The sequence below is a fragment of the Parambassis ranga genome, chromosome 10, assembly GCF_900634625.1.
Source record: "Parambassis ranga chromosome 10, fParRan2.1, whole genome shotgun sequence".
NCBI lineage: Eukaryota > Metazoa > Chordata > Actinopteri > Ambassidae > Parambassis > Parambassis ranga.
In genome coordinates, this window is record NC_041031.1 from 8,612,508 (window position 1) to 8,739,063 (window position 126,556).

The 126,556-nt window shown below is 39.5% G+C and overlaps 3 protein-coding genes across 4 annotated transcripts; 2 read left to right on the forward strand and 1 right to left on the reverse strand.

Annotated features, from left to right (window-relative positions):
• Positions 1–8,578: 8,578 nt before the first annotated feature.
• ctnna1 (catenin (cadherin-associated protein), alpha 1) lies at positions 8,579–72,352 on the reverse strand. 2 transcript variants are annotated; one of them, XM_028415682.1, is made up of 19 exons: positions 72,226–72,352; positions 72,006–72,136; positions 70,154–70,263; positions 69,770–69,965; positions 65,443–65,609; positions 64,849–64,968; positions 63,264–63,533; positions 58,395–58,598; positions 38,453–38,533; positions 38,045–38,197; positions 33,067–33,159; positions 32,213–32,369; positions 31,328–31,528; positions 30,114–30,265; positions 26,426–26,536; positions 25,022–25,203; positions 21,198–21,303; positions 11,001–11,135; positions 8,579–9,959 (listed from the first exon to the last, which is right to left on the reverse strand). In XM_028415682.1, the coding sequence occupies exons 3-19, from the start codon at positions 70,256–70,258 to the stop codon at positions 9,669–9,671; spliced, it is 2,724 nt and encodes a 907-aa protein (XP_028271483.1). In that variant the 5' UTR covers positions 70,259–70,263; positions 72,006–72,136; positions 72,226–72,352; the 3' UTR covers positions 8,579–9,668. The 2 variants fall into 2 exon arrangements, with proteins under 2 accessions (XP_028271483.1, XP_028271485.1); XM_028415684.1 differs by having other exon boundaries at positions 9,669–9,959; positions 70,154–70,267; positions 72,002–72,136.
• lrrtm2 (leucine rich repeat transmembrane neuronal 2) lies at positions 42,611–44,920 on the forward strand. Its single transcript, XM_028415712.1, has 2 exons — positions 42,611–42,649; positions 43,284–44,920. Exons 1-2 carry the CDS (start codon positions 42,646–42,648, stop codon positions 44,918–44,920), a joined length of 1,641 nt encoding a protein of 546 aa, XP_028271513.1. The 5' UTR covers positions 42,611–42,645.
• A 27,626-nt stretch (positions 72,353–99,978) lies between the features above and the next one.
• mchr2b (melanin concentrating hormone receptor 2b) lies at positions 99,979–106,787 on the forward strand. Its single transcript, XM_028415740.1, has 2 exons — positions 99,979–100,643; positions 102,330–106,787. The coding sequence occupies exons 1-2, from the start codon at positions 100,240–100,242 to the stop codon at positions 102,967–102,969; spliced, it is 1,044 nt and encodes a 347-aa protein (XP_028271541.1). The 5' UTR covers positions 99,979–100,239; the 3' UTR covers positions 102,970–106,787.
• Positions 106,788–126,556: the final 19,769 nt, after the last annotated feature.

Consider the following 126,556-nt stretch of genomic DNA (forward strand, 5'->3'; position numbering starts at 1 on the left):
CCCCCCCCCACCACCACCACCACCAAAGCTTTCGTTGTGAAAGGAGATTTTAACATAATTACCTATGTCTGTGCCACTGCTGATTCTATTACTTTTTACTGCCCTTTCTTGTGATTCCTTGGGAGCTGATTATAAAAGGGACTTTTTAAATGAAAAGATAGTGCTCTTTTTAATGCTGGCACCATTTCACTGGATTACATAGCATCCAACTCCATCGTGTTTTCAGGCAACCATGGGAATAGACACCCTGGGCCTGCACTCAGATTAGAAAGAGGTGATTGTGAGAGATAGATTTTGGTCTCAGAAGCCGTGCCACCAAAAGGTGAAGGCTCAGCGTGACAACCACAAATGTAGGGGATCCGCAAAGGGGAACGGTGCAGGAATTTACAATGGGTTTCTCTGAATTTACCACTTGTGTGTGTCGTGATGACTTTTGCTAGAGTTTGACATTTATAATCACTACATATTTTAGCTTTCAAAAGCACAGCACTTAATTCAAATAGAGTCACAGTTTAGCCATTCAGTGTTTGGTGTATGACCAGGTCAGATGTGGACAGGATGATGCAGTGGATACAGACGCATCTGTGGGCAGAACAGGAATGATGTGCAGTGCTGGCTGAATCAAAGCTAATAAAGTAACTGTATCCCCAATGGTAAACATAACTGTGTGACAATAAAGGCTTAGGAAACATGAACTGTCTGTGTGTTTTGGGGCTATGTTCAAGGTTGGACCTATAACCATGGCAACCTTGACAATGGAGCTTTGTTGCTTGAACTAGGGTTGCACTGTTGCACAATATCTGATACTGGCTACAAATCTAGATTGGGTATCAGATAATGGGGCTGGTGCATGAGACTAATCTGTTCACACCAATACTATGTTTGCTACAGGATGGTGATGAACTCCAACACAGAGCAACATAGAGTCGACTGAAAGGGAGACACTACTTGCAATATCCGGAGATTTGACCACAGAAACCCTAGGCCACGAAGCTCCAGTCAGTTTTCCCATAATTCCATGAATGTGAAGAAATGTTCCTTACACACACCTGTTGTGTTTATAACAATGGGATGGATGTTCTTAAGAAACAGGTCAGATATTTCACCTTATTTGACACATACAGCATTTAGTTGTCTTTTCCTGGCTTGCTTTTAACATTAGGACGAAATGCAAAATACTACTGAATCCATCCGCCACCCATGGCTGCCATCATTCTCAGCTCAGCTGCCTATCACAGCAGGAGACACTGACAACTGTGCACTGCATTGCATCACCATAATACAGCATCTCATCTTTAGTCTAATAGGGATAGGAGCCCCTGTGTTTTAGAAAATCCTATCTCTGTACAAGCAGACTGTTATCCTAACCAGACCTGATGGGCTGCTTTGCAGGGCTGCCTGTAATGCTGACCTCCTTCTTGTCTTTGGCTATCACGGCTCATCACTGGCAGACTCATGCCTATAAAAAGACTGGCCGTAAGACTCAGCATTCACAATAAAAACCTCTGACCAGCCAACAGGGGGGAATTTAAAACTTTATGAGAGCAGGGCTGAGGAGATTGAAAGCTCCATGCCACATCACTAATTACACATGATCCAAGAAAAGCAAAATCAAATCCCCCCAAAGGACAATGCTTACATTAAACATGATAAGTGGGTTACTGTGCTACAATAAACCTGGCATGACGGGCCAATATACAATGCAGTGACTTACAACAGCTACCATTTCTATTCAGGTAATTAAGGTTCCACCTAAATTCCCACCTCTTAGCCCGAGGCTGTAACCCCCCACCCCCCAAACCAGACAGCTGCTGGGTAAAAAGAATATTATTAATGTGTAGATGTCATTATTAATGATGCAATACAAAAGGTTAAACTCATAAGGTCAGTGGAATGGATGGAAGACCTTGAAACCGGATTAAATAGATCCCATTTAGTTGGAGGCTTTGACTTTGCTCAGTCACCTTTGCCGTTTAGATATTTCATTTTCTGTGCTTTGTAAAGTGTGAAGCGACTCCTCTGAATGAACAAACCTATGATCCAATACCTTTCATGTCTTGATATTGTACATCTGAAACCTTTCACTGTTTCCCTACAAAGCAGCCAGGCACCAAATAACACAGCCACTCAGTGTGTTTGAATTAAAAAGTCCAGAATAAATGACGGTCTCCCTGGGCGTCCCGCTGTGTAAAACTATTGACATTTAGTAAGGACGGCATTATTGGGCATGATTGCACTCTGGCATCTGTATGGTGTGGTTCACTGGTCCTTTCAACAGTCATATTTAACATTTACACTCCAGATAACAGAGCCAAATCTGAGACACCCACTGACAGATTGACAGTCCAGCAGCCTGTGTGTTTATTGCCAGTTCTCTCCCACTTGGTTCAGAGCTAATACTTCAGAAGCCCCTCTGTTCCCGTGTTTATGTACAACGTCGCTCGACAGCTATAAGTTCAAGCCACCCATTTCCCAACAACCTGCTCTCCCTCTGCTCCCTCACAAACCCCCACCCTCTCCCCACCCCCACCAACAGCCACTACGTCTCAGACAAAACTTAGCCTATTGATTAAACTGTCATACTTGACCGCTGTGATTGATAAAACTTCATTCAAACATGTCATGCAATGACAGCAGTTTGAGTGATACAGCAAAACACAAATGGTGGAGAAGCCAGCGGCGGGGGCTTTTGGACATGTGGAGCCATTCTGTGTTGTCACCTTTTGCATCATATCTGCATTTAAATGCCTCATGTAACCGCACTGTATTGTTTTCCTCCACAAGCCCTGTGTGGATTTTAGGTTTCTATTTCACATCAGAGGAGGATCCATCCTCATAAGAACTGTCAACGCTCAAGCGGTCTCATGGGGATAGATGTATTTACAGAGATGTATGTGTGTGTGTGTGTGCCTGAGGACGGCCAGGCTGGCTCATAAGCCTAGCCTCATAGACATATGCATTTATTTAGGAGTGCCTTAAACTACTTTAAGGCTAATCATGTTTTGCGTGACTACCATTTTGCGAATTTAACCATACTGAAGGAAATGTCCCGTTTTAATATTTAAAAATAACACACTGTATCACCGGGTCTTGTTGAAATGTGCTCAAACTCCCAACACATGCTCCTTTTGATGCATAATTTAGCACTCGCTATAGACGGCATCGGTAAAGACAGACATCTTTTCAGTTTTCCTTTCAAGCATTCACTGCAACTTTACATGGAAACATCAACTAGCTGCAGATATAAACACATTCATCTGTTAAAAAAAACAAGCTGCTATACAATACTCTGACAGCATGTTGTCATATAGGACAACCTTGAATTTTAAAAGTTTTTAACTTTGTAACTTTTGTTATTGTTCTCTGTCCTTCTGGAGCCACTATTCTTTTGGGGAACCAGTGACACCATTTAACTGTTTCACTGTGAATTAGGATGGACCCTATCATCAGCGAGACTTTGGTGTCGATGGAGCCTAAAAATGAAATATTAGCCATCAGCCAATAAGACGGAGATATCAGCAGATATGTTGCTACCAACTAAAATTCCCTGTGTCTCCAGGGGACACATCAAAAATGTCGTCATTATGTCAGTAAGCATGGAAAAGGGACAAGTATGTCATGCAGTGTGTCTGTGTCTATGTGTGTGTGTGTGTCTGTGTGCGTGTGTAATTGAATTATAGGCTTCTGTCACAATAGGAAAGGGTTGATACTCTTTGCAATCAGGTGAAAAAAATATGTGCACACACTGGTATTGGCAATCAGCCAAAAGGAGCAGAACAACATCAGCATATCGGCAAAAATTCATCCTGCATCCCTGCTGCTCAGACTGCAAACTAAATATATTTCCAACAGCAAAACTGGCATTTTGTTTTAAATATTAATACAGGTGGAGAGGTCCAGAGGTACCTTTTAGTCAACTGGCTGATTTGGATATTCATAGAGAGAGCACTGTGAAGAAACTGAGGACACAGAGGAGGAACCAACAGTGGAGGATCAGGTCAACGGAGACCTCCCACAAACTGAACTGCTGAAAACAAACAGCGACTGATGGTGCCTTAAATCAAAATGCCCAACTTAACACTGAAACAATTATCTTCAGAGCGGGCTGTTTTTGTTGGATGATGACTGACGATACACCTCGCTTGGACAGAAGGTGTGACCTTCTTCAAGATGCCAGTGATAGATTAGAAAAGACAACTAAGTCCAGCAGTAGCGAGAGGGCAGATGACCATAGACTGAGTAATGTTATTTTCCTTATGTAATGTTATGTTCGGCCAACAATCTACCAGCTAATGTGGTGGTGCACAGCAAAAATGCTTTTATCACTAATTCAGTTTGTCTTCTGTCTGTGTCTTCAACAGTGATTTCTATCTTTTTATTTTTATTTTTTTTGATGTATTTTTTTTCAGTTAACTACCATCAAGCCTGCCTGGAGAACAACATAAAAGGTGGCCTGTCACTGTAAAGTGACATTTAACAAATTAAATTAGCTTGGCTTGATTTCAGTTTGTTAATTTTAATTCAAAAATGCCAGAAGATGGATAAAATGCTTTTGTTTTTTTTTTGTCTAAAACTCCAAAGAGAGACAGACTAATGAAAACCTGCTTAGAAGAATTCTAAATTCTGAAAGACAATTTATGATATTTGTGGTTATCACAGATTTTAAATCAACAGATTGTAACAGACAGGAGGCTACTGGACCCAAAGAGAAACCAGCAGAGACAGACCACTGTGCAGCTGCTTACATTAAAGGTAGGGTAGGAGATTTTGAAAACTCAGTGAGAGTCAGCCAGATTTTGAAAGTAAACACACGCCCCGTCCTCTCGGAGTTCACCCCGAAGCCACGCCTCCCAACCAGTCTGTGACTTCGGCCATCATGCACGTACCTCTCTGGTGCGTGCAGAGCAGGAAGAGAGTGACAACCAGCCAATACTCCGTGCAGGTGCACCTCATAGGATTGGCTGATGTTTTTAGTGTTTTATAGCTTCCACAGATGATTCATATTCTTCGTTTTAAAGAGAAACTGCCGAACTAATTGGTTGCTATCGGATTGTAAAGAGAAGTTACACTAATTTAACAGAAAGGGCATCAGAATAAAATCTCCTACCCTACCTTTAAAATAATAATTGTATTCCAGATTTACTGCTAACATGGCTGCTCATAGAAGCCCAGTGATGCCAGGGTCCTCACTCTTCTTCTCTTTACAGTCCACATTGTGTGGTGGCACCATTTACTATGAAGAAAAAGTCATTTCAATCAGTCAGATACTTTGCATCTTTGTCAGCTCCTTTTTCTTGGATAAAACAACAGCTTTAAAGCTGTTACTCTTTCACAGGCCTGACTCCAGCCTCACAGAAACATGGCGCTCACACAGATAACACTGTGTCTGAACTTATCAAGAATCAAAACTGCACATTAGCTCTCACACAGAGCTGACATGAGCTCCCAGTCTGAGCCACAGAGGAACAGGAATTACAGACAGGCTTCAAGGCTCCTGAGCTAAGAAGAAGAACCAGACTTCAAGGCCATCCAGGGTACTGGTGCCAAATGAAAAATACATCAAGAGAGGCAGGCTGTAGCATATGTGCAAAATAATCAACACACAAGAGAAGCAGCACAACACCAGCGGTAACTATGAAAGCATAAAGTTTCACTTACCACGGAGACAGCAGAAGGTTGGAGGGAGGCAGGTGTCTGAGGATAACAACCCTCCAAGTCATCAGTGCACTTGCTGGTAGTGTTTCCCTCAAAGGTCAGATGGACCCCCAGTGCGGGAACTAACTGGGCCTCCGGTGCGTGAAGCATGACTTGTTGATGTTCCAGGGAAGAAGTTTAAAGGGACTTCTCATCCAGCAGGCGGAGGCGCACAGAGCGTGGGTTCCTTTCATCCCAGCCCACTGAAGGCTGCCCGAGCTCCACACGTCCACGAGCTGTTCGTTATCCGTGAGCAGCTCGTTAGCACCTGTGCGCGATGCGTCACGATGGAAAGAGGTGTAACTGCAATTTGCTTCCTCCTCGACCCGCAGCGAGCAGGCCGGACCGGAACCAAAACCGGCTTCCGATGTGAGCTTGACTTATCACCTCTTCTACTCAAAATAAAAAAAAAAGAAAGTACTATATTTGCAACAAACGTACACATTATACGTGTAAATTCATGGTACACTAAATTATTCTCTTCTTGTAGATGAGAGTGCATTTTCAAATATATGGTCCAGTGTGGGTCCCAGAGGAGGGGGGACCTCTATTATAACCTTGTTTTCAGGGTTCAGTCTGGTCTCCAGACTGTGATGGCCCCAATTTAAATACAGCACAGGAAGGCACAGGTTAAAGCACATAACATGGAAGATACATCACAGAAATATTCAGGCAGTACAAAGTGATTTAAACATAAAGTAATAACATTACAACAAATGTTCTCCTCACTGAACAGCAACATTAGTTTGACATGGACACATTCAAGTATTAACTCTTTAATTTATACAGTCCAGGGGTGTACTGGTCATATTTCACAGTGGTTAATCAGGAGAGACACATCATAACATCATTCTGAACATTACAGCATTTATTTAGTGTTAATATCTGAAAGGCTTCAAACAGCCACAAAATACATTTTATTAGACATTTATAGCACATACCCTGCTGCATTAGGCATTGGACATGACATATAGAGTGCACCAATTAATTCATAAATTCCAATAACATGTACTGGGGGTGGTTTCTATTTTTCTTTCTGGTGCCGGTGGCTCCTCTTCCAAGTGTTTAATAGATATGCAGACACTGCAGGCACATCACCCCCTCCCATACCAAACAAACTGTTTCCCCACTGCTCATGCTCCTAGCTAATACGTTAAATAACCATATATAACCATCAAGCTACTTGTCTGCATTATGTTCATGAGCATCAGTTGGCCTAGATGCACTTGCATTGCTGCTTCTTCTGGAGCACACGTTTTGATAGCAAAAAGACTTTTAAGTGCTTTTTTTCCCATATCTGTTAGCTTGCTTTTGGCTGTCTCTCTATCATTAATGTGGCATTTTCCCAGCACACATTTTGACCTGTTAAATGCAGAGGTGCAGGCAGAATTTACCATTAGGGATGGCTGCATTCCATGTAGCTGAGCCAGCTCCAGAGCTGCTGTTGTGTTGTGCACAATCATTCACTGACTTGCTGGGACACTTAATGGAATGGAGCCATAGTTAGAGCCATTATCTCTGCTGTTATGTCCATATATGTGCCCTGAAACCAGCCTATTATTCCTGTCCACTTGTTATTCTTTTTCTTTACCTTTTAGAAAGCTCTCTGTCTGCAGCTGTATGGAGCAGTGACCCAGTTTTGCTGTATCTTTCCAAATCACTGATCACTAATGTTTTGTTGCACTTATTGTTTTTTCAAGTTTTCATCTACTCCATGTGCAGTTTCATCAAAACACTTGATCACATGGGACGCTATGACCCATAATCATGCCTAGGGATTTGGTAACATCCTCCCAAAAGACCTTTTAATGTTGTGTAATCCCAATCCATGTGGAAAATGTGCCAATGAGGATCAAGTCAACAGGACCTATTTTGTAGCATGTTTACATTTGATGTAAAAATACATACTTAAGCAACACATGAACAGTTTATTACAGTCATTAGTGGTTCTGAGAATCTCCTCACATTGATTTTATTGTGCATTAGGTGGATGTAGATGAGGTCTTTACCTAACCAGTGGAAAATAACCATTACAAACCTGACCTGCATAAGTATGAAAAGCTGGATTTGTCTTCTCAGTGGCCTCTCAGCAATGACTCAGACCAACTCAACTGATGTGCGATTACTGCAGCACTTTGGGGGAAACAGCCAATTCATGGCAAATACTTTGTTGCTTCACATAGTGCACTCTCTCTGGTCTCTCGATGCAGTGTTGTTTAAGATGAACCACCATGAGGATAAAATCTGTGATGCTAAAAGCTGCTTTTTTTTCCAAACAGCAGAAAAACTCAATTATGCAAGTACATACTGTATACAGCCCTCAAGTCAGTAACCAAGATCATTTGGAGGTATGTATATAGAGTATAATAAGAACAAATGAACACACTAAAACCAACATTAGACTCCAGGGCTTTCACTTTCCACATACAATAATATGAGTGTATGTTGATGTAAGTAAACAGAAAAACAGCGCCTTGGATTCACTTTAATTGTTTATTAAGATATAAAGCAGGCACATTAATATAAGAAACATGTGCACTAATAAGTCAGCTCTCAATAACAAACAAAAAATCCACAGCAAAGTGTTCTGATATCACTCCAGATTCAAATCTAAACAATACAGCAAAGGATGAACAGTGAGGGGAAAAAACAAACTACTGAAAACACTCAAAAATGCTGTTCTACCTTAAAAATATCCACCTGTCAAATACCCTCACATGGCCATCCTGCAACAGTCCACAGATGTCAAATGAGCAAAACAAAAAGTTTCATCCCCAAGACCAAAAGCAGCAGGATTTCACAGCCTCAGACCACTGCACCATTCTGGCATGGCTGGAAAATAGGCTGCACAGAGCTAATCCATCCCAGGAAAAAAAAAAACATGTTTTCATTTTAAAGCTCCAAATTCTATGTTTTATTAAAGATTGTACAGGACATAAAATCTCGATAGTGTTCAAGCTTAAGGAATACAAAACAATAACCAGAGTTTAAAAGGCAGTGAAATCGCCTCCTTTCCTTGCCAAACTCTAAGCAGTAAAGAGAAAACATATTGATCCCTCAATTTGGACACATTCAGGATGTGGAGGTGTTTGGTCTCATTGACAGTTAATGAAGCTCGTCGGATTTGGACAGTACCGACACATGGTCTGCTCATTCTTTAGCCCACTGGGTTCTACCAGATGCACAGAAGCTGGGGCCAATTTACAGAGTTTGACTGAAATTGGAGAATGGAAGTGTGTGTGTGTGTGTGTGAAGTATAGGATCAAACAAATGAACATGTTTTGTAGCAAAACAGAAGGGTGAGAAGAATAATCTGTCACCTTTGGTTTTATGAACATAAAAAAACACATATTATTTCAGGCCACATCTTACAGTCAGAATGTTGTCTTGTCAGTTTTCACTTGATCCATTTATAGTGTCATAACACAATATGTATTAAGTTATAGAAAAGCAGGCACACATGGAAAATATCTTGATTTAACATGTATCAATCTTACCAGTTAGCCCAGTACATCAAAATGAACTACAGTTATTGTTCAAGTTAAAAAAAAAAGCAGTTTTCTTGCATAGTTAATATTTGCTGTGCAGAAGGTGTTTGGCCATAATCAGATACCAGAGAGCCCGTAGTTTTACTGTAAAACTGGTTAGAATACAAAATCAAAAGCCTCATGGAATTAGTTTCTATATCTATTAAATCCACTCTGTTTCTTCCCATATACATGAAAGAGAAATGGGAAATAAAAAAATGCCTTTGTCCAGTTTCCCTCGAACTGCATTTTCCATAGAAGAGACAAGTCGATGCTACAGACTGAGCTTATGGAATATATTTGTAAGAACAGTGGGTCAGACAGACAAGCCTTCAATGGAAAGATAGAAGAAATGTGTTAAAAGCATCTTCTCTGAAAGAACCAGCTCAATCTATATATAAACTCATTGGTCATAATCCTGAATGAAATATAGAGGGGAGATGGGGTTTAGATGCTATCCATGGCTTTAAATTCACTCAGAGCCTGCACCGGGTTGACATGCTTCTTGTGAGAGGACCTCTTCACTCTGTTGGTCTGGCCGTCATCCTGCTTCTCCCTCTTCACCAGAGGCTTCTTCTCGGGAGCTTTCATCCTCCAGGAGATGGCTGGCATGTTGAGGGACTCCATGCCTTTGTTCTTTTGGTATTTGGTCGAAGCGACATAGGAAGCCTTGACGGTGGACACCACGGCATTCATCAGGTTCTTTGCAGCCTGGATGAGGGACATGGCGCTGTCCAGCTAAAGATGCATGAGAAAAGAGCAGAGAGACAGTCAGTTATGTAAAACAGTGAAAACACAGCCAGTCTTTTTTTAATTAGCTCATTCTTGAATTCATGCTAGGTGAAAAGTAAACCCTACCCATCGCTCTAATGGCATCCAGTTATACACTGCAAGTGTTCTGGGGAAAAACCAGGACTTGAGCTTTTGTACTGTAGAATTAACAGCCCTTTCCTTGTCTGGCACACAAACATATGTGACAAATTTGAGAATATGTAAAAAGGTCACACTAATTTAATCTCCACACTTTAATAGCCCCGGACACACAGGTGACTGCAAGTGTTGGAAGCAGACTTATGTTTCGGCCCTGAGGAGGGAGGGATCCATTATTTCCTGCACAAAGAGGTATTTTTATTAATTCCGCTGGCGAGTAAGTGGTTAATGCTTACATGATCTGTAAACACTAGCCCAGTGTTATCTTGGGTGGTAAAAAGATTAGGAAACATTTGGCTGTTTGTAATACAGGGAAAGCCATTATTTGTGTTATATGTTTATTCGATTTAAAATATAAGCTGCAAATTACAGTGCAGAAAATTAATCATTAACAATTCCCAACCAACAGCCAATGCCACTCTGTTATAGTATTTTTAATTTATTTGGGCAACAATACATAATAAAACTTCACTAAGTAGCCAACGCATTCTATTGATTTAATCATCTTTTGGCTAGAAATTAAAGACATTCTGTGCAGATCTTACTGTAAATGATTGCAGCTCTGTTTACATCGATTGCTGCTCACCAAAGTACAATGTGTGCCGACATGAATTTCCTGTCTCACTGTTAATCTTCTCCACTGGCGCTTTGCTACCTTTGAAAGTGCATTGCTGCAACCAGGTCTTATTGGCTTCTGCACGTGTCAAAAATAGTTCATTTCAGATAAAATGTAATACCCCACTTCAACTGCTCTTCTGCTCCTTGTGTGGGCTCTGTGGGGCCTCCATGTAATAAAGACTGCCATTATTAGACAACATGTGCTAGTGCTTAAGAGGAGGCTGAACTTACTCCAGAGACGACCAGCTCCCCTCCAAGGTTCTGGACTTCAGCCTTGACTTTGCTGCAGATGTTGAGCTGGTGGCAATACAAGGCGATACGCTGCAGATAGGCAAGCAGATCCTGCTTACAGGTGGAGTCAGGGCACTGCAAGAGAAAAAGAGTCACACATCAGTAAAGGGTTATCAAAGGATCTGTGTGCAGGTGCTGCACTCTATCCATTTTTGTCAGTTCAGTCACTTGCTGGCACAGCCTAAATATGTATGTACTTCTACAGCAGCAATGATCTCACACTCTCAAGATAATGCAGCAGTAGTGTGACAGATAAGGTAGACATCCATATTAGGGACGCACTCGGAACAAAAATGACAAACACACGCCCACAACCGGGTAGACTGATAACTCATCTTCACAAGGTTAAGCATGATCAAGTCACACAGAATGCTGATTCTACTAAGAGGCAAACAGTGCTGTCAATCAACTGCTAATGGTAATGATCTTGTGTGGAGTCTTGTTGGAAACCAGACGACTTGACTGAAGGTGTAAACAGAAGCACTCCACAAATGCTTTTGAAATCTTACCCCCAGCTGTCAGTAATCTGCATTCACAGACCAAAAAGTAAACAAAGCCCTTAGGTGTGAATGTGCAACTAAACTGCTTCAAATACAATTAATTCTGAGAAAGAGCATGCAGCGGAGGGGAGAGAGCTAAATGTGTGTAGCAAAACAATTTTAAGACCATAGGTTCAGAACAAAGTTTAAAAAGCTATTTTTTCAACAAGGCACAACAATATTGTCAGGAGTTCGCTAGGTACACAAAACACACAACACAATGAAACCATAAAAACATCCATCAACTTCAAGAAACCCAATAAATTATCATAAAATCCACTTGAAAGTGGCAGTATGTGAAGAGCTCCACAAATGCATCTCATTTAGCATTGGCAATCTTTTTGAATTATTTCATCTCATCATAATTAGACTTGGGCTCTACCTTGGAACTCCATTTCCAGCCCCTTTCCTGGTTTGCTAAACAAGCCCCCTGCCAGCATAGTAATTAGGCCACAGTACTCTTCTTAGCTACTCATCAAGTGAAAGATGTAAACACTCGGATGGGGCTCGGGCAATTTAACACAGATCATCAGAGTGACCTGAGCCACAACGTTAAATCAGAAATGATCAGAGGCTGGTATCTTTTCACATTACATACCGATCTCAGTGGCAGTGAATGAATAAGCCTGAAGAAAATACCGGCTAAAACACCAGTATTTGCAGGTGCTAAATGAAGGGGCATTTTGTCTGTCTTTAAGTGAGAGAGTGGGCTCCACAGTATTTTCCCAATTGGCTGTAATGTCCTTTAACTACTACTTAAAAGAACTAACCTTAAAGAAAGGTGACAAAATCCCTGTTTTTTATACAAAGGGAGGAAGAGGACGCATAACTGGGATCATGATTTTTGGACACTTCAAACAGACTAGGACTTATGATGTGCCTAATCCTGCTGAGCACATCAGTATCCCTTGTGGGAGTACAGAGTGCTCAACTGAATATAGTGCACTCACTCCAAGACATACAGCCATGCATGCAGGCATGCATTTACACACCATACCAGCCAACACAATGGCGCTCATTCAACACTGTGCACGGGAGAGATTTGTATGTATTTGAATTTATTCAAGGATAGCCCCTTGAGATGTAGCATCTGATTTTTAAGGGGGTCCTAAATGGAACACTATAGAAGAAGGGCAAAAAGTATAACTAACAAATCCCACCACACTCATACACAAATACAACTAGCTTTCTTCTTGGTGTTTACCATTTTCATTTAGGGTTACAAACGGAGAGAAGCCTTGAAATCATCACCCCACTTGTAGTAACAATGGTTAACTCCAAAGAAACTCATGCAGCCATCATTGCTTTTCATCAAAGTGGCCTCACACAAAAGGCAATTGCTGCTAAGAATATTGCACCTGAAAAAACAGTTTATCGGATCCTCAAAAACTTCAAGGAGAGAGGTTCAACCACTGTGAGGAAAGCTTCAAGACGTCCAGGATTGTCAAGCAACTGCCAGGACTGCTTTCTTCTAAGGAGTCAGCTACAGAATCGTGTAGCCACAGTACAGAGCTTGCTCAGGAGTGGCAACAGGCAGGTGTGAGTGCATCTGCACGCACAGAGGGGCGAAGACTTTTTGACAATGGTCTGATGTCAAGGTGGGCAGCAAAGAAGCCACTTCTCTCCAAGAAAAAAACATTTTATTGAAATTTTTTAAATTCTGCAGAATGTACAAGGATTGGACAGCAGAGGACTTGTCCAAAGTTTTTTTTCCACTGATGAGGCTCCCTTCAGACTTTTTGGGACTGCTGGAAGATTTTTGGTCTCACTCACATTTCTGCCTTAAAACACTGCCATGAATTAAGAATGGTACCAAAAGGTCCTGCAAGAGCAACTTTAGCCAACAATCCAGGAGCAATTTGGTGAAGATCTGTGCGTTTTCTAGCATGATGGAGCACCATCATCACAGGGCAAAAGCGATAAAGTGGCTTGGAGATCACCACGTTGAAATTTTAGGTCCATGGCCAGGAAACTTCCCAGATTTTAACCCGATTAAGCACCTATGACCAATTCTCAAGAAACAGGTGGAGGAGCCAAAGCCTACAAGCTGTTATAACCTTCGAGCACTGATAAGGCAAGAATGACTTGCCATCAGTATATAGAATTGGTCCAGGAGCTGATATTCAAAATGCCACAGCAAATTGCAGAAGTTATCAAGAAAAAGGTCAACACTGTAGATATTGACTCTTCATGCAATTTTGATGTATTTGCCAATAGCAATCTTTGAAAGTTATAAAATTACTATAATTCTTCTTCAATTTACCATGGAAATGTGTAAAAATAATCATACACAGCTGATGCAGGAAAGTTGCCAAAACTTGTGGCAGGTACATGGCTAATTCAGTAAAGGATGTCCATGTCTTTTCTATCATTATCATCTACTCTTGATTAACAAACGGACAGGTTAGGACGAGAGGACTGGGATGTAAAAGATGGCATTCTATTACAGAAAGGTATGCAAGGGGAGATAAGGAAAAAGAGCTGGAGGGGATGATCATCATACAGGAGAGGACTAATTCATGGCTGTTAGACCAGAGAAAATGGGACAGGCAGGGAAGGTTAAAAAAGAAGAGGAAAGAACCAGAGAGAAAAATAAGTAGGAGAAAAGGCAAGGATGAAGAGTGAGCCAGATGGGAACGGTGTGGAGGAGTAAATAAGAGGGAGAAATCCAGCTGGGGAAAAGGAACGTAGACAAGAGGATTCAACTGTAGTTGGGAGGGGTGTTTAAGTCAGAGAGAGAGAGAGACAGAAAGATACAGAGAGAGAGAGGTGAGTGTGCGTGTGTGCACAGATGCACACATGCACACATGCAATAGCAAAGACCAGGGATGAGGCTGAATGCAGCAGCCATGCTAATGAAGGCTTGGGGAAGTATTCAGACGGCTAAGAGCAGGGCACTGTGAAAGCATCACTTGTGCTTATACTCGGCTCAGCTGCTGGCTTCACTCGGCACTCAGGAAACTCAGCAAGGCTGGTCTGACTGTGACATGTGAATACATAAGTTGCACAGAGAAGAGACAAATACACCTTGCATTGTTTTAGTAGCACAAACCAGTAACACAGGCGCTGTTCACAATTTGATGCCTGATCTGCTCTATTAATGTTCCTAGAAACAGTGTGAAGGTAACTGACATCTTGGCAAGAAATATTTCCAGGTTTACATTTAAACATAACGGTGTGAATAACTTGAAGAGCACACAACAAATAGGGCATGCAATTTGGGTGTATTCATCCAACCTATGATACAGTATACGCAGGGCGTGCTAGCCCTGCTATTCAAACTATTTATTTCCATTTCACAAAACAAAGCTGCTCTTGCGTGAAAAGGACTTAAAACTATTAGAACACATCATTGCATTTTTTGTCTTGTCTAAGTGCTGCTGTAATAGGCCCTTGATGCCAGTTCATATAGGCCCATGCTTTTTCTGCATGCTGTGTGGCCAGTTAAGGACTGGCACAGTTAACCTTGCTTGGTCAGCTACTATTGAGAGATGGCAATGCAGAAAGAGAGACTTCATCACACAACTCCAGATAACTTTTCAAGGCAAACTAATAGAAAAGGTGAGTCACTATCTTTCAAAAAGGAGCCAGCAGTACAGGCAGAAATGTCAACGGTTCTTGTGCTGTTGTTCGTGCATCTTCACTTTTTCCTCAAGAGAAAAATGAATGGGTAAAATAGAGCAGATCATTATTCTAATTTGTTAATTGAATCATTAAATAACAATGGCTAACGTGAGTTTTAGTGTATTTAATATTTATGAAGTACTTGTCCGACTGTTGCATTCCTAAGCATTTAAGCTCTTACTTCCAAAGAGGTTCAGAGCACAGTGCAAACTAAAGCAAAAACCTTTTTATTCCCCTCACAATAACAAAGGGAAATGAGGCGATGCAAACAACAAAGCAGACTTCTGTACAAAACTAAACACTCTGTGCTTTGTGTTGAGTAATAATCTATGATATAAATGATCACCGGGATGGTCGGGTCCCATCATTGCAAATGCCATACAGTTCCGGTGAATTCCATTATATAGAGCCACTGCGCTGCTGATGCCCCACATTGACCTTTCCGGACACATCACCCAGAGGAAATGCCAATTTCCAATATTTACTGACAGCGCAGCATTCTAATGTGTCGCTGACAGCAACCTGTTGGGGAATGCCACGAGGCCATGAACAAAAGGAAGCGTTTTCTAATGTTTGCTTTTTCAGTCAGTCCTAGTCATGAGGAAATGTCTACTGGCTGTCCTAAGATCTAAGAGAGGTTACATATGAGGTTAATGTTTTTGCACAAAGGCTTATTTCTCACAAGAGCTCACCAATCCCTTTTGTCTAGCCACAAGCTAAATATTAGTTTGAAAAAAATGTCATAATGCTGTTTTTTCTTAACATTTCACCACTAGGAGAAACTCTTAGCTCTTGGTAAGTCAGGTTGACATAAGTTGTTTCGGTAAGGAGTGGTGTGTTTACAGGCTTGCTAGACTTTTGTACGCTAAAGCTGGGCTTCAGTAGATTTGTTCCTGGTATTTTGTCAAGATCATTTCTTTAAATGTGTTGGGATGTGTTTGTAAACAAGTACAAAAATTGTTCAAATCTGTTTTGAATTTAAACTTTACCTTGGCAATTGGTTGTCATTGTGAATGTTATGCAATGTGAAAACAAACTAATCTCTGCAATTTTGACTATTTTCCTCATCTTCAGTATATCTTGCTGTCATGCATTAGGTCTGTGTGTAATTATAGTGGCTGTTCTACTATAACGTACAGTGAAAACAGAAAAAATCCTGATAAGTTTACCTCAACTCTATAAATCACTCCATATCACGACATACTGACAGCACAATTTGTTCTCTTGCCACAGTTAAAAGACAAGTTCAAGCACACATTCATTCAGGTGAGCTTGACTGTGCTGTGTTGGAGATGGATTTTCATAGCTCAAAGGAAGGAAGGAAGGAAAATCCACAACCTTAGCCCATCAGGCATGCTTCCACATGTGGCTTTTCTGCTGTCATATATATTACTTTCCCACTAAAGGTTTAGTCACCCCCTGGGCAAATTAATATTTTCTTGACTTCTAAAATGAAAAGCAGTAGTTACAACACCTGCAGCAAAAGCACATTAAAAAGTGATGATGATTTGTCACTGCTCACTTTAAAATAAACGCATAATATAATGTGCAAACAAGAGTAAGGCATCGTATAAGGGAAGCAACAAATCCAACAGTCAAGGGCTGTGAATAATTAACCATTGACTCTACTAACTGCCATAGAGGTTGTAGAAATACTAAGGTATGAGTGGTGTGGGGTGTTCTTAGTGTTACTGGGGGGAAAAAATAGCATGACTGAGATCCATAGATACAGGAAACAAAGAGAAAGGCCGCTGTGCTTCTTTAGGCAAGAACTAAGAGGCAACATATAAATGATCACTTAGAACTCACAATTTAGACAAAATAAATATTAATTTGGTATTTAAAAAAAAAAGAATAGTACTATAAAAAATATTTGCAATATTAAGTACTTCGAGTAGAGTACTTTGAGTAGAATGTGAATATAAGAATGTGAGATAAAACAGGACACAAAATCAAGAAGGGAAGAGTTTCACCATATTCAGCACTAAAGTTCTGCTGGTGGATAAAACAGACTTTTTATACGAGCTCTGAAGAAGTTGCTGGTGTTGTCTGTGTACAACCTAATTAATAGTTTCAAGTTTTGATTTTGCTGGTCTTTTTTTTTTCTTTTTTTACTTTCAAACCAAGTGTTGTTAGCCAGTTATCCTCAATGCATCTGCTAAAAAGATGGCCCATATTTAGATGGGCCCAATTCAATCACACTGCCACTTGGGAATGTTAATGTGACATTGAAGCAGACAGAGAGTCTGGGTATGACAGGAAAAAAAATCAAGCTGGGACAAAAACACACATACAAAAAAAAACACTTTAAAAGGTAACCACAGGGACCAATTAAATCTCCCTCATCAATTTTTAATGTTCATGCTGCACCTGTCAGTCAAGCATTTTACTGCTTTACTTGTAAGCAAAACTGATAACAGATAACAGTACAAACAGTCAGTACAAACAGTCGTGTTTAAACATTCACACTTACAGGTTTTTGGCATGTTTCCTTTTTCCCAAAGCCTTAAAATGCATAATATATACATAACTTTATAATCGTCACCCAATCCTCCACTAAAATATCAAACTATTGCCAAGATTTTTTTTTAAGAATTAACAAAAAACTTTCACTGGATGAATGTCTTATAAAACAATCAGTTAAAAAAGAGGACTTCACTTAGTTGGGCTAAACTGTGGTTAGCTGAGGGCTGACCCTTGACCTGCTGAGCTGAGAATTTGTGGGCTCTCTCTGATTTTACTTCTCCACTGCAGTAAGTAATTTACAGCCCTGTCTGCTATAAAGCGTCTAGGGCCAGAGTCAGGATTAGACTGTGACCAGCAACAGAGCCCATGGATCACCATAAATCTCTACTGATTGAATGCAAATTGGAAAAGTACACTATGTATGTCAGTATACATCATGAGAATAAAGCTTGCACAACAAACACACACAGAGCTAGCGCAAGCCCCTTCTCTAAATATGCAAGCCTTATTTTATGTGCATCTGTTTGCATGTGTACATGCAAGTGTTTATGTGGTGAGGAGGCAAGCAGCAGAAATTTATGAGCTACATAGTGGCTAACATATTTGCATTATAAATCTCAATTACATAGCATTATTTGTTTACCAACCCACTCAGATGGAATTCTCATAAGGTGCCCTGCAGAGGAGGGTCATAAATTCTTAATAAACTGCAGTGCAGACCTTTGTACGGCAATGACCTAAATCCTACCGCTCATCTCTGCACTACACTCATTTCTTTAAATTTTAATAAGGTTCTATTACATGTATTTAACTGTTTTTTCCGAAACTCAAAGCTAGACGATGCCCACCTGCACATTTCTGTCGAACACAATATTCCTGTACCAAAACACACCATGACGCTGTCTTGCAAAGGAAAATGTGGGGTGAGATGCTGTGCTTTCAGTCTGGGACCATCTGCCAATGTGTTTTATATGAGGAGCAAACCCTCACAGGCCCCGCAGGCCAGAGGCACAGAGCGCAAGTGATTAATATGCCTAGGTTAATGAGTAGTCCCAGCATTGCCTTTGCGCCTGTGACTCTGTCGGTATGTGCGTATCCTGGTAGTGATTCACTTAACTATTGCTGCTCAAGTATGTAGACCATCCCAATGTGCCATGCCTTTGCTGCAAGTGGGCCTGTGGCATCTCCTGCTTTGTTAGAGATATGTCTCTAAATATAAACTGCGTAAATAAATTTCAAAAAACTGCCACCTGGTAATTATGTTGCTAATTAAAAGGCGAAGCACTCTTAATGGATTCAGCTCTCAAGAGGTATGTACCTCTCTCTCCACACAAATGCACTGCCCCTTCTTCTACCTCTCTTATCTTTCTATCATTCTCCTCCTCTCTACCCCATGTCCATTCCTGGGAGCCTGAAATGATGTGTTATGGGTAAGAGTCGCCTGGTCTGCTAGTGTTTTGGTCTCTGCTGAGAGAGAAAGGCTAAGAGGGACAGCTGGATGGGTTCAGAGGCTGAAGGGGTCCTCACTCTTGGCACAGACGTCTACTACAACAGCCAAAGCTCTTCATTTATTCATACTTTGAGTGCTTCAAACCCCAAAATCCTCTAATAGTGTGCATACACACATACACAAATCACATGTACACGAAGAAGATATAGAAACGAGTAGCTGCAAACAGAACAAAATAGTCACCTACATCTAACACATCCGTACATATGTATCCCCACAGAGAGGCATGCTAATCAGCAGACATGTTCCTATGCGGCATGCACATACATAAACACAAACTGACACACCTGCACAGTTCCCATCTGTTTTCTTTAGGGGATAACACTGTTTTCATTAAAGTGAATAAGAATCTTCAAAAGCGATAGCAAGGCATAAAAAAGTCGCTTTTCAGAGCAGCTTATTCCCTATTCAGATGATTCAAATGCAATTAGGTCAGTACAGGTAATACTGTTACCTCGTGATAGACGTGGGCCTGTAATATTAAGGATCTGAGGGCACCTTAAATAAAATATCAGACGTGCAGGGCTCAGAGAGGCCAGCAGCTCATTATGTCAGACTATGGGGGAGAGAACGCTGCTGAAAGCGAAATGCAGATGTTTCCAGCATGTGAAGGAATAACTGAAGCCCCTGCTTGTGCAGCAAATTGAAAAAGAATAACAGATACACTTGGGAAAAAAACTATACAAGTCTTGCATGTATAGGAAAACCTTGACCTTGTTTATAGGCTGATATCTGATAATGGGTAAAAACTTGCTATTGGTCCATTCAAGGCAATAAAAACATGTAGTCATCCATAAAACATTATATTTAAATGAGCTCAAACTGGGTGTTACTACATTATCTGACATGTGATTAGTTGTCTACAAACCCAGAGCAAGACTGACAACACCAAAGATTGTTATCAGAACTGAGATCCAAAGGCAGACATCGAAAGTCAATGTGTCTCTTCGTGGACAAATGTGTGTTCTTGGACACTAGTAGAAACAAAGCTGGAACATCTCAGCCACAGACACATGCAACATCTTTATAGTAGAAGACTTCAATCTGACAACCATTTCTTGCTGCTCACATCACAACTTAAGTCTTCCATGATTTAACAATATATGTATACATACTGCAGACATAGATGCAGTAAGTCTCTGCCTAAGAGATGACACATGAATAAGTTGGACGATAAATCATGCACAATGTCTCCCTGAGGAGCGGTACAGTGCAAGTATTTAAGAGAAATATGGGGCCATGGATAATTGAATGTGTGTTTCCCTATGTCAAAAACCATGGTCTCTTGGGTAAGGACTAGATATGCAGAGATGGTGGAATTCATAGTTGGGAAGCAGGATATGAATAAAAGCATTTGATCCTTAGAGAAATTGGTAAGACTGGTAAAGGTCCACAGAAACAGAAATGACTATGTAAGTGTAAAGCAGCTGAATTGATAATTGAGTAAAGAAACCAATAAAAAAGTTTTGGATGTACTAAATCTCTAATAAGTCTAAAAGAAGCCATGTCAGTTTCAGCAGCACAAGAGCTGGGAAGTATTTGGCACTTGCAAGAATATCAACATTATGGTGTGAACCAAGAATGTTAAATAGTAAACACCAATAATGTACTTGATGGCCCTTACAGGGGCAGCATCAGAGATAACCAGGATGCCATGAACATATTCACAGATTTTACAATGGCAATCCACAATAGGAAAGTACCGTAAAGTAAATATACAAGGAAAGGACTTCACCTTATTGCAGAAATGTACATTGGTAGTATCACTTCTTTGCTTCAAAAGCACTTACATGTGATTTTTTAAAAAAGGTGACCCACATATTTGTGCAACAATTGTCTATACCTGAAAGTCTTGTTTTCCCCCTTTGTGTTGCTTCCAATGTATAGGACTCTTTCAATGTGGTACATTGCTACAGAGCTCATTATATGTTATGGTTGCAAGCACAAAGGTGTATTCGACATGAAATCCTTAGGGACTGAAGATTCATTATGACTTACTTGGTCAGCAATGGTGCGGCCCAGCTTGTCCATTCTTGATCCTGCCTCTGCAATTTTCTTGGCAGCGCTGATGACATCAGATGTATTCTTCAGTGGCCCTTTCCCCCTGGAGAGAAAAACAAAGAAAGATCAGTCACCGTTTTTGATCTAGTGCAGACTCATTCAATATGCGGGAGCAGCATCCCAGTCATGGAGCGGCTGTTTGTTTTGGAAGGTTGTTTTTCGGTCAGACACAGGAACGCATCGAGAACCATGGGAATAGCTCAGGGGAATGCCACAGAAGTAAAAGCGTATGCCGAAGCACAGATGATTCCACACACATAAGACATTAACACACACTGGCACCACATTGTTCAGCAAGAACTGAGAACATTTTACAATCCATTAAATGTACAGAGGCACACTTTACTTTCAAATCTGTCCTTAAAGAATCAGACCAAAAAAGTTCCACTACACTGATGAATCACCATCACTGCTTAGACCGTAAAACTCATTTTTTTTCCTGGCGTTTAAGTGTGACAAAATATATTGGTAATATGCTTGAAACTGACAGTGCTTTAATTCTCTACATTCCCGGGAAAAACAGATTCACAGGCTGTCATATTATAGCTGTCACCTGTGCTATATGTTTTCTATCAGAACAGAAACTCTCAGTACAATCTACTATTTGGGGCTTTTTTTATTCAAGCAGCTTTGAAGGGTTTATTAGAAGTCTAAGAATCACGTTGGAGTGGTTTAGTGTTGGTTAGTAGAGAAATATTGGATGCCCTCTAAACCGCCGAGCACTCCCACACACCAGCTTTCCATTTGTTTGGCCATGTTTGTCACAGGTTTGGGACAATGGAGAGGAGACGAAAAGAGGTGAGAATTGAAAGCAGAAAGATTAGAGACCAATTCAATTCAAAGGCTCTGGTCATTGCCCCAAAACAACGCATCCATTCTTGACCCTTCTTAAGCCAAACAAAGCCTGTCCCATCACAGGTCAGTCCAGCCCTGACCTGACCCACTGCAAAAGCTTGCCAGCCATTTGCCATTTTTCTGCCCCCTCAAGGGACTCTGGGACACAGTTGGCAAGAAGCATAAATTGGATTCAAAGCTGCTCTCTCCAGGCTAAAAAATGAGCCATCCAACCCAGAACAGATGGAATTTTGTGTTCTGTTCTCTCGCTTCCTCTTCCCTCCCCTCCCATCTCCAACCCATCCCCTCTCCTGCTCTCCCTCTGCTGCTCTGATGTAAAGCAAGCCAGGGTCCTAGTGGAACAGGCCATGCGTCAGAGCACATACTTGAAGCACTCCGGGGACAAGTCAACCCCTGGAGACAGAGCTGGAGGCATTGTGATGCAGTTAAATATATATATGTATATGTATATATATATATATATTTACTAACAAAAACAATGTTGATCATATGATGCTGTAGTTTGTCCCAATTAAAAAAAGTTATATAAATAAAAACAGCAAGCACTGATTTATACCTAACCAAGGATGCCCTAAGCCCTTAAGAAGGCCAAGCATTTTCAGCTGTGCCTATATGGGCAACTGGCAAGTGGGAAAAGGCCCTTCTGAAGACAAGAGGGCACCCTCATCAGATTTTTCATAGTGAGGACTTTAGGTCTGGTGAAAGCTACAGGCCTCCAGATGTGTGTAATGCAGGCACTGCACAGAATAGGATTGTGACAGGTGGCTCCCAAATATGTTGCATGTTTCCAAGCCACACATGCCTTATTCATGAGAGCTGCCATACAGCCATAAGCATTGCAAGAGTCACTCGCTCTCTGCAGATTTGTCAGGAGTAAGGTCCAGATCAATTACTTTATACAGCATTAACCTTGGCAGGGTTTTGTGCCAGCTCAAGGTTGAGGGGGCAATAATTTGGGTGCAGACTGAAATAGCCATCTACTGACCTTCCATGTGCTGCCATCACACGCAAGAATGAAGGCACAATACTAAGACATATATTCTCCCCAACAAACGTCCATGTATGTTCCTTCAGACTCTCACACAAATGTACACAAGGTGCCAAGTAAGAAATTACTGGTAGTGCAATTTCAGCTCTAAAATAGTGCAGTACAACACTAACCTTATCTCTCTTCTACTATTTACATGAAGGACGCTGGACTTTAACTGACAGTAGACAAAGTGACAAGGCTTAGTGTGTTTACATTAAGCATTAACTCTACTCAGTGCCTCATCCATTGACCCGTATGCAGGGTATACATAGATGGTTTTGATTCTAGCCAGACTTTGTCACTTAACGCATCATACATATTTAATAAAACTGGAATAGAGTCTGCCCAGCTTTCAGAGTAACCCAGTGCACTGACAAAATGTTCTGGTGGAGCTTGTGCTCTGGAAACAGAACACCAGCAGTAACAAGTGACCTCATACGATGCATCACAGCAAGGAAGTTTTATACCCAACTGACCCTTGAAGGTTTAGAACAAATACACCCAGCATTGCACATGTAGTGCCCAAGACAACAATCATTCCTCAATTTCTGTACCTTTTACCTTTATGTTTAATCTAATTCCTTTACCTGCTCTATGTGTAAAAATTGACAAATGAGCCTGTATATATACAAATGTCTCCACCATCAATAACCTTTATACAGAAATCAATCTGGAATCATCTAATAAAGAAGCATAAATGGTCTCAGATGGAAGTAGTATAATTTGCATTAAATTTATATTGATATCAAAGACAAAAGAAGATGTAAAAAAAATGGCAATTATATTTTGTTTAGTGGTTCGGAGGATGGACTGCAAGGTTCTGTATGACCTCAGTCAGATCACTGGCTGTATTGGTATTTCAAACTCTACAATAGCTTTTCAGTGTGCTGTGTCTTTTGCCAAAGAGAAAATATCTTTGACCCATTCTGAAGATAAAGATGGAGAGACAACATTTCATTCTCATTAGAATGTGACTCTAATGTCCTCTAAATAACTTACTTATAAATAACTTTAAAATTTTAAAAGGCACAATCTTATCAATACAGTGGGGCACAAATACAGGCAGCATCATACCCACAAAATAAGACAAGACTATAAATCTGGGTGGCAAAGCTCTGACTATTTTTTGACTTTTGTGCTTTTTTTTAAGGGTAATGGTTCAACAAATGTATTCATTGACATTAGGGCATTGCAGTAGATGTTCAGACTTTTTGTTTTGACCATCTAATTTTTGTACTGTCCCAACAATTAATTGATGCTGGCAAATGTACCCATCCTGTAGCAGCTCTGCTGAAGGAGCTGTGCTCACACAGCTTTATTCATGTACCAGCAGAGAGGAAGATGTGATGCTCTGCTTATGGTTGTGCATATTAATATTATGGAAGGATGAAAAAATAATCAGGGAGAAAGTCCTACCTACAGTGCTGCTTAAGGAAAATGAGGAGCATTGATGCATGAACAGTAGTGTTAAACTGGCTGCATATTCTTGTGCAGACATGGGCAAACGTTAGGGAACAAATGGAGGCTGATTGGTTGATTGTATTTGACACAGGCTTAACTTAAACATGCATTCTTGTCTTGGAGGCATTTTGCTTCAAGTGCTGGAATATTAATGCGAGGAAAGGGTTATATATATATCTGGGCCCTATGAATGAAGAAACCAAGGTTCAAAAAGGAATATAGGCAAACTTTGATATTAATCATCTGTCAAAGGCATTATTTAAATCATGCAGCCATACTTTACCTCATTTGTTAAGTTGCCCACTGAGGCCAGAAAAATTACAAAATACAGAAAAAATACAATAATAAAAAGGCTATAATTTGCTAAGAAAAAAGCTGGCTCTGGGTGTGAGCCAATCTGTTCGTTCACACTCACCTGGTGAAGTCTGTCATCTCCATCATGATCATGCACATCTGCTTAGCCAATACAATAATGTCGTTGCCGCTGTCATCCCACTTGGATACCTCTGCATCCAGCTTGCTCTTCTCCTCCTGGAAGCTAGCCACCTGTTCTGCAATCTTTGCCTTCTGCTCTTGGGGCAATTGGGCCATGATAGCCTAAAGAAGAAATTACAGAAAGCACAAAAATGTAGCACACAAGACCTCAACATTCTGTTGCCAGGGCCAAACACCATGCTCTTAAAAGGTGTTTGAGGCCAAAGTGGAGGATTTGTGTGGGTTAAATGATAACTGTGTATCAATTATGATGACATTACAATTTTTACAGTATATTCATTAAACTTCATGGGCACTAAAGAGAATCAATATAAGGCCATTTGTTTGGCAATACTTAATATCAATTGCAAATATGTTTCAGCACTGTTCTATATATCCTCCTGGCTGGGCACTTAAGTGGCAGCTACCCAAAAGGAAATCAGACATTCAGTGAATGAGCTTGTCAGGCCAATGTAGGCAGACACTTAAGAGAAGAAGATCGAATATCATCGCAGGAGTGTTCATTCCATTACTGGTAAATAGGACTCTAAACTCTCTAGAGTCACCTAAGCTCAAATAATTCAGTTTAGGTAGTGCAAAGATGAAAAGACCCCACCTAACAAAACAGACAGATAATCTTAAGTGATCAAAACAAATCGTTTTGAAATGTACTGATGGATAGCTCTGCCATGAGGGAATACTGAGATTAACTCTACATTCTTTAAATTATTAATGCAGCATCTAAAGTTACAATTAAGTTTGAGTTTAAAATGAACTGAAATGCTTTGCATTGTGACCACAAACACAATGATAATACTATCAGGACACAGACAATGCTCCCAGAACACAAGAGCTTAAATTTGCACTTCTTCAATTAACAGGGCAAGAAAAACACTTATCAAATTAACAACTGGCAGAAATGCACTCTTATTTGTATTCCCAGTTTCTAAAACTCGCAGCTCTCTGAAAGATATACCAACATTCTTTGGCACATAATGTTTCAAGACACATTTCATTGTATCAGGCAAGTGATAACATTATTTCTCTTACTTAATGTCAAACATGCTAAATAAATTTACTTAAGTTATTGGGCAATATTCAGCCCAGCAAATGAAGCAAATAACACAAGCTTATAACCCGTCTTCAAGCATCTGTTCTACAGGACGCCGTAGAACAGATGCAATATCCCATATGGAAAATATACATTTGTTCTTGTATGTACTGCACACCCGTTTCCCCTTTTAACCTTTCAAACAAGGTATTACTAATGGTGTGTGACAAGTTAAGACCTGAGAAACACAACATGTGAATGTCTGCAAACTACCAGAAAAGATGTACAACTTACCCGTGCACTCTGACCAGCAATAAGCTGGTCATCCTCTGTCTGCACGCTGGTCCTGCTGCGCACGTCAAAGTCTTCAGTCTCAAAGTCGGAGTCATCCAATTCCTCTGGAGTCTGAAATGGGACAGGAGGTAATGAAAAAGGGGTAAAGGAAGACACACAGTTAAAAGAAAAGGCCAAAACATATGGTGGTGCGAAGTATTGAAGAGAAAGTGTAGATAAAGCAGCATAAGGTAACAAAAAGCTGCATGTAAGTAAGTGGAGAACATAAAATAATATTGGCATACTACAGAGTTGTGAGTGCTATTAAATAACAAACCTGCTTACTATCTATGAGAAATGCCTTGGAGCTGCCAGCTGGGCAGCATCAGATAAATGTCTCCTTTCCCATTGCTTGGTACAGAAACTGTAAACTCCAAATGAATTTGTAAATCAACTGTAATGTGCTGCCGGTGCATTTTGAGAGAGAAAATGAAGGTAGGAGCTGGTATGAAACATATTGGGAGTAAAATGCTTCAGAGTCCCATCTGTCGCTATCTGTAGAAAGGCGGGTGAGGCATGAATTGTGTTCTTGTGGAATTCAGCTAGTTCATCTCTGATCCTTTACTTGTTCCCTTGCCCTGAATACAAAGCAAGCCATGCGGAACATTTTGTCCATAAATATTAATATTCAAAAGAATTTCTATCTCAACAGGTCATGCTTAAGGCAAAATACAATACTGACTGACAGGAAAATGTATTTGGTGGTGATATAGGCAGAGAAGATGATGTGGACAGATAAAGGTGTATTATCACGCCTGTGCCCCTACTTGTGCTTATCCAGCTGTCTCAATACCTCCCTCCTGTAATGGATTTGGATGGAGTCCTCACATCTAAAAATAGCTCTCTAAACAGGGTCTCTAAACAACTTTACACTGCTTTATGGAGATGCTCTTGTTCTTGAGGGACTATGGGTATGGTTTCAGATACAAAGCTGTAGTGACTCATAGGCATCTCTTTCAACCTAGACAATGCTGTTCAGTGGGGCAGAGATATGACCCGCTGTGGCCCGTGCAACAGATCACCTGTAAACGTGGGAGGCTCTGAAATGATGGCTCTTTGTGGGCACCCTATGGGAAACTACTGTGGAGATGTGACAACAATAGCCTGCAGGTTACACATTGAGTTTACTGCTCTAACAGTAAAATAAATTTTAATTGTTTTTTCATGCTGTGGTAAATGTATTGGTCAATACTTAATTCCTTAATGTCAAGAATACCTACTGTGATCTGAAAGCTAAAATATTCAATTTCACCTGTCACCTATGTGAGGCACACATGACCAGAAAAGCAGTAAGAGTTCATTTACTCCTGTAGTTTAGTACTCTTGTTCTGGACAAAAGCAGACAAAGCTTCCATTAGCATTTATAATGGCTTTTATACCAAACTATTTGACAAAACAGGTTACTCAGATTAAATGTGTAGGTCCTCATTGCATCATGTGCACCTGCATCTGTAGGCAGTAGGACCAGCATTCATACATCAAACTAAACCTGTAGATTTGCGTACATGGCCTCAAGTGAGATCAGGAATAAACTGAAATTACAGTTTTATTCAAATAAAAGGTAAAAGCAGCGATAGAGTCTTATCAAACATTACTATCTGCTGTGGTAAATATGTTTAGTCCAACTCTGCTGTCATTCCGTTTGTGACATTTTGCTTATGGCCACTGTGGGTCAAGTAGATTTTATTTTCTTTTAAGATAGAGCCAGCTAATTCACCTTGGGCTGTGCTGCACTGCACAAATCATAAGGTAAAGACAGCTGCCCCCTGTATCTAACTGTCAGCAGCTCCCTGTTGAGACAGTCTTTTGTCTGGGAGGCATATTCTCTGATGTCGCTGTAGGTGGGGAGAAGGTCCTGTCCGCCTGTCAAATATCCAAGAGATGTCCAACATAGACCCTGCACCACTTACAGAGGTTAAAGACGTGTCTATCTTAAGAGCACCAACCACACACTTGTCTGTTTTGATTTAAAACTAGGCCACTGTGGTGCCCATGCATGTGAAGGTTTACAGAAACATAGCTGGAGCTTTTGCTTGTGAATGCCCTTTAAAAAGAGGTGGTTCACTGTCAATTCAACTTGGCTGATTTGAGTGTTTCTTCAGACTTGAAGCAGAATATGGCTTCTTGCAAACAAAAAGTGAGCCTTTAAAAGACATTTCAGACAAAAATGGTTTCATAGGTAAAGATAAATCTTTTTGATTAAACATATATCCCATTACAAACAGCAGCAAGTAAGCCAGTAGGTTTTAGGGGACTGCTGTATTGTTGCAGTTGGAATTACCCTAACTACAAGGCCGAAAAGCTATTTTTGCTAAGTGATCACAGCCACCTTCAATAAATACCTGACACACCTCATCAGAAAATTCCTAGCAAATCAAGTGGAATTAAGTCTAAAGGGTCTTTAGCAGAACAAGTTATATAGATAAATTCTAACCAAGGCAAACTTTTAAAAACACATAAAAATCCTTCGTTTTAACACAGATGATCACCAACACGGACCTACTCAGCCACCAGGTAGTGTTCAGCCAACCACACAGGCCAGTGTTAAGAATTTAATCCATCTGGATAACACAAGTGGAGTCACGGCAGATGGTAACTGAATGTAGGCCTGCAGTCTGACTAAAGAATGCTAATTAAAACCCATCTTAAATCAATTTCCTATTATAATGCAAATACAGCATAATGGTCCATCTTTCACTTGGTTTTTGTGTATGTCTAAGTAACATTATTAATGAGAGCCCAGGAACAGTTTTTGAGCACCACTGTCAACACAAAATGTGCTGTCAGAACTAATGAGTCCAATTCAAAAGATTAAAGTGTTGAAAATAATGGAAGTTGGCACAATACGGCCAACCAGCACATTGTAACTCAGTGTTGTAAATGCATAATTAGGTACTGAAGTGGTTTAAACAAATCAACGTACTTCCTACATGAGAAATTTGATTTGGCAGTTTTAAGTAGCTCAACTAGTCACACTATAAACCCTTAAGAACTATCTGTTCTGCATTCTTATAGCTGCAACGGGCTAGGATGTCAGCTTATTGTCAGTGAATTAGGTAACGCTTGAATGCTACCCCACTACCATCTGTCTCAGTTATGTTTCTACTCAAGCATAAGCCATTAACCCACAGACAACTAACGCTGTTGTTACACTATATTGCAAGTCTGGTCAATTAGGTCGGCTCTTGCCTGAGACAAGTTAATCACCGGCTTCTAGAACAGTACGTATATAGTTTCCCAAATACCATTAAAAATAGCATCTGGCCACTTGCCGTATGTTCTACTACAATAAGCAGGGATTCCCATGCTGTCGTGCATTACATGACTTACATTTCAGTCTTTCATATTAAACTACATTAAATAATGTTATTAATGTTAATACATAATGAATTTGAGCCCCAACACAGTATTTGTGTGGCTCTCAGGGGGGTTACAGCTCCTCAGTTTGATTGAAGGCAAAAATGTGAATATTAGAAAACAAATCCTGAAGTGAAGTACCTATGTTTACTCCTGACAGTCAGGAACAACCACTATCCAGATTTAACAGGGAGAACAGAATAAGAAAGATAAGAAAATTTAGTTTGAACAACCTGATAGAAAATTCAAGCCACACAGTGCGAGACTGACAAAAAAAAGTGGTGTGACGTACTCTGATCATGAGGACAGCCTTACGAATGTCGCGAATGCCATCATATACCAGACGAGATGCATCAATGAACTCGTTCTCATCCACAGGCTGTGTGGGGTTTGCACTGAGGGCCTCCACTGCAGACTCCACTTGTTCTGTGAACCGTGGCATGACTGAAGGAAAGAGAGATGGGAGATGGAAGTAAGAAAGAGGGGAAAAAGAAATGTCACTGAAAATTCATCCCAACATACAAGAACATAACAGAAGATACAACAGTATAAATATATGCGAAAAAGACAGAACTACATGTAGTTAAAACCTCTGATTCCCACACACCAAAAACATAACCAAAACAGACAGTATGCATTAGCATTAGCACCAAGATGAAAAAATTCATCAAAGCAGTTTACCTAGGGTAAGCTTTTGATCTACATGAGATAGCAGATTATCAAAAAGCTACTTGACATAAACCATCACCAGTCAGTCTTCTGACAGAATTATATCTGTGGTTTTTTTTCAGTGATTTCCTCAAGGTTGCTGATAAGGACTAATTGTGCTCTGATGAAAGAAGTACAACTATAGACAGGGACCTCTGAACAATTCATTAAAATGTGGAAGGATTGCATTAAACTTGGAGAAAATGTTTTGAGTATTGGTCTAATTAGTTCAATGTTTCCATGAAAAAAACAGAAGGCTTAAGGGAACGAACATTAAAAAAAAAAAAGACTTGACAAGGCTGTCCCAGCAGGCATGTATTTTCCCCCACTGACAATTTCATAACAGCTTTGAGGGACTCTCCACCACATCTGCATTAATATTATTTCAGATTCAGCATGTAGGATTTAGTGGCTGCCTCATGAGCACACAGATGAGGAGGGAGGGAGCAGCAAGATCAATAATAAAATAAGAGGATTTGGTTTTGTGCTTACAGACTGTTTATAAAATGCAGGGCTCTGTATAAAAAGTATGTTAAAAATAAAGTTACCATAACTTCACCAACCGTTTAGTATGGTTTTGGTACACAACTAACTTCAGGCATAAAGAGGAGGCACTTCTATAGCCAGTAAGGTAGATGGTTTTAGAAATTTAACACATGGTGAATTCCTAAATTTACTTGCAGAATTAATATAAACAAATGCTACAATGATTGTAATACGTCTAAAATAATAGTAGTAATCATCAGAAAAAAATTCCAGAGTCCCTTACATTATATGTCATGTGTGCGTCTGTAATACCTGTGTTAGTGAGGAGTTTGGTAGCCTCAAGGACCTTCTCTGTGTAGACTCCAGGTTCATAATTGTCCATTTCAGAAGTGACCACATGGACAACTCTGGCAGCACGGCCTCGAATTGCTCCAGCAGTGCGATCCAAACCATCGACATCTTTCTCTTGCAGAGCGATGACGCACTTATTCACATCCTCCAGGATGTGGTTCTCTGATGGTATAAAACAATGTGCATTTAGTGGTATATTAACAAAAACAAAACTAAATGTTGAAAAAGTAACACCACATTTACTTCTATAATAACAGCAGTACTGAAGTTCCTATACTTAAAGATTGAAATTACTCAAAGATTGCAACATGGAGTTATATGCATAGATCAGGTTCAGATCAGGGAATTGTCAGTCTTCGTTCTGTGTTTGCATAGTCCTGAAATTAAAGGGACCACAGGGAAGCTTAAGTAGTTGTGGGGACTGAAGACAAATCTTCAGACTGCTTATTAATGGGGTGCCTGTAAAATGCAAATGTCCGGTGTTTAAATTACAGTCTGTCCTTGGCTGGAGGTGAGAGAAATCATTCTGCCTAATGCTTAATGAGAACTCTTTAAGGGTACGCCTGACAAACCATTTGTGCGGTTTAAAACACATGACAGGATGTCAATTTCAGATGTAGGTCTGCCAAAGCAGCTGTGCTTGCCTCTGTAAACCCCTTCATCCTGGGTACACATGACTCCCGTCAGAAAAGACTAATGCCACTGATCTTTTACCATCATTTCACTTTTAAAAAGTTATCTTAAAAGCAGTGTCTCCTGATAAACCACATAGTATAAAAGAAATCCAGATTATTCCAAAAGTACCAAACTTGTTTTGACTTTGACATGTAAAATACATCAACTTACCAGAAACAGAAAGGAAGTCATCAATTGATGTTATGTCATCAACAGCATCAGTAAGAACACGGACCTGCTTCTCCCATTGCTCCTTGAACAAATCCATATTGTCCTGGGCCACCTTACTGTTGGGCTTGGCAGCCAAGGCCAACGCTGCATTAATCACCTGTAATCACCCAATTACAACCATTAAAGCTCAATTACTGCATAGCCCTCAGCCACAACATTAGCATACGCTGATTGCACGAAGCTCCTGCCTCAATGTTGGGATTGCGCATGAATACAATTCATCCCTTGGAGTGATTATAGACATGTAGTGCTCAAAAGGCTGAATGGAACCAAATCTAAGAGCTGTTTTTTTGTTTTGGCGAGGGCATCTGTGAATATCAAAGCTCAGGATGAATGGGACTCATTAGATGAGATTAAAAGAAGCCGTGGCAGTATATAGAGAGAGCTGTTATGACTCAGAAGTACAGCATGGTAAGCTGTATGAAAAGAAGGGCTCTATGATGGACAGACAGATTTCAAGTATTGATGTTCATGTCATCTTGCGCTACCTTGCATGTCAGCTGCATCTACTAGTGCAGTGTATCACAACCTTTATCAAACCACAGCACATATTTTACATTTAAAAAATTCCCACAGCACATCATGGTAATAAAACTAGATATGAGTGGAATGAACAATAATGAAAAGGATACAGGGCTGCGATTTAACCTAGAGCAAACTAGAACCACTAAGACCATTGAATTTAATTTTTATATGACAAACTCCTAGAGCTAGTACTGAAAGACAATGGTACAGCCTCAAAGATGTGTGCAACCAGTGAGTTGAGTAGAATTTAAGGACACATAAGTAGGTACCTGGGGGCACAGAGTTTCCAGTTGAGAGGCAGCCATGCGGACCAGTTTCACTCCCTCCTCATTGTTGGAAATGGAGCATGCTAGGTTGGCCACCTAAACAGAAAACAGACATTTTTTAGGCAAAGGGAGAGCCTCACAAAGACTCAGTCTGAAAAAACAAAGCAATAAATAGATAAATAATTAAACTTGGATAACTTTATTATGGTAGCCTGGTTTAGGGATTCTTCTCCGTCAGAAATGGAGCAGCTCTGCAATACAACTAATCCCTGTGGAATGCAAACCCACTGCTAAAGATTAATTTCTAAAGCTGCTAAAACTGCTAAAATGATAAAATATGATGATACGGGGGGATGAACAGATAAAACAGAAGTTCTATATTATTTCCCCCTCCCTAAAGAAGTACAATTCACCAAATGCAAATTAAGGTGTAGCTGATAACTCAAGGATGTGGATATTCTGGGTGACTAAATCACAAGGCTGTCAGATTGCCATTACGCTCCTGGAGAGGCAAATATTCCTGACACTTTCACAAACTGAGCAGCAGAATGAGAACTGAAGTGCTGAGCTTAGCAAGTCTTGCTCCAAGCTGCCGACATTTATGGTTTGTGAGTATATTTCCACGTATTGACCAACAAATCAAGCCCTCATACAATTATTCTGAAATATTCTTGCATTTCCCAGTTACATTACGCATCTACTCATATTTGCAGAAAAAAAAAATCAGGTCAGAGACTTTGAAGATTCCCATTTGCTGGTTGGGATGTGCTGGCAACAATGCTGAAACAGAATGCCTGGGATATGAGGAACTGTGCCAGCAAGGGATTATCCATGGATAAAAAAATGTGCTGAAACATAATCAATTACAAAGGAAAAACCAACCAATGACTGCATCAGAGCAGGGACGCAGACTACAGGTTGTTTTTTTCTTTTACAGCTTGGTTTGTATTTTTGTATTGTATCAGCCATGAACCTGTTATAATGTGCCCAACATTTTGAGAGCTGGGTCATAAAGCTAAGAGTTTTAACGTAATCTAAAATTGAGTACAACCGTTCTGTCAGATCAGATTATGCACAACACATCAACACATACATTCACAGATATCAATCTGTTGACAAAACCAATTAGAAAGCTGCATTTTTTTTTTCAATTTAGGAGAAAAAAGGGAAAACAGATTCACTTCAAACCTGTGCGATACTGTGACGGCTCCTGTCCTACTGAAGTGCATTGTGAGATCTAAGCTGGTACATAAAAAACTTTTATAAAAGCATCTAAATGTGCGACAAACACACTTCACGCCTCACTAGATGCAAGAGCTAATGTATGAAAGATCTTCTGACTCCTTAATTCTACAAGAAGAGGCCTGCCCCTACCTCTAAATTTCTCAGCAATTCTGCTGATAAGAAGCACTTATTCCACTGCACTGGTGAAGCCCTGAAACATTGATATAAACATATCCTACATCACCAAGCAAACACATCCAGATACCACAGGGAGAACATTTAGAAATTCATGAGGAGGGGGGTGGGAGAGTGGTTGCATTAAGAAAAACTTTTTTACATCCACAAAGGCATTTACCAACCCTTGCTGTGAACCACTGGAAAAGCCACCATTTCAACATAACATAGAAGCCTAACAAGAAAATTCTACCCTCACATCAACTAAGGGCACTTGCAATGCTGTACCATACCATTTGTAGAGTCAGGGGAGTCGGGCCTTACCGAGTCTATGCAAACAACTACAAAAATGTACAAATGGCAAACTACTGCCTTGCCTTCCACAGAAAAAATACCATATTTTCCGGACCATAAGTCGCACTTTTTTATCCTTTGGCTGGTATGCAACTTATATATGAAAAAACATACAATTCGTTAGCCTTGTGTCCTGACGTTCCATTACAAATGTAATGGTAGCTGTTCTGTGCCTCCCCTGACGGTTCTCTTCCACCTCCAGCTTGTCCACACTTTGCATTCTGAGCATAGGGGACGTGCATGTTCATGTTCTTGCATGTGCATGTTCATGGAGCCGATAGGCCGACAGGTCAATAATTCTAGACAGCTATAGCGCACAGTAGTCTGCCTTTTACTCATTTACAGGATATTTATAGGAGTTTCTGTGCAGTGAAGCTAATCATTTCTCTGCGTGAGGACTTGTTGAAATGCATGTCTCACTCTCAGCCCTGTAGCCGCACCACTTAAGTTAAGAGGAATTCAGGAAGCAACGTTACACTAAAAACGTAGTGATTTACACTGGCCCGCTGGTACAACTAATAGTCCGGTGCAACTTATCTATGGTTTTTTCTGCTTCATTACGCATTTTTGGGCTGGTGCGACCTATAGTTCTGAAAAATACGGTACAAGCTTTATCAGGCAACAGGATAATTAATTCAATTATGTCATTTGTATACACACATGGCAACCTTAAAAAATGTTATCTATAAAGCATTATTATCTTATACCATAAGGAGCTTATATAAATAGATCAATGACAAATAAAATGCAAACAGAAATGTTGACAATAATCTCTACAGGTTCAAAAAAGAAAAAAAAAAAAACCATCTCGCTAAACCATTTGCACTTAAACATGTGAACAGCTACTTTAAACACTTAGAAAATGCAGACAGAAAGCTCAAGAAGGTATAGCCAAATGGGGGGGGGGGGGTTGTAAATATTTTGTTTGGCTGCCAGAAGTGGAGAGAGGACAAGAGGGGAAGGAAAGAGGCTGTGTTTTGGTAGCTAAAAATGCAATGTCACCACTGTATTTATTACATCCATGCTGAAAATATTAAGATGTATTTCTTTTTTAGTTGCTCTCAGTAAAACTTTGTTGTGGTATGTATGTGGTGCCATGTGGTGTTCTATACCCATGCCTTAGTTTTAAAAACATCTCAATACATTTAAATCTACATCATAAATCAAATTATTGTCTTAATTTGTTAAGGTAGGTCTGTATTAAAATGAATTAAAAGCAGACAGATTTAAATATACACAAGATAAACTGGGAACTTCTAGCAATTCCAATTCCTGATCCTTGACAATATATTACTATTCCACTGAATCCATGAAGACATCCCTGCATCTTGACTTGTCATGTTGCACATCTCTATGACTTATAATGACTTTTCACATCTCATTATCAAAACAGAAAGTTCATTTTAAAAACAACATCATCTGATGTCACTACCATGCTTTGCCTGGTTTTGAGACTCATAGCTTGTGCACGTCAAATTGAATCCATTACTTTCTTCCCTTCATTCTGAATATGGGTCAGTCATAATGTGGCTTTCAAACAAATGTGTGTGAACTAATGGACCATTTGCCTGAGGGCAGCCTGCACTAGCAAAACTCATGATGTCATACAAACAGAGCCTGAGATTGGTGGCTGTTTACTGATCTTACCAATAAAAGGGGGACAGCTATTTACAGCATGACCATTTTTTATGTGATAAAACACCAAATATGTTGCCAATTCTCACTCCAGACGATGCAACTTTTATTTATTTACATCTAGTGTGTAGCAGATGCTCTTTTGCTTCTCACCTCACAGTACAATGCCTTCCCTGCTCCTTGCACTTGCTGGGATATGTCAACTAGTTTTCAGTCGGAGGTTAAAAACTAAGAGTTCTCTGGTGAATTGAGTATTGCTCAGCTGAGTGCAGTGACATTGGCTTGCTTTGCAGGAATCTGTTTCCTGAAAAATAATCCAATGCTGGTTTGTATACTTTTGCCAATCATATTAGCTAGTGCTACAAAGAGACAAACTGCGACGTTAGTTGCTCATTCAAGGTTGTAATTTTAAAGCATAATGGAAACAACAAGGGGTATTGTTGAAGTAGTTTTGTTGTTTTATTTTAAATGCCAACAAGGGGAAGTTTACACACACACTATATTTCATGCTACTCTACCTGCAAAGTACTATAAAAGGATCAAAGTTTCATAAGTTAGATGGACATAACCAAGTGTGCCCAACCTAACATCACATGATGTACCCTTGTATTTACAGTTTTGCAAAATGTTTTAATAAAGATGTGCTAATTATATACTTCTAATCTAAGTGATACAAGTGGAAGCAGTAGTTAAGCAAGTCCACTAATGTCATGCTCTAATGCCACATCTGACACTAAGGCCTTTAGGAAATACTTAAGGGGTCTACTCTCTAGTGTGGTCCCCTTTTCACTCCGATGCTTCAGCAGTTTCAGTGGTGAATGTGTACGCTGCCCTGCCTTGGTTGGACTGACAGATCCAGCTACACTCATAGCCATCTGCCCATGGGGAGAAGCCACTTTCAAATGTCAGTATATGATGCTCTGACACAGGCATTAGAGAAACTAGAGAAAAGACTGCCAATGAAAATAGCCAATGTTTCTCTGAGCTTGAAGTCTATGCTGCCCTGGTATTTACAGTTTTGCCAAAACACCATACAAGACAAAACCAGTCGTTTCCAGGACTATTAACAGATAACACTGACACTTACAGTATGTTACAGATATATGACTACTCCATACCTTGGTCAGTAAAAAATAAGAGTGTAAATCTATTGTTCAAGGTCAACATTACTAATAAAAGTGGCACTTATCGTTGAGTTGTGGTTGTTTCACTCTTTACGATCTGATTAAATTGTTGTTTGATCACGATAGCTTTACAGCATCAGATGAGAAGGAGCATAGAATGTAAATGTCTGTGAGTGAGACTGCTAAGACAGACTGAAGTGTAGAGACTGTGATTACAGAAAATAATTGTTCGTGGCCTTGTTTTTAGTGGGGAAAAGAACCTAAAATTAGCCAATGTGCGGTATAAATGATGTTACATACATTACAAGTAAACTTCTGAGAACAGGCATGCTGGATGAAAACTAATGCTTTCTATAAGCTTAACTAAAATATCTAACATTAATGTGGTGGAACGGAAAAAGATAGATGTTTTGTTCTTGGGTGACATAAGGCTTTGAATGTGAACAAAAAAGGAGAAAATCATTCATTACCTCAATCAACTTGTTGGCATGCTCGCGGAACACCTGTGCATATTCCTTCACTTCTTTCTCATTGCCATTCTTGGCAGCTTCAATCAGGACCAGGAGGGGAACATTGGTCTCCAGGAAAGAGTCAGAGACATGGTCCATCACAGCTTTACGCAGCTGTGGAAAAAATGTAAAGAACAAGGTCAATGTTATAATATGCATGCAAATCCAATGAATATGGACGACTATCTTATAGTACCACCTGTGGCCATAACTACATAGTACCCTTATAAGGACAGTGGAGGTTACATTGTATCAAATTGCTGTTAAAATATCTGTTTAGCAAAAAATAATAATTAAAAATATAACTTCACTGATCAAAAGCACACACTGAAGACACAAAGAAGAGGATCAAGATCTTAAAGAGGAAACCTGTCTGCGAAGATCTCTGGTCTTCTTCGTCATTCTGTCGATGGCTGTGTTCAATGCATCACTCCTGTCTTTTCTTCCCGCCTGAAACATGAGAGAGATTGGTGAGTTGTCTAGTGCAGTGATAGCTACAACAAATGCAATTTGGATGTTCATGTAACACACATCGCTTTAAGCCTAAGGATCAGATTGAATTCAATCAATCAAGAAAACAGTCTATGTGAAAAATGGAAACATATTTATAGTCAACTGGAATTGTTTTAATCCAAGTCCTTTCTCTTAAAAGCTTTTCCTAAACTTACTTGTAATAGTAATATGGGAACTAAAAAAGGTAAGCAAGCATCTTTGCTGCTACATTTGACAGAATTTAAAGAGATAAAAACTGATGTAATCTGACCAGCTGGCAGCACTTTTTTAGGAAAGTGCAGAATGATTATAGTTTCTGGTGCATATGCATCACAAAATTTCTTGTTTGGTATAAATGGATGTTACATTAGGGTTGCATCATGGAAGAGCCAACACAATATTTGGAAATCTGATAACCACTAAAAAGAATCTTAACATTTTACAACAACTGTTAAATGGATGAGATACCTAATCTAATACATTCATGTATTGTTAACAACTGTATTTCAGACGGTACCAGCAGTCAAAAGTGCTACATTGCTCCTGATAAACACTGGAATAATTTCCGAAGTCAAAGCATTGCAAGCAATTTATGGTGCAAAGGCAGTTTCAAATTAATAATATGCACACACTGAAAGCAGGCATTTGGTAAATGGCACTGAGTTGGGTTTAAAAGACCTGATTTGCATTATATCAGGGTTATATTTCATATCCACCATACTCTCTTAAGTGCTGCCATTGGTTGCAAACTGCTTTTGAATCCAAAGTTTTATTTACACAGTTAGGAAGACTATTCAAATTCTATCTAACCCGTCTGCCACCACAGCTCTCTTCATGGAAGCAGTGCATACCAATTTACATGTATAGAATACATATATATGTATCACAAAACCATTAAAATCAATCTATAATGCAGGACAGAGTTTAGAGTTTTAGAGCTACAGTCTTGTCAAATGTTGTTTTCTGTTATGTAACATTAAACAACAGCTAGTGGAATAGGGCTGAATCCAAAACACAGTTGCTAAGCAAAGATGCACTTGTACTGCACTAAAATATAGCCATATTTTGGAGAGTTTAGACAGGCTGACAATCCAAACTTCAAGTATTTGTAACTGATTTCCAGAACAGTGTGGAAATGGACTGCTATTGCTTATATATAAAACACAGCTATTAAAAAAAGTATGACACCTACACTAAAACTGATATTGCAATCTCGTCCCAGCACATGTAATGTCACATGTCTCATCCTCAAAGAGAAGTGTGTTGCACTTTACTACACATTGTTAACTGTGTGAATTATGTACAGTAACATGGCAACAGTACAACAGTAGTCACACAGCTAAGCACTGCACTGTAGTCAAGCCCTAACCACTACACCCCGCTGAGAGCAGGGAGATGTTTTAGTCACATTCAGCGAACTGCTCAAGCATGCCTTGAAAATCTAAAACTTTCAAGAAGGATGAAGATGTGGAGCAATGAAGATTGAGAAATGCACTGATACTGAAGAATGATAAAATTAGAAGTTAAAATAGATGAAGAGGAAAAGGCAACAGAGAAAAGCAAGAAACAGTTAGACTCAAGACTCATGCCTAAATCAACTGTGATACAACACAATGGATGGTGGTGGCATTGACCTACCCCATCCCCCACTGCCCTTTGCCCATTGGGGGGTTGTGCACATAGTTAGGGGGCATAACGCTCCAACAGCATTAATCCCCTGTGATTTTGCGCTGGCTGGGTGCAGTGCTCTGGTGGGGCCTCAGCCTGCTCTGCTTGTACACCCTTTCAATCCTATTTCATTCATGCCTAGCCTATATTTCATTTCCACGCCAGAGGGTTCTAAAGCACTTCTTCAGGTGCTCATTATAGAGGCAGTTTCTCTGCGGCATCTTTTATGATACTCAGGTGAGTCTCTATCCATCTCCTTTAGGACAGATTTAGGAACTTCCTTTTCTACAAAACCACCAGTGCACTTGATTATTTATAAAATTCAATGCAAATAAAGTATGCACCAACTGTCAAAACATCACAGGGCTCAACAGCAATACTTAAGCTTATTAATTTGATGTCCATTTATCATTTTAAATTCTGTTTTTGAATTCCACATGAAAGGCCAGCTCACAAATAGAGGGGGTGCCCCCTGCATTTTTTCTCCATGTTTTACTCAAGCGGGGGATATCATCCACCAGCATACACATGGAGATAGCAGCAGCATGCAGGTCAAGTGACTAGGAAAGTCTCAGCCACATGTGTGCTTTGTTTTAAGACCTGAGAACTGTCATAAAGTTAATGAGGTAGTAAAAAATATAATATATAATATAATATATTTGAACTGGTTTACAAGTTCTCTATGTGGATCAGTGACTTGTGATGCATGTAAGTTTTGCAATTATCTAGCATTCTCAAAAACAGAAAACTTGATGCATGAATCCTCAACAGTACTGCCAAAAATATTTGTCTTAATTAAAACATAATGAAATGTCTGCAATGAGAATAAGACAATTTTAAATCCCTATCAAATACGTGTATTTTATAGCTATTTTCAAGTAAAACATTCCTAAATCAAAGTAGCAGTGGGCTGAGTTGAGACAATGGTGAGTGATTCATAACCCTTTCCTCTACCTGGCCTTTGGCTGATTTAAATCAAATATATTACCCATTACCCTCATTCCTATCTCTCACCACATTAAATACTTAGGGACTAAGAATTAACTGTAGACGTCATAATCTGTTCTTCTTTTAATTAAACCACAAAAAAACAAGGCAAAAAAAACATCTGCTTAATATCAAGAAGAAACCAGGTTCCGAATTCTATGTTGATCTTACCTTGTGTTTTACATTAACCACCAAGTAGCTACTTGGGTTTGTCTCTTGCTAAACTATTCTAATTTAACTTCAGAGCAGCTGGCCATACATCACATGCCAGTGCTCAAAAATTAAACCACTGCACTCAGATATGTAAATTATAAACACAGACATCCCATGTTAGCATTGCTATAGTATACCACTGTGTACAAAGATAATGCAATGCAGCAAACCTAGACTGTGCTTTGTTGTCAAGAACCACAAGTTAAACTATATTTTGCATTATTATGTTATTTTGTTTATGCCTCTAATATACATTCAAACATAGTGGCTGCAGAACAACAGCAAGGCGAGGCTGAGATTTACAGCTGTGGTTAATTTCAACAGCAAGCTGCCGCAACACGTTCAAGATATCAATATTCTGATGGTGACGAGCCAGTGGGAGGGAAGGGGGATGCAAGAGGGAGGCGGAGGAAGACTAAGGTGCACAAGCACTGTGTATGAGGCAGAGAGCAAGTGACTGAGCAAGAGAGTGAGAGGGTGTTTGTGTGTGTGGGAGAGAAAAAGAGAGAGAGAAACAGTAGTGATGATCGACGCCAGGCTGCCACCACTCTGTAGCAGTGAGTGGCTGCAACAAAAAGCACAGAATAACATCCCTGACTCCCTGCTCTGCTTTTTTCTCTCTCCCTGCGTCTCAGCTAGCAGACGAGGGCTCCGCTCACAGCTCTGCAGAGGCTATGCTGAGACTGAGCCGGCGTCGGAAGCAGGATCCCTGGCTGCCATCAACAAGTTAGGGTTGGAAGACCACAGCCATGAAAGAGAAGCGCTTGATCTTCAATTAACCATCTGAGCTGACATCATTGCGGTGGAAAGGAAACAAAAGGGCAAAAAAAAGAAAAAGAAGAAAAGGGGAGAGGGGGGGTCTGTTCACTGGAGTCGCTCTGGATGCAACTGATCAACTTAAAAAAAATATATAAATATTTATTTCAAGGATTTGTGGGTTGAAGGAAAAGATTCAACCTCTTCTTTGAGATTGGATTTTAAAGGACTCGAACAAAATAACAGGAATAAACATCATCTTGGGACATGGAATGTCATATTTTGTTTCATTTGGGTGGGTTCAGAATTGCTTTATTTCCAAAGAGGCTGATTCCTTTTGTGCTTACTCAAAAGGGCTTTTTCCCTTTGGATTTTTCTTCCATCTGGCTGCTCCAAGAGTCTGCGGAAAAGGACAGTTGAATGCAGCCTCCGATGTGCACAAAAGAATGGGTAAGTTAGCCCTTTTATATGGCAGATCTGGACATGAATAGGGAATACAAGTAAGAGTGCGGGAGGCTGAAGACTAAAAGCTCTTCTGCCTGGTCTATTTACTGCAATGGTCCTTCATTTTCCCTTCTACTTTCCCTTGTTCACGACACGAGTTGAGAAGATTTTAATGACATATCATATTTAAAGAGTACCTTTTAAGTGATGACAAGGACTTGGAAAAAACAATTGTTCCTTTTTTTAAATCTAGCAGCATAGTTGAGCTGGTTAGAAATGAGTCACATACAGCAGTAACTGACTTGTGAATAATAGTATTTGGAGTTAATGTGCATTCAAGCCCAATCATAAAGCAAAAAATGCAAATCAAATAGGTTCAATGAGGGAAAAGAAATTAAGTCCAGCTCATATATGAAAAGACCATTAAATGCTTTAGTAAATCTACAATAGACCTAAGCTTAAATGTGTTCTGTTTACATACATAAGTTGCCAATGTAAAACACCTTAACTGCCATATGTACGGAAAAGAATAAGAGCATGTACAGAAAGCACAATTGCCACCATGAATTAGTAATAAGTGCTCTGCAGAGATTAGCTTTCCCGCCCCACAGTTCATTTTCTTGTCTTTGAACCCACCCAGGTTTCCATTCAAGGTGGCCATTGGTGGGACCTGCACCAGCGGCTCTGTGTGTGATCAGCATGCTCCTAGTGTGCCTGCTGTCTCCTGCATCGTGCACAACCTGCCCTCAAAAATGCCGCTGTGAGGACTTGCAGTTCTACTGCGACACCCAGGGGCTTAAGGCTCCCCCAGATGGTGTGGACAAGGGAGCCCTGGGGTTGTCACTACGACACAACAGCATCACTGAGCTCAGCCCTGATCAATTCTATGGCTTCAGCCAGCTCACCTGGTTACACCTAGACCATAACCAGATTACTACAGTACAAGAGGATGCCTTTCAAGGGCTCTATAAACTAAAGGACCTCAATCTGAGCTCCAATCGTATCACCAAGTTGCCCAACACAACCTTCATCCACCTCATCAATCTCCAGATACTGGATCTGTCATTCAATCAGATGACTGCATTGGAACCGGAACTGTTTCATGGACTGAGGAAGCTCCAGATACTTCATCTCCGCTCAAATTTACTTCGCACCACACCTGTTCGGGCATTTTGGGACTGTCGTAGCCTGGAATATCTGGGTCTGAGCAGCAACCGTCTGCGGAGCCTGGCCCGAAATGGATTTGCTGGGCTCATTAAGCTTAAAGAGCTCCACTTGGAGCACAATCAGCTGACCAAGATTAACTTGGCCCATTTCCCTCGCCTTGTTGCCCTCCAGTTTCTCTATCTGCAGTGGAATAAGATCAGCAACCTAACATGTGGCATGGAATGGACCTGGACCACTTTAGAAAAGTTGGACCTCACAGGAAATGAAATTCGAGTCCTTACATCTGATGTGTTTCAAACGCTGCCAAATCTAAAAATTTTGCTGTTGGATAACAACAAACTAGGCAGTCTGGATCCCCAAGTCCTGGATATGTGGCAGTCTTTGGGTACCATTGGTCTGTCTAGCAACCTTTGGGAATGTACCAAAAGGATTTGCTCTCTGGCTACTTGGCTAAGCACCTTCAAGGGAAGGTGGGAACATTCCATCCTCTGCCATAGTCCTGAATATGCCCAAGGTGAGGAGATACTTGATGCTGTTTATGGATTCCAGCTTTGCCAGAATTTTTCAGCGCCAGTCATTCAGACCATTAGTACAACCACAGACGCTACTACAGCTGCAGACATCACAAGCTCCTTGTTTGGAATTATGCAGCCGACCCCCACACAGGACTATGCAGAGGATTTTGGGAGCTTTACCACAGTCACTACCACAACAACCACAACACAAACACCACGCACTGCTCAAGCAACCACTGCTCCATTGGAAGAGGCAGCTGTAACAGAGGACTTCTCAACTATGGACAACACTGTTATGACTCATAGGGTCATCATTGGAACAATGGCCCTTCTCTTTTCATTCTTTTTCATCATTTTCGTTGTGTATATCTCACGGAAGTGCTGCCCCCCCACCCTGCGCAGGATACGCCACTGTTCGGCTATTCAGAACCGCAGACAGATGAGGACCCAGCAGCGACAGCCTATGGCAGATCTAGCAACACAGGTACCCTATAACGAGTATGAGCCCAGCCATGAAGAAGGGGCACTCGTGATCATCAACGGCTATGGGCAGTGCAAGTGTCAGCAACTGCCTTACAAAGAGTGTGAAGTATGAACTCTTATTTATTCCTAGAGCATATGGTTTGTCATTTGACCATTTCAGATGATACAGGGTTTGCTTTTTTGATTTTTTTGTTTTCAAGTTTATGTAAAAAGCATAATTTCTACAAGTGAGATTTGAGAATATGTGAGAAATGTTGAATGCTAAAATGACAGGGGTTGGACAGTAAAGGGATGATGTAGAGATAGTCACAAATTTATTTTTCTATGAATGCAAGGATGTTCATATCAGGCAGGGGCAATCATTTTAAAGAAGAAAATTGTAAACTGTGAGATTTGTCTCCATATTGTCTCTATATTCTGCAGCACAGAGAAACTACTTTGCCAAATGGCCCTCTGCTAACAGAATACATTAAGTGAAGAGATGTGATTTTTGCTGTTCTTTTAAAAAGTAAATATTTGAAATCATGTTTCTAACTGCATCACAGGCACTGTAAGTCAATCACTCAATCACAGGGATAAATGAATTGGAACAATTATGATGTTTTGTTTCATAGTTATATTGTTTTGGTACAGCTATGATACATTAAAGGGCACCATGACCAAGCTCTAATATTGAATTATAACTGTAAAATAAATGTCTTCATTGTTATAATGTTACAAATAAAGTTAAATGGGGAGAAAAGAACCCAGGAATTCTATTCAGTAAATGTTAATGATATTAATTTAACCAAATCTCCAATGAGTCAATTAGACAATAACCTTCCATCAGGGTACATTTAAAAAAATACATAAAAGTCAGCTGTCCTTAGCCAAAAAGAGATTTTTTTACTTTTAGAAATTTGGATCTCTTCCAAAATGTCTGCTGTGTGAAAAGGCACAAAATGTGTACAGAGTATGGAGAATTTATATTCAACTATATATACTTGAAAAATACCTCTTGAATTGAACATTAGGTCTTAAATGTGTTGTAATTTTACAGCTGATTCAGGTTGTTGGTTGTTTGGGCTCCCACACATGAGGTCCAACTACAACAACTGAATTCTCAACCTGTGGGACACATGAGTAATGTTCAGCTGTGGTTAATTTCGAATATAATGCACTGCTTTGCAAAAACTCATGAGCAGCAACCTCATCTAAAATATACATGGATGCTCATGGATTTTGTTTCCCAAATACCATACAAACTGTGACCATAATATTTCAGCTTAAGCTTGTTATGTACAATTTGCTACCGTGTATCAGAGGGTAGCAAATAAAATGAACAGTGCAAATGCCAGATATGAGAGCATTTCACTCTGAAAATAAAACCTTTCCCAGTAGCCTATACACTTTACTGCTTGCACACTAATCAGGAATGACAGGCTCAAGATTGAACCAATTAGGGCAAGGCAAAAAGAATCTAATATTCTGTCACCCACACCAGTGATCTAGCAACATTTAGCTGCTCCACCACTCAAAAACAGTTCTCATATAATCACGCTCTGCACCACACAAAAACATCACTGAACCTCTCACAGTAAGGACAGTCCTTGAAAATGTCGTTTACATGCTTTAAATGTATTTATGGTGAAGGACTAAGATTATAACAGTTCCTGGGTTAGCACTCGCAAGTGTCAAGTTAAACTGCGGTCAATACCCTGAGAGCAAATGGAGATTCAGTGATAAGCAAACAGTAAGCCTGGGTCAGGACACATTTGTATGCAGCAGGGAGAGGATGTGCATTAGCATCAGACTGAAGCTGCTGCCGCAGCTTCGCACTTCTTTGTGTTCAATTTGGTAGTGGGGGCAGGGTGAAAGAGAGAGGGATTGAGAGGAATTGATGGGACGATGGAGAGGGGCAACTTTGGGGTAATGTCTTAGTTTATTAAAGCCACTGAGCACCCTTCTGGCCAAGTAAAGGTGTAGAGAATGAAATGCTGAATGACAGCACCTCTGACTTGAAATGCACACAGACCACAGCAGTAACTATTTCAGTACTAGTCAACTAATGAGACATCCAATGTTTAAAAAGTCTATTTTTAAACATTGTAAATTAAAACATGCAATTTCATTATATTCTTCATAATTCCTGACACATAATGTGTCCATTATGTTTATCAAAGGCAAGAAGGCAAGCTGCTTGTGACAGCAAAGCAACCTAAAGAAAGATTCTGGATTTGAGCAATTAGCATTCACTTCACTGGCTGATGCCCCCTAGAGGTAAGCAGAAGGTACCATTTGTGGCTTTGTCAAAATGTACTAAGCTTATCAAAATTTGGCTTCACTTCTAAATGAATGCTTGTGTGTCATTGTGTCTCAGCACATGCTCATAGGATGCCTACAACAACTTAAGAAAGTGCTTATGTAAACCAAAAAGTGTTACACTTCATGTCTGAATTCAATAAATAAAAAAAAAACTTAAAAAAAAAACATTGCATACACTGGCCACATGTCAAGTCAAGCATCACCACTTTCTAATTTAGTTTTCCAGCTTAGCACTGCTTCTACTATTGTGCCCTTCTAATCTGTCTTGCATGTTCAAAAGTCGAAATTGAGTTAAATATTTCTTAATGTCATTCAGCAAACATTATTGAGGCTCCTTATTCGGTAACTCGAAGAATGGGGATGTATGTGGAATTCCTATAAAGTTCTGTCAGTCATTTGACATTTCACTGTTTATGACTTCGGTTGTACTAAGTGACTGAAAATCCACAAGATTTGTAGAAATATGCATCCCTTTGCACTCTGGCTCTTTGTAAACTGTTTTTGTTTCCTCTTGTCATCTTCTAGCCTTTGTCCCTACACCCTGCCTAAAAATAAAAAAGAAGAAAAAAAAGTGAACCAATCCCCTCTCTCTTACCCAACCTCTTTGTGCAAAATGAATGCTTTTCTCTTCCCATTTTCCTTTTGTATTGTAATATGTACAATTTCATATCTGTATAGTGGATAAGATGTGCCAAACTGAAAAAACATTGTCCCCTCAAAACATATATTTTTTAAATAAAATGGTTATAATTTACAAAGTGTTTGCTAACTGATGGATGCGTACAAGTTGGTCTGTAATTACATTTTATTTCAAGGTAGCTTAGCTTACACCTGAGCCAAATATCTAAGTTTACCTAAAGTATGTGGCTTAAAAAATGATTACTTTTGAGAGTTCATGTTAGAAAGCATGAAAGAGAAATTAAATTCCAATATGCTCACAGTTATATACTAATGTACTGATATTAATTGTAATTAATTATCAGAATAGTGAGAAATGTCATTCAATCTTCATGTTGCTGTGTTTCTCCAAACAGTCTCATGTGGAATCTTTTAGTTAATTGACATATTTTCAAATATTGTTGACAGAGGCAGCAAAGGATTTTTTTTTTTAATAGACCTATATTTTGTAACACTTTGAAGGGGGGGGTTTAAAAAAAATCAAACTTAGACTCAAGCATCACTGGGCAAGTGCAATACCTAGAGATAAGCAAATAATCAGCAAGGTTTAGATTAAAAATGTAGCACACATACTAACATTTTGCCGTTTTATGTGGTCTGAGCAAGGTGCTTCAGGAGAGGGGAGGTACCTCAGCATTGTGCAGCCCAAGAGGAAGAGAACCTGTCTGGAATAATGGCCATTTGAATGTTGTTGCAATTTAAAGACCAGTTAATGTCTGGTGCTTCTCAGTTGGACGTTTGCTTTTATTCCTGCTAATGTGCAGAATGTGCTACATGTGAAAGGGGTTCTAGTGTTTTAGGTTGTTTGTCCCATAACAGGTCTATCAAGCCCATGGCAGGACGAAAGCTTTGCTCTTACAGTGATGCCAGACTCTTCAGCAAATCCAATTAACACTTCCATACTCTGACTTTTGAACCATTCACCCTCTGACATTCCTGCTTAGCTGGCGTAAGTATCACTGCAGCACCACTGCAGTGAAGTCCCCCAAAGCCACTAAAATAGGTCATCAGAAATACTGTGCCATAGTTTTGTTTACTAAATAAAAAAATGAAGAGTCCAGGCAGCTGCTAAAGTGGAAGTTTGTGGGGTGAACAAGGCGATGTAGTAACAGTGTTGCTGTTCACTGCACTTTTACAGCCAACAAATTTTAATTTATATGTGTACTTAGCAAATCAGGACAAATACTGACTGCTGTGCTCAGAGGACAGAAATAAATGAATCAGATGTTTAACAGTTTTAGACAAACACGTTTACAAAAATGTAAAAAAAATATAATAATAAGATAATGTGGTCTATATAGTTTACAAAGATGGAAATGTAAAGGAATTTATAATGACAGGCTACCTCACTGTAAAGGCTACTTAACCAACTATTTTGTGATGAGGTGTACAGAAAGTAAGATTTAGTAATTAACCTGCATAAATGTGCCCAAGTGGGGGAGGCACTAAACTGATGAGTCTGACTGCACAGCCTCTGTAGTCTGCAGGGTTCAAGGGCTCAGAGCCCATGTATGCTTCAGGTATTCATTATGAGGCCTCTAATAAATCTAGAAAATGCTTACTAGGACAGACATATTGATCTGGACTCTCATCTGCAAAAACTCCCCTAATGTATTTATTGCTTAACAAATTTAAAACTATTCCCAAAGCACATCGCTGTAAACAAGTGCAAATGAAAAAATGTGCAACACGACAGAGTCCTTACTCTGTCGTGAAGACAATCACAAACTGCTGAACATTTCTAGAAATCGAGCTGGAGGGGACGGAAACTCACACACACACACACACACACACACTGTAGATTCTAAACAAATTCCCCCTTTCTGTCATGCAGACCAAAGCATAAAAAAAAATCCAGCATAACATAATTTTAAATGATCAAAAACAGAATTAATCTTTTTTTTGCTCATTTCAAATCTAAAGATATGCAAACTCCGGGTCTGAGCAACAACAATTCTCACAACCTAAAAGACTAAGGCTACTAATTCCAGGTACATTGACATTTGGCTAATTGATGTCTGAGATTAAACATTTTGTAAACAGCCATTGCTGTCAGGTCAGCCAGTGGCTCACTTGCTCAGATCAATTGTCAGATCCAACAACACATACAGGATAACCTGGAAACTAAAGTCTACAGGTGGCAACAAGGGTGAGAAAGGGCGTTGAAGTTTTTAGCCCTGTGATTGACCTGTCCACATCATATGCACTGCATTTTGCTGAATGTGTGTTCAGGACATTTGTAACATGTTCAAACAAATATTAGATTGGAGTCTAATGTTACTGTACCTGTTTTGGAAAAGCAGCATGAGAAATGTGCAAAATGGTATGTAAAATAGCATTTTGTAATGTTACTTTTTTATTATTTGAAGATGTAGGGCACTTACGATGTTACTTTGTAATTTAATGTCAGGGATGTAAAAACAGCAATTTCCTGTTGCTGGGGTCAGTGGCATGCTAAATGAAAACAAGAGACCCGCTTCAGTTAAATATGGGTGGCTGTGTGCATTAACAGGTGAGGTTTGCTTTCCAATAAGACACATTGATTCCAGCTCAATTCACTTCGACTCAAGGCTACTTCATTTCCAAGGCAATGTAATTCTCTGGCCAAAACATGTTCTTACTACATATTTATATTCAGGTTTTCTTGTCATAGTCAAACAGGTTTGGTAGTGAATATATCCTAAACATTTACCCGAAGACTCAGAACGTTGATACAGACTGAAGACTGCCCAAGAAATTAGTCAGCATCAAAAGCTGAACATAAGCATTTAAAAACAACCAGTTATTGGGTGAAGATCATTTCCTCTGTGAAAACGTTGAATGGTGGACCCAAATCACCATATCCCTTTGTGATGCCATTGCATTATTGTTCCTGTCTGACTGCTGGAGGAAAAAACATAGCATCTCATCTACCTGCCAGCAAAGTTATTCCAAAAGCCTTGAATTCACCAGCAAAAGATCAAGGGCCAGGTCTGGGAAATGTTGCCTGACAGGCTGTTACTGACAGACCAGTGTTTTATGGAGGTTGTAAATATACGAAAAGCCTAGGGGACACTAAATCTTTTCCCCGTTATATTGCGTGGATTGTAATTTGTTTTAATTATGCATTTAGATGAGATTACAAATAGATAAATTGACCTTCTTTCGCACTGGTCCTGCATTAGGTCTGACAGTTTTTTAAACTTCTTAACATAGGTTAAAAAGGACCATTCCACTACTACCACTTTCCTTGCTCTCTGGTTATATATAGCCCAAAATCTCTGTGGAATGGTTCACAAAATCCACATTTCAGTTTGTATCACAGTTTTCAGTTCAGTTTACATAGATAGATTTTTTTAACACACTGAAAATACCACAGATCACCATAAAATATATAGCCTAATTATCCAACATTTTACCATATTTAAGAATCAGTTCAGTGTTTCCCCTACCATTAAGGGTAACCGTCAAGTCAATTTTATTTTATATAATGCCAGATCCTAACAGAAGTCATTTAACCCTCATGCGTTGTTCGGGACATTTTTGTCCTCTGAGAGAAATTTTTCTGTTTATTTTGGCCATAACTTTGTCAATATGTGGACAAATTGAATCATTTTTCCTCAATAAGCTTAATTTTACATAAATTTTGTTAATATGATTTTAAAATTTTTCATAGGTCAACGGTACACTGTGGGCAAATTTTACCCCCTAATGTGTTGTTCGGGGACAAAAACGTCCCCTAACTTTAACGGTTTTAAAAATATATTAGATAAATATTTTTTTGAAATTTTTTTGCATAGACCTTTTAATTAACTTCAGTTCTAATCAACAGTAGTGAAAAAATCATTTTCCCCCAGGATTTTAACCCTTTAATCACCAATTTTATGAGGGGTGGTGCTGAAAATTGAAAAAAAAACACACAAAATGGCTCATTTTTAATAGAAAAGGTGAATGTGGACTGGATTCTTTTTAACCTTTATTATAGTCTTGGTCATGTCAAACATCAGTAAAAAAATTGACTTTATTGCATTATTAGTTTTTGCACAGCACTGGATTTTCTTTTTTTCTCCCATTTTGTCCCATAGACTTACATTATAAACACACTTTTTTTGACTGCACAGCCATGGCACTAAATAATCATGCATTCTTGATTGTTGGTGGTTTACCCTGTTGGTAGGAGGTAACATTTGTGATTTTTACAGTTAACAACTTAATTACCATATTAACCCTTTACCTGCAGGCCTGTGCTCATGTACTGTAGTTTCTGGCTTAAGTATATGGAGTTATAGGGAGTATTTTAGCACATAATTGTGTGTCTACACACTGTGTGTGTATGTTAGAGAGGAAGAGAGCCATTTGCACACTGTCAGGGAAGGAAAGTCAGGAAAATAAAGTTACTAAGTAAGTGAAGTGTACCTAATTCAGACGTACAACGGCAATGCATAAGCATGTAAAATGAAAACATCCAGGAGTTCTGGCGTCTGAAGTTGTGGATGGGTAAAATAGCTGTTTTTTTTTTTTTTTTAGCTTTCGGAAAACACGTCCTCCAGTAGAGTGACTTTACTTTTAGGTTAGTGTCTCAGTTGAGATCACTGAATTAGTCTAAGTGAGGTCTAAGTGCCCCTTTTCCATGGTGTGTTGCGCTCCACACGACCATACGTACATGTGCATGTTACTAAATAGACACCATAGATAGATAACTTGATAACATAATAAATAATCATTGACTAACCAAATCTAATCTACAGTTTAGTCCCCTACTAAAATTAGTATTAAAAGTAGTTTAGTAAAGTAAAGTAAAGTAAATTTGTTGCAGCCCTAAAAGTAAGTGCCGGGCCCTTTGATGCTGAGAGGTTCAGACTAAACAAAACAAAAACACTAGTGGACTTGCATGCATCCTCCTGGTCATTTAATGGTGACAAGAGCAGCAAGCAGCATGAAGAGAGGATTCACCTGTGCATGAGTGAAGGATTCACTTGTGAACGAATGAAGGATTCGCTTGTGAACAAGTGACGGATCTACTTGTGCAGCCTTCACAGCTTCACAGCCTGGCCCTTCATAGAGCCAGGCTGCACAATCATTTCCAGAGATTGTGCACAAGTGAATCCTCTCTTCATGTTGCTTTCTGCTCTTCTCACCATCAAATGACCACAAGGTCACATGTAAGACCACTTGCCTTTTTGTTTTGTTTAGTCTGCACCTGTAGACATCAAAGGGCCACACGTGCATAGCAACACTTTCTTTGTTTTTGTTTACTATGAAGACTCTGTGGTTGTGTGTACTCACAGACAACAAGATCAGTGTGCAAATGGCTCTCTTCCTCTCTAACATACACACACAGTGTGTAGACACACAATTATGTGCTAAAATACTCCCTATAACTCCATATACAAGCCAGAAACTACACTACATGAGCACAGGCCTGCAGGTAAAGGGTTAATATGGTAATTAAGTTGTTAACTGTAAAAATCACAAATTTTACCTCCTACCAACAGGGTAAACCACCAACAATCAAGAATGCATGATTATGTAGTGCCATGGCTGTGCAGTCAAAAAAAGTGTGTTTATAATGTAAGTCTATGGGACAAAATGGGAGAAAAAAAGAAAATCCAGTGCTGTGCAAAAACTAATAATGCAATAAAGTCAATTTTTTTACTGATGTTTGACATGACCAAGACTGTAATAAAGGTTCAAAAGAATCCAGTCCACATTCACCTTTTCTATTAAAAATGAGCCATTTTGTGTGTTTTTTTTTCAATTTTCAGCACCACCCCTTATAAAATTGGTGATTAAAGGGTTAAAATCCTGGGGGAAAATGATTTTTTCACTACTGTTGATTAGAACTGAAGTTAATTAAAAGGTCTATGCAAAAAAATTTCAAAAAAAATTTATCTAATATATTTTTAAAACCGTTAAAGTTAGGGGACGTTTTTGTCCCCGAACAACACATTAGGGAGAAAAAAAGAAAATCCAGTGCTGTGCAAAAACTAATAATGCAATAAAGTCAATTTTTTTACTGATGTTTGACATGACCAAGACTGTAATAAAGGTTCAAAAGAATCCAGTCCACATTCACCTTTTCTATTAAAAATGAGCCATTTTGTGTGTTTTTTTTTCAATCTTCAGCACCACCCCTTATAAAATTGGTGATTAAAGGGTTAAAATCCTGGGGGAAAATGATTTTTTCACTACTGTTGATTAGAACTGAAGTTAATGAAAAGGTCTATGCAAAAAAAATTCAAAAATATATTTATCTAATATATTTTTAAAACCGTTAAAGTTAGGGGACGTTTTTGGCCCCGAACAACACATTAGGGAGAAAAAAAGAAAATCCAGTGCTGTGCAAAAACTAATAATGCAATCAAGTCAATTTTTTTACTGATGTTTGACATGACCAAGACTGTAATAAAGGTTCAAAAGAATCCAGTCCACATTCACCTTTTCTATTAAAAATGAGCCATTTTGTGTTTTTTTTTTTCAATTTTCAGCACCACCCCTCATAAAATTGGTGATTAAAGGGTTAAAATCCTGGGGGAAAATGATTTTTTCACTACTGTTGATTAGAACTGAAGTTAATTAAAAGGTCTATGCAAAAAAATTTCAAAAAAATATTTATCTAATATATTTTTAAAACCGTTAAAGTTAGGGGACGTTTTTGTCCCCGAACAACACATTAGGGTAGTGTTTGCGAACAATGCATGAGGGTTAAGGTTTCCTTTCCTATAGAACAGGGCTATACCTTGTTCTGCCTCTTGTATTACCCTCACTGCTACAGTCTCTAAACCCTTCAGCATAGCTGGTCTCACTGTCTTGTACACCTTTCCTTTGATTCTTGTTGACACTCTTCTGTCACACACCTATCATAATAGACTGTTGACATCAACCTCCTGTAACCTCACTGTTCTACTTCTCTCCCTTATGTTGACACACACTAATCTGTCTTACTACGAATGACTTTCATTCCTTTTCTTTCTAGAGCACACCTTCCCCTCTCCAGGTGTTTCTCTATGTGCTCTTAGCTCTCACTACAGATCACAGATCTGCAAACACGATTGTCCATTAAGATTCCTGTCTGACCTCATCTGTCAACCTGTCCATCAGCACAGAAAACAAGAAGGGACTCAAAGCTGATCCTTGATGTAGCCCCACCTCCACCTTGAACTTCTCTACCTGACCTACAGCACGCCTCTCTACTGTCATAGCCTACTCCTCTCATACATATCTTCTGGCGTACTTCTCTGCCACGTCTAACTTCCTCATACAGTACCACAGCTCTCTAAATTTAAAGACGCAATGCAGCTCCTTCTGACCATCTCTGTACTTTTCCATTAACATTCTCAGTGCAAAAAATTGCATCAGCAGTGCTCTTTCTGGACATGAAGCCATACTGCTGCGCACACATATCCACATCCTTTCTAAGAGTTGCTTCCAATACTTTTTCGCATAGCTTCATTGTGTAGCTCATCAACCTTATACTTCTGCAGTTGCAACAACTCTGCACATCACCCTTGTTCTTAAGGATCAGCACTATAACACTTCTCCATTCCTCGGACATCTTCATACTCTCTAAAATCCTGTTGAACAAACTGGTTAGGAACCTCACTGCTGTCTCTTCTAGACACTTCCACACCTCCACCGGTATGTCATCATGACAGCCTTTCCACTCATCATCCTCCTGGCATACAACTCATCATATGCTTTCTGTTTGGCCTTTGTCACCTCACTCCTCACTCTGTGCTACAATTCATTGCAGTCCTGTCTACTTTCTTCAGTCCCACTTCAGGTTGTAGACAGTTGAAAGGAGTTACTATAACACAAAGGTTATTTTTGGTGTGTTTTATTTTGATTCAAAAGTAGTAGTAGTAGTAGTAGTAGTAGTAAGTAATTTATATTTAATAATCTGTTTAATATTCTGTTTTATACTAAAGGATTAGAGTTGTGCTACTTGTAGGATGTCTACTTAAAACATTTTATACACAAACCAATTCAAAAGATACATGTTTGTATTTGGTGGGCTTGTGGTTGAGGCACAAACCACATTACTTCAAATGTCCCAGGCTGTCTGCCTATTTCATTGTAATACCTCTGCCATTCTCTTTTGTCTTTTCCTAGATTGTCAGTGATATGGCTGTAATGAAGTTACTAAATAAAACCAAAGCAAAACAAACTCTGGTGGCTCCAAATTATTTAAAATGTAGTTACCCTTCGATACAATTCTTCTGTGCCATGTAGTACATAAAACCTTTTTTTATTATTTTTGGGTTAAATCCCATAAACCTTGGGAGAATTTCCACAATTTTCTAGTAGGTATTATAGACAGATAAATCATTTGGTCTGAGAGCAAAAAACCAATAGCGTCATAAAACATCATAAAACAGATCTGACAGAGTCTACAACTCCACAAAGAATACACTGCTTCCTTTGAGGAGTTTCAAACAACAAAAATTAAATTTAACATCATCTGTCAAAAGCTCAGGTCCATAATTGTTAAAACTGACTAAATTATGGTAGGCACACTACAGCATTGAACTTAATGTTTTAATCTTCATACATTCCTTGCTAGGGTTAGATTGGGTTGAAATAGAAACTAAAGTAAACAAAACTGGTACCTGGAGCAGCTGGAGGGGACGAAAAATATTGTAAGAGATGGCAGGGAGAAAGAGAATTTGTTAGAAGTTGCTCCGTAAGTCCAACCTCTGAATTTAAACCCATATTCCACCATATGGGTTTTTTTGCCCACTGTTGCCTGCTTTATTGAACTTGCTAGACTGCCAACCAGAATCAGAGCAGCACAAATGCAGTAAGTGTTCACAAGAAGGCACTACAAAGACAACATACAAATCCCTGTACAATTACCACAAATGTGTCTTTTTTCTACCAAATGCTTGCCTGCAATTTTGCCAAATTTGTGCTAAATCATTGTACTTGACAAGCAAAACCACTTTATCCAATCTATCAAGACACTGCAAACGGTAAATAATTAATAGTCTAGAACCAACTTGACATGTAACCATTATCTTTACCAAAGAGGTGTGCTTAGGGTTTTATGTTTCTGTGAAATGTGCATTGTTAAAATACTCTGTGTGGAAAGGGGATACAATCTGCACTAATACTCTGCCAGGTCAGACATTCATTACAGCCACAGGACCACTGTAGCCCATCACAAATAAACTGGGTACGCTGCGCAGTTCATAATTTTACCTGTAAAAGTCAGCAAGAAAACATTGAAAAGGTTCACAGATAGAATAAATAAAGCTCAGCAATGTTATTTTTTTCTGGATGGCCTGCTCAACAGAAAAAAAATTGAAGTAGAAAGACTAAAGATGACACAAGGTGAAAGACAATAAAACCAACTGAAAGGGATTTTTTTTAGTTTCACTGCCTGTTCTTAACAAGAGAGCTCACCACAAACAACAAGGTGGGTGCCACTCAATCTTCTGTAGAGTTCAAGTAACAAAGTCCAGATGTCAAAAATGGCAAAACACTAACAGGAAAACTGAGTTTAGTTACCGTCTTAAAATGTCACTGATGCAATACCTTCCTAAAAATGTTCTCTGTAAAAATGATGCGCCAACAATAAGCTGCTTTTGTTTCTGAAACAAAACTGTCAAGTGATACAGGTGTTATGAAATATAATTATAATACATTCAAACACTTCACTGCTCCCGGGATTACACAATAACCTCATTTCAGAAAACCTTTCCAACCATTCCAAAAAGATTTTATGTGCACACTACCTCTGCAAAGACCAACAAAAAGAAATCTAAATGTAATCTCAGGGGCTTTAGAAGTGTGATATATATCAGATCATTTTCTGTCACCCAATTTATCAGCACTTAAGACAATCATCTACACTCTGAAACAATCAGATACTAGTTTTTTGGTGCTTCCCAGTGTAATAAGACATTTACCACCAGACAGAGATCTTGAAAACTAGGAGCTTGACTAATTATAACTCTCTCTTTTGAAAAGTGATATGGAGTTCAATGACATAACAGAGCATCCATTGTTTCATAAAAAAATAATTCAACAGACCTCATTCCTAAGAAATCACACTGACCATATTCACATTAAGTGACTATTTGTCTTTAGTGTCAGAAAGTGTGAAAAGTCTCCTCCATCTTTGTGATAACAACAGCAGCATAATTCACACAAAATGTGCATTTAACATTGCTATTGCTGTATATCTCATGAAAGCTAACGGTTCCAACAATTTTTATACACATATGAACAAATATGAGGCACTCTGGGCTGCTGTAGCATTTATCTGATTCCTGATCAGATTACCCACCCTGTGGTTGAGAGAGCACTAGACTGTATGGGTGAGAGAGCATTGTGATTTAGAGATGAAGAAGATAAACCTCTTCCTTGCAGTTCATAAATACAACTTATTTATGCTCAGGCAGTAGATAGTTGTTAGTTGAGTAGATGGGACAACCCTGATTTCCACATAGCAAGTTAAGCAAATAGAAACTGTTGAGCTCATATAAATTAATATTTTTAAGCCAATCTACATTGAAAAAAAATGTAGATTTTGTCTTTTGGCCTTTTAATCATTGCAGCCAAGAGTGTGAACTAGTGATGTGGCAAACAAAAATCAATGTAAAAATAAAACCAACACCTACATTGCCCATATACTCAGACAGGAGGTCCTGAAGAGCCTGGCGCACAGAATTGCATTCAGCCACAATACGCTCCCTGCGGTCATCACGTGTGCATGAAGAGTCAGCCATGAGGGCAGCACCACTGATAATGCTCTCAAGGCGCTCCTCCAGGGAAGGACGGAAGCGCTCCTCACTGAACGCCAGGGGGTCCACAATGATTTGTTTCTGTAAGAAAAGAGTCAGAGGGGAAATTACACAGGGAGCAAAAAATGCAAAAGTCATCATGGTACACTGATCTCTTCTTCTACAAGCCAGAAGAGAGAAATCTGGCAGGAAAAGGGGTTGCTGATCTGACAGACTGACAGGTCAGCTAGAAACCCAAAACAAATGCTGCAGATTGTCTCTTCTGTGTCTGGCATGTCTGACATAAGAAATACAAGCAAAAACAAAGACAAAGATGTAAAATGAATAAATGGAAATACTCACAGGCCAAACCATAAAAAAAAATCAAGAGTTTGAGCACATCGATCACATTCAATCCAATACAAAATTGTCAGAAGAAAAAAGCATTGTAAAAGTATAAAGATGAAGAAAAAGTATAACCTCCTTTCCAGATGTAACTTTTGATAACTGCAAAACCTCTTTTCTTTAATCCATCACAATGTTAAAAAATAACCACCCTGACATGCACTTATTTAATCAAGGTTCTAACAAAGTTGCACAAAAATATCCTAACAAGAATGATAAATGTTTCTGAATGCTAGCTTCTATAACAGGCATACTTTCAAATACACTATAAATTGCTTCAGGAAAAGCCAACTAAGGCTTCTGGAAAGGTCTTCAGTCTCCTGACTGGAAATTTGTTGTCAAAGTCATACGTAATTCTTCTCCTAGATAACCTAAAATGTCTAAAAAAAAACATGGAGCAATCAGCAAGGAAGGGGTCAGACAAGACTTTAAGAGGTACATTGGAGGAAACTGCAGGTGAGCTAACAACTACTGTGGGTAACACAACTTTTACAAATGTCACAACTGATCTATATGGTGTTAACATTTGTAGAATCATTATTTTATTTATTCACACTAAAAACAACAGCATGGGGAATTTGCCCAAAATAATGCACATATATATATAACTGTATAATACCTTTAATTTAAGTTAGAGGTGCTAAGCTCTTCATTTTTATATCTCGAGAGATGCCACTAAAATGTCTCATCTCACAGGGACAAGTTGTCATGCTGCTGAGACACTGCAGAGGGTTAAGGTATCACCATGATGTTTGCCAGCAAAGAAAGAAAGCCATCCCATGACAAATGAACTCTGCAGTGCTTCTGCAGAAGCCTTATTGCTACAAAATATTCAACAATTCAGCAGTTAGGATTGTGGTTTATTAGGCAGCCCGCCCTCTATCACTGCCACCTCCAGCCCCCTCCGTTTCGTCTCATCTGACCTCCTCTGCTTGCGTGTCATATTACCATGGCAACAGGCGCACAAGAGACATGGAGCAGGAAACAGAGAGAGAGGGAGGATGGTGGGTTGACTCATTTGCTAATTTTGCCTTGCACTTGAAAGTGGGCATCGTAAAGTAGGTATTCCAGGAAGAAAAGCTAGGAAAAAGAATAAATCAACAATCCAAGGAGTCTGTTGTTATCCTATACTGATGAATCATTCAGCATATCATGTATCATTAGGAATAAATCCTTTATAATTTTAATAGTTGAAAAAGAATTTAAATGGACTTACTGGTAAATGATCTGTTCAAGTCATAATACAAAAACACCTAAATCTGTATCTCAGGACTTGAACTGAGCCAACAGTGATATCATGTGCAGAGTGTGTTCTCCTAGTACTACTGTCCTAAATATACTAATTTGCTGAAAGCATAGGGCACATGGTTAATAAACTCACTAGTGAGACTACTTTGGAAAGCAATGCTCACTTGATAAAGGATGCCATAAGGCAAACGTCTAAAGTACTACATTTGCTACTTTAAAAAGCTTAGTTGAAGTTAATTTTTTATTAGTCTTGCTAGGAGCTACTCACTCAGATGAAGAACTTAAAGGTAAGCAGAATAAGGCAAAGCGCACTGCAACTTAAGTATGTGATACCAATTTTACACTGCAAATTTGGCTGGGCCTGGAAAAAAGTAACATTTAAAAAACTCCCTAGACAAATGCAATGCACCTGGTCAATATGTGCGTCTCCATAGTGTGTGTAAATGGAAAGATTGCTTCTATATCACCAATTTGATGCTGAACCACAAATGCTTACCCCTGTTGCATTTTTCTAATACGCAAAAAGGACAGTCAGAATTTCATGGTGTAGTTACCCTTTACCCTTTATCATTGTGGGCAAGGTTGGTCATTTAACTGAAGCTCAGGAGCATTAAAAGTACCAACAACTGCAGAAAGGTTTTCTTACAAACCATACCATGTGCTCTTCCAGCAGGATGCCATATAGCATCAAATAAATGAATTTGGCTAAAGGACTTACTACCCCAAAAAACTAAATTGTAATTCTTGAAGGTGACTTCTTCCAACATTTTGGATTAGCTAGATGACATACAACAAACAACCGACATACCTTTTTGTGTAGCTTTAAAACCATGTATATACATCCTCCATTAATTATAACACATGACAAAGTTATCTGAGGTCAGACAAACTCAACACCTGTAGCAATAATCATTTTGGGTCACTGGCATCAATAAATACAGCCCTTACTAGGCACTGGAGAGCCTTTAGGGCCAGCTTACTGTTGTTTACTGAGAAAATCCGTCACCTGGCCTCAATCCAAGTGGCATGTGTTATACAAAAAGTCCCAAAACGAGAGCTGAGTTTGGCTGCAGCACAAGAACGGCAAATGATCAGCAGGAAGGTTACCAAGTGCCGCTGATGTCAATGGGTCAACACAGAAATGTTTGACTCCTATCTAAATACAAACAACTCTTGAACGTCCCATACTCACTCATCAAGAAATTCTTTAGTTTATAATAACCATGAGTAAATGAACCGTGTATGATTTGGCACAACATGAGCACGAGGACCGCGTCAATCACCAATCACCAGATCTAAAATGATCAGCAAAAGATAAATAATGCATATAGCAAATAGTCTAAAACAGGAACCTGTAATGCTGTTAAAAGCTGCCAGTGTGTCTAATAATGAACAGATCTCCAGTAAATGAGGAGGAACTTTGTTAATCTGAAAGAAGTCACCGATAGTGGGAAAAAAACAGGTCAGGTTAATAATCTTTGCAGTTATCACATCAGGCAGAATTAAAATGATTAGCTTTACATTATATCCAGCTGTTATCGCAATGGTGTTTATCTCAATATTATGAGAACTGTGCTAAATCTTTCAAGCATCCTTTTGGTTTTGAATTAGTTATACTTCATCAAAGAAAAACAGGTGAAGTGGCTTGACATCTATTAAACATTCTGGTCAAATTTTGTCATAATCAACAAGCAAATTCTTGGTGTACGCACAAAAATGTGTTTTGTGAGGTCGCAGTAAATTTTGACCACCAAAGTTTCAACCTGTTCATCCTTGATTCTGAGTTAATGTTTGTGCCAAATCATGTTCTAAAAAACTCCATCAAGACATTGAAGAGACTAATGGATGACCTAAAGACATAATGTCTCTGGCCACAACTCTCCCCAACACAAAGGCATAGCTACCGTTGCAAGAACACTTTAAATAGCTCAACACAATTAATATTACAAGTTTGTTTCTCCAAATTCAACACAAAATTCTACGTTTGACTACTTCAATCTCAAAGTTATCTAAACCCTTCATGACAATCATCTTCAGTACTCAGAACAGTTGGGACAACACCTGATTTGCAGATGTAAAGAGTAAACTTACCTTTAGAACAATCAAATTAAGATGTTACCTGTCCTGAAATAAAAAACATTCCTGTCTAAATGTGATTTTGCTCATTATAGCATATAAAGACCTGGACACATGAGTCGTGCATGTGCGCAGTCTGTTTACAGTGAAGACAACTACTGAGAACATGTGTACTATTCAAATATCACCCTAACTAAAAAAACAAGAAACCAGTATGGCTAGGCTACTAATAATTTTCCAACAGAAAGCACAGCCATGACATGACATATTTTCCAATGCGCTTCCTGTCCGCTAGTAGGAGTGTGCTCACCTGTATGTGCACGCATATGTGTGTGTACATCGGGAAAGAACTCCACCGTGCACGATGGAGTAAGGCGCGACCGCATAGAAACGGAAATAACACGGCGAGCAGATATACTGCTAGGGCAATTAACCTACAATAAATATAATTTATTAGAGCAAATTCTTATTGACAATTAATTGATAGTCAATTAATTGTCCCTAATGTAAGTGCTTTGGCAGATCTGAGCTGCTCAATGTTAAATACTAAAGCTAAGACTACAATTCTCTAAAGTACTTCAGTTTGAAAGATGCATCTAAAATATTAGTCAGCTGAAGACTTAAACAAAATAATAAACCACAACTCAGTAGATTCAAGAGAAGGAGACCAGTTCAACCAGTTAATATAAAAAGTACATGATGTGATTGTAAGGGCAGTCTACTGAATGCCTTTATCTGATTGCAACAACTGTGTGAATATCCTTCATCTGACATAGGACCAAGAGAAGGAATGAGGTAGTAGTGACTCAGGAGCATATTCAGTTCACCCCAAAGGCTTTTTGTCCACATATCTTGTCCCAATTTCCACCACAACCCCAGGCCAGCAAATGTTTTTTTGTAATATTATGATTCAGTTAGTTCTACAAACAAAATGACCTAACTAATATTTCTGAGTAACCCTGTTGGTTCCTCTTGAATAAACAAATCATTTTATCACTTAGAACAGACACTTTACGCGTACGTCACTTTTTGACTTACATCAAAATTGTTGAGTGCATAAGCAAGCTCTCCACCCCCTCCTGGCTGACTGAGTGCTGAGTCTTCAGTGGTGGTGGCTTGGGCGGCGTTGGAGATGCCCGAGACAGCATGCTGCAACTGCTTGTAGATCAGGTCACGGTTAGCCTTGTAGGCTGCCACGTCAGGATGCTGCAGGCAGGCACGGGAGGCTGTGTACAGCATAGGGATGTTCCTTTGTAGCACTCCACGAGCAGCAGCCATTTGGTCCTTGTGATGGACATCCTTTAGCTCCTAGCAGGACGAGATGAGCAGAAATGCAAAAAAGGATGCAACAAACAAAGACGTAAACTGTAAGAGGGAATGCTTGCAGAAGGCAGGATGGTAATGTACTTTAGATTCAAAATGAGCTTGTCATGCCCTTACAGAGACACTAAGTGTGACAGAGTTTGTTCTGGATGACCCAGATTTATTTCTGTCCCCTGCGGCAACACAACACAGCCATAATCAGGCCATTATAATGTGCCTTTGCAATTTAATGCGTTGCTATTCAGACCTCAGCATTGTATTGCAATTACATCTTCACGGGAGGGAGGAGAGGAGATAGTGATCACTGGCATAGATTTATGGCATTAAAAAAAAGCTTGCATACACAAAATGAAAGCCTCATCTCCAAATGAAACACTCCCAGGGCTTTTTTCCACTACTGCTTGCCGTTAAGGCCCATTACTTCCTGCATTCACTTTGGTTAAACACATAAGGAAAAATGTGCAATTACAAATAAAAGTAATTTTCCTTTAAAGTCATCAGTGATCATTTTTGTCATGATCATTTATCATTTGTCCACTTTTAGAGCAGGCAATATGTAAGACAACATTTGCCTGATTAAAGTATGAAGCTGGTACTCAGCAACTTGATGCAATTACATCACTGAACTATTTTACAGGTTCAACAATTATTAGCACAATGTTTGTTAACAGTGGTACACTAGCAATTACATTTGCCAAGAAAACCATAACATCTTAGTACCTTCTTAGATCATGCAGTAATTAATAAATAATTAATTAATAAAAGTTAAAGTTAAATAAAGTTTGAAAAGGTAATTTTTGCTGCAGGTTACCTATCTTTAGAACTTCACAATAAAGAGACCACATACCATAATTCACAGCACGTGCCTGCATCTTCTGGATCTACATAAGTAAACCTCAAGTCATTTCTCCAGACAATGCCTCCAGCCTCGCTGCTGACTTTCACTTTCACTACTCTGAAGAATGTGCCATCTTTCAAAGTATTTCTCATCAAGGGAAATGTGTTTTGTCACATTTATCCTCAGCATCTTTATGGTCTTTTCTCCCAGCATGCTTCTGGTAATAAAATTGTTCATGCTTACGGCATGTAATTGTCCTGTAATAGCATAAGGCACTGTTTGTTTTGTTTACCGACTCTTACTGTTTTACCATTTGCTGTGTTGGTTGGAGAGCTCATTTGTTCTGTTGTAGTTACAAGCCCACCAACACCAATTCATACATCCTCCCAGGTCAATTAAATCCACCAGCCTTCTGTGCTCACACAATTTGACTCCAGCTCTCCTATTCAGTAAATGCATTACCTGCTGTCTCTTGGCAGCCATGATGTTCAGTTTGTCCACCTCTGGTTTCAACGCCTTGTATTGGATTCCTAAGTCCTGCTCTGTTCCTGCGTTGCGCACTTTGACCAGACTGTCCTCCACCTGAGCCAAGTAGAAGGGAAAAAGTTAGGCAGTAACAGTGACTGCATACTGGCAAATTTAAACAGTAAATTAAATAATCAGTGTCCACAACACTAGTCAATGACACATATTATTTATTTATATATTTACTTTTATTATATGGAAACATGATATATGTTTAAACACAGTAATTCAAAAGAAAGACACTTTGATCTAAATGTATAGTATTGTTGTATAAATTCCCTTTATTAAAAGGAGTTCCCTAAAAAGGAAAAGTATACACTTGTTGTTGTGACAAGGAGACATGAAAGTGGAATTCTAAACATCACTCATTTGGTTTTACTTTCATTTTTTACACACACCTGCTCCTGTAGATGTGAGAGATTGATAGCAAAACTGAATCAAACAGCGCTTAACAATTCCCCAGCTCAAATAATAAGGGTTTTCTTAAACAATTATTATTATTATAATATAGAAAAAATGTAAGTATCTCACCAGCTTAAGCTGCAGCAGAAGTTGGTAGACATCTGACATGTCTGCCAGCACCAACAGATGTGTGACTGCTGAAAGGAGGGCCCTGGCAGCACGGACCATATTGCCCCTCTTCACAGAAGAGCAGGGGTCTTCTGCAAATTCTCCAGAAGCAAGCCGCATTGAATCACCTGAAGAAAGGACACAACACTTTATTAATTCCTTAGTGTCGTGAAGTTTGTAGAAAGAAAGAAAAACACCCTATAATCAAACACGTAGTGCTAAATATGTAAATGAAATGATAAATGAACAAGATGTATTCCAAAAAAAACACTTAAATAGTTTTAAATACTGATGATCTAGCTTGATCCTTTCATGCATTAGAGCAAACAACCCAACCATTGTTTCAAATATAATGTGTTTAGTATTATTAGCAGCAGCTGCAGTACTGTACAGGGGTTGATAGTGAATATCAGAAAACAGTCACAGTCTATTCCAGCCAACAAGTCCACTGTGCCAGACGTCTTCTTGAGATTTACAGGAGTGTGCAGGGGAGGCAGCAGTCTGATGCATTTTTCCAGCCTGACTAGGGTCAGCATGTGTCACACAAAGTGTTTCTGTTTTCGCATGGACATGCACACACAGCCTTTAAAAAAAAAAAGAGGTCAAAACCATGACAAAAGACCCAGTGTCTGGACTGTCCAGTACCATGCTTTGTCCTATATTGGATGGGCCTGCACAGTTGACTGGGCACACAAATAGACTCTGTAGTCTCACATCATGAACAAATCCAGTAAATCCAGTTTACTTCAGCAAAGAAGCAGCCAAACTCAATCTCCAAAATAATAACAGCCATGTAACATTTCTATAGCTGCACTGAAGATCCAAAAACAAGAAAGGACACGTGCTTATCTTGTCTACTCTCCTAAATAGAGATTTAAAAGAAAACACACACAATAATAGGTGGCAAGCAACATTTTTTACCGACAATGACGCGAGCTATAAAAATAAGACCCATTAAAGTTGTTTTAGCATAGCATGGTCACACTCACTTGTTACCACCTTACAGCCAAGTGTATAAATATAAAAGCAGCGTCTTTTTTGCACCACTGCTCATGAAGATGTGACATGACAAAGACTGTACCTTGTCCATCTTTCAAATGGGATTACATATTTTTACAGCAATAAACATGATGGTAGCTGTAAAAATAAACATATAAACAGTGAAGCCCACCTCCTTCCACCTTGACAACAGTTTAGATAATAACTATGGCCTCTTAAAACTAAACGGGCAAGATTATATTTACAGACAATTTAAACTTGTTAACTGGTCTTGTCCAGTTTATACTTTTATGCTGGAATTTGCTTTGGTAGCCTTCAATCCACACTGAGTGAGCAGTTCTTAGTCAGGGCCTCCATCAGCTTACAAGAGCAGCCTACATATTTTTGACTCTGCCGTCATGTGGCTATGGATAGCTACATCAGATAGACAAGCCTGTGCAAAACTCTTCATTGCTCAAATACAGTACACTGCATGAAGAGTGCTGTGGAGTGTTTCCTTTCAGAGTCAAAGCAACAGTGAACACTCAAAGATAACGAGCAAGCTGTATTTAGATACAAAGTGAAGTAACTTCTTTAATTAGATCTCTGGTATGTTTTCCAAGTTACAATCTGGCCAATAGCAGTCAATAAGCACAGCAATTGATTGCTAGAGGAAATGCACATATGACAGCTTAGACTGCTTGATTTCCAAACTCATTACAAACTTCAACTTCTCTTATTTTTCTTAAGATAATTCTGTTCTGCCCCAGTCCCTGTAATGAATTATGCAACAGATGCTCAGGATAAGTATACATTTCACTCAGACTGAGATATCTCAACTTGACCAAACATTCTTTTAACTCAAAGTTTTGGACAAATATTCATTTTTTTATGTCTGCCATAGACTTCATGCTTAAATATAGCAGCACTGATGTCAGGTCACAGGTTCAAAATACAACCATTTTAACTGGTTGATTTGTTTGTGTGATACATAATTGTCCAACTGCTTCGGGGGAATCTTCTGCATCTCCTTTGTACTAATAGTCTGTGATTTTCCATAATTTTTCCCCTTCCCATCCTGTGCTCGTGCCCCCCAGGGAGATATCCGTTACTCCCCAACACTTTCTATATATATATATATATAGAGAGAGAGAGAGAGAGAGTTTTATGATGGAAATCCACTCAAAATGTTGCTTAGCAAACGACTGGAAAATGAATTCCAACCAATATTAAAAATCAACTAAATGTTATCAAAATTAGCCATTTGTTTCAAAAGGTCAATCAGAAAAATATTGTGTTCAGTGTCGCACTGTTTAAATAAGAAACAAATGAAGAAAGTTGAACTACTCTATTCTGATTTTCTGAAGTGCAAAGATCTTGCAAATACTCTACCTATTTCATTCTGTGAGAGAGCTAACAGTTTGTGCAAATGATCAACAACACAGACCTCAAAGACAGTCCGCACCCTCAGGCTGTTATTCCCCCCTATAAACAAAATCAATAAGGCCATTTTCAGGGGGCAGATAGTGATCAGTGCTCCTTTAATAAACTTCCATCTATCTAATGCTCACCTGCAGCCCACCAAGTGCATGATGAAATGATTAAAATGTATATCACACAATAAGCCTCTCAAACAGCAGGACAACAAAGACGCAGACAGGGAGGGAAGGGCAAGACGGGGAGAACAAGGACAAAAGCAGAGATGCCCGAGTAAAGAAGAAGAAATACGTACTGATTGTTATGATAACTGTTGCCACTAAAATATATTCTAAAATATATAGAAAATAACGTGGAGTAAAATATTCCTAAACTTGAAAATAATGATTTAAAAAATTACATACCCTATCTATCCTACATATCCTTTGGCATGATCATGTAATTGTTTTTCCTGCCTTTTAACCAGCTGGTAAGCCACAGCTGGGTTGAAAAAGCCTTCAGAATCTAGGGTGGTGGGAGAGGGGTGTTACCCTACTCAATGGCCGTATTATCAGTCCAGGCACGCTCCACTGAGCAGCATGGCATAGCTGACAGCCAGGCCTAGGCACCAGCTAACAACAGTCACTGAATTCCAGCCCAGTGACAGCTTACCACAACTACAGTAACATTCCTGGGCACTGAGCACTGCACAGGCTATCTCGCAACATGTCTTATACCTCCCAACTACTCAGAGCGGAGCTTGAGCAGAGGACATCTAACTCGCTAGGCATCTGGGGAGAAAAGACATAGTGACACAGATGTCGCTTCAGAAGGTGATAACAGCCAGCCTCAAGACATAGCTCCTGGGTCTCAATTGTCTCCTAGTGTGTCAGAAGACACTCAGACATGCAGACCAGAAAGAAGTAAAGAGACTTATTATTGTTAGATGATGGAACCTGCTATAGCAAGACAAATTGTAATTTCATTTGCTGGTGATCTGATGGTGATTTCCTGTCTCGAGACTTGTGGGAGTCATGAAATTGAATTGGAAATGGACTGTGTGTGGGTGGACTCCCACAAGGCAGGTGGATAGGGCCACTTAAATGAATCTCACTTCATGAGTGACACCTGCAAACTTTTTTTTTAAATGACATTGTGCACTCTGTTCAGATCTCTCTGGCAGCAGCGAAAAACAGGGAAGATGAGGGAATCACGTCACTTTAGCCACAGCAAGTTTGTACTCTACTAAACAAACCAGTACATAACCGTTTTTTAACAGAAAAGACATTTCTCTGCACCATCAGAATGATCTCCACAGACACAAAAAGCCTCCTGGTCTCAGATGATGATGAGATTGAATTTTCTTCTAGGTCCTTTTTAATCAAATTCTTACATTGTGTTAATTTGAATTTCTTCTCACAAGTATCCTCACTGTATCATTATCAGCTTATCAATCAATCTGTGCAACACTTTAAGATGGCACATGTACAAACTGGCTACGCAAAAGACATTTGATGGATCCTGACATACATTCCTGCTTCTGAGAAGGCTAAAACTAAATAAGAAAACCAGTGTGAATTTACTGTTTATCACAGCTTATCAGGATAAACATGGTGGAATGGGATTGGGGTAGACGGCAAGGCAATGACAGCACCTAGCTTGAAATGAATGTGAATCGCCTGCATGCCCAAATGAACAATCTATTAATGGGTTCCCTGAAAACCCCACAGTAAAAAAAAATATCACACTCAAAGCATATTCTTATTTCAAGGCCTTCCACTAGAGCAGATGATATGTACATCGCTTATGATTTATTTATTATCCATCCTATCTTAGGAAGCACTCTGTACAGGCTAGAAGCTACACGCTAGTGCAATGTGAATCTTCAACATACCTTGTTTACGGACATCTTCCACAGCAGCAGTCAACTCGTCCTTAAGGAACTGGCTTTCCTTCGCAATCTTTTCTCCCTTCTCAAGAAAGTTCTGGGTAGCAGTCTCCACTGATGCAGCCAAAACATGAGCCTTCTTGGAGCGTCCCTTCTTCTTGTTAGATGGACCCTTGTTACTGGAGTTTACCAAAGTGGTTACCTATGATAAGAACAGAAAACTATTTAGAACCAGAAGAATCTTAGATGTAGATCCTACAGACAGTAGTAATGTCAAGGACCTGACACTGATGCAGTGTTCCAGCAAATGCAAGTGATTCCTTCTCCTCATGTAAGATTACATACCAGTTTTTGTTGTTATTTTTGTAATGAAACTACTGCATCTATTACCTGGGTGACAAGGGGCTCCAGTAGCCTCTCCACAGCCAGAGTACGGATTTCTAGACTCTTTGGATCCCATTTAAAATTGATGTTGGCCGTGTTGATGTTCGTCATGGTGTCTGGAGCAAAGAAATTGAAGTCAAAAAGTTATAGGTTATTATCTTCTGACTTTGCACCGTTAATAAAACAAAGACCATATGTGATTAAGTTCAAATTATTTCCAAGAGTTTCAAAATTGGGGTAGAGGTACAACATGATCAAGATGAATGCGAGTATTCACAGGCACACACAGGTATTCCCCCCAAACTAGATTTAAATAATCAACCAAAATAAAACAGTTACAATTACCAGATGGTTTCAAAAGGTGTGTGCAATAATCAAAATAAGTCCTTTTCAGAGCCAGCTCCGTCCTTTACAGAATGACAGCCAAAGGCAGGACACAGCAACACTGTGGCCTAATTTCGATTTCTCTTTTCAGGCAACGGCTGACACTCCATTGATTAGCTATCAAACATGGTGGGGCAAGGATAATCAGTAAGCCCTGAGGCCTGGAGGGGCTGCAACTAAAAAGTTGGTCAGTTGCTTTATCGGAACAATGTCTTTGCTAGCTATTAGCCTATATTGTCAACAAAGGGGCCAAAACATTAAAAGCAATACTGCATGTGAATGATGACTACCAAATGCTACACTGAACTGCTGGCTGACACATTTCCAGCTTCAATAATTCTGATAGAACTTTGTATACTGATAAATTATACCTGTGATAAATTGCACCCTTAACTTTTAATTAAAAATGCCAGTTCTAATGAAAGGATGTAGGATGTCTGGCCAAGCTTAAATATTGTGTGAAATATTTACTCAGTGAGCAATAAGCATCTGACCATGCAGGTGGTTTTAGATACAATTAACATTCAAAACCATGATGCCACTCTGATAAAATATAAAGATTATAAGGTGTGCAGTGCATTAAAAGCCAACAGCAACAGAGTGAATATGTGCCAATTCAAAAAACATCACTTATGTCCATTTCCTTAAAAACTACTTCAACCTAATAAACAAGAAAAATGTTTAGACTGTGTGGGATGATTACAAGGAACTGGAGCAAAGGATTTGACGGATATGGGTGTGGCTGAAGACTCCCACGGAAAGATATCTCAAAAACTGTGCTAAAACTGAAACTGAAATAAATGTCAAGGTTGTAGACTAGTATAATGCTTAGATATCATTCTATACTATGTGGTTAAATGACTTTTGACTACTCAAGCCAACTGAAAAGATATCAGTACGTGTATCATATATATTAGGAAATACTCTGTCCAAACAACGCACATCCCAAACATTAAAATAAAAATGCACATACACAATATACTGAAAAGGCCACACTAATAACTAGAACGTGAACAGTTGCATCAAATACCTGATCAGCTTGGCTAATGTTGGGCGCTAACACCAACATTTAGGTTTACGTAAACACCTGTGCGTAAACACCCAGTGAGCTACCTGATCAAGTCGGTGTTGCCCAATTAAAGAAACGCTGCAAAAGCAACGAAGTTAGGCAGACACATAAACGATTTTCAAAAGGTTGCTTCCCGACATGAGCAATACTCGAGCAGACTGATCTTATCGATCGTTAAGCATACCTAGCTTACCTGCACCAAGTACGCGTTCCAAACACTGCACCTTGCTAACGCTAATGCTAGCCGAGCAACAACAAACATCAGCGTTAGCGCCGTTAGCCCGCTTTAAAACTGCGTAAAACTTTTATGTGTTGTCCCAGCGGGCTATCCGAACAAGACTCCGCGTGATAAAGGTTAAATTAGCTACAGTAAGAATGATAATAAGAACACACTGTAAAACTTACCGACAACAATCCGCTGGACAAGCTGGAGTTTAAAAGTTCAAAATGGAGGAGTGAGAATTACGGAATTCCTTGCCTCAGAAGTTTTCCTTCCTTTTCCTGACCTCACGGTCTCAGTTTAACTGTCCTCTTTCCTGCCAACACCAAAGTTATGTTACTTACTCCCAAAAGGATATCGAAAAGATCAACAGTAGAGTGTCGTAAAGGGGTCTTCGGTACTTACTAAGCTGAAAAGTTTCGGTTGAGGCTGTTTCGATGAGCCAGACTATTGCCCAACAATGGATGAGACGGAGGGGGGGCTGGGTGGGGCGGTGACCGAGTTTCTGAACTTCCTGGCAGCGGGGCAGGGCGACCACAGGCCGCAGCAAGCCCGCACAACGAGGAGGTGTTCTGGGCGTGGAACTCACTGTATGTGTCCATATATGGATTAATTACAGCCTACATCAAACTAGTGGAGGAGCAATAGGATAACAGTTTAACCATTTAACACGGGGTATAAAGGAGGAACTGCTCGCCTGGATGACAGACTAACGGGACGGATGAACATGAGGCAGTCATGTTGGACTGTGGTGTTAAAAAAAAGAAGAAGTTAAAGTTCAATTGGTTTCTAGTCTGCTACAAAAGAGGCTGGCAAATAGGCTATAACTTTAAAAAGCATCATAATATTAAGGCACCCGATTGTAATACAGTGTTTTTATTGATTTCCAGCCCTGACCTTTTGTAGGCAAATTTAGTATTTAGTAGTATGTATTATTAGTATGTCCATCTGCAGCATATAATATGAAACTCTGATAGAATTTACCAATAAAAATGAATCCACCTCCGTTTGTTCACTTTATATATAAAACTTTTATGTTTTATACTATATTTTTATATTTATAACAAACAAAAAGTTAATATATATATATATATATTAACTTTTTTTAAGAAGGTGAGTTAAGAATAAATTTAAGTAAGAGAAGCCCTCCGAGATAGACACTGTTCCTGCTGATGCAGCATTAGTTGCACATACACACTGCAACTTCAGCTTCTCATATTTTATTAATATATAATAAACATCCAACTACAGCAGCACTGACATTTCAGATAATGATTTTTTCAGGTAACTAGAAATAGCTTGTACATGTCACACATCTTACAATTTCAAGGTTAAGAAACAGTATATAATCCGTGATCAGTATGCTGTAGTCCCACTCTGATGGTTTGTTGCTTCTGTGACTGATACCATTGAGACGTTTGATAAACACATTCAAGAGCCAAGTATTTTGGCTTGGGCTTAATGAAGTGTGAAAGACATAAATAGATTATCTAAAGAGGCCAGGTGCCACCCCTCCCGCCTCATTTTCCCAAGTTGCAGTCACACACAAACACAGTTGTTTATTCATGACTTCAGATGACAATGTACTAAACAAACATACTACAAGCTAACAAACAGCGTGGTCAGCACGTGTGTATGACACACGTCCACAAGAGAGCTCGCCTCTAATGGATCCACAGTGAACATGCTCCAGCCGACCTCACAGGACTGACAGTTTCTGAGTAATCAGAGACAGAGAGATAATAGTCATTTTCCCAAAATGACAAATGATACTAGCCAGCTCACCTACACATTTTTGCCTAGCATTTATGTGGAGGTGACTGAGGGCAAACACAGATATCGCCTTACAGATCTTAGGCAGGTTGATGCAGGAATACTGAGGCCCGTGGCAATACAAAGACTTCTAACATGTTGACACATACATATTGTAAATATACACTGTTTCCCATTTCGTTTTCAGACCCATTCCTATTTTTATTCCTATTTTCATTTTCCCTGTGATATGTTTGGAGGATATTGATCAATTCAATTTCGAGAAGATATACACTTTATTTATGGAGAATACATCACAATGATTTCACCAGAAGTGTGTGTGCATACAAACAAACAAACTATAACTGGCCACCTCACTTACGTAGCTGATATAATAACAGATATCCAGCTCAGCTCTGAGTAGTGACTTTCTGTTTTAATGAGGAACATTAGAAACCTGTTTGACTCTCACTGGGTTGTTCTGCCAAAGGCTGCAGCATAGTTTCTGTTGCCTACTCCGTGACTGCGGTTGTGCTCCTCTTCAGCTCTGGCAAGACAGTCATCTGTGGGTGAAGTAAAAACTCATTGCTGCCAGCGTGCCAGCGTGGGAACGCCAAAGTTTAAAAATGCGAGTATGCTGTGGAATACAGACAAATCCATTTGAGATTTACAGGCTCCATCTGCGCTATATCAACTCATCTGGATTTTATTTGTTTTTTTTTTTTGTATATGTAAAAGTGCTGCACCGTAAATTAAAGGTCAGCTGAACCTTACCCCAACCCTCTGAGCCTCACCCTTGTGATTGTGTTAACAAATTTAGGTCCCCACAACATCAGTAATATCTGGATCACACACACAGTTATTCTGTAACTTTCTACGGTATGTGTTGTCCCACTGCTGTGTGTGTAAGATACTTCTTTATACCAAAGAATATGTAACAAAGAAGAGCCAGAAAATACTGCTGGCCAGAATTCAAATTGCATATAGTGAGAAAAATGTTGAGACAGACATCAGCAATTCAAAGTGGTGGACACAGAGAACATTACAAACAATGGTGTTTTGTTCTGCGGGCAAGTACAGCTAACACACTTCTATTTGTTGGCTTGAGTAGGTGTTAATTAAGAAGCTCCACCAGTGCAGCATGAATTACAGTCCTGAAGAGAATAAGCTTACAAATGTACTTACAAAGCTCTTAATGAAGGCCTCAGAATATAATTATCTTCTAGAAAGATATTCATATAAATGCTTTTTTTTTAGGTGCAATAATAATTTGTGAAGTAATTGTTTCCTCCATCGAGTTTTGACCACGCTGAAACTTTAGGGTTGTGCATTAAATCCTTGTATTAAGACGTAGATATATCAGTGAACTCATTTGTGTGTAATATTAATTCCAGTCAAGAACAGAGAGGAGCGTCATAGTGTAACAGAGATTTGTTTATCCAATTAATACTCTGCAGAGAAGACGGATTAGATGTGATGTAATGCGCTTGAATGATGAATGTTTGTCCAAGTAACAGCTTGCTGGGAGGACAAGTTTAGGTGTCCTTGAACTTCATCTTTCTGTACCTGTTGGCTCGACAAATGATAAGAGCACAGCATGCTATAAATAATTCCTTCTCATTATGAGCGAGTGCACATGTTTTTCACACACTGAATGTATAATTGAGCACATGCTAATCTCCAGTGTGGCATTAGAAAAATGGAAGGAGGTGGATGTATATTAGTTTATGGGATGTTATGATTTCAAAATACAATATATATATTTATATATATATTATGTTTTTAATTTCACTGACTATATAGATTAGTTGCATTTGTATTCAAAGAACCCAGCATCTTATTGAATAGCAGGCACTGTTCTTTGACGACAAGAGAAACAGCCACAGGTGAGCATCTTCCACAGCTGTGCTATCACCCATTGTTTTGGTGACATGGAAGTTACTGTATGTTACAGCTTCCTGTCAAGGTACTTACTCATACTTTGACGTTGACTGAACTGGAAGCTCCCACACTGCTGGAGGAATTTGTTCCCTGACATAAGGAACACAGCGACTTTCAGTCTGCCCACATTCACCTGACTCATTCTGACAGCTGTCCATGGAGCTGCATGATGTCATGTGCAGCCCCCCCCCCTTTTTCTCAGTAAGACCTTGTACCTCTATGATTAGGGAATGAGTGTGTGGAGATGTAGGCGTCACTCTTCCACGGCGGCGACGCCTCAAGGGGTGGGAAGCAAAGTCAACAATAGTAACACTAATGGTAATCCTCGATAGCATCCCATTCACCGTGACTTTCCTGTAGAGGAGAAAAGAAACATACATTATCACGAGCGGATTAAGGAAAAGTCCCCTGGCAGGACATATCGGGCATGTTTACAGTTAGATGTTGGTGATGTCATGATATCGGAAGTCAGCCTTGCCATGTGATTGGACTGTTGAGAAGGTCACCGCTGCCATGACTCAATTGCTGCTAAACCATTGTTGGCAGTCTGCTGAGCTCCACCTGCTGGTCTAGGCTATGGTGTCAGACTGTTGCCGTCTGTTTGCGCGTCTGTGTGCAACCTCTCCTAAAAAGGGCAGAAAGGAAGCGAGTGAATAACGCTTTTTCCTATTGCTGGGCCACTAAATTCACCTGTATGGTGTCTTTCTTCTGCAAACAAGTATTTGCTGCAGAGCATGAGCTCCTCTTAAAACACTGAAAACAGGAACTGATGATATATAAAAAGGTGTTTATTTTTTTCTATTTGACCTCAATTGACAGACATGTTTCACACATTAGGAAGCATTTAATAGGGTGTTTATAATCATTTTCACGCAGTGATTACTGACTGAAATGCAATTACCAAAAGACCACCAAGCATTTAAAGAAAAAAAAACATTTGTCATTCACAGTAATACTCCAGAAACCTTGTTTTATTCCAATATTCTCCTGGGACATGTTGCCCTAATTTCAAGCTTTCCAAGTGGGATTCAGGCTAAAAGGAAGGTGAAGAGTGTAGAGGAAGCCTCAAAATGAAACATAATGCATTTCAGAGCTGTAATGAGTCACAGGTCCAGACACCCTCTAAAGTGTTTGAACCAAACACTCCGTAGGCTTCAAAGACACAATGTATATGGAGTTAGCGTTTGATGTGTACACGGTCATACACAGCTGGTCATTGCCAGCACAGACAGCTTATATAACATAAGACTGTACCTTCAAGGATGTTTTGTTTGTTTATTTTTTACTTTTTTTTAATGATCAGCACCAGGGAAATATCTGTGCCACAGGCTGTTTATTTTTAACAGTACAGTGTAGATGTATATAGATAGAAATGAGCTTTTATTTGTCATATAAATTCATATGAGAGCCAGAGCCATGCATATTTTTAGGTGAAACTGTTATAGAAATACAGATAAATTGGATGTGGGCCGGTAGACCACTAGCAGCCAAAGAAAGATGAACCATCTAATGTGCCAAAATAACCTACACTTACGGGACACAAAACACAAAACAGACAAAAAAAAGCAACGGAAAAAAAGTCTGAAAATATTCAGTGTCTCTATATATACACTGCTCTGTTAATGTGTGGGTGAGTTTGTAATAACTATTGTGATACTTGTTTGTTTAATCAGCACTGTTTTGCAGTCCAGTCTGTGAATTCAAACGTGTCCAACATCTGCCCTATTCACCTGATGTGGGGGGACCTTCTCCCCATGATGAAGAAAGAGCTCAGTGGTCACTATTCTGACAGCAACAATGACATTGGTGCTGCTGTGGCGACTTGTTTATACCCCCAAGACTTACAAATAAGGGATACATATGCTTCACATATGCTGGACAGATTAATGAGTGAATTTTTCTACCCTTGGCTACAAATCTATCAATCACCCTTGTCATGTAGCGGTGATTGTCCTATACAGCCAAGGAAAATATGTAGGTTGCCAAGTGTCTGACAACAGCCGCCCCTCCAGACAGAGGAAGTATCCCACTGTAATAAAATGGTCTATCCTCTCCTGGAATGAAAAGCACGAATGTCCCTGGGAGTCTACTGGCAAATTGGAAATTGAATCCACTATGTGATAGACAAAACTTCAAAGTGGGGGGAAATGACCTTTTAATATTAATAATGCAGAGAATGATGACATCATCAGTACCTGAGTGGGTCCATGTGAGCCATATAGGAAATGAATAGATGCGGTTACATGAGAATATCAGCTCACCCGCAGCTACATTCACAGCATATTTACTGTAATAAAAATGTATCAAATCAACTACCATGCTGGAAGCTTGAGTCACTGTCTGCTGAATGCTGCTGCAGAAGTGTAGTAATTCAGTCAGCGCTTCCTATCACATCCCACACAGCTGATAATAAGTCAGATGATGTCACAGTGAAATGCTGCCCCCCCCCCCCTTTTTTTTCTTGTCTCTGGCTCAAGCAGAGCCAGTATCCTCAAGGATTGGATTGTTTACTGGCCTGCTTAGACAGTAGCTCAGAATAAGGTATTTTCTCCAAATATAGGAAAATTCAATTACCTTCACAGATCTGCAGATGCCCTTTTTTAAGGCCTCAAAACAGAAGGAACAAGGTGGAAATAATGTTGTTTTTACTGTGTACTCGTCCGTGCCTTGTTTTTGCTACACAGCAAAGTATGGGTCATTGAAAGCATGAAATTTTCACACATCACGGAAAATGCATGGAGGAGAGGCGATGCTCTGCGGCCTGACATTGATTCTTTCCGATGTAAAGACTCCTGGTGGTGAAGATGTCACCAGCTTCATCTGTGGTTTCCATCTTGAGCTATGTTGTCAAACCCTTTCACCTGACGTGCTGCTGTGATTTGAATGGATAATGAGGTGAAGTAGTGAGTGAAGAAGTTTTTAGTGGCACCTGATAGCAACAAAAGCGACCCCCCCCCCCCAATCTCCCGCCCCCACTCCATCACTGCCACACACACACACACCCCTTCAGGGCTTTAAAATTCAAGAAGCCTTTCCTGCAAAAAATAGCTGTGTTTTGAATAATGAATACAAGATTGAAGAAGAGCTGATCCACTGATATGCAAAAATCTTGTACGAAATAAAAAATACACAAACTACAAATGCGACTGAAATGATTATGCATTCAGTGTTTTGTGTGCCTACCATTTCCCAATACTAACATGGTAAACAGCAGTTTTTATTCCACTAAGAGTACTTACAAACCTAAAGGGAATTCAGTGAACATGTTGATCGTCAGAAAAGAGAATGGATAATTACCCATAAATTATCCACAGTGACATTTCCTCGCTGTCTCTATAAATGCAATATACCTGCAAGTGAAAACATCAGTTTGAAGAAGTGATAGCAGGGGCACATAAGGCCTCACTTTAAAAAAGTGTGGGGTAGCTGTGAAGCTGCCTGCTGAAGGCTCTGAGGAGTGAGATACAACATTGAAATACTGCTGGACCAGACAGCAATAAACGCCCAGTCGTTGCCAGGGTCCACCACAGTAAACAATCACGGGGTATCTGTCAGCTGGATGTCTAATCAATCATGAGGATGTGTCCGCTTTAATGCACTGTCAAGAGAGGTTTATGGATTTCTATTTTGACACATCAATGTTGCCAATAATAGGGAATCCCATGCGTCTATTATCAAAGTTTCATAAGAGGAAATAAATTCTGTTCCAGCACAAAATCAATATACTGATTTTTATGAGGAGCATTTTTAATTGACTGATATTGATCACTGGATCACACATCCTTCATACTGTATAAATAACAAATCTTGTTACGTTTGATGGTGAAGACAGTGGAGGATGGATTCATGAGCGACTCATAACGAATTAAAAAATGAAGAATTATAACACCTCAACAGCTACAAAGAAAAAATGAAGACTTACCAAAATATTTTTTTGAGGTTTTTTGAGGAATATAATTGGTTGTTATGCTCAGCAAGCTATGTAGCAGAGTGCTATTTGAAAAATGTAGTCAGAGAACCCTGACATGCTTTGGTTGTCTGGAAGCACTACTTTATTGTGGTCTGGCAACATTTATAAACAATGCAGGGTGGCAGACACAGAATACACTGTGTGCTTTGTTACATGGACTGTATTTGAATGATAGTTTTACAAAACGGTGTCCAGTGTTTGGATGTGTCATTTACGTTGGACATACAGGCCGGTTACTATTTAATATAGCATAATACTGAAAGTTCTCAATTGACCAGTCAGTCTGTGTTCCTGCACCTTCAACTACAAAATCTGGATAATGACTAAAAGCAGAAGATCAGAAATACAAAAAGCTGGAATTAGGTTTTTTTTGCTCAAGTGTGATCAAACTTACTCTACATGATCAGAGAAAGCAGTTTGGAAATCCAGGAAAGGCTCAGAGCAGATCCGCTGCTTCACCACATTCAGAGGAGCCAGCTGAGGTGGATTAGGTGGATGATACTAATGCGTGCCTCCCTTTGGATGTCTACCAGGCAGGGCCAGCTGGGCAGAAGTCTCAAGGCTGACCTTGCAGGTACAGGACTGTATCTCCCAGGGAGCAGTGGGGTATCAAGATGTTGCTAGAGACAGGGAGGTCTGGGCATCTCTGCTCACCCCACTGTGACTCCGACAGCTTGGAGAATTTGTAAAATCAATCTTTTTCCTTTTTTCTTTTTTTTTGCCCTTGTTTATCATCCGGCTTTTTAAAAGGCCTTGCAGAATTATTGCACATCTGTGCCCTGTTACTATTACTGCAAAGGTTGGAAATGTGATACATTCATTACTCTGATGAACCTGTCCAGTAAAAAGGGACGTTTTCAGATTGAAATACTGCTTTCAATTTTTATATTAGATGTGAAAAGCTCAGAAATGAAGGGCTATTCAGGTGCAATCTTTACTGTGCCAAGCAGTAATCCATTGGGCTGAGAAATGAAACTACAGTTCCTCATGGGGCCGCTGGTAGAGGACTTCAAAACTGAGCCAATGTCCATTGTACTCTTTATTGAAATATCCACAGCGGTCCACATTTACAGTAGAAATGATCATGTTTACAGCCCAGTACAACAACGGTTTGGGTCACTTATTGAACTTAATAAATTTTTGTTTCACTCTCTACGGGCATGATCTCTTCAGCATTTAGATTCTGCCTACACCACTACCAGCCCACCTCAGTTCCTCTTTCCCTATATTTAGATGACCGATTGTGATGCAGACTCAAGATGGCAACAGCCGGTGCTCCCACATCAAGCTTCCTCTGTGTGACATCACGGAAAGTTCGTCCACCTTTATTTACAGCGCACGGTAAAAACAACCTCGCAGAAAGACAAGGATTAATGTCCAGAAAAAAAGCATCACACCCTGTCAGTTTGCACTTTGTGTGACAGAGCTGACACACAGTCTGCAGCAGCACATCACAGCAAGCTAATCCCAGGGTTAAACTACAGTTCACTGTCATGCTGACTTGTCTTTGAAGACAGACAAAGACGAGACGAACTGATAATAGAAGACACTGTCATATTGCAGTTTCATCTGAGAAAAAAAAACTATGGCTGCTCAATTTAACATACCAAGGTTATCCTGTGACAGGAGGCAAACCTGAAAAATATAACAGGCCTGTGACAAATACTATGCAGCTTATCCAAAAAATGTGTCATCTCTTAAGTATAATGAAACCATTACGCATGAAGCATGAAAAGATGACAATAACAAGTGGAATGAGAAAAATGACCCAGCTGTGTTTTTACTGAATCTGAGAGGGGGGAATGGGTTTGGAGGGGCAGAATGAAAGGAGAACAGAAAGTGCAGAAGGAGAAGAAGAGGCAGTGATGAAAGTAAAAGCATATGTAAGAGAAGCTCTCAGGGTTGCAGCACCAGTTCTATGTCAAAGAGCTTTACTTGGCTCTTTTCTCACTAGAAGTACCACAGTCGGCACCTTCAACCAATTTCTTGGTGATTTCTCAGCTTCATTTCACCGATTGTGGTAAATGTTTCATACAGTATCGGAAAGAGTATGCCCATAAGCAGGGCCTGCTCATGAAAAATGCATCCTGACAGATGTCTAAGTCTGCCTCCCATCGGCATGAAAAGCTGATTTAAACCAGCTCAGAATTGATTAAGAATCAATAATCAAATTCTTCAAATGCTGTCTTGCACCTGACTGAACTTGAACAATGCAACATTGACATAATGATGGCGTTCATATGTTGAAGTAAGCTGCAAACGCACAGATGGAACGGTTTCTCTGTGCTGTGTCAGATGCTTGTTTTAATGACTTTATTACTTCACGGGACAGCTCACATTAATTTATAGTGGGGCCACACAAGTCCATTCAGCTTAATGTGTGGGTTTACTATCACATTCTAATGGGACATATGTGTAAAATGAATACTGTCATCTGATCAATTAATGTTTACAAACTACTAGCTGCAATGGTGTGTGTGTGTGTGTGTGTGTGGGTGGGTGTGTGTGTGTGGGTCTTATGAGCTAGTCTGAGTCATCACATTTTTCATAATAAATGCCCTTCAGAAGTCCGCAGATGTCTTTCTGTGTAGAAAGATGAGCCACTTCTTAATCTCTTAATGACAAATAATTCTCACGTTATTTAATTATTTCAGCAATTCTGTCCTTCTAAACTTTCTACACTTTTAAACCTAACAAAATATTTGAGTTCTGCTCCAAAAAAACCCTAAAAGGACAAAATCTGTTATTTTTATTTATTTATTTATTTATTTTGCAAAGGAAGTGTTTGTCAGTGGATGCTGACCCAAAACCCCAAACTGCTGAGAAACCTGTTATTATTTGTTGTTGACAGTACGCACAACACTGTGCATGCAATATGTGTATATATGCACAGTATATAAATGCACACTATTGTATATTTTTGCCAATAATGAATGTGCTAATATAAAACTCATTTTGAGCAACTGCTGATTCATGCATATGTGCAGAGAATGTGCGTCCTATGGTGGAACTGACATATTAAAATCTGTAATTATCTCTGTAGTGTTAATAGAATTGATGTGGCTCCTTTCACAATGAAGCCACCATAACTGTGCTATCAGTTTCTGACACATTCCATGCTGTAGACATGCAGAGCTGTTAATCAAATGTACCATGTAAATATGTATAGAGTTTTTTTGGTTGATTGACAAATGTAACCACACATTTCTGAGGCAGCCTGACAGGAGCAATTTTCCTATAGCCAGTCAGTTATTAGCATTAGCATCTCATGGCCGGTAGGTCTGACCTCAGTTTTCATTCATAGGCAGGAATTTTCATCTTCTCTCAGTGTTTGTGTCAGTTTTCCTGATGTAACTTGATTTGCTGTGACAGTCTAAAGACCTGTCACATTCAGTCTGAGCCAGGAGGTAATTCCAAGATGCAGCACAACATGTTGCTACGTCATTATGGCAATCAGAGCCTGTTAAATGTGCTTGAGTGTGGATTGCTATCAATCAATGCCACCAGAAAAAAACCTTCTCCTGATCATTCTGCTTTCAGTGGACTGCTCTTTCTGCAGAGATTAACTTTACAGCCACACTAAAACAAAGCTTACATTATTTTCTCTACAATGTCAGGATTACACACTTTTGTCATAGTTAGTACTGGGTCAGGTTCCTGCTGATTGTAATTGATTTTGCCTTTCCTGTTTACCAGTTCTGTGTACTTCTGCTGATTAAAATTTATACGTGTCACACACTGTAAGTGAGTGAGAGCCACCAGGCGAAATGCACCTCTCTCAACTCATCATGTATTAATTATGGCACAGAGCTATTAACTTGGCCAGTGTTGTTGGAAATTATACATGTTGTAATGATTGAGTAAACTGAGGCAATAAGCTTTCATAAGCATTGGGAAAAATGATGTTTCTGTTCTGTGTAAAATTTCTTACTAAAAGAAATTGGCTCAATTTTATAATACTTAGGTAATAGGCAATTTGTAAGACTGTTAAATAACAATATAATTAACCATAGTTATCAAGAGATTTTAAAGGAATGACAGCCAGGATGTTAGGGGAAAGACATCTGCTTAATGCTTAATGCAACCAGCCACTATATCCTTGCTGGGATAGTGACTCAATTTAGCATCTAGTCATGCTAATTAGCATGGACTTTGGAGCAAAAAATGTTTTGTGTCAACTACAGTTCTCAACCCAACAACCAAGCTGCATGAAGAGCTCCTGAACAAACATATTCTGCCCTGTCGCAAGATTTGTCTGAGGAAGCAGAACCTAGTCAGTCAACTTTCGAACCATTAAATACAAACATTTGTGCATCTTAGCACATCAAGATAAAAGCAGGTTCAGTATCTCAGAGTGAACAACAGTGACCTTCTAGAAAGAACTACAATTTCCTACATACTGTAACTTAAAGTTCATTTCAAATTCTATTTTTTTCCAGATGAAAGCTTATTTTTTACATTTTACATTTGATCTCCTTTGATCTCCATTTAAGCAACATGAGCGTAAGGAGCTAAAGAAACATCTCTGACACTGGTTTGCTCATTGATACGCTTACAGTATGCTCTTCTTCTGACCTTCCTCGCTACATTGCGCTGAAATGCAAATTTGTTAAAACCAGTGTGGACAGGAATGTTGAGCAGCAGAGGAGCAGAGTTCAGTTCAATACAGATGTGACAGCCAGAGGTATGAGTGGGAGAAAGCGATCCTACACTGAGAACACGTACTCATGGTGCTGAAACAACACACATGGATGCTGTGTAGAGCGTAGGAGTACAGTGTAACTGAAGGTGATTTATAAGTGATTAACACATAGGCCGTTAGAAATCATAATAATAATAAGGTGGAGTGTTTTTATTCTGTTACATTATACACATGTGAAAATATATCACAGGTTAAATCAACAAAACATGTGTTGTGACCCTGGGAGCATCTATGATAACCCTTCCAATGTGGATTGATGTGCTCAGCTGCCTGTCAGTGTGTGTCACTGTGCCTGTCAAGCATGTATGTGATACAGTTCTGGTGACCTACACACCTGATGAAACTGCAGTTGTATACCACACTGCATTATGTCTGCAGTCATACAATAATTACATGACAAAGTAACTCCACATCGACTTACATGTCAGTAGCAGATGAAAATACATGACTGATCATACTCAAATACTGATCGATACCCTTTTTAAAAAAAAAACCAAAATGTTCCTCTCAAGAGCGGCAACATGAAAAGTGTAACAGCAAGTTTTTCATCCAAAATCCTGATGGTGAATCATCCGTCATGATCTGACACAAGGCTATTGTGCAAGGCTATTGAATGTATTTACCGTGGTCCATTTACAGTGAATTAATGTCAACGGTATATCATGTCCTGTACCTGGAGGTTGTAAATGCATATAGGCAATGGAGTGTGATCACTCTGCAAGTAGCAGAAGACATCATAACTAGTCTCAGTCATGCAATTTACAGTAATGTGCTGGGTTATTGTACATAAATGACTGGCCCAAGGTGTGTGAAACCATTTGTACACACACACAGACACACACACACAAAATGCAGGTAGAGAGAGACAAAAACAATCAAACACACAGAGTATTTTTTTTTTCTTTGCCCCGTCTCGTTCCCTAACAAACAGCTCGAGCGTTTGATTGTAGTGCTCTGTCCTAACAAAGCTGAGATTGGGATTTCTTTTCTATTATCTGGCTCTTGATAACAACAAGGTAAATTATTTGGCAATTATGGCGGATGTGGAAACGCTGTTTGTTTCATCCAGTTTTCAAATGGAAACCGGATTAAATAAATTGAATATAGAGAATCTGTCTCCAGGGACACAGACAATGGGTGTCTCAGTATGCTAAACAACTTTGGGATGATTTCATTTCCACCACTTACTTAGTGGTGACATTAAAGAGCAAAGGTTACAACTACACTATGTTTACATAAAAAAGAAACAAGACACAGCTTAGTACTGGGACACATCCCTGTACATGGAAAGCAGGACGGTAGATAAAACACTGCTCCAAACCTTCATCTTCTCATCACTTCACTGTTCTCATTTTAGGAAAAAATATTGGTTTCACATCCTTTAACTATATTGTAGCAAGCAATCCTGCTTAAAGATGAATCTCTAGGGCTGACATGATTAATAAGCGACCAATAGGCAAGCCAATCCTCACAGTCCTCCATGTTTGAGAGGGAGTCAGTGTGTGCAAAGCCTGGCACAAAAATTGTTTAGCTTTCTTTATATAACCTTTATTTAACAGTTCCATTTTCATTATGTTAAGGCTTAGCTTTACTGTTATTTTAAATGAGATTATAAAGCTTACATCACCACAGCTTTAGCCATATTTTTTACCATATTTCTGCTGCTGCCAAATCATCCCACTGTAAGCTTTTAAATCACACATAGACTCGATGGATGACATCACATCCTTTATTTACAAGTTTACAAGACACATTTGACCTGCACTAGTGATACAGGAGGATACTGGCCCTGTAAACACTGGTAATTTCAATCACCTTGAAAAATAAAACCATCATTGTTGTTTCCCTGAATGGAGCCCGTAGTCATGACTGAAATGCCTCACAAGGCTTTCATTACAATGCTCCACTGACCTTCATAAATTTCAGCACCACATAGCTTCTACTCACTGATGTACCAGCACATTCACTCTGTGCACAGCCCAGGATGCAGATGGCACTATCAGGTCGACACAAAAAGAAAAAGATAACTTGAATTTGATGTCTTCAGGGAAGCTCGTTGCCAGAGAAAATGCACCTTTGTGTAGTCGTCACCCCCCACAGGGACTCATTCTTTCCTGTGCACACACTCTCTGTCCTACACTGCAGCCCTTTTTAATATCAGGTAAGGATTTGAGAGGACTTCTCTCGCTCTGCACAGCGATGTGCTGAGTTTTTTTTACTATTAGTGTGTTTTTGGGTAAAATCTCCTCTTTCACCCATTCTTCTAAAACCCTCCTGAAATTCTGGCATGCTATAACTCACACAGGCACCCATGCTTTGCAGCCAAGCCCCGGAGCTTCCTTGGAGGAGATTAAAGAAGAAAATTCTGAACGCATGGGGAAACGTGCTACTCTGAACACTTGTCTTCAGTGTCAAAAGAAAGCATATATACGCACAGGAAGGTAGAGAAAACATGCACACAAATGCAAACAAGTAACATCACAGCTATTGTACCGTTTCCCGTTTTAGCTATCAGTGTGTGTTTTTTTATGAATATCACACAAAAACTTGCTGTTTTCTAAGTCTATGATCTCCTCTCTTGTATGAATACACGTCTTCCCATCAGCTGCCACTGTAGAGATACAGGCCTGCTAAATTAAATCTAGCCTGTTGAGAATAAAGCTATTTTTACCAGCATCATGAGACTGAGAGTCAATCCAAGCTGGAGCTGGCTATAAAGAGGAGAGGCAATCTTGGTTCTGAATGGGTCTGATCGCTCAATCAGCAATACACTGCACTCCAAAGGAAATAAGGTAACCACTTCAATCCTGACATTGATTTCTTTCTATTCCCTCTTAAACATTGTCTTCATGATCACAGTCAGTCACATAACTCTACATTATATTCATGCAGGAGAGTGTCTTGTAATGTTTTGATGAAATGAAACATCAGTGCTGCCTCTGCACTTACATTTTTCCCTCATGAAATGCAGATTGTTGCTCACAGCACAGACTGAGTTTTAGCCCTAGTATGGTCATCAAAAAAAAAACTAGCTCTAATGGGCTGGGCACAGTTCAGAGCTGCAGAACTGCAAAGCAATGTAATATTGCATCAAACCACAAGAGGGGGAGGCACCACCTGTTTTTATTCCCAACAGCTGAACATCACAGGCAGTGTAGACGATAGGCTTTAATTTAAAATGCACTGCAACAATGGCTCGCATGCTGTGTCGTTCTGTTTGAGAGAAAATTTGCAGCATGGATCAAAAACAAAAGAAAAAAAAAGCTGAGGGTGGAGGGTGGGGTAAGGAGAGCGGGGGTTGGTGGGTGTCCTGGACAAATTATATGCAGGAAAACCTGAGACACAAATCAACTCAGGCCTGAATCAGCCTGTTTTTATATCTGCTATAAACCCCACAGGCCGCCTGTGATATGCCCCACTGACTCCACTCCATTATATAAATATGCTCAAATTTTACATGCGCGTCTTCTATCAGCTCAAATCTCTATTTTGCAGCAGTAATTTAGATTTGTATCACAGGCTGAGAAATGAAGAGGAAGGACGACGATGACATGCAGTGATATCACTTGACCAGTAGGTGGAAATATATGCATATTAAGTGAGTCAATGTCAAAGAGATTTTACTGCAACAGCAGGAAGGACCTTGTAAGGCAAATGGGAACTTTTTTTATGCCAATTGCTGAAAGCATTTTAATGGATACTGTATGCGCTGTCAATGCTCGTGATGCATTTACATTTCCTCTGAAAATAATGTGGCCTCTGTTACATTAATCTAGGTGATTGTGCCATTATTTTATAAATATAAAAAAAATAATTTACTGTATTTTATGACCATTTAATTTAGGTCTGATATTATTTGTTTATTATTGTTTTTATTTGCCTGATGGTTGAAGTTTTTGATTTATTTATTTATGTTTTCATTTATTTTAGGATAAATATAATTTAATTGCATATTATCTCTTAGTTTTTCAGCACAATACACTTATTTATTTACTTGCAGGTTTTACCTTATTATTTATCTCTTACTGGGACCTTATGTGGTCATAAATCTGATCAGTATTGAGGTTTACGTTATATGTGAGAGACTTAAACTTTCTCTTCAGTCACATCTCAGGATGGATTAACAGAACAATGACAGGTGCGAACAAGGTGTAAACTATTTTCCCTCTGGTGTGAAAAATCTGTTATTGATTCTCTTTATAAGCTGAGGGCTTGTCTATATCTCTGTGGTGAAATCGTTAAACTCCACTGAGGATTATAATTAAGCACGGCTGCATTTTACTTTGCACTGATGCTTTCGCCGCTTCTATAAAGACAGGCGTGGAAGATTGTGATCGTGATTGTGAATCACTTTGTGTTGTTGATGTCTTTGATCCTCAGAGCTGACGGGTATAAGTCAGGATGAAACTTTACCACAGAGATGTTTAAAAACTAATCACTTGACCAGGAACTCCATCTGCATCAGCACCTGTCCGAATCATTCATTAAATTTTACAGCTAGTGGAGGAAAGAACCTGCACAATCCCTGGCTGATTGGAAGGACTGCACTGCAGCTTGTGTATTACTCATAAATATGGCAATAAAGTATACATCAACAAAGGGGTGGGGTGGGTGTGTCAGTATTGGTGGGGCATGTCACAGAGTTATTTGCAGACCTGCAGGCATGTGTGCTGCATACTGATGATGCTGAAAGCCCACACACACCGTATGAATCCTCAAATGCTACAGAGAGGTGAGGGCTCTTTTCAAAAATCGCAGACGGACCCGCCTAATCAATACAGCACATTTTTGGAGGTGAAAATAAGCTATTAGACTTATGTTTGAACTCCCAACGTAATTATCCAAAAACCTTCTGCACAGAGGCATTTTTATACCCTCAAATTAAAACACTTTGACCGTCACAGTGAAAACATCTTTAGTGTCTGGAGAGCAGACCAATTATGCCATTAGAAAGTCCAAATAACATAAAATGAATAGTTCAGGAAAATACAACAATGGAGAGTCTAACAAAAAATAGTTCACCACACAAAGACACAAAACGTGTTAGTCGTTCTGCATTCTGGTTCCCTCATCCTTAGGTCAATGTTTCTTAAAAAAATGCTCATGAGTTTATTGTTCGTTTGTTTGTTTGTTTGTTTTTAGTTCAAAACCCCAGTAATGACTTTTCCTTCTAGTATTTAGAAAATCACAGAAGTGGTGTCCATTTGTGCAGATTATTTATTGAACAGTCTGTGTGCAGACCTTTTCTGCAATAAGACGAAATGGGAGAATTGGCTCCATCGGCTTCGAGGGAACGTGTTAGACCCCAACCCTGTCATCTCTGTCACACTGTGAGGGCATAGAAGACAAGCACTTTGTTCTTTGATTGTAGATGCAACAAAACATTTGAAATTATGACTTGGTTTAGCGATGTGAAGTCCATTTCTTTTATGCTACTTTACACTACATTTCAGAAGTAGATTTTGAACAAAACAGTAAAAGTGAATGTTTACATACTTTTACTTATGTAATATTTTCCATGCAGGAGTGTTATTCAGTGAATTATCTGAATACTTCTTTGGAATTTATAATTGTTGTCTTTATGATAAAAACATGATTTTTAAAAACACTGTTTGAGTCACTGCTTGTGGCTTCTGTGGGTCTGCTGGACATTAATTGGAGGCCAGACTGAGACTAATGAGCTTTGTTTACAAGTTGCGATTAAAGATAAAGAAATCAAAGTTCCTCATCAGGGATTCCATTGACACAAATGTCAAGTCATTTTTACAAAGTAATTTGTAATTTCTTCGAAACTGGCTGTACTTCCTAAAACTGGCATTACATAAAGGCAATGTGATACTTGAGTGATACTGTTGTTTAAAACAAAACATCTATGTCTGTAATGACATTTGTAAATGTGTCCTCTCAAGACAACTGAGGACATAGGTCAATGCAGTGTTTAAATTCATATGACAAGGCACTGTAGCAGCTGTAGTACATTTAATGAGAGAAACGATGACATTATTATAAAGCACTGACCTCCACCGTACCAACAACTGCTGATCTGTTTTATGATTTGACAATGCTATGGTTCAGGTGTGGTTATGTTCAGAGGTTGTTTGAACAATGGTTACCATCAGGAAACATCTGAGGCCATGATTAACTAACACTGGCTGCTGCAGGGAAAGGTGGAGCAAACAAGCAATTTGTTGATGCATCCATCGACTCTATATGTGAAGATGCAGGATATATGTTCTCCAGCAGTCCAGCAGATTTGAGTGACTCACATCATTCAAACATGATGATGCCTCCAGCATGAGATCACATGAGATTTATGCTTTATCTGCATGTGAAACTGGCTGCTTATGACTCAGTATACTTAAGGCTCTGTGCTATGGATAATTGAAAGCCGTCATTATGCAAATGTATCACTTCATACATAAAGGTGGTCTTTTCTTTTAGTCTAAAGCTACATCCTCCAGCTCTTTATTCACAGAGGAGAACCTGATGAAATCCCTCTGGTGTGTTCTTGGACGGTCAAACGGTCCCCTATCCTATTAGATGTGTGTAGCACATGCCTAATGTAAGGTGTCCAGAAAGCAGCACGATCACACCTCTGCTGGCACAAAGCACACACAGGTCCATCTCTACTCTGAGCATTCCTGTTCCACTGCTAACTGATGAAAGACGTTCCCAGCTGAATATGACAGTGGAGGCTAACACCCATATCTGTACAAATGCCACAGCAGTTTGCTTGTCAGTGTCAGGGTTGATCTCATCCTACACAGAGAAATCCTAAGTGACTTGAACTCCTTTACTTAGGGCTTCCCCAACAGACGCTTTTCACAGCAGACAGTTTGACTTGTCCCAGCAGGAACAGCGCAAAGGTTTTAATGATAGCTCAGTTCTACAAGTGCCCCAGTACGCCTTACAAATGAACGAATGTGCGTAAATGCAGGGCTATAAGTGCACAAATGAGCTTAGGAAATATGGTCTGCTGGATTCTCACATGCTCGCTCTTTTGGTAAACTGAGCATCTAATGCTCTATTATTTGGACAATGGAACAATGGACAATGGGGGGTGGGTTCAAGGTTTCTGTCAATATGAAGTAATGGCAGGATTGATATGATCTTATGATCCTAAAAATATACAAAGGCAGCGAAACACCAGGCAATGTGCAAAGAAACACTATGGACACAAACTAATCTTAATGAGGAAACAGCCCAGTCTTCTGTAGTCATAAAGGGCTCAGCCTCTTGCAGCTCTTTAAAAGTTTTATATCTTGATATATTAAAAACAAGCAAACAATAAAGTTTGATGTCTGTCTGCATTTTCCCCTCCATCTCTTTTGGGTTATACTCTTAACAACCATCTGCCTTGTTTTTGTACTAAAAAAGCATTACAAATAGAACCTAATAACACCATAACACTGTTTTTTGGAAGTGTAACACAAGGCTCATCAAAATAAAATCGACTTGTGTTGCTTTTAGAGGGCTAGAGACTCAGGGATATTCTCAAAAATAGAACTTTGCTTTCCTATCAGTGCGCGTTGGTCAAGGAAAACACAAACACATCTGATAAGAGTTTTAAAACAGATCGGGGGGAAATATAAATCATTTCATACGTCGCAGATAAGAGGCAGAAAAAGGTTGGACAGGAGGTCAGGGATTTCATTTGTGACTCATTTGTTAAAATGATTCCAATTATATAATGCTAATACCGTATATAAAAGATGTGTTCCTCCCTTGTAGAAAGAGATTCAGGACAATATAAAAAGCATGTAAATAGATCCAAAATCTGCTTATTTGTTCACCAGTTAACAAGCTTATTTTGTAATTTATTTAATCACTGTTCACTAGCAAGCCATGTGATGGACTGGTGACCTGTCCAGGGTTTACCCCGCCTACCACCCGAAGTTAGCTGGGATACGCTCCAGCCCCCCCCCCGTGACCCTGCACTGCAGGACAATGGTTAATGGATGATGGATGGATTGATGTTAACAACTGGACAAGAATATGTTTAAAAAACAAGCAACTTTTCCAAAGCCAGTAAGAGCCGAACATAATAGATAGTTGAGCCACATGTGGTCTCAGGCCACAAAACAGGCAGCGCTGTCTTTTACTGACACCATTTAACTTAAAAAAAATGGAAACAAAATACCATGGTTCTATAAAGAACACTCTGCAATGTGCGTAAAAAGTCTTAAGTGTTGACCCATCAACCATGAGTGAGGATGTTTTTAAACACAGTGGTTAGTGGTTATTTTTTTCCACTGCCGTTTTAGGGACTGAAATGTGAAAAACATGGCACTGTTGTTTCCTGTGTTTCACATCCAGAAAAGTACATATAGTGTTTTATGTTGTATGTTAGGATGTCATTTTCTTTGCTATGTCCTCTTCCCATTCAACTAAGACATCAAAAAGACACAGTATCTAATATTGTTACCATGCTTTCTTAACAAGATTATAAATTGTCATTCTGAGAATTGCTATGGGGCATTTTTCTCAAATCATAACTTGGCAAATGTAACCGATTCTTGTTTAATATCAAAACAAAAATTAGATCAGCCTTTACAGAGACAACTTTGTGCTTTCATCTTCCTAAACCAATGTTTTAAAATGTATTACAAGATGTGCATTAGATAGCTGTCAAAGCAGCGGACTTTGAGGGTAAACAGAGATGCATTACATGCTTGGGCAAATCCCCAATAAAAAGGGTTTTTGTACATCAAATTCTAAATTTATATCAAATAAAGAGATAAATATCGGAAAGCTGGTGGGACAATGTAATATTGTGTTGACTTCTGATTCTTAGAAAAGTGGGACTCTAGTAAAGTGAGGTATTTGTAACATCACAATACATGTGTTGTGTTGCTTTATAAAGGAAAGGGGTTCACCGCATATGTGAATTCATCTCACAAACCCCTGGAGGAGTTCCAGAAGGAGATCATATGATTGTCCAAAGATCCTCCACAAGATCTGTGTCATACAGCAGCCAGAAAGAAAACACAAGCATGGCAGAGTAAAATAACTTGAGCGTAAGCATGAGTTGCATAACAGGTAATATGCATGACTGGATGAAAAGTTTTTTTCTGACATGCTTGCCTGGACATTTATATTGATGTAATGGTGCTGCTGGGAGTGAGTCATAATCTGATCAACTTGGATTTACACATTATGATGACGACGGTTTGCATGAGATGGCACGTACAGACGGATGTATGAATGGAGGGATTACATGTCATTTTTATTCATGTTCATACTGTGTAAGGTTTTTTATGAATACTTGATGATCAGAACCAAAAGCTTCCTTCTGGCCAGGACTGTGCCACAATGGATGCACTGTAAACATATTTGAACAATATGCAAAGAGCTGAATGCTCTTGTTATTAACAAATAGAAAGAAACACAACTGTGTGCCGATGTGACTAGCCAGAGGACAGATGTAGCACGATGGGGAATCTCCAGAAAAACACAACAGCACTGTGAGAAAATACAACACTGAGCCTTGCTCATCTTGTCTTGATGATTTTTCCCATTGTGTTGATCACATGTCTTCTGAACACAGCGGTTTTTACTGTCCTTCCTGCACTATTTTTTATAAATGACATTTATTATTTTGCAGTATAGTGATACCACTGAAGGAACTGAACAAATAAAACACATGTGCATGAGGAAGTTTTTTTTCACTATCCTACAGTTGTAAAAACGATAGCAAGGCAAAGTTTTCAGTGTTTTTAGATACTGTAGCCTACAGTTAGCACAGTATTTCATCATTAGATATACCGCTCTCATGGCCATCAGACCAAGCTGTGTTTCACGACTGTAGTTTTAACACTCATTTTGCTGAAGACTGAAAATCACATCTCCATGCGTGCTGGGCAAAGGTATAACAATCGTTAGTAACACTATCACATCACATCCAGTGATCACACGTCAGAATAAAGACGCACTCTGTGTATGTGAGAGCGTGTTATTTTACCTTATGTGGTTTAGAAACAAGGAACATAGACGTGCTGCTGCTAAAAGAATGTAGCTTTAACAAACTGTATTAAACGATTCGGGCGAAGCACAGTGCTTCTTTTTATCAATCATCATCTCATTGCTTTTTGTCTCGTTTCACCTGTTCTGTCTTTTTTTTTTGCGTTTTTTTATTGCGAAAAAAAAACATTAGCAAAGGCTCAGAGCTTTTATTAAGATGTTTATCTTATCATCATAAAGAATCATATGACATCTGAACCATGTGATATTATTAACTGTGAACCAGACAGGGCAGACCACTGTGTGGTTTTTGTTGCTTCATGTTTTCTCTCTGAATCAGAGCTCAGCTGTGACAACAACAGATATTTTCAAAGTAAGTTCATGGCCTCAACGTGCAGATCAAATGTATAACTGTAACACAAGTGATCTCATATGTGCACAATAAGTTAAAACATGTCAACTGTCTGGCATGTGCAGAAAATCAGACATATAATCAAAATTTTCATTTTATAATTTAATTACAGGCCTCAGGCATACCATTTAAAATTACTGTTAGTTATGTACAACTTTTTGACGACCTGTCCAGGGTGTACCCCGCCTCTCACCCATAGATACAGTAGCTGGGATAGGCTCCGGCCCCCTCGTGACCCTGTGCTACAGGACAAACGAGGGTTCAGAAGATGGACGGATGGATGATTTACAACTTACTTGCTACTGATTTCTGCTTCTTGTGTACTCAGTGGGTACAGTATATGTGGCCACAGAGCACAGGATGTTCTCAGGTCTCTTGATGTGAGGATTTGTTGTGGCAAGGTATCGACCAGTTTTAGTGTCTGTGAAATGTGGTGTGGGGCATCAAATCAAAGGCTTACCTGATATATGAAATGTCTCTCTGTGTAGCCCTCATACTGCAGGGCACATTCTTCAGGACAATGTGTGGTGTTAAAAATAGATAGATATCCCAAAGTGGGAAATTTCACTGTTGCAGCAACAATGTACCGGCACTCAGTAAACTACATTAATAAAAGGGTTGAAAAATATATAAACATATATACAAATATTAAATAATAAAAATAGAAAGTATAATTTTGATATGCATTTATAAGTATCAAAGGTTTTTTCCTGTCAATTTACCACCCACATTATTTATGCATATTTTATTGTAGGTACCACACATGACACATGGCTATGTTTATGGTTTATGGCCCAAAGTCATCTTAGCTCGGGACCATTATAGCTTCAAGTCCACTTCATGACCATTGTGTCACTGTTGGGGTCAGGCATTAAAAACGACTGGTTAAGACTGGTGCTAAAACAGCATGTAAACGCATGTGAAAATCATAGTCTCATGATATTAAATGCATTTTACAAGGCAGAAATCCCATCTTCCCATTTGCTGCTGCCATTTCTGGCTATTGTAATGAGTAGCCCAGGGGAGGGCAATTATTTTTTTGCTACTGTTATATACTCTTGTTACATTTTTATCACTTTAAGATTCCTCTGCTGTCATCCTCCTCTCCCTACCCTGTGTGTGTGTCCATGTCTACTTTGAGCTGGTTCCATGTTGAAACATACCCCGCATGCACAGTGCAGAGCAGCTCAGATGATGTGAAGATATTTTTACTGAAGAAAAACATTAGAGTTAAAACTAATTTTAGAAAAGTATCAAACCCCAAAGTTCTGAAAGTTGGGCAGGAACTGTGCTTTATCAAAGCAGATGACAGGGAATGGAAGGATGGGAAGATGTTACCAGTAATGCCATGCTGACTTTTGCTGCCTTGAAGAATGGGGCCAGGTCCTTGTTGTACTTTACCCAGGTCTGAACTAGCCACACCCCCAACAACACACATACCATGCAACCAAGGCTCATTTTACTGCAGCAGGTTAATACCAGGAAAAGTGCCAGAAAGAGAAGATCCCACTGGTAATTAGTGCTAATTCCTTAATGCTTCTGTGAAATAATTGAATGTCACACACAATTTGTACTGTTTACTATAATGAGCTCTCATCGGGTCACATGACAGTTTCAGTCTGTACTGAAACGTCCACTTGTAATTCTATTTACTGTATTTATGTCTTAATTTCAGAGTAACATTTAAAATATTCAGTCAGACTTGGTTTGGAAGAACCTTGAATTTACACAAGCCTGGGAAGGAAGCACTTCATTTTACCATGAATTACTTTTAGTCTTTACTTGTTTTAGTAAAGACGCACACCTCAATTTTCATTTGGCCTTCACTTTCATTAAGAGTAGAGCCTCTCCGTGTGCTGTTCACTTAGTGGGTTTACTGCTTGTGTCTTGTTTCTGCCCCTCCTGATAGAAGCATATTGTGGCCTTTATGTGATCTGTTCCAGTTTTTATGATCGTCTTCAGGCCAGTGCTGTGTCCAGATTATCTTATTATTGAAGACTAACATATTGTAGATAGTTACAGTGAAGTAATCCAGGACTAGTTTTTAGAACCTTAATTAAAAAAAAATGAAAAAATGTTTAAATTCTTGTTCCAGATCTATTTCTGCCCTAATTTACACCACCGTCATATAAGCTTGTATTTCATCCCATTCATTCCTCAGAGAGTTGTATTGACTGCTCATGCTCTTTTCTCAGTGCTGTGCCGCTTCACATTCACACAGGTGCACACCTTCACATTCAGGAATTGACCCGGCCAAAGCACCATCCTCAGCTGTCGGCCACCGAGCAGATGGGAGGTAAGACCCTTACTAACCCTGTCTCACATCAGCGCTCACAGTGGCAGCTGTTGAAGGGAAGAAACAAGCTCTGCTCAGGTCTGGAGATTTGTAGAAGCCTCAAGCTTTTGGGTAACTTCAGCTCACAGCAGTGTATTATAATCCCAAGAGTATGATACCAGCAAGGCAGTCCAGCTTTGTCTTGTGTTTTGTGAAACCTGCTGCAGCTCAATTGATGAAATCAATGTCTGTTCTCTGTCATTTTTCTACTGCAGCTTTAACGTATGGCATGTGAGCACCATCTAAGACACAGATAATCACATGATGTGTGGACAAATCTGGAACACTGTGTTTCTTTGATGATGATCAAGCTATTAAAATCATAAACATGCAACATGCAGTAGTGACCAATTATCTTATACTATATCTTATCTTATACTAAGCATCGTGCACTTGCATGACAATGAGTCCAAACATTCAGCCTGTGAAAAAAAAAAATTGATCTGCAGCGATAAGATAAAGAACGAGTCCTGCAGCAGATGGTGTGACTCTCTGAGAGGCCCGATCTTCACATGTTGCTGTCAGTCTGTCATTTTAGAAAGAGACAGGCGCAGCTACAACAAACTGAATCCACACAGCACCACTGAAGCAGCCTGCCTGCCAACATTTTACAATTGATTAAACGTTACTTATATCTACAACACGACGACATCAGTATGGTAATGAATAAGCATTTAAATTCATAATTAAATTGAAAAAATGTATTCTTCATGAGCCAAACACTGACTTCACCATGCTACTGTAACCATGCCACAGTATCCAGAAAACTACTTCTACTACTTCTACTTTTACTAAGTATGAATCTGACAACCTCAACCTAATGATAAAAAAGGAGGTTTAATCTGCTGTCAGTGGAATATAAGGATTCTTGCCTTTGGCAACAAAATGAGTCCCTTCACTCTGGTTTTTTTATCATTATTCCTTTACCACTATTTTTCCCCTTCACTCAGAAACAAGCGTGAACCCTTACCAGACGTGTCTGCATGAACACACTCCCTCCAGGGCTGTCATCGACCCTGACGCTCAAACAAAAAAGAGACAACTGCAGAACCTTCATAGTCTTCTAATCAAAATGTCCCCGTGTTTGAGCTTTTTGGGAGCACAAACGACAATGTGGCAGCGAACTATAGATGTGGTATGGGAGTCTGGCTGATGTTGCCATGATGGTCAAAGTTGGGGACCAGAGTCCTAACAGTGGCACAAAACAGCATCATCACAAAGTGTTACATAGTTTAATAGACTAGAAATGAGTTTAGCAAGTGTTTGGTCATAAAACAACAGAACATGAAGGTTAATAGTGATTCATCCTATAGAAAATATTAAGACTTGTGGTTATTTATAATAAATGAATCATACTTTGGACTGCACATCTTCTGTTTTAAGCACTGTCCTTGATTAAAAGTACTATGAAAACATAATGGGTTTGTTGTGTAGTCAACAGTAGATAGAATCTGTGCTCTTGATGAAAACAATGACCCTCATTTGATGAGAATGTAAAGTGAGATTTATTTCAGAGGTTTTAGGGTGTGTGTTGGATGGACAGAAGGGGCAAAAAAATATCTTCTCTGATGAACCTTGCACTTTGAACATTAGTTCACAGAAAGGACAGAGAGGAAGTATCGCAGAGAATGAACAAACAGTACCAGCAGCCAGCTGGAGGAAAGCTTCAATATATTCCCGCTGACCTGTGGTGAGGTCCCAGCAGAGCTCACTCTCTCTGCTGAGCATCTTCAGACTCTGGATCCGCTTCTGTCCTTTAAAGCTGCTTCCAGCCATGTCTGAACAAAGCTCCAAAGAAAATCAAATCTCTGATACCAGGGTTACTCAGCAGCCGTTAAGGCTTGTTAGCCATTAAATATTTAATTGATAGTGATAAGCTGAACAAATTCATTTCCTCAAAGCTAAAATGAATGTTATTTAAATAGAACAACAAAGGACGATATTTAAATGTCCTCAGGACATGTGTTTGTTTTAACTGAAATAAACGAAGGAACATAAATCTTCTGGTGTTGGAATAACAAAAGCAAAAACCTCAATAGTACTGTAGTCTGAAAGTTCCCAATACTTTTATCTTCATAGTGCCTTAAGGGTATAAAGTTAAAAGGCTGTGGTATATTTATTTCATCCAAATACTGCTGTTCCTGAAGAGGAATAGCTCCAAACCTGAGTCAAACGTCTGATAAACAAAAATGAACAGCACCAATAAACATGCTGCAGATTATTTCCTTATTTAAGACGTCATTTTTTTCATGTACAGTAAGTCACCTGCTGCAGTGAATTCATTTCAACATGTTCTGTTCTTAGTTTTTACCAGTAGAGCACAAACAATCTGAGAACACCACATATTACCCGCTGGTGTTTTAGTGTTATAAATACAAAGACAGTCAAGTACAGTACTGCTGACAGTGGCTCTGCATATGGTCTGCTCTCCACAGATTGTATAGAAAAAGCTAACACTTGTTGCTTTACTGCTTTTTATGATATTATGATGGAATTACATATTTATACAACATGACAAAAAAAGAAAAAAGCTCCTCACTTGGCTATAGTTGCAGCTGGCTGAGAAAGTGAGTCATTCTCCACAGACCTCCATGTTAAGAAGCTCAACTTTACTCCAGAAATAAACATGTTTACAGCTATAGAACATTTCTAGATGGATAATTTGTATGGCAAGTTTGCTGGGTGAATCTAATTCTTATGAGTTCCACAGAATCCGGTGCTGTTAACGAAGTGATGGCCGCAGCCTCCAACACTGACCTTACAATCTGCTTTTATTATAGTAAACAATATAAAAATGTTTTAGCAGTCTCTGTATAAAACCTCCCTAATCCACTGGACTGTCGCCTTAAATTAGTAGTCAGCTTTACTAATGTTTATGGTATAGTTTGTAGATAATAGTTTTGTTGTTTGTTTGCTGAAAAATCTCTCCCCCCTACTGACCATTTTCTTGTCAAGACGTGCTGTCAGTCGAAAGTGGCTTCATTACACAACCCAGCAAATGATGTTAGAAGGGAGGGAACTCGTGTCTGCTGAGGCTTGCGCTGTGTTTGGTGAAGCCGCAGCAGATGCGCAGGGTAGTGATAGAACACAGTTTGCTCTCAGAGATAAACATGTCCAAAGGGCATCAGTGCACATGTAGGCAGCCTAAATTGCATTATGAACATTCTGCGTGTTCTTCTCTTTGAAATCATAGAATCAGTGTGAGGGAGTCCGGCTCCAGAGAAGAGGATACGCGCTAGACAGTGCGCAACTTTTGTCGCCTCCCAAGTTTGGAGAGGAGACGCTCCGTGCGCACTTTGATTAAAACCACACTGAGGCGACTTTTTTTTTATAAAGAGGATCTGAAGATGAACAACACGGACATGCTTTGCAAATATAACCAAACATTTAACTTTACTGAGCAGTCATGTCTGAACTCTACTTCCACGCCTTACAGTCATATCGACATCACTACATTCATGCATATTTTTCCATCAATTTACGGCATCCTGTGCTCAGTTGGAGTTATAGCCAATGGACTGGTTATCTACGCGGTGGCGGCGTGTAAGAAGAAAATGGTTTCGGACATCTACGTGCTGAACTTGGCCATAGCAGACATGCTGTTCCTGCTCGTGATGCCTTTCAACATTCACCAGCTGGTCAGAGACAGGCAATGGGTTTTCGGAAACTTTATGTGCAAAGCGGTTGTGGTGGTGGATGTCAGCAACCAGTTTACCACAGTGGGCATTGTTACTGTGCTGTGCATTGATCGGTGAGTAAATGTATTCATTTCACAAATGCTGCTTTTACGCATAGATGCATTTATTTACATGGAATAAGGATGCAGTGTCTACAGCAGCCTGAGATTTAAGACAGTGCTCCTCTTCATTTTAATTAGAGAGTATTTAGTTTGCCAAATGAAATGCATGTTTACACATTCATAGTGCAGTAATGACTGCTCGGTCCATCTAAAACACTGAAGAGAGGCAATTATGTGTGCAGGCCAACAGTCTGAAGACACAATGTTCTCTTTATAAAGGATTTATGTGTCATGTTTACGACCTGAACACATCCAGGACAATTAAACCAGTGCTTTACATCAATACTGACCTGATAATCATCTCCATTTGAAGGTATAATGTCTGCATCAGGAGCTGTAATGGATGCATCTTAAGAATAATGCACATAATGCATTTCTATAGGGTCATTAGAGGAACTCATTGTACCTGTTGTGCATGGTGATCTACCTGATGACAGAAATGTCTTTAAAGCATCCAAACTCATCCTAAATCTCTTTAATAGTGTTTTTAAAAAGTCATTAAACTTTAGTCAGATAGCTCTTTGGGGAAAAAAAAGGACTCCAACCCTTCCAAAATAGCTTATTACAGACATTGATCCCATGCTGAGATCAAACAAGCTTGATTGTGTTGCGCCTGTCACAGAGCTGAAGAAATAAAATAGCCGTCTCCTGAGACTTAGTGAGTAGTCTTCAATTGCTGCAGCTCTCAGCCATGAGTCCTATATAATCTAAATATCTTCAGAGTGCAGTGAAACATTTTCAACATCAAAAGGAAACATCATTTTAAAAGCATATATGCTCAAATCTGGAATAATTGTGGGGCCACATCTCTCTGGGATCTTGTTTGTGTGTCAACAAAGACACTCTTGTAATCAGTGAAAGTAGTGTTTTTTGCTTCTTCCACTTTATCTGAAGCTGCTGTGTAATTTCATTTCATAGGGGTTTTGTGGATGAATCTGAAATTCTCAGCAGAATTAAATACAACTGTGAAAGTGTTGAACGTTAAATGTGTCACCGTTTCTACATGCTGGTGCAAAGGTATTCAAGAAATATCGAAATGTTAGAAACGAATAAGTTCAGCACGTGGGAAGATGAGGCATACATAAATTGCAAGGTGCAAATATTCAGTCTAAGGTGTAAACTAATGATGATCCACATCAGTAAGTCTGTTCCTGGCTCTGGATCCGCACTTCCTGATTTAATCGTCTGGCATAAATCTATTTAACGTCAGTGAAGGACATCAGCTCTTGTTTATTTGGTACTATTGATAGCTAGGATCATTGCAATTTAGCAGGATGTCGTGATGAAAATCACAGGAATTTTGGCCTGTCTGAGCTTGTTAAATCCAGTTGGACCAGTCAGGCACATGAAACATGGAAATAGTGTGATTTGCTCCACTTCAGCTGGGTAATTATTCTTATATATCTAAATGTAAATGCACATAAGCAAACTGAATTACACTCATCTGTCACTGTGCTATTCTGACAGGCTCACAGCAACACAACATTCTCTTTGCCTTGTTTGATTCTTTGAACTTATCAAGGATGAAAACTGCCTCTTAAAGCACAACAAATGTTTTTACATGCACTTCAGACAAAGCTGCTTTTGTCATTTATGCTTCAGACAGTATAAAAGAGTCAACTCCTCTTCCACTTTTAGGTACATAGCCATTGTGCATCCCAGCTCAGAGAAGCGGACCGTGCAGTGGACCGTCATCATCAACATGCTGGTGTGGCTAGGCAGCTTCCTCCTCACTGTTCCCGTCATGATGTACGCCAAGGTTGTCCGAAGACAGCATTTGGAGGTGTGCATGATGTACCTGGATGGACCTGAGGACATGTACTGGTACACCCTCTACCAGTCCATCCTGGGCTTCATCATCCCCCTCATCATCATCAGCACCTTCTACTCACTCACCCTCTACCATGTCTTTAGCTCCATCCGCCGGGTCAAACGTAAGCAGTCCGTGTGGGCTAAAAGAGCCACCAAGATGGTGGTTATGGTCATTGCTGTGTTTCTCGTCTGCTGGTCGCCCTACCACGTTATCCAGGTGATCAACCTGAGCAACAATACACCCACTATCGCTTTTGTCTATGCCTACAACATTAGCATTTGCCTCAGCTACGCCCACAGCTGCATCAACCCGCTCATGTTGCTCATCTTTGCCCAGAATTACCGCGAGCGTCTCTGCCGCAGGAATGCACTGCAAAGCTCCCAGCACTCATCCAAGGTCACAGTGGTCAAACCAGATGGTAACAGTTCGACAAACGACCCCAATTACCGCTGTACAGTCATCTAATCATGTTTTCATACAGTACACACTTAAATGTTGTGCTGCTTGCAACAAAATGGAGGTCAGGAACACTCTCCAGCTCTGAAACTTTAACTGTAAAATTCAGGTGGCTCTGTCTGTTTGTTTGTTTGTTTTGTACTGGGAACTTTCACAAGCTACATCCAGTGTCATGCTGGTTAGTGACAATGGTCAAGAGCAGCTTGTGAAAGCTATTGTGGGCAAACATGAACATGTTGCATGTGTGAAATGTTATAATATTTAGCAGTCTCACTGTAAAAGTGTCTGTTCGCTGACCTCTTTAGGCTCATGGTGAAATTGAATTGTACTACATCGCTGTATGAGTTGTGCAGCAGGACGTCAATCATCAGCCCTTATAAGGAAATCCTTATAAGGGCTTATAATTCGTAACCAAAGAGTTTATAACGGTTAAAATCGTTGCTCCCCACCTCCTAATTAGCCAAAGTCTGCATTGATTAGAGATTATAGGTCATTTGTAAATTAACTGGTTATGCCCTAAGATCAGCCAGATCACTCCGGTAATTCTATTTTTTCTCGGTGTGTAAAACATGATTCAGTTATTTATTAACCATTTATAGAGCTTTTGTCACAAGTGATAAGCCTTTATATTTTTCAGTAATGTAATCTAATGTGTGTAATCGTTTTAAAAAAAGACAAAGCACTTCTGAAAAAAAAAACATGGTGGCAGTTTTAATGTCAGTCATCAAAGAAACAACTAAATTGTATCTTTAACATGGTTTTGTAATTCTCATCTGTTACTAACACAACCTGGTGACTGTTGTACACGGTACTGTATCTCATGAGTGTTTGATGATTAATGGAAATCAGCACATCGTTTCATGACAGTTGTTTGCTATAAATGTGGTGTTTAAAGAGAAATACTGTCAGTTCGTCGTGAACGTAGAACACTAGTCTGTTTTTTGTTGGTGTTAGGTCAGGAGGAGCCTACTCCTCTGTGTTTTGGACTGAAATCGCTGGAAAGGGCAGCATAAAATACCCTTTAGATTTCTACTTTGATGGAAGGTTTGCAGCATCTGGGATCCATTGCTTAAAGCCTGTTAAACCTCTGAAACCTGTGGCTACTACAATGTGTGACACTCACCATTGTCCTGTTCTCAGCTAAAAGAACACACCTCTGACAGGTCTGAGGAGGTTTGGTGAAAAACAACTATAGCTCTTAATGGCGATGTTTTGGTCATCCGTGTCTGATGTGTGTTTCTGTTCTCCTGTGACATGTATTTTTGTGATAGGGACAAATACAGTGATATTACAGAGACAACAAAGACAGCATGAAAGACTGGTCATAATATTCAATTACTATCTTTTCTGTAACTATGTTTAATGACCAGTGGCCTGGAAAATTGTATTTGCATTATCATTTGAGATATTAGAAACATTTATGGTAATGCTAAGGACAAATCTGAGGACTATAATAATACTAATAGTATATTAGTATACTATTAGTTTATTATTATAGTAGGAGTGCTTTAATGAATAAACTCACATCTACAAACATTTCAACCAGTTACTGAGGATGTAGAAACCAAGGATGTATTAATAAATATCTGTTTTATTATTAAGTTACAGTTTTTGTGAAGTAAAGTTCAGCATCATTAAGCATCGAGTACATAAGCAAAACTGGACGGAAATCAAAGTCTTGCGACATTGTAGAAGCTCATCAAAACAATTCCACAGCGAATGCATGCCATAACCAAAGATAAAGACAGTCCAATGAAATATTAGAGTGTCTGGCCAGGCAGTGTATATGATTCTTCTTTTGCTGTGTCATTTGATCAAAGCCAGCTGGGCTGATCCGGCTGCTGGTCTCAGGCTAATATGTGTAGTAGAAATGAGTTGTGGTAGTTAGAATACATGCAAAATTCTCACAAACAAACTGACCTGGTAAGTTAGTGGCTCCCAGATTGTGGACCTGGGATTGTGAATGGGGAGTAAAAGAGTCATCATAGCAGTGGACTGAGATTGGCTGGCAGTTTGGTCATGGTCAGCATTTTTTTTGTTTATGTTATGTACCTGGATGACTTGGAGGAAAATGTCTGCCTTTGAATGGAACACAGGATTAGCTCCTCCAGACTCTCAGAACACATTGTTTTTAAAAGAAGTCTTTTGTATTTTGTCTTTGATCATCAGAAGGACACATGGAAGTATTATATAATCTTAGTCTCAACTGTGATCATGAACAATGGAAATCCAAACTGACTGTTCACCTGCATAGATAAGGTATGGTGGGACAAAAAAAAGATCCCAATTGAAGCACCACAGCCATATTTTGCCTAAACGCAGGCGTAAATACAGACATGCTGCTGTTTCCTAAGTTTGTTCGTCCACCACACCTCCACCTCTGGGGACTGTCTGGGATTTGTGATGCCACTATACTTTCTCCTATGATGATGTTTTTCAAACTAAGTGTTAGATTGGTGGTATTTTTCTTAAATGTTTCTGTCTACATCCTACATGTTTCTAAATCAGGGAACAGAAGCCCTCTAGCTCAACCCAACCTTGACATTGATATGATGTATCATACTGTCAAGCAGCCAAGGAAATGCTTTAAAGCTTATGTAAATGTTATAGTCTAAGTATGACCTGCAGTGAATTGTATCTAAATGTTAAAGAAGTTTATAAGATTTGACACATTATTGTACAGAGCACACATCTTTCCACATTATCAATAGTGCACATAGACACAGCCTGCATTGTCTGTGGTTTAAGCAGTGTACAAAAATGTCATTTTCCATTTTACACATCAGGGGTTTATAATGAAAATGAGTCTTTTGATCAGTGTTTGGTGTAGATGTAATATTCCAGATTTATCCTTGTCCTCAGTCACATCAAACAAAAGCAATTATCTTTGCTATTCACAGTGTTTGACATAAGCTCATGTGTTATTTACTGTGGATTTCAATGTGTTATGGAAGTCAGTTCATAACAAGTACACATTCAAGCTGCAGACAGATTCAATAGCTCAGCTGGATTCTACCATAGTGATTTTATTACTGAGAAAGATGGATGGAGGGATATCATGAATGTTTTAGGATTGGTTCAGTTTAATCTGAAGATTTTGGACACAGCTAAATAAAAATCAGGGTTACAAAATCAGTAAATTTAAAGGACACTAATTGATAGATATGTAATCCCATCTGTGAAACATACCAGCTACATAGCTACAGTTATTTTCCTTGGCAAATGCTGCCCTCAATGCCATTTATACTTTCAAATTCAAAGTTGTTGTCATGGTGAAGAAGTTGCTTATTTCATCTCTAATGGTTTATTCTGAAAGTCCATAAGAAAGGCAGAAGGTTGACTTTTGGCTGCTGTGTCTACCAAAACAGGTTAAGACCATGGTCCAGTGTCTGCGTCTTCATTTCTGAACACACCCAACTCTTCACCAACAGCACTCATACAAACACTTAGTCAATATTTTTACAGTCCTTCTTGTATCCAGAGATTTAACTTAATCATCTCAGACTGGCTTTTGTTTCTGTTTCCAGTCTGTCTGTGGGCAGCTGCACAAACATGTCAGCAGCGTTCTCATCCAACTCTCAGAAAAAAAGGCAATTAACTGTACATCTCCAAATGTCAAACTCTCTAGGTGCTGCCTGAGAACATAATTAATTATTCAGCTGTCAACCATAATTAAACTGGATGAGATCAGCTAAGTATAATCATCGGAAAATCTGAATTTAAAGACTGTATATAGTTTAATGTGTGTGTGTTCCTGGGGAAATTGTACACTTTCATTTTTAATGGAACCTCCCATTACTCCCAATAAAAGTGAAAACAGAACAGAACAGATCTCTGCTTTTTTTTCCCTGTGCCCTTGTTGTACAGGTAAAACTGTCAATCAAGTAACACTAGACATCAGCTAAGAGGCCCCCCCGATGGCTGCTAGACGAGTCAGACAGAGGAAAACAGCTTCACCTAGGCATGTAGATTGCTTCCAGATGCGGGTCCCCAAGTCCCCCAGTGTTCTACGTATGCATGGTGAGAACATCTTCGGTCCCTTCAGTATTAATATGAACCTGTCTGACTGAAGATCAACTTGTTGCCTGTGTGTGTTCAGCTCCTGATATCTCAGTCCAAAAATCTTCCTCCCGCTCTGTCAACTTTTATAAATGTAATTCTTTCAGCTCTTTAGTCAAAATAAGATATTACAGTGAGTGTTGGCACTTCATTATTAAGGATTAAATGAGTTAATCATGTCTTCCTGCCCTCCTCTTCACAGCACCTGTTCTACACTAAAGCCACATTCCAGCCTTGAGTGAATAAATGGTCAAGACAGCAGTCCTTTTATGGTCTGGGACAACAAATAAATCACATGATTTTCTCCTCACCTTTACTCTGCACTGACGTCTCTTTCCTATCTCAGTGAAGCAGATCCCTTTAAGTCCCCTTGGAGACAACATAAATCAAATTATGGATTCTTTACACGCATGTCTCGGGCCCGAAGAAAAGAAGACAAACTTTCTTCTTTCTGCATTAGGGAAAGAACTATGATCACGGTATTATAAAAGATGCACGCCTGACACATATTTCGCTCTGCTGCTGAAACATTGAAGAGGATCACTGCATGCAGAGAATCTGGGCAGTTCTTTACAGTCCTTAGTTATTGGGGCTATGGCTAGTAAATGTACACAGACCGTGAAAACTTCAGCTGCCCTTATGTTGATGGTGCTGTTAAAAAATATTGCTCTGTGCAGGTGGATATTGTGTGGGAGTCCAGTGACTTTTGTATAAATCAGTAGTTTGTACAGTTCTGCGCCTCCACACCAACACTTAAGCTAAAAATCAACCTGTCCCCCCGCACACTGATGCCATGTTATTTATTTATTTGTCAAAATATTTGGCTGAACATGATTCACTGTCCCCAGTGAAGTCTATTAATGTTTTCTTATTAATGAGTAAGTTTTGGTAACAAACTTAATTAAAGGACAGTTATTCTTGTTGTCAACAACTCTAATAAAAAGACCAAAAAAAAAATAAAAAAATCGATTCTCCTAACAAACACTGTCTCTATATCCGTCTGAGCCTCATTTATTTTATCTGAGCCTCATTGTTTTTCAAAATGCTGTTAAAAACCCATGATTGAGTCACAGTATTTCACTCTGGCGGCATACACTCACATTAAATGGGAACAGTGCTTTATTATGAGTAAACTCCATTCCAGCAAACATCCTGCTATTAAAAAAAAAGATAAATCTGCATTTATCCACAGCAGAAATTTGTCCTTCCAAGGTTTTAGTAACTTCTATATAACTTCTGTCATCAGCTGCTTTAGGAAATTACTGAGATCATTTCAAGAGGTCAGAAATGAGGTGGTGAATTTTGCTGCTGCTCCTTCCATTTGGAAAAAGTTATTATGCCAATAAATAGCTGTTATCAGCATAAACCATGTAGGTTCTAGGTTTTTATCATATTACTAGCATAACTGAACTCTGAAAAAAACAGTGAATTAAACTATTGTATTAAAATACACTCTTATACAAAACTATTGAAAAAAATGTGTCTGCTTTCTGGGTTGCAAAGGTGACAAGCCAAATTGTAGCTACTTCTTCATCTGCCTCTAACACTCTGTGTAATGTGAGTGCCTTTCCTTACACTAGAACATGATGCATATGCATCTTTTGGACAACCAGTACTTGTCTTAATTATGCCAAATCATAAAATCCATTAAAATTGCCTGAGCCGAATCATTGAGCTGCTTTTTGAGCTGATACGTTCTTTAATTTAAGCACAGTGAGTCTCTCTCCTCACACCCAACTTAATATTGGAAAAAAGCCACATCAACGTTCTGACATTAGAAGAAATATATTTTTCTGACATTTCTACACCTGCATTTTCTTCTGGGCCTCATTAGCACATGCTTTCAGCAAACACACCTACCTTTCAAAATAATTTTCCTCATGCTACATTATGTCAATAGTACAGCTTGGGATGTGTCATATTTGTCTTCTGCAGTAAAGCTGAGGCCTGATCGCCACAGACGTCCTGTCTGTGGCTCCTCAGGAGCACCTGGAAGTACTGATTGATGCGCTTAGATATCAGGCATGCACAACCAGGACTTGGAAGAATGCACATCTTAATATTTATTGCAGTACTTCATGTCAGTTAAAAGTGGAAGTCAAGACTCCAAAGGAAGGGACTATTATGTAAATGCATATTTAAAGTGTTGACATTTGCCATCTGGTACGCTCTGACCTTGTCATGTCCCAGGAGCGACGATATTAACCAAAACTAGGCGCCGCAACGCAGGACGTGTTTCTGACAGCTACATGAAGAGCAGCAAGTGTCAGCATGCTCTTCAGGTGAGCAGTCTGGCAGCAAAAGCAGTGGGCAGTCCACTCTAAGCTGAAGTGTATCACCATGATTAAAAGATTGTGCTGGATATGAGGGGTTCACTGAACTGCTGCTGCTGCCTGAGCGAGCATCACAGACTTCGCTCTGTTACTGGTAAGATCAATCAGACTTGTGTCTTTGGCTGGTGCAAAGGTGAATCTATCTACAGTTGTTAATATATGATTTGATCCTGATCTCCAACTGTGGTCACTTGAGTATAAATTAAACATAAGGAGGCTCAGAATGCTGTAAGAACTCGATATGCCTATAACGACGCACAACAAATTAAAAAAATCAAAAAAAGACATTGCTGCTGCTGTGAAGTAGGTGAGAGTAATGACTCTCACAGGAAATCAGATAATAACTGAGAATATTGACTTCCACATGGATGGGAATACATTTGAGAAAGCTCTCTTCACTTAAATGTCACCTCTCTTGCACTGTTTATACAAAAACACCTGCAAAATTGTCCCATCCAGCAATGGTAATAATATAGCTGACGCATTGAGGTCTTAAATCCCTGTAGTCCTCTTTCAAAAAAGAGTCACTGTATATCAGCACCTGTTTCCTTTGATCACTGACAGGAAAGACAAAAAAGTAATGAGAGACCTGGCCCTCAGACTGGCCCATCATGTCTGTGAAGGGCAATGACTCTACACTGATAAGCCAAGACATTACTGCTGTGTTGCAGTGAAAAATGCTTTTTATCATGTAATAATGAACAAAGAAGTCTAAAGTTTATGATATATTTGACTTTGGAAAGAAACTTTAACCCACACTTGCATCATGTAACGTCTGTAATTTAACATTTAACATCTCTCTTCTCTCGCTCCCTCCCAGCAAGCCTGCTTCCAGAACTCCCTGTACATTTGCTGGATGATATGATATTTTGGCTGTTTTTCAATCTACAAATCATACTTTAGAGATTAATGCTGAGATGAGTCTTACAGCTATTTATATGAGCAGATGAATTAAGAGGCCAGTAAGCCCATAGTTATGTACCGGCAGCCAGCAAAATGTGTGTGCAGGCCTTGTACTGCCAGGTTTTTTTCACACCAATATTTATTTTCAAAAACTTTGGACCACACATCAACAGAAAGCGGCAAATACTATTTTTGTGACAGACACATCATTACAACCTGAACACTGTTGAGGCTTCCTCAAAGTGTCAAGACTTGTCAGGGGGGCGCTGGTCAGTAGTGATGAGTACCGACAGTCTGAGAAGAGACAAACCCGAGAACTAGCAAATGGGGCTCGATGGAAGTCTTGTAACAATTGCAACACATCGTACTTTCATATCTGCTGTGAATGTCTTGTGCAATATACTGTAAGAAACAACAGGTCCAGTAAAGGCCATGCCTCAGCATGATGGCGCTGTTTTGAAGTGACACATGGGACCACCAACGCACCAGGAGGAGGAGGTTATAATGTCTTAGCTCAAAGCTCAAATTCCTGTACTGTAGGGAATGTTCTCCTCAAAATTGTTTGAAGCATGTCAAACAGTTTTTTTTTTGGCAAATAGAAACCTAATGAGAGAAGGACATGTGTATTTTGTGTTCATCAGCGTGGACACAGCCCAAAACCACAGATTACATTCAATTGGTCACTAATCAGATTTTCCACTGCGCCTCTGCCACAGCGATACTGTGGTCTTTAAAAACCTCCCAGTAATCTGCTTTGTTCACTGTTTGACTTTATCAGACCTCACACTCTCTAATACTTTTTTCAATCCATTCTTCAGAATTAAAAAAAAACACATTCCAGCTCTCTTTTAGAGCATCCCAGAGACTGTCTTGTGATGTTGCTAGAAATTTTTTCCTCTCAAATGTTCCCAAATATGTTCACTGGGGTTGAGGTCTTGTGACTGCTGACGGGAAGCCTTACAAGAAACACTTGTTGCTATTTTTTGGACTTTAAATAGCTCTGATGGCCTCATTGTCTTGATTAGAAGTGAAATGGTGCAGGGACTTTACTGCATGAATCCAGGCGACTGAGCTGCATTATCTCTGATCTCTGTGAGGATCTCTGCAAGTCACCATGACTATGCTAATCACATCCCCTATAATTCTGTGTTGATGTTTGACTTTGCATTATAAACACTTTGGCAAAAGCCTGCAGATTCTCCACACACATTAGTTCAAAATCACATCCTTCAGCACTTAAATCTAAGTAGTCTAGCCAGCTATCCTAATTCTTTTATCCCCCTCTATAAAAAAGATCAGTCAGGTTTCTTGATTGGATTTCCAGGGGGTGGTACCAACAGACATAATAAACTCCCTCTGGATGCATTTGGGTAGAGACAACCAATCAGAAAAACAAAGCATGTGGCGTTGGCAGTGAGTGACAAATACATGAGTAGACAGAAGACATGTGGTGTGTGGTGGAGTAAGTATGCTGGCGAATGATAGTTTTGCTATAAAAATGTGACAATCCAAGATGGCAAGAAGGAAGTCATCACATAAAGCCCACCCCCATTTTAGACTGACATGTATGATCAGCAGAGTTTGTAGTGAGTGTACATGATTGTGAAGGGGAGTGATGGTTAATATGTTAAAAAAAGCTTGTTGCAGATGAGGTGGGAGAAGTTAAGAGAAGAGATTCTGAAATGATTATTGAAAAGTTGTGTTTTATTACATACATAGGGAGAAGTACATCAAGCAGGGGTGACAGTTCTCTGTGGTTCTCCGCCGAACAGGAGGCGGTTACATCTTTTAAACCCTTTGTGTGCGTCACAGAAGAGGAATTTAACCTTGCTCTCTGTCTCATCATGTTGTTCTCTGCTAGCAGACCTTCCACTTTCACCACACAACAATATACCAGACATCTTGGCTACATGGTGACCTTCAGTCAGTGCAAAGCACAGTTCCTCTCTGTCACATACACGTTTTTCAGTCACATCAGCATGAAGAAGGTTACACATGTACACCATCACAGAAAAGAGTGATTCAGTATTTTTCTATCACATTAGTAGATCCAACCAACACATTGATACCTAAATAAAACTGGGCCCAGATGTCTGAACAAGGATGAAGCCCAAAGGTTTTCCTTGATCTATATTTTATTTTCACAGGACAGCACATTATGGAAACCATTAAACAACAGGAAAATTGGAATGGAATTGTAAAACAGCCTAATTACTAAATGTAATAATTCTCAAAGGGTTGTTTGAAAGTTTAAAATGAGCCCACATACACTGTAGTCCCTGCAGTTCTAGTTTCTTCATTTGCTTTTCCTCAATCTCTGCTGCTCAGCCCCAGCTCCTAATATCTTACATATTGGGTTTATTTATTGGTCCTCAGAGGCCAAACAGTGAAGGACATGTTGTCACCGCATTTCTATGCGAACACGCAAACAACCCAAAGGACACTTGTGTAGTCTGAATCTAGTAACAAAAGTGAGAACATATTTCTGAGGCGGAGGATATACCACACTTATTTCATATGGTTTGTGCAGCTGTGGGCACAGCAGACCTTCTGATTCACCCTGAGGAGCATCTATCTTCTCTGACAGATCAAAATATGTACCGCTAAAAGCATTGAACGGACTGTGTGAACTTCAGGCTTTCCAAAAACATTTCAGATTAGTCCAGAATCAGTCAACAACCTGATTGTGAAAATAATTACAAAATTTGAACTGAATTGATGGAAATGTAAAAAGTACAGACACCAAATGAGGCAGTTACTGTGATCTTTATACTAAAACATTATATTAATGTCTTTACTGTATAACAAGACTCAAGGTTATTAAAGGAATAAAAAGTTCCTTTAATGGTGTAAAAACACCCTCAGAACAAAATGTGTGATCACATCATCTTTGTAGTTACTAGAAGACTTTATTCTAAGACAAAAATTGTGAAAAAATGTGTGCAACAATGATCCACAGTGGAATCTGTGTGTGCATCGAACTGAGCTCATAAACTTAAAAGCATGCCCTCAGGTGTGACATAATGGGCAGCCTTGTACTAATAAACACCTTCCTTCAGGCCTTGCCAAAAATGAAGCTACACTTACAAAGCAGAGCCTTTATATCCACATTCCATGTACTCTTCATTAAAACAATATAGATTCCTGCACTGCGGGAATGTTTTGTGTAATTCATGCATGACTTAAAGGTCATAAAATTGACTGTGTTCTCAGAAAAACTTATTTTTAGTAGTGAAAGTTCTCACTCTCCGTGTCTCACAGAACACACGGTGAGGAGCCAGCCAATGTCAACAGCAAACTGTGCAGCAGTGTCTTCAGGCAAGGTCAAGTACACAAGGTTCTTAGATCAAGGCCCACTAATATCAATAATGGCTGAATGTAACATGACAACATTGTGTTTGTCTCCACAAGACATCATTTGTGGAGCACATTAATCAACTCACAGAGCTTTTGGAATCTCTCTGTGTGACCCTGAGTGCAGTGCAGTTTCCTGTTCCTGAAGATTTAGTGTAACATTTCCATAGATATCCTTTATCTTTTGAAGAAATATTTACTTTCTATATGCAGTATAAAGAGTAGAAACATGGTGCTGCATGTCACACTATGATTTTAGTGATAAAATTATAAAGTGAAGCTAAAGACAAGTACCTAAAAATAAACTGGAGGTTTTGTAAAAAAGCAACCACTGAGATTTTGAATAATATTAGGGAATGAGAAGAAGTGAGCATGAGGTGGGTTTGTCCATTATAAGGGCAGAACTGTGGCGATCTAATGTGCATAAACCACCTACTGTGTTAAAAGCACACAGAGCAGCATGCATGAAGACAGAGGCTGCTTTTCAGAAGGACAGACCTAAACAGATCTGCTAAGAGAAAAGAGTTGTTGATAAGTGTAGGCTAGAAGACGCCAATGCACACACATCTCAGCCATGTGTTATGTGGACCAGAGTCTTAAGCATGAACCCCTGCTGAGAGGCAAGTTTACAATAAAACATAAAACACAAGAGTATGACACAGAAACAGCTGAGTGGCTTCACTGTACAGCCACTTCTTCACTGTGGCCTACACACACAGCTTCAGCCCACAAAGGCATAGTTCTACTTTGAAAAATGAATGACTGGAACTAAACAAATAAGGGATCAGCCGCAGAAAAGTGAAGTGTCGGAGGAGTTTCTGAGAACATGTTCAATGCAAATTTTTCAAGTGGAATGAAATCCATTATAACGATTGTGAATCCAGGCTGCTGTCTTAATCCATGACTCTTATACCACTTATCACTGCCCTGCAGAGATGCGTCTTATTTATTCTTTCCATTAAGATGAGCATACATTGTGCAGTTGGAGATATATTGTTTTTCCATTGTAACTCTCACTCACTCACTCAGACGTGCAAGAAAATTGTCTTTTTTTTTAACTTTTTTATGTAAAAGTCATGTGAGCAATAAATAACAACTTCCACTCTCACGTGTGTTAAATATCTCATGGCTCTCTGCTCACTGATGTGGGTGCGTCCGAGGGAAGCTGAGTGGAGCATTACCGTAAGTGTGAACTATGTCTGAATGGTGTCAGCTTTTACAGATTGAACACACCAGCCAATGTTCCATACTGTACATCTGAAAGGTGCTTTTGAAGCATCTTAATGTTTACGTTGTCAAATGAAGGCAGGGATAACTCCTGTTAAGAGTGGTTTTCTTAAACTTTCTCTGTTTTCTTAAACTTCCTAAGCTATTTGCGGTTATAGTGATGTACAGCATCAAAAAGACTTACAGGTGAACTGAATAACATGAATCTTAATACAAAGACGCCTGTCAAGGGGTGAGATATATATTAATGATCCTTGCTGTCTGATGTGATCTGTGGGATGTGTTGAAAAAACAATTCCAATCCATGGAGGCTCCACATCGCAAGATAGATGACTTAAAGGATTGACTGCTGGCACCTGATGCTACAGAGCATGTTCAGAGTCCTCAACACCTCAGACCACTCAACTGCTAGGGGAGCCCGAGAGTAATTTTCTCATCAAACTCCATTGTGTTGCTTTAAACAAATAGATTACTCAAAAGTTAATGATTTTGGCATTATTCACGCACTATGCATACATACAGGCTCAGAAAATCAATTCTTTCTTGGAAAATTCAGAAATATTTTACATTGACATTACATCTGCAGTCTTTTCCAGTAAAACACTGTATGCAAAAATCCACTTCTGACTTGTTTTTCTATTTCAAGTCCAATACCACACAGAACTACGTCACAAAAGACAAGTTTGTACACATAATAGTTATTTATATCTTTTTTTAAATATCTTATTGCTGTGGGAGAATGTTAACAATTTTTATTATCATCTTGTTTTCACCCTAACTTTCTGCAGTTGAGTAAAAATTGAGTTGTCTTCCTTCTTCCAAGACAAAACATCACCATAAATTACCATATGATTTATAGTTAAGGGTATGTAATCTGCACTGAAACACATTTCAACCCACAAGGAACTCTCTGCACCTTTTATCAGCTATCCGTCAACTAATACATCACATTAAATAATAAACACTGCTAATAGCGAGCTAATGTATCACACATCACTCCCCACAAACAAGTATAATGATTTATCTCATATCCCAGAGGATCCTCTTCGATTTGTCACACTGCATGAAAGTCAACATCTCCATCTGCCTTGAACACTTTAGCTAACGTGCAGTTATCGACGTCACTGAATCTAGTTACTTTCTCTGATTAAGCGATTCTTGTCTCAGAGAGCAGCTACGGGCCTTCCAGTCATCCAGCAGGGCTGTGTGCAACGGTAATGCTGGGTGAAATAACTGAGATTGAATATTGATCAGGTGTCTGTGTACAGCCCTGAGGCACTTCAATATAATCACTTCCACACTTGTTCTGTCTCCTGAACGTGGCCATGCCTGATGGAGTGATGACAGAGGATGAAACTACGCTGTGTGAGGTGTGATCTGTCATAATTCAGTGCGCACACACAAACACACACACACAGGCAATAGATATGAGAGAGAGAGTTTAGCTGTACATTCACAGGCTGATCCAACTTAATTGTTTTGATCATCTCTATTATGGAAGGTGAGGAATGTAGATTCTATAGCAAGAAAATAATTGACTGTGCTAAAATTGAAATGTGTTAGTTCCATCCACTGAATACAGCATTTTTATCCGCAGCCCAAGTTTAATTGAACTGTGTCAGCAGTGTAAAAAAAAAAAAAAAAGTGGTGCTCAGGCTGAAAAAGAGAGTGTCTGAGAGGCATATTGATTAGCTGCTCCTGGTGGAGAGGATTTTCCTCATCACACTTCCAGGCAACACCTCCCACAGGGTATCCATCTTAATGTGATATGACAACCCTCAGCCAAATCAAAACCAAATCTGGACATTGACTTCAATTTCTCCACTGAAAAACACTTTTTCCGCTTTCATACACACAGCCAGACGCAGGGGTGTTTGTCATGCTGAGAAGGACTCCTGCTGCGGCCTTAGACGGCGGGGGCCGGGGACGGTTGCCGGTAAACACATGTTCCACAAACTTTCTTTCTCCTGCCTGTATACAATTTTCTATTAAACTGTATACCACCTGGCCTCACAAACTGTACCTGTAAAGCAGAAAGCTTTTCAGAGCACAATAATAAAAAGGTCAACTTTTGTTTGTTCTTAAGAGCAGGGTTCTGTTTGCATTTTTCCTTTGTAATTGTAAGTTCACAGAAAGCAAATGCCTCCACATAAAGAACTTGGCATTCTCTGGTGCTGCAGTCTGTTTTCCAGAACAGTACTGTCTGAGTCATGATGCTTAAAGAGAGGGATAGGGCTCCAGCTATTTGCTCAGACCTGAGGAGGCAATAAAAGAGCAGAAGACGAGGGTTTTTGGCAGCAAAAACCAGAAGAGTGATTTTAATAGGTGCAGATATTCAGTGCACAAATCTTTAAAGAATGAAAACAGCCAACAGTAGTGACACATCCAAGGCTGATGTGCTCATGCATAATGCGCTTTATAGTGAAAAACACAAACATTTCATGACTTTTTTTTGTTACCTTTTTGGAACATTTGCTTCTAAAAGCCCACAGATAAGTAGTGTATAAGCTTTTTAAAACATTTAAAAATATATATCAGTAGATATTAGGGCTGGGCGATATTGCCTGAAATCAAAACCGCGATTAATTGACGCTTTGTCCTCAATCAGTTATTATGCCGGCACCAAAAGCCGTGCGTGTGTGCGTGGGGAAGCTGCGCCATAAAACACATGATCAATCACCTCGTGTTGCATTGCAACGGTTACTGGTCAATAAATATCGGTTTCGATGTATTTTCGGTTAATTGCCCAGCCCTAGTAGATATGCTTTATGACAAAGGCTAGTTTGTCATAAAGTTTCATCTCTCATCTCATCTGATTATATAAAAATATCGTAATTAAATCTACACTACAAGTACAAATAGTTAGTTAGTAGCCTGCAAGCATCGTCCCCATTAAACTCCAGTGTGTTCCTTCAATCCCCATGACACTGCTAATGGATTGAAATCAGGTCTTGGGCTTGTGCATTCCATAACCGACCATTTCTTATTTTTCTTCTCCTTTCCGAGGTTGATTTTCTGAAAGTCCACTTTTGTTTCAGACTGATGGAACTGACATTATCTTCAAATTATCTTCATGCCCTGACCCTAAGGCAGAGAAATTGCACAAAACCATGACATTTCCATCCCCATGCTTCACAGTAGGGTTTCTTAAAAAGCAGCCTTGAACCAAACACACAGCTCTCACTTCGATTCATCTATCCAGAGCATATTACTCAGGTATTTGCCTGTAAATTGGCAAACTCTAGATTTTCAAACACAATTTCAAACAAAGATGTGAGGACAGTGTGTTTACAAATTAAATCCAGAACAACATATGGCCATTTGGGCAAGGCGATATGCACAAAGGCTACCAGCGAGACCAGTCCCACAACCACCACACCTCTTCAATAGCAAGGCCATGATATCAGAGGTTTAAATCAAACAGGATTGGATTTGCTGTCTAATCCGGAATGTCGATATATATTTAATGGACTTTAAAGTGTGATAAATGTGGCATTGTAATAATTGACTTACTTATTTTTACTATGAATATAAAAATATAAATTTTGTCTGTAACTAGTTTCAATATTCCTTCTTTTTTTGGACAAAACCTGAGGTTTGGGGTTGTGGGTGTGTGTGGGTGAGTGAACTGTTTGTATTTGTTGTGATGTAATGATGTTATGGTCTGGGCTCTCAAGTCTCACGCATTGAGTGTGAGATACACATTTCAACAAGTTCACACGCTCATGGCATTTCTCACGCAGAGAACAGAAATTCCTAGAGACTATCTTATAAATGTGTCAAAGGTAGCCTACTGCGCGGCGGTACAGCTATCTGGAATTAGAGATTTATCGGCCAATCAAAAAATAGAATTTCTTGTTTCTGGGTAAGGTCTGAGTTTCAGCTGCAAGCACACATTGAACATGCAGGGTGTAACCTATGCTCTGAATGCAAGTTGACGAGTTGGACTTATACTTACTGTTTGACATCACTGTGTTAGCATACAAACTGTTATATATATAATATATATTTTGAAGTGGGACCACGTTAATGATGTATTGTATTAAATATATGCTGCAGTTGTGTTAAATTTGTGAACATCTGTATTGCTTTCATCATGAGTATGAAGAATGTTTACATCTCTTGAAGCTTGATGGAGAATTATGATACATTAACTTGTTTTCTTGGCACGAATGATATAGTTTAACACATTCAGTCAGTCAGACTTATGGCTCAGTCTACAAACAGGCCTGTATTGCTGCAGCAAAACGTGCCAAAACATATCAGAAGTCACAAGTTTTACACAACAGTGAGAAATGTTCACAGGCATTCAGAGTGTTGTGTTGTGTTTTCATCATGTCTAGCTGTAGACTATGTGCAACTTTACAAACAACATAAAGTAGATTAAGTATTTCTCATCTGTATCAGCTTAGAGGCAGTGACAGCTGAAGATGCTCAATCTGCCGATGGAGATTAAATGTGATAGAACAGCCTCTATATGGACTCCATAGTGACAAAGATCCTCTCAAATGATTAACAAGACTTTAGTAAGATTCCTCAATAAAGCATCATGTGCAGTTGTCTGAATGTGTGGCTGTCTGAACAGCCTGCACATGCTTCTTCATCCCGCCTAACTATTTCTGACAGCTACAAAGGTCTCTTTAGTATGTAACACCCCCCCCTCAAAAAAAAAAACAGAAAGGGAGTGTAATTAAATTGCCTTGTAGTACCATATCTAGCTATCTAGCTAATCTGCAGGACTAAAGACGGTGAGAAATAGGTAGCACCTGTTTCTGACTAATATGATTAAGCATGTCTTGGCTGCAGCATGTGTTGCATAAGCCTGCCTTGATGGTTTATAGGGAAATGATGTGATTATTGTGCATAGAGCTGTATAGATAGAATTCCATATTTCATGCCAAATAAAGCTTAAACTCTTTGATACATGAAGTGTGTGAACATCTCTTTCTGCTTTTCAATTTCAGATGGTTTGGTTGAGTGTTATTAGCTGACTTGTTCTTGCTGGAGTTTAACAAGATTAATATCCTGGAAAAGCGGACATTAACTTGGTAATTATCATGATTCAATGCCTTTGGAAAGCTTTACTTTTCCTGTCAGATGTGCTGAAGTGAACTAAGACATTTAAACGCTAAGAGGGAGCGTCTTAATTTGTGTGTTTAGGAGAGTAATGGGCCTCATAAAGACCTGCAGTGAAGGCTGTGAATGGAGGAAGTACCGTCAGTATATAGAACAACTCCCTCAAAACATCTACACTGGCTGCTTCACACAAACAAACACAAAGGTGAACTGAATGCTACTTTAAAAGCAGTTTTTCTCTCTCCTGATACCAGTTCTGATCCTTGGTATTGTTGTGACATTAGAATCAATAACAAACGATTTGGTAATCAATTGGTGCTTTCTGTATCATGTAATTTGTAACGAGTAATTAGATTTTCAAATGAATGCACATTCTTAATAGGACTCAATCAATAATATCAATAATATGCATTTGACCCTAAATAGCAGGCTACAGTGCCTGTTAGCTTAGCATCGCAAACAAGGCCAGGTTAAGTTGATATCACAGTTTAAATTAAAACACATGTTTTCATGACATTGATTACTTTTACAAGGTCCCCACTTTTGGTTACCATGGTGATGTTTCGCTTCTCCCAAAAATGTACAACGTCACTGAAACATCATCTGCATATTATGAGTCCAACATTCATGAAGTAGCTGGAGCACAGAGTTCAACTTCCTCACAACCTGATGGATGAAGCTGTCCCTCAGTCTGCTGGTCCTGGCCCGGAAGGCTACGCAGTCTCTTTCCTGATGGCAGCAGACTGAAGAAGCAGTGTGAAAGGTGGGTGGGGTCTCCTGTGATGTGGAGGGCCTTCGGGTAAGATGGCTGTCGTAGAGGTCTTGAAGGAAGTGGAGGTGGATGCGTCTTCCTGCAGGTGGTGGTGCAGGCTCCGTACCACACAGTAAGCTTGCGGAGTAAGTCGAGGTGCTGCTGTGCCTTCTTGGTCAGGGATGCGGTGTTGTTAGTCCAGGAGAGGTCCCTAGTGATGTGCACAACCAGGAATTCGGTGCTGCTCACCTGCTCCACAACAGCACCGTCGATGGTCAGATAGGTGTACTGACTGTGTGCTCTACTGAAGTCCACAACAATCTCCTTCATCTTCTCCGCGTCCAGGGAGAGGTTGTGGTCTTTTCTGTAGTTTGTTTCATCTCCCCCAGAGATGAGATCTACCACAGTCATGTCACCCGCAAACTTCACAAAGATGTTGGTGTTGTGTGTGGGCATGCAGTCGTGGGTCAGCAGAGTGAAGAGGAGGGGGCTTAGCACACATCTTTGGTGCTGGATGTGTTTCTGCCGACTCTGAGGTCTCCCAGTGAGGAAGTCCAGCAGCCAGTTGCACAGCAAGGTGTTCAGCCCCAGCTGGTCCAGTTTGTTGATGAGCTGCTGTGGAATGATGGTGTTGAATGCTGAGCTGAAGTCTATGAACAGCATTCAAACGTATCTTTATATATTTATAGTCTTTAAGTAGAATCTTAGAAGTAGACACATGCATGTATGCAGGCAAACACGTGCACACACACACTTGGCAAGCACCTTGATCACACTAAAAATAGTAGTACAGATAAATATTCCAGCTAAAAGTAGGTGACATGCAATTAGCTCTTGTGTGATTCTGTCTTTAAAGCACAGCCACTCCGGTGACTTATGGTCCCCTTCAGCCTAACCCCACAGCACGCTTCCTGAGGTGCCAGCAGATCAAGAGCGATGCCGGGTTCTGGTCCTGAGCCATAATCCTTCTTCCCTTTATTTAAACAGGGCTCTGATTCAATCTTTTTTTTCAGTAATTACAGAATCACTCTCATTCAATTACACCATCAACCAATCAGACCACAACAAACACCACAAAGCTCAGACATCATGACATCATTTGATGTATGTGTCAGTGGAGGCAGTTGCTTTCTAATATGGAGCTGTGGCTCGCACAGTGTCAAGAAAGACTAAGCTAATTCATGTTCTGCTGAAATACTTCAAAGATGTATATTTCTAGAAACTTCAGTATATGTCAATAACTGCCTCGTGCCCCTGTATCTAGGCTTCTGCTGCTCTGAAAGAGTGTCTTTAACACACCACATGAAAAAGCCAGGAACTGTCATGTGATGTCTGTTTGTCCAAGTTAGCTGACGCAGATGTGACGTCACCTGCTACTGAATGGGTGCCTTTGACATTTTTGCGGGGATAGCTTGCTCTGCGAAACGCATCAATAAACTCAATTGCTGTCCATGCCAGCGAGGCTAACAGCCCTATCTGGAGGCTGATGTGAGCCTTCCCCTCGTGGAGAACCACAGGGACTTTTCCCACATGCCTCTTAATATTATTATTGTTCCTTGATTACGGACACTTGTGCTTATCAATCAGTGTATCTCTAGTGGGTTTTTAAGCTTTCCAACTATTAGTCCAAATTTAGTGGTTTTATTTCTGTGTGAACCATAGGAAAGAAATGCTACACTTGAATTCCGGAGTCCCATTTGTCATTACAAATTCAACCAAAGGTTGGGTTTTGATTGATTACACTAGACTTTTCCCCAATTCATGTTCAGGTTTAACTTGGTGTGACACACCTCTACGAACAAGAGGCCTGTCTTCTCTGAGTGTCAAATAGAGGCCAGGAGGCATCTCTGAGATTGCAAACAGTTGCCCTACCATGCTCTGTAATTGGCTAATTACAAACTGTGCGGATCCAACTCAGCTGCTCGGCCAAGGGCTGAAACAACCTGAACACACATTTATGAGGTTTAGGCTTCAGATTGAGTCACACAGTAGGAATGGAGCTTACAGTAGACTGTGTTGTCGGCTGTCATTCACATGATAAAATCTACAGTGCAACAAGGTGTGGGAAATCTATTTATTCAGCAAAGAAAAAACAGCAGTCTCTATGGTAGAGGCTTAGTAGAGCAGTACAAGGCTAAAAAAAGTAAGTAAACAAATATATGGACAATGCTGAAGCACATTGTGATTTCATATGTGGCTAAGTAGCTAAAATCTGCATCAAACAAATGGACAAGGCTTTTTGTTGTTGAGTAAAACAGAAGATAAAGCAGTGTGTTTGGTTGAGTTTTGGTACCTTGGTTTTCAGTCAGTATCCCATTCCCTTTGTCCAACTCTCCCCTCTTGTCCAAATACAGTCACTTAAAGTCGCTAAAAAAGGGAAAAAAGGATGTTGGAGAAGACAAAAATGTCAAACTTGAGGTCACACAGTGTGTAACATGAATGTAAACACTCACTAGGAGAAAAATATTGTAGCTACCAGTAATATTTCACTAGATTATTTAATCAATATTTGCAATCAAGGCAGAGTATTGTTCACTAAAAGCTCTAAAGACATGAATGACCATCCATCCATCCGTTATTCTTAACATGCTTAGTTCTGTACTACTGACTCAGTTCAAACATGAGACATTACAGCCAAAACATTCTCATTTCTCCACAGACCACGTTCACACAAGCTGCACACTGTAACATGGTTTAGCTTCATTTAGAACAATGCAGCCTTAAACTGATACAACAAACATACAGTGCTACCTGCACATGATGGTAGTGGACTTACAGCATAACATTAGTAAGCTGAAGCAGTAGTTGGTTAATTATAACACTGTGGTTTAGCTAGGTACTCTACTTTTACACTCCTTTTAGTTTCGGTGGTTCTCTCTACCACTCAGGTTAAAATCATAACAGAGCGACGTGTAAGTAGTAAGTTGTTTACTTACTTCTTTTGAGTGTCTGTGTTAGCTAACTTTAGCTTCCACACGCTAACGACATCCACCTGCACCTCTCGCCAGGTACTGTCCTGTTCTTTATCGATGTCTTATCGTTAAACCTGGTACAGCCGCAGCATGAACACAACAAACAGTCTTCAAACTGTCATATGTCTTAGAGACAACAGAACAGAGAAGGAGGAACTCTTTAATATGCCTGTTGCATGTTTTTAAATAGTCATAATACTTGACAGTAAATAATCTCTTCTCCCTTAAATGGGAGACCTGGCTAAAAGTAACAAGTAGGCCCCAAGGTAACAGGAACATGGGCTGAAGTGACAAACAGCAACACATGCCCTCTACAGTCAAATAAAGGAAAAGCTGCATCTACAGTGTTTTCCCTCCATGGTGGGGTAGCTGCCATTTTCATTTTTCTGTGTTATCATTTTCTAAAGATAAGAACAATGGATGACACATAAGGACACTTCAAACGGAATGTGGTTTGTCTTTCTGCATGTGACCAGCAGATGATATGCAGACTATAATATAATGTGTTGCTGTCAGAAACTGCAGCTAAAAAGCAAACAAACAATACAAGTAGAGCAGCAGCCCCGCAATCTATGAAAAATTGTGGGAATTATTGTTATTTATATTTATGGAGTCAGTGATTGCATTTGTACTTGTTTCATGCCAGAGCTTTGCCACCTAGCTGAAGGCTGACATCCAACTCTGTTTGAGTTTTGATGACATTAAATGAAAGTCAAACCAAACAAAGGACATATTTACAATTCTTATTTTGAACAGGATCACCTTTATTGTTGCCAGGAGGAGAGAAGACATGGTGTCACACAGCTTGGTGTCCGTGTGGCATTAAAAACGTGACCTATATCGATCTTATATTTTCCTTTCATTCACGTCTTAAATTGTCCTGTGACACAAGAATAATTGTCTCTCACTCAAGCATTTGTCTAAAGCCGGAGAAACATTTAAATAGTCTCTGGTGGTAAAAAAGAACAGCATCTTTTAGGATGTGACTGTTCATGCCATGAAGAGCAAAAGCCAGCGAGCAACATCTGTGAAAAGAAAACTGCATTTATTATGGAAGATATGATGAAGTGTATTTACAGGAGGGGGTACAGAATGATCAGCCACAATGAAGAGTAAATAACACTGATTATCTGCAGTGGCACCTGTCACAGGGCTGATGGGATATATTGGGCTTGTCATTTCTTGAAGTAGGCGTGCTGGAAGCAGGAAGGTTGAACGGTAAGACTGTGACAGCTAAGGTCAGAGCATCTCCACAGCAGATACAGGTGTGATGGGTGTTGTTCTTGGTGTGCTGTGGTTGGTATGTATGATTTGTCCGATGAAGAATGGACTAATACATCTGAGAATTGAAGGCCGCAACATGCGGCCCAGTCAAAATCCTAATGCTGGCTATAATATGAAGGAGCACATAGTTCATCACTGGGCTGCACAGACTGTCAGTGCCCAGCCTGACCCCTGCCTAGGTCAGATATAGACCATGGAACAATGGAAGAAGGTAGTCTGGTCTGATGAAATCCTGTGGACAGCTGTGTGTGTGTTTTTCCTCCCCTCAATAGTACCTCAACATTGTTGCAGTTACACTTTCACCCATCCATGACAGAATGCCGTGATGGCAGTGAACCCTTCTGTCAGGATAATGCACCCTGCAACACTGAAAACTGGAAAATTCAGGAAGGGTGTGTTCGCAGTGTCAACATGGCTCCCAAAATCTCAAACCAATCAAAGCATCTGTGGGATGTACAGGAAAAACAAGTCCAGTCTGTGGACCTCTCGCCAGGTACTGTCCTGTTCTGTGGTACTGTCCTCTGTGGTGTCAGGCGTCAGCCTGACACCACAGAGTGTCTTCACAGATCTTGTGTAAATATGATTTCTCTTATGTGTAGTACATACAAAAAGAGCATGTTTATGACTGAGTGGTTTTGAAAACCACTACGGTACTTTGATCTAAAGCTGCTGCACTTGCAGCTGTCTTTTACTGCATGTATTAACTTAATATCTAGTAGGTACCAATGTAAGGGGAAGCCATATCTATTTCTAGCAGATGAAGGTCAGGCGGTCAGAGGCATGGTCTGCTCACAGATCAAATGCAGTACAGTGCAGCAGCAGCCTGCTGTGCGTCTGCAGATGTGTGATACAATCTGGCAATTTTGATCTTTAAAGTTCACTTATAGAGGAAATGGAGTTTGTATCTAGCAGTGATATCTCTGAACTGTGTCCTTTAAATGATGTTAAATGGCCCTGTTTTTGAATGATGAACTGCTCTGTGGTATGGAAGCTGATTTTACACAATGTTTCCTGCACTGATAACACAACACAAGGCTGGTCATATTTATTGTAGAGACAGATCATAGCAGTAGCTGGATTAAATCAAATTAAAATAAAAGAGGAATGTCAGATGAACTAGCTGGTCAAGATGGCTTTGTTTACAAATGACAATAAAAGACAGTAAGAGCAGGGGAAGCCTCCGTTCATTAAATCATTCCTGCTTAGTAGCAGCATAGTATAGATGTTATAAGCAGTGGTGGAGGAAGTACTGAAGCTTGGTACTTAAGTAAAAGTACAATTACCCAGTAAAATATATACTTAAGTAAAAGTAGAAGTGCTACATCAACAATCCTACTTAAGTAAAAGTCTTAAGTACTTACTTTTAAATGTACTTAAAGCGTATTAAAAGTACTCACACGAATATTATTGATTTCCATTGCAAAGGATATCTGAACAGGTTAAAGAAGTTACAGAAATCCTTGAAATGCACCCAGACGCAGCTATGGACAGGTGTGTGTGTCATGAGGCAGGCTGTGGGCATGAAGTGAACAGAGAGGCTGGTAATACAAAACAGGCATTCACCATTTTTACTGTGTCAGTATTCCTGCTTTAGATTAATGTTAATCAGACATTAATCATAATCGCGGCATGACACC

Excerpts from the sequence above, each read along its gene's own strand:
- ctnna1 (XM_028415682.1), bottom strand. The coding sequence starts at position 70,258 with ATGACGAACATCAACACGGCCAACATCAATTTTAAATGGGATCCAAAG. Across the intron at positions 69,966-70,153 it reads TGGAGCCCCTTGTCACCCAG|GTAACCACTTTGGTAAACTC; the intron begins GTAATAGATGCA and ends TTCTTATCATAG. Across the intron at positions 38,534-58,394 it reads TGTCTGAGTATATGGGCAAT|GCGGGAAGAAAAGACAGGAG; the intron begins GTAGGTGTTGGT and ends CTCATGTTTCAG.
- mchr2b (XM_028415740.1), top strand. The coding sequence starts at position 100,240 with ATGAACAACACGGACATGCTTTGCAAATATAACCAAACATTTAACTTT. Across the intron at positions 100,644-102,329 it reads ACTGTGCTGTGCATTGATCG|GTACATAGCCATTGTGCATC; the intron begins GTGAGTAAATGT and ends TTCCACTTTTAG.